We start from the raw sequence: 137,792 nt of genomic DNA on the forward strand, positions 1-137,792 counted from the left end.
CACTAATCAGCTACAAAGATAGAGGTTAATGCTGGCCAACTATTTGGAAATCAGATGCTTTTTAGAAATTAAACTTGAAAAGGTGAGGAAAGGACCTAGAACTGTGATGGCGAACCTATGGCACACCTGTCAGAGATGGCACACAGAGTCCTCTCTGTAGGCACACACGCCATCGCTAGCTGCTCTTCTGGGTTCAATTGCGCGCTTGTGCGGCAGGCAGCTGGTCTGTCGTACATGTGTGAAGCGGGCAGCTGGTCTGTCGTGCATATGTGTGGCTGGAAGCTGGTCCATTACGCATGTGCGTAGCAGTCAGCTGATCTTCTGGGTTATGGTATGCGCATGTGTGCTGGCCAGTTGGCCTTTGCGCGAGAACATGGAAGGGAGCAGGTGGCATGCACACAAAGGAACCTGGAAGAGCAGCTGGCAACCACGTACATGCACACCGGCCAGCTGCTCTCTTCCAGGTTCTGGCATTCTGATGTGTGCACACATGCATGTGTGCGCATGCACACGCTTCAGTTTCAGCATTCAGTGCCGAAAAGGTTAGCCATCACTGGCCTAGAATAACTCACATTTAGGTTTAGGTTTATTGGACTTATATGCGTTGAAGAGTACATCTTCTCCCCTGGTTACATTACGCTTTTACGTAGCGTCGTTACGCTTTTATCTGGGACCCTGCTTCAGTCAGGGGGCTGTCTCAGAGAGAAGGGGGGGCAACCAATTTTCCAAAGAAGGCCAGACAAAGAACAATGGATGGAAACTGATCAAGGAGAGATTCAACCTAGAAATAAGGAGAAATCGACTGACAGTGAGAACAGTCAAGTGGTGGAACAGCTTTGCCTTCAAAGGTTGTGGGTGCTCCATAACTTTCAACAAGAGAATGGACAGCCACTTGTCAGAAATGGTAGGGTCTCCTCCTGCCTGAGAAGGCGGTTGGACTAGATGACCTCCAAGGTCCTTTCCAACTCTGTTATTCTGTTATTCTTCCTTTTGTAACTAGCACATACTCACTTTTGCCATACGACTATGAATGGAGGGTGGCTACTCCTTGCAAATCTCCCCCACTCTGCCCATGCAAAGAATTACACAATTGAACACTGACTCTCTACTGTCTTTCCGGATAGTAAGTATTTGTAATTGTTGCTTTGGGTAGAGAAGGTGGAAAAACCTGCCAGTGGATGGTATCTCTTAGTAGAAGTAATTTATGCCTAGAACCAGTGCAGAGGTGGTATTCAGCAGGTTCTGACCAGTTCTGGAGAACCGGCAGTGGAAATTTTGAGTAGTTCGGAGAACCGGTAAATACCGCCTCTGACTGGCCTGCCTCCATCTATTCTCTGCCTTCCAAGTCCCAGCTGATTGAGAGGGAGTAGTAACCTTCCCCTGGAGTGGGGAGGAAATGGGGATTTTACAGTATAATTCCCTGCCATGCCCACCAAGCCATGCCACACCCATCAAGCCACGCCCACAGAACCGGTAGTAAAAAAATTTGAATCCCACTACTGGACCAGTGTATAATAGTGCCTTCGCTGAGGTAAAAATGAGTGAACTAATTGGTATCTGCTTTCTATAACACTGGTTCTACCTTGTATAACGGGGTAGGTATTTACACAAATATACAAGCATAATGGAATATGATGGCCTGGAATATTTGGCACCTACAAAAAAAAAAAGCCTCTAGTCTTTTTCATCCACAAACATATTACTGTATTCTCTCTTCCTCTTGGGCAAAGCCTGTTCAGTATGACATTGTAGACGCTTGAACATATCGTGGGCAGTAAAAACCAACAACAACAACCTCAAGCCAATGGACGTCAAACAAATCAGTCCAGATTTCTCACTTTAGGCAGAAGTAAGCAGGCTCATATTATCCAGATACATTATGCAAAGAGCTTGTTCTCGGAAGAATGATACTGGGAAAGATGGAAGGACAGAGAAGAGGACAACTAAAATATAGTAGATGGGCTCAGTTACAATATGATAAAAGGCACCATCAGGTTAAGGGACTTATAGTTAGGGAGGAAATCTATTTAGTTAGTCACTAAGAGTAGATATTAGTGGCACATAAGCAATCAATCAATCAATCAATCAATCAATCAATGCAGCTTCTATCCACTCTACTCCAGAGGAGGTCCCTCTCTGCACTAGCTTAATTTACAAGAAAGGGACTGAGGAAAGTCCTTTGATTTTTCTCAGTAGCTTAATCTGGCTGAGAGTGCCCTGAAGTCCTTCTAGAATGAATATGCTGATTCCATAAAGACATCCAAACCTCCTTATTATGTATATCAAGGTTAGGGGATTAATGGGAGTGAAAGAGAAAGGAAGAAAGAAAACAAAAAGAAGAAATAATTCAAAGTGATTTCTCTCAGCCAACTCCACCCCCCCACCCCCCAGCCACAAATAGAGGCAGAAGAAACTAGGGCACAGGATAGCAAAATCAAAGGTAAAATAGATTAGCAAAAACACCATTCAAATCATTTGAAAAGCCAAAATGCTAATTTCGCATCTACTTTCCGCTGGTCCCTAGATGGCTGTATTTTTGCTAAATCTCCAAGCCAGGTTTCTGGATTGTTTCTTTCCTTTTTTTTTCTTTTTACCCGACCTACACTCAGTCCTGAGAGAGAGGATCTCTTTTCCTATTCCTGTTAGAGAAAAGCACAGAACGAACACAAAATGGAGCTGCTCCATCATCTATTTAAAGGACCACTGGGGAAGATAATTTTCTGGAATTGTTTCTGTGCCTTAGTTTCATATACCCATGTTTGATGCACAGTTTTTACTGTTTCAGTATCCTGGATGGGATTTCTCTTGCATCCCCTACACTTGGTGACACTTGAGAGCATCAGGAAAGATTTTGAAATCCTTTCTAACAAGGTGTTGTCTGTTCCTCAGTATCAGATATCTTACAAATGCTCCACACAATTAGCTTGATGCCAGTCCTAGTCTCTCTCTCTCTTTCTCTCTCCTATCTACCACATTTATTGTTTTATAACTTATAACTAACTCAAGATTGTGAACCTAACTACTATATCTTCCTCCTCCTATTTTCACCACAACTACCCATCTAGCAAACAGAAACTCACCACATGGCACCTGGAAAGATTACATAAGCCAGTGGCTCATACAAGCTTGGGTCTCAGGACAGCCTACAAAGTTAGCTAAGACCCCCGCCCCCTGGGAGTCTGACAACCAATCAGAATACATTTCTTACACATGGACAGGAATAGGAAGTGGGGCCCAGGAGAGGGTATAAAACTCAGGGACTCCCAGCATCTTGTCTCTTTTTTCTTCTTCACCCAACATCTTGAAGCATGTGATCGCCTTTTTCCCCAGGACTTCAAGCCACGTGGTCCTGCCTACCATTAAACCAAGCAGCCTCCATGTTTCCAGTGTCTTTTTCCCCTCTTGGAGCTGAACCCAGAAGGATATTTCTTCCAACACTAGAATTCATGAACGCCCACTAGCCTGGTGTCTTAACCACTAGACCAAACTGGCTCTCTTCAGAATGAGCATCCAACAGTATCTCATCAGTATGGCCCACTGGATGTAGCTCAAGAACCAGAACACTCAACATCTTCTAGCTTCCTTCTGCTCATCAAGAAGCAACTTCCACTAGTCTTTTTCTGCTACCCATCAACATTACAGGTTGTCCTCGACGTAAGACCACAATTGAGCCCAAATTTTCTGTAGTTAAACGAACAGCTGTGAAGTGAGTTTTGCTCCAATTTAGGACCTTTCTTGCCAGAGTTGTTAAGCGAAGCATTGCAGTTGTTAACGTGGTTATTAAGTGAATCTGGCTTCCCCATTGACTTTGCTTGCCAGAAAATCACAAAAATGTTCACATGACCCTGGGACACTGCAACTGTCATAAATGCATGCCAGTTGCCAAATATCTCAATTTTGGTCATGTGAACATGGGAATGTTGCAATGGTTACAAGTATGAAAAATGGTCAAAAGTCCATTTTTTTCAGTATTGTAACTTTGAACAGTCACTAAATGAATGGTTGCCTGTTGAGGATAACCTGTGTTGTTTTCTGACTTGTGTTGTCCAAATTGCTGTTTTGTATTATTTCTTTGTAGACAAACACTTCTGCCCTGATAGGCTGTACAGTGTAATCAATGATCACTGCTCTCCTTGGCTACTTTTTATATATAGTTGTACCTCGGTACTGAACTGCTTTGAAACCAGTAGTGGGATTCAGCCAGTTCGCACCTATTCGGGAGAATCAGTTGGTAACTTTCTAAGTAGTTCAGAGAACCGCTTGTTGGAAGAAATCTCCTTTTGTTTTTTTCCACTTTACAGGGCTAATCCTGTAAGGAAGGCAGGAAGGAAACATTCTAGTGTTGTTTCTAGCCTAATCTTTATTGCCCTGCTCTCAGAAACTGCCTCTCCGGTTAACCCTTATTACCATTGTAACAACTAAGGCAAAATGGCCATCAACCTGAATGACCTTGAGTTGGCCACGCCCACCCAGTCACATGACCACCGAGCCCCACCTACCCAGATGGTCATTAGGGCAGAGAACCGGTTGTTAAATTACTTGAATCCCACCACTGTTTGAAACTCATCAACTTTCAACGCCTTTTGATGTGAAAATGTTGTCCCAGTACTCATCATTTGTTTGGTACTCAACGCTGAAGCTAGAACCTGTTAGTGTCAGCTGCCTTGTGACTCATACATTATTCTTTATGGGAAACATTTGTTGGGAACTCATCATTTTTGGTACTCATGGCAATTCCTAGAAACAATTAATGATCAGTGCCAAGGTACCACTGTACATTCACCAATTAAAAGCTGGGCTTTAAAAATCCACCTCCCTTTCTTACAAGCTTATTGAAAGACTTGGTTTTCAAAAAACACGGGCGAAGTTGACAAGAATTCTACTACTTGTCCTTTCCAGCCCAAGTGACAGGAAAAATAATAAAACTTGGTCTTTTCTTGTCTACGGCTCAAGGAGAGGTAAAACTTTTCTCAGGCCCCTGAATTCTTCCAAATTGGAGGAAAGATCCTAACAACAGATTTGGATAGCAGCAGGCTTGTAGATATGTATGATAATGGATCTCCCTTCCTTGGAACCATATACAGTAGTATCAACCTTGTAAACTCTCAAGACTCTTTTTTTCGCTATGTATTCAAAATTGTTCGAGGCTCACCGGCTCAAGGTTGACTCAGCCTTCCACCCTTCCAAGGTCGGTAAAATGAGGACCCAGATTGTTGGGGGCAATAGGCTGACTCTGTAAACCGCTTAGAGAGGGCTGTAAAGCACTGTGAAGCGGTGTATAAGTCTAAGTGCTATTGCCATTGCTATATGAGCGTGTGCGTATGCATGTCTGTACAGCATATGTATAAGTGTGTGTGTGGGTGCCTGTGTGTGTGAGTGTGTGTGTAGGTTCAAATCCCTAAATAGCTTGAAATAGATCTATACTAGCCTCCCTTTATTTATTTATCAGCACAAATGCAACACACACACACACACATTCTTCTGAGAGCGGGAATCAGAATTTAATTGTTAATAAGTATCAGTGCGTATGCAGAAAAAATGACGATAAAGGTTTGCATATATCATCTTTCACCCCTTTTCTTTGAGCGCTTTTCCCCTTCACCATCACTAAATCTGGCCAATCAAAATCAATCATCTGCTTTGCATTCTGGTACTGGTAAGTGCAGAGGCAGCTGAGCAATGGCGTGCCATCTTTTGCAGAAACCCTTTGGATTAGATATAGATATACACGTATATATTGAAATACCCTTAATAAGAAAGCTTGTTCTTATTATTTGTATGTCAGGCTTCCTGTTTTGCTAATTAATTTCTGTTAATAGTTTTCTTCTGATCTTGCCAAGGGCTGAGGAGAAGAATCCTAATCTTTAGAATTTAGATTCCCCCCTTCCTTTTCCCACTGACTCCTGTTGTTTTGCCCCCTTGCTATAGGCTACTGCCAGAGACCTGGCTCTGCCCCAGTTCCATTACTATTTATATCTGTGGTGGGTGTCCCCCTGGGCATGTTGATAAATTACTTTCTCTTATAACCCTCAGCCTATTGTAAGCAAAGTTATTCAGGCTGCTTGCTTGTAGCAACGTGGTGGTGGTGGTGGAAAGGGGGGCGTGGGACAATGAGGGTCAGGAGGTCAGGGAGGGGCTCCAGAAAAGAGAAAGGGCTACGTGCTGAAACTGGGCCCGAAGGCACAGTATGAAAGTCCCCGGAGTACCACAGAAAGGGTTCAGGATGAAGATCTGCCACTTCCTTCCCACCTTACTGCTCTCCATTCCCGTAAGTGGCAGATTTTCCTTGGCCAAAGGCTCCAACTGCTGGCAACAGAGGAACTTCTTTGAACTGAAAACAAGGAGAGATCATTGAGTGTCTTCAGTGAGCTCACATTTCTTCAAATGGAAGTTGAACTTCTTCCTTAAAAAGTGCCAAGTGGAAAATGAATAGCAAGATACAAAGAAGAGGAGGAAGATGGAGGAAAAGAGAATGAGAAAGGGAAATAGAGATGAACCCGAGGGGTCCTTGGTGCTCTCTGAGATTGGTTGTTTTCTTGCAGATGTTTCAATACTCAAACTACTGTAACTAACATTTCAGTGCTAGTGATGATGCTAGCACTGGACTAGCACTGATGATGTTACCAAGATTGGATAATGAAACTTCTGCAAGAAAATAAACAAGCTCAGACAGCACCAGGGACCCCTCGTTTCAACTCTGAACCAGAAATATTGTCCTTTAGAGACGCAAGGTGATCAAACTGGTCAGTCCTAAAGAAGATCAACCCTGACTGCTCTTTAGAAGGCCAGATCCTGAAGACAAAACTCAAATACTTTGGCCACCTAATGAGAAGGAAGGACTCACCGGAGAAGAGCCTAATGCTGGGAAAGATTGAGGGCAACAAAAGACAGGGACGACAGAGAATGAGGTGGCTGGAAGGAGAATGAGGTGGCTGGAGTCACTGAAGCAGTAGGCTTGAGCTTAAATGGACTCCAGAGGATGGTAGAGGACAGAAAGGTCTGGAGGAACATTGTTCACAGGGTCGCGTTGGATCAGACACGACTTCGCAACTAACAAGAGATGGACCTCACTGCTTCCGATTCTGCTGAAGTTTATAATTGGGGGAAGATGTGTTTTCCCAATCACTGAATTAATGCCCATCTACTTTAATTTTTGATCCAAAATTTGTAACAATCTCCACAACAAAATTATGACTGATATTTTAAGTCAGTAGATATTCTCTGGTGTATTTGAAATTGTTTTTATAGTTCTGAAAGTAAACTTCTTAAGATCCCACACATCCATTGAAGAAAGCTTCTTGCTGAAGAATGCTGGAAGTTGGTTGGCTAATTTTTAAAGAGGAGGGTGGTGATTTTCTGAAAAAATCAAGAAGAAAAAAGTAACAGCATCTAAACTTCACCTATTACTAATGTTATTACTGAGGCATAGTGGAGCCTTTTCAGTTCATTTCCAAGCAAGATCATATTGATCATTCTTGCGGATGATTTGCGGCTCGACAGAGGTAGGGAAGTTGAATCTATAGGTCTACTGGATCTCTTGGTAGCTTTTGACATCATCAATCATGGCATCTTTCGGCACTGTCTGCAAGCATTGAGAGAGAGGGACACTATTTTACTGGGAATTCCTTCCTTCCTGTATGGGTAGCTCCAATCAATGGAAGTAAGGGGAAGAGGTCAGTCCTAGGACCCTCTGTTATGTGGTCCCACAAAGCTCAACTCTTACACAATCACACACCTATGAAATACATTTAAAAAGTGTTGGTGCCGTCACTAACAAGTGTCTATGGAGATTCTCAGTGATCCAAACCAGGGTGGTTCCAAATGTGCTTTTTCAAGAGGCAAGTTGAGTTTCTTGGTTGTTTTTTTTAAGACGTTTAGCTTCTCATTCAAGAAGCTTCTTGGATGAGAAGAGAAACGTCTTCAAAGAAAAATAAGAAAGTCCAGTTGCCTGTTGAAAAAGCACCTTTGGGATGTGAGATCACAGGATTTAAGACGCTGAGCTTGTCGATCAGAAAGGTCAGCAATTCGGTGGTTCAAATCCCTAGTGCTGTGTAATGGAGGGTTCCACCACAAATCCGCGAAGCCCTTATCTGCGGAGACGTAAGCGCGAAGACTAATTCGTGCCGTTCGAAGCGCTAAGGAAAAACGTGACCCTACCGCGATGGCAATCACGGAGGGCAAATCCGCGCATTCCCAAGCACTCAGCATCCTAACCCTAACCCTAACCCTAAAACAAACCCCTAAACCTAATCCTAACCCTTACCTTAATTTAAATCCTCTTTCTGCCGCCACGCTGTTTTAAAGCGCCCTTCTGGAGTTGCGCTGTTGTCGCAGTGGTGATGACGCACGGTGATGACATCGCGGCTTTAGCGATGCAATTTTATCACCGCTATTTTGACAAGCGCGGTTTTGTCGTGCCAAGGTAATGGAGTGAGCTCCCGTTACTTGTCCCAGCTTCTGCCAACCTGGCAGTTTGAAAGCATGTAAAAATGCAAGTAGAAAAATAGGGACCACCTTTGGTGGGAAGGTAACAGCGTTCCATGAGCCTTCGGTGTTTAGTCATGTCGGCCACATGACCACAGCATGGTCCATATGAGCATGGCATCAAGTAACAGCTACATGTTAACCAATCACACATGGCCATTTGATGATATTATGAAGCCACATTAAAATACGGATGGCAGTTCCTGCCATCACTCTTAATGGGTAAATCTTTTCCCCTGCGGACATCCCCTCGGAAAAATGCAGGAAAAGTGGATGCATTTCAGAGAAAGTGTATTAGTCCATAATAATAGTAGCAAAATTAAGTCTCAAGTATCTATCTTGGAGATGTGAGTAAACTGAAGACATGGATACAATATTTTAATGAGTAAAAAGACTGTCACGTTCTTGCTAGAGTTATTTTTTGAATGAGAAGGGAGCTTTGAATTAAAATGGATATCTGAAAGATTAGAGATAACTGCTAGGTTTTTATTTAAAACAAGCAAACACCAACATTGTATCTGTATCTTAGTCCAGTTCTGTGGAAGCTGAGATTTTTGCCAATAGTGCAAGCATTAATTTTCACAAATTCCATGCTGGTGTATATTTTAAACCATTTTTCTGATATATTTTTTTAATGAATGGTGTGGAAAGCTGAAATCACCTCCATCCTTTCCTCAAAACACAGATTTTAAGGAAAAGCAAAACAGGATTATTTTTCCCCTCCACAACTATGGAACCCATTAACATAGTTCGTTGCAATAAGAGTTGCTAGTGTCTCACACTGAAATGGTTCTTGGAGGAAAGTTTTGAGGAAATATACAATCTTTAATTTCACCACCATTGCTATGGAGCTTTGCTACTCATCAACATTCTATAGACATTTAGCTAGTCACCATTGGACACAGAATGCTGAGTTTCATTGATCTGGCCCAGCAAAGTAACTGAACTTACATCAATATTTATCACCACCATCAATATGTTTGGTGTTGCACAGCAGCAGTAAGCAAAAGAGATCACGTTCTACTGGAAAGCTGTAAAACTTCATACGATTCCCTATTGCTTTACACCAGCAACAACTAAGAAGTCCCCTTTCCTTACCCTTCGGTTGATGATATGTTATGTTGTTTTTGATTCTTAGGCAGATTTTCTCCATGATGATCTATATTAGCCTGTTCTTTTGTGTCTCCCAAAAGTGCAACCACCACTCGCTGTTACCGAGTCTGTCCACCTTGCTCTTGATTTTCCACTTCATCTCCTTCCTTCCAACCTCTTCCAGCATTGCAGCCTTTTGCAAAGAGCAATCTGTTTTCGGAGTATAAGACAAACCTTTTTCCCTCAAAAAAGAGGGTGAACATCTGGGTGGGTCTTATACATTGAATACAGCATTTTGGACTCTCACAAATCCCACCCCCTTTGCAAAAATGGCCATGCATAGCCTTTAAGAGGCTTATAGAGTGCTCCTGGGGACTGCCCCCCCTCCCCAGTCCCCAGGAGCATCCTATAAGCCTCTTAAAGGCTATGCATGGCCATTTTTGCAAAGGGGGTGGGCTTTGACAAAAAATTGGGCCCATTTTCATGAAAAACGGGCCATTTTGGGGAGGTCTGCAGAGTGCAAAAACTTAATTTGCCTCTTCAAAATCTTGGTGCGTCTTACACTCCAGTGCGTCTTATACTCCGAAAAGTATGGTATTTATTTTCTACATTTATATAGCTGCCTATCTCACATATGTGATTGGGTGGTATATCATAATACAATCAAGTAAACAAGCACTGAATAACACTTTCTAATTTTTTTAACCATTTTTAAAAGTTTAAAACACAAACAGAAATAAAACTGCAATAGAATGGATCAATATCCTATACCTAGAGTGGTTACTTTGCTGGCTCCCTACATCAATAGGATCCTCAAGCTTTGAGAGCCAGGCTTTGAGAGATTTTATAAATGGAAAAAATAACTGGAAAGAAAACCTAGAATAATTTTTTTGTGAGGAAGAATGGTAAGAACCTGTCTGGAACAGAAAACAAATCCCTTCACTGTGATCATTGAGAATCTGTTATTTAGTTGTCTTCTAATCCAGTATTTCTCAACCTCAGCCACTTTAAGAAGTGTGAACTCCAACTTCCAGAATTCTGAAGAATGTAACGGAGTAACCATGACCAACATGAGGAACAAAATACTTTAGATAAACAAGATGAGCACATTTGTGGTTCTTAATAGATTTCACATATTTTCCAAAGCACCAGAGAGCAGGACAAGAAATATGGATAGAAACCAACCAAGGAGAGAAGCAACTTGGAATTAAGGAGAAACCTTCTAACAGTGACAGTCAAGCAGTGGAACAGCTTGCCTTCAGAAGTTGTAGAGGCTTCATCACTGGAGGTTTTTAAGAAAAGACTGGACAGTCACCTGTTGAAATAGCATAGGGTCTCCTGCTTGAGCAGGGGGGGTGTTGAACTACAAGACCTCTACCCTTCCAGCTCTATTCTGATTGGTTCATATCAGGTTGCATTTCCACCTAACTGCTGTTGACCACTCCTTGGTTCAGCGTTGTCGATAGGGATGAGTGTTACAAAATAAACAATAGAGAGCAGCGAGACAAACACTAAATAATAAACACTGGAGGGCAGAGATCAGATTTCTGGTTGGGATTTCTCCAATTAGGGGCAGCCACCGCATCTGCCAACCGTCCACAGGGGTTATTTATTCTGCACCGGAGGGCGTGACGGACAGAACTCTGGATTGTGGGCCAGGTGATAGCATCTCTCCACACGTTACTGCGCGCGTTCACCAGATGGGAAACATCTGCCGGACAAGCGAGGTCTTCGCCCGTGTAAGGCCAGCAGTCCTCGCTGCCTCCGCCCGCCCTTCCTCAACTTTAGCACGGCGGCACCGCGTGTCTCAATTCCCCTCCCCCCCGTGGCACCTCTCGCCCGCTTCCCGAGGCGCCCGGGATGGCTGCGGTTCGAACCCACGAGGCTCCGGTGGAGCGCGACCTGCCTCTGCCGGGGCCACCGCCGCCTCTTTCGGCCCCGTCGCGTGTTGGGCCGGCTTCCTGCCATCAAGACAATAGCGCCGGGAGGGAAGGAGGGAGGGGAGGACGGGGGCGAAGAAGAGGACACCCTCCAGCGCGGTCCCGACCACCCCATCACCCTGGCAGCCTGTGAGCTGCCAGCTGGCCAGCGGCCAGGCCTAATCCTCGGAGGCCTCTCCAAAACACAGGAACCCATCCGGGAGCGATCCTCCGCGCGAACAATGCGAGTCCGAGGGGGAAGCTCCCTGCGGTGGAATTAAGGCCGCTGACAGGACGTGCCGAGCTAGCGGGCCGGGCGGCCAGCCGCCGAGATAAGACGCCACTGGGAACAATAGAAGGAATTGCAGAGCTGCCCTTCCAAAGGTAGCACCGCCCAGGCCTTGAAGAAGAATGGCTTTTTCGGGCCTTGGGACGCGCCGCGGCAGCCGCACTCCAGCCGGCGTTTCCTCGAGGCCGAGGCGGGCGGGGAGCAGCGCCCGCCGGCGGCAGTGCTGGGGCTGAGGCGGCGGAGCGGCTCTTTGGGGGCCACCCGGACTTCCTTGAGCCCAATAAGGGTCGCTCATACTTGCAACCCGTCTGGCTCCTTCGTATCGTCTAATGCCGTCTAATGGTTAGACTCTTAACCTTTGCCATTTATGGTAGGGAATCTTAGGCAGATTGTCAATCAAAGAAAGTAATAGTCCTTCGGGTTGTACTTTTCTTCCTGGCGACCACATGGACCCATCCGTGCACGGGTTTATTTATTTATTGGCAACAAGACCAAAATAACTCTTGCGTTCTTTTGGTACCTTTGTTTCATCTGCAGCCCTGCTATTCCTCTCTTATCCAAGTATTAACCGGATCTGGTTCCCTTTAGTTTCTGAATAAAGGCAAGATAGACCAGAGGGAGTGAAAAATGGTGCTATATTATAATGTATGTAAGTGCACGTGCATTCGATTGCACAGCTTCAAGTTATTGACCTTAAATTACAGGATAAGGTTATTGGGGTGATGGGAACGAAGGTGAATATACATGTCCCAGGATAATGTTGCAGGATCCAATCTGGGTCAGTTACCGGGACCAGAGGTTTTGTCTTCTGAGCTTTCGGACTTTTGCTGGAGCCCATCTTCAGGGAACATTTCTCTAGCTTTTAATACAAGGGTTGTGATTTTATAGAGATTCTGTACATTTCTCTATGTAAAATCTCTTCCTCTCCCTTAATTTAGTCTATGAGAATAAAAAATAATCCAAGCAAAAAATAATCCAAACCTATTGATTCCCATGATTTTTGCTGAAAGGCTGCTTGAAGCATTGTATAGCATTGAATCTGATAGATAGGTTGCTGTTTTTGTCTTTATATTGAGTATACAATACAAAGCAGTATACTGCTAAAACTCTTGTCATGATTATAACCTGAGCAAAATGGTGCATCAAAGGGCAATAATTTTTGAACCAAAGTACCTCAAATGGGCTAATTTAACAGAATGTATCCAAAATCTGAGATCCCCATGGAATTGAATGTGGCAAAGTTGCTACTGCTTCAGTGCTACCAAAGTCAGAAGCAGTTAGCTATGGTCACTTGATCATCATTTCTATTGCTCTCTTCCTGCTTCCTACAAGGAAAGTAGGAAGCACGCAGGAAGTTGGAAGTTGCTTCTGCCCCCACTGCTTTTTTGCCTGCCAGTGGTCATTCTGTTTCTCTGTTTCGATAAGGAAACAATGTCTGAAATGAGGACCCAATGGGGCACTGGTTTGTCTAACTAAAACTGTTAAAATCTGTACAATAATATATTTCACTTATGCCACATAAATCTTCTTAAAGATGACTATTCTGTACTGCAGGGTTTTCCAACTGGCTGCATTCTTGATGTACTGAGACTACAGTTCCCCCCAACTGGCAAAGTGTGTTTAAGTGCATGCACAAAAGCCATAAATACTGTGTTATATATGGTTGTCCTACTTTTAATTAATGGATAAAAAGGCTTCATTCATTCATCTCTTGAATTATTACTTCCATCTTTTCACCAGGAGCTGAAAGCAGCATAAGTAGTTATCCAACCTCCAATTTTCCTCATAACAACAAGGCCATGTTTAAATTGAGCTGAATGTGAGAGAATAATTAGCTATAAGGATCTTAAAATTACATTTCCATTTCCCTAATTTATTTTTGTCATGATTGCCATCCCATTCAAATTGCTTAAATATTTGCTTGTAAGCATGCAAAAGATATAGCAGTGTAGGATGCAATAAATAGATGCTTTTTTGGTGCTTCCTAAAGCTGGAACTTCTGTCTTCAACTGACTCCTTCCCTCCTTCCGTTATTCCCTTGAAAGTTCTTTGTGGGAAGACTAGAAGTTGGAACCGTGATAGAGTGTGTGAACTCTGCTTGGTCCTCTTTTCAAACAGTGATTGTCTTTCCATGTTCAATCTAATGGAACTGGGAGAGAAAGAAGACAGAAAATCTGTACTGAACTGGGGCTTCAGGCTACCCAAAGAAGCATTTGTTTTGATAGCAGCTCTTGGCCTGAATTGTGGTTTTATTTTTTTTTAAAGCTGTTTATAAAAATGGATTTTCTCTAGAGCAGGTTATGCAAAGGCCAGGCAACTGGAAACAAAACAAATTTGCAGGGAGAGCTCAGTTTAAATATACTGCCAAGAAAGCCGGGTTAAAGGTTTTTCATAATTTCTGAAATTGGCTACAAGATCTGGATATCAACAAGGCCGGAAAAGACATTATTTATAGAGCACATTTAAAATTGCATCTTGGATAACTTAATGCTTTCTATTCATTTTACACCATACTGTATCAATGATTCACCAATAGTCAAGAACAAGATTATTTAATATTGACTGAGACAAGATGAGTACTCTAACTGAAAGTATTTATTCTGGTTAATGATATTACTAAAAGTATTGGCTGGAAATTTGAGATGTTTCAATTCCTGTACATTTGTACGAACCCTTTTTCCTTTCCACTGCCATTGTAACAAACTACTATTGCTTTTTTCATTTTTGCTTTCTCTTTTCCAAGGTAGAAAGTAGATAGTTCTATGAGATTATAGGATACGACACCTCCTTTTCAGTTCCAATTATTCATAGGCCCACAACACTTTTTTCATAATAAAGCGGTTATCCAGAAGACGGCACTGGCAAACCACTTCCACAAATTATATGGACATGTACATATCATCATATGTCCTCCGGGATTGGGCGGCCTATAAATCTAATAAATTAAATTAAATTAAATTGAATCATCAGGAGTCAAATAAAATCACAACAAAACTCTTATGCTGTGATTTCAGAATGATAATTCAATGTTTGCAGTTGATAATTGCACTTTCAATTAATGATTTCAATTTAAATAGAGATGCTAGAATCTGTGAGGTCACTTCTGTGCTTACCTGGTCATCAAATTTGGTTACCAAAATGATCAAAAGATTTTGAGAAGTAATCTATGTAATAATCATAATGGTAGGAACCAGCGGTTGGTGAGCCTACTGCTCTGCTCTTCCGATAGCTTTCCTGCTTCCAGTAACTACTTTATCCCATTGCATTTGTTTCCTGCCTTCCATCCAAGTAGCCCAAGATATGTAACATCCATCCCTCCATTTTATCCTTACACAAATCGGTTAGGTGAACCACAATTTGAGATGACCTCCCTGATGGTGATCAGACTCTAGTAGCCACTTAACACTTAGCCAAGTATGTTATGATTGAAATAAAATCTTAAAGCCAAGCAAAACCCTAGGTTGGGTTTTTTTTTACTACAAAACTGTAGTTTACTTAGCAATAATACAGACATGGTTCCCCATTACTGTCTTCTGAGGTGATTTTTCAACTTTTCAATTTAGTTTATAGCCCCAGAGTAGTCTAATCCAAGTATTCAAGTGAGTGAGCTGAATTTTTTTTCTTGGCAATATTTCAATGAAAGATACCCAAATATAATTGTGTAATCTTAGCAAATTGTATACTCCTTGGAGACAGAATTTTGGCCCTGTTTGGGCCTATGCAAGTCACATCAATACACATTAATTTCAGGTATAAATAAATAATTTAGAAGCTCAGCAGCTAACAGAATTAATAATAACATTTGAATCAATCAAGAGACTGAGAGAAACTTCTGCCTTTCAATTACATATTTAACATTTCTGAAACCTTTACACTTTTAAATGAAAGTCAAGACATGCTGCTTTGAAAAGAAGGCACAATTAATAAGCAGTCAATTAAAACCTCAAATTATGAAGACCTTAGGAGTATTCTATAACTTTGTGTAAGAGAATTTTTAAGAGAAATAAAGATCATAGGAGATTGGATATTTTCTCCTTTTTTGTGGGACTTCAGTATAAAATACATTTCCTAATTTTGATGTGAATTCTCAAGAAAGATGAAATGAGATAAGCATCTTAAAGATTTACCAGGTATCACTTATGGCTGATAGACAGCTTCATGGTTTCAGGCAAATTCAGATAAAATAAGACACCTTGCCAACTACAGTTGTTAAGGTGTTTGTAGTAGAAAGTGACTTCCATTACTCTTGAATTCTCTTCTGATCAGAAAGCTGACATAAGGCAATGAAGGGCAGGAGGATACTGGGCATCGCCAAGTAAGCATCTGATTGCCAAATAAATATAAAGAGGAACCTTGTGGTACCTTCACGATTAAAACATTTGTTATACCAGGTGTTATGGATCACAGTTGACTTCATCATTTAAACCAGTGCAGTTCTGTGGGCATGGCTTGGTGGGCGTGGCACAGGGGTGGGTTCCTGCCAGTTCTAACCTCTTCCGTAGAAGAGGTTCCACAAATCTACAGTGCCGTTTAGAACAGGTTCCAGTTCCCTCCCCCAGCCCGCCTGCACATCATCAAGATGAAGAGCGAGAGGAGGAATTCTGGGAGTTGAAATCCACAAGTCTTAAAGCTGTCAAGTTTGAACACCCCTAGGGTTTTTTCCCCTAAAGGGTTAGGTGTGCAAGGGTCTTGTAACTTGACAGCTTTAAGACTTGCACGCTTCAATGCCAAGAGTTCCTGAGCCAACATTTTGGTTGCTAAGCAAGAGGGTTTGTTAAGTGAGTTTCACCACCTTTTACAAGTTGGCCATGCCCACCCAGTCACATGGCTGGCAAGCCACTCTCACAAAGCAGGCCACACCTACAGAAGAGGTTCTAAAAAAAATTTAAAACCCACCACTGGCGTGGCAGGGGAAGGATACTGAAAAATTCCCATTCCCTCCTGATCAGCTGGGACTCAGGAGGCAGAGAATTGATGGGGGCAGAGGCAGTCAGAGGTGGTATTTATCGATTCTCCAAATTACTCAAAATTTCCGCTACCGGTTCTCCAGAACTGGTCAGAACCTGCTGAATACCACCTCTGATCTAAACAGATGTGTCATTTCTAACTGACCAACCTCAATGAAGTAGAGGACTGTAGACTTAGACTGTAGGACTGAAGACTTAGATTTTAGGACTGAAGACTGCAGACCAACAACCATTTACTAGCATAGGGCCAGCTTTTGGTGCTATTCATTGGGTAAAGCAGTGTTTCTCAACCTTGTCAACTTGAAGATGTCTGGACTTCAACTCCCAGAATTCCCCAGCCAGCGAATGCTGGCTGGGGAATTCTGGGAGTTGAAGTTCAGACATCTTCAAGTTGACAAGGTTGAGAAACACTGGGGTAAAGGGAGAGATAGCCAGTGGTAGCAGAACCAGTTGATGTTGTCATCCTAACCAAATGTCACTCATTGTCATTTGTCACCTTCCAAATTTATCTTATTCTTTTAAAAAGACCATATGGCAATAAATTCCATAAGTAAATTGCACATAGTCTGAAGGCATGTCTCCTTTGATATACCCTGTCCAGAGATGGTATTCAGCCAGTTCTGACCAGTTCTGGGGAACCTGTAGCGGATATTTTGAGTAGTTCAGAGAACCAGCAAATAGGCTGGCTCCGCCCCACTGTCTCCCAGTCTCCAGCAGATCTTCTTTTGTTGACATGAACAGGAGAATGAGCTAGAAAGCAGGTTAGTCGGTGGAGAGGGAATGTGGCTTTTGCAGTATCCTTCCCATCACACCCACAAAGTCTTTACTATCACAGAACAGATAGTAAAATTTTTGAATCCTACCACTGGCCCTGTCCCCTGCTCTGTGTGTCTGTATGTCTGTGTGTGTTCGTGTGCGTGCGTGCCTTTGCGTCAGTGTTTGACTTTTTGCAACTGCCTGGATTAATCTTGGCAAGCTTTTTCAGAAGTGGTTTGCTATTGTCTCCTTCCTAGAGCTGAGAGAGAGTGGCTGGTCTAAAATCACCTAGGTGTGTGTGTGTGTCTTAACCAGAATTTGAACTCACAGCCGCCTGGTTTTTAGTCTGATGCTTTATCCACTACTCTAAACTGCTGAGTGTTACTGCAGTACATTCATGGAGTAGGCATGGAGTTGGACAGGAAAGAACTTTGGTTGAAATCTTCCTTGGTCATGGAGCTTGTCGCATGTCTTTGGGCAAATCTATGCCTGCACAGAGATAGTGAAGATAGAACAAGAGAGACAGATATTCCTTTAAAGGGAGGGCAAGATACAAATCAGAGCCACTATTCAAATTTTGCTAATCAAGATCCTGCATTCTACTCTTTTCAGAACAAATCATTTCCATTCATCTTCCACAAGTTTTCCTCTCTGGACCTAATTTAAACTAACATGAGAGATCCTGACCTCCTTTTCTTTTTAATTATGCTTAGGTATATCTGATTTAGATCAGAGTCTTGATATTGATAGAGGAGGCATTCTCTTTTTTCTGTGTGATATTTATCTCGATTTCTCTCCCCACACATTCTTCATAGTCATGGGACAGGGGAGAGGAATTAGATTCAACAAGTTCTTGGCTTGTCCTCTTTACAGCTAAGAGCATCCTTGGGCAGAGATTTGGAATATATGTGTGTGTGTGTGTGTGTGTGTGTACAGTACGTACGTATGTATGTGTGTATGTATGTATGTATGTATGTATATGTATGTATATGTTTTTGTAGATTTTCATGGGTGTAGGTATGCTGGTCTTGTTGTATTTGGGTCTTTTCCTGTGTAAAGTTGAGATTGTCAGCAACATTTCAGCGAGGTCTCACTCGCCATCTTCAGGCTGGGTTTTGGGCTGAAGATGACCAAAACTCAGCCTGAAGATGGCGAGTGACACTTCGCTGAAACGTTGCCAAGACAATCTCAATCTTACATGGGAAAAGACCCAAATACCACAAGACCAGCACACACACACACACACACACACACACACACACACACATATGTACATACATACATACATACATACATATATATATATATATATGAGAGAGAGAGAGCTGTGTGTGTGTGTGTGTGTGTGTGTGTGTGTGTGTGTGCATTCCAACATAACTCTGGAATGCTTCGAGCAATTTCAACCAAATTTGGTACACAAATGACTTACTCTCTGGAAACAAATACTGTGGGGGGTAAGACACTCCTAGAACCCCTTGGGGAGGGGGTTCTGTTAAGATATGGCCTGTTGTGCCTTAAAATGACTTCTACCGTACTGTCGTAAAATGGCTTCTACTGTACAGTGCAGTGGAGTTGCCATGGTAACGGCTTCACAGTACACCAAAAGGGGGCTCCCTCTAGTAAGAAGGAAAATCCAACATTAGAAATTACATTTGGTCCAGACATTTTCCCCCTACAAATAAATACCTGGGCAACATCCGGTTATTGGCTAGTAGTTCATATATGAGGATTAAGAGTTTTCCCCTTTCTCTTTATAGCAAACTTGGATTCAAATTGGGCCTCCTTGCCACCGTGTTTAAAACAGGCCAAGAAGGCCAGAACACGGATTCCCTGATCTAATTTACATTTCAGATCCTATTAAAATATTATTTTATCCACACGAAGGCTGCCCACCTTTTGGCGGGAAAGAGATTCTCTCACCACCCTCCAGACCTTCCGCACAGCCCTCAAGATCTGGCTATCCCGTCAGGCCTGGGGTTAAAGATTATAGTCTGTCCCCACCCGAATGATGAATGAATGTTGCTTTTATTTTAATTATATGTTATTTATATATGTCATTGTGTGTCTTCCCGCCCTATCTGTTGTAAGCCGCCCTGAGTCCCCCCAGGGAAAAGGGCGGCCTATAAATAAATTTACCATTTACCATTTACCATTCTATGTCAGAGCCATACTACTGGACAGTAACGCATTATACAGATGCCTTGATGAATGAGATTAACAAGCAATTGTCTATGATTAACTGGCAAATGTGACATGCTGCAAGTTCTTAAATCACCTTATATATGCTGACTTTCAGGGGGCTAATTATACAGCACAAAAAGATTAAAACAATTGCAATCACTGTTACAGCTGTCCCAAACTGAAAAGAGCTGTCTGAAATGGAAAAGATCCCCGAAGTGGAACAAGTCTCTCTTCCAAAGACGCAATAGGACTGGGTGTTTGTTAATATGATTTATTGCGTTAAGGATTTTCTGTCTTCACTGTGAGTTGTATTGTGTTGGGGGGATGCACTGAGGGAGCTCGAACAATCTCATTGTATATATGTTGTGCACTGACAAATAAATTATTATTATTATTTCTTTTATATTATCATCATTATCATTGTCATTTCTGCTTTAGGAACCGCACAGGAGAAGACCTTATTCTACGTGCACCCCACAAATGGATGTCAAACAAGAAGGATATATTTTAGGTGGCCCTAATGTGCAGGCAAATTCACATCAAGATTGAAAGTCTCTCGGAGAATTAGGTCCTATGTTGTTCAGGGCTTTAAAAGAACCCTTACATTGTGTTCAGAAATTAAACCAACACCTTACATTGTGTTCAGAAAACAGCTGACAAGCGACATGGGAAAAACATGCTCTCTGAATTATGCACCGCTAAGCAGGCTAGTTGCTACAATTATTTTTTAATCAAGGGAAACTTGAAACCAGTTCTCGGGGATACCCCTGTATGGATATTAAACTTTCTGAAAATTTGCTGAAAGTTTAAGTAGTCATGAGGGGCATTCAGTTAGGATTCCCCAGCCCCGGCGCTAAGGCAGAGGAACAAAGTAATCCAGCCGCTTTGAAAGAACAGGAGATTGAACTGAAAATGCAAGGACAAGAACGGAAGGTATTGTTCCAGTGAGGGAGGTCTCTGGCTGCAGGGATGCTGGCGAAAGTGTCTGGAGTGCTGACTCAGAGAGTGCCTGGTGGCCGGCGACTGAACTTTGGCCCCTTTGTTTCCTCCTCCTTCCTGCCCAAAACCTCTCTGGCTTTCCAGAGGGAGGAGAATCCCAGCTCCTCAAGTCTTTGATTGGTTCAGAAAGTCAAGTCTAGCCCAGAATAAAAGGTAAGAGGGAGCATCTTGTCAGCCAGCCTGCCATCCCTCAACATGAGCACCTTGGCCTTGTACCGCGGCATCTACACCCAAGAGACCTTCCAAGAAGTCTATGGGGTGCCCCTGGAGCCGGAGAGCAGCCTAGCAGGGATGGTGAAGGGCAGGCTGAGCCGCTGCTGCCGCTGCTCCAAATCAGCAGCCTTGCACTTATTTAGAAGCAGGCTGCCTATTGCAAGTTGGCTGCCCAAATACCAGCCGAAGAAATGGCTTTTGGGGGACCTGGTGTCGGGGTTAACTGTGGGCGTTGTACACATCCCTCAAGGTGAGTTTGTATGTGGGTGTCTGCGGGTGTGCAGGGGTGCAATTAGTTGCAGGGTTATGCAACAGAAGGTGAACAAAAGACTTTAACTTGGGAGCTCGTAGTCATGCGCCCAAGAATTTTGCAGCCTGAACAGGAGCAACAATTCTTTCCTTTTGGAAAAGTCTATTGAACTGCAGAACGAAAACAGGAAAATTTAGGGATGGGCAAACGATACCCTTGACTTTGACCTGTTTCTGTTCCATACTCCATTGAACTCTCTTTCTCTCTCTTCCTCCATAGATTTTTGTTGTCCCAAAATCAGTCTCAAATGTTTTATTTCTGTTTTCCTCACAAGCCTGACAGGAATGCCTTATTGCTGACCTCCATTTTTGGGGAGGGGAAAAATCTTTCTCTCGTTCTCCCTCTCCCACACCAGTAGATTCTGAGAGCTTCCCCACTTCTATAGGGCAGGAGGATTTCTACTTTCTTGTGCTTCCAAACTATTCTTCTGTTCTTCTTAAGGTCTGGTCTCTGCTCTCCTTTCTACTTGGATTTTGATTGCTGGGTCTGCCTGCCTTCCCAGATGTTCCCTGATTCCATGCACAGGGTCCCAAATCCAGCTGTCTTCCTTGTAATTCAAATCTCTGCTGTTCTTCTAACCCCCTCTCTCTTTTTGCCTTTCTTTGCTTCTTCCCCTTATAGAATTTTTTATAGGTAGCTTCTCTCTGCAGACTTTATAACCATTGTCTAGTTTTGGATGGCTGCCTTTTTTCTGCACACTTACCAGGGAGGAAGCCTTATGGGTCTCCGTTGTCTAAGAAAGTGCAGACAGGGTGAGTAGTCAGTCTTTGCTCCAAAGATAGGTTATATTTCGTCTCTGGTGGGAATTGAGAGATTGCAGTTATCCAGCACAAGAGATAAAAGCAAAGTAAAACAAGGAGGCACAGTGCCTAGATGGTTTTTTGCTTTATACTGGGCTTATGCCATGCTTGCCCTCCTGTTTGCTTTTGCCAGCCCAGCCTTTGGCAAGGCACCTGAGCTGGCATTAAAGCCGTGCACACTGCCAAGTCTCTAGCCAAGACTGCTGTTGCATGTCGTCCTCAAACTGTTGACAGAGAGAAACAAGGAGGCTTTGCCAGTCATTCATAGGTCCCAACAAAGAAGATTGGAGGTGCTTTGAGCAAACCTTGAGTGGCGTGAGAGAAGTTATTTTCCTGTTAAGATGTGACATTCAAAATCCTGCATTTCTGTTTCCAGAGGGTGGTTGGTTGTTTACATGAAGCAATGCAAAGCTTTCAACACGTTAAAAATATAAAGGCTCTATCATTTAAACTTCCAGAGACTAGAGCCCAATTCTTTACCAGAATGGAAGCAATATAATAATTAAAGCAGAATGATGAGTGCCTTTCCAGAAAATAAGAGAATACATTTCCCACCAAAGTTTTGAACAGATCATACAGGAAATTGTGTTCACACTCCTTGCATTGGGATGGGAATCGGTGGGAAACACCTGATGTGGTTATAGAATATTTCATTTATATCTATGAAACTTGGAAAGTAACCTTGGATAACATTGTCTCAAAGGTTTACTCTTCAGCTAAGTAATTTTTTTCAAGAAGTGCCATGAGGTGATATTTCTTATCTGAATGTCAGGAATGGAAAGCCTAGAAATGTTTCTCTATTATCGAGAAGCCATGCTGCCGCCGTACTGAATCTAAATATTTGTGGGTTGTGGATTCTCAGTACAAGAGTGAGAAAAATGTTTTGCATGTGGACAAAGGTAGGAAAATTTTGTGTTCAATTGAAGTAGTTGAACACCTGGATGCTGTGGACGTCAATTCCTCTCATCAACCAGAACAGCCAATGACAAGGAATAATGGGAGTTGTAGTGCTATATCCCTGTGTACTGCAGGTCGCTTGCTCCTGCATTAAGTTATTGTTCTGTCAACGTTTTATCCAAGATTAAGTCCTATATTATTGGAAAAGTGAAATAATTTATTGTCACTCAGAGTTGGCTCTTATCCTCTCTACCCAGTTGTAATAGGAAGGGCAGAAGATAGAGCTAAGGCCTTCTGTCCCTACTGTTACCTCAGAGAAACTGATAATGTCAGCAGTGTTTTGTCAGGGCAACCAGACCTACGACTTAGGGTTTATGTTCTTGGAAATCAACTTTCCTGCCCCACTTAATAGTCCATTCTTTGACTTTAGAACTAACGGGGATTCTATGACTCTTTGTTCTTTTTGCAGGAATGGCCTTTGCTTTGCTCACTTCAGTGGCTCCAATCTATGGGCTCTACACTTCATTCTTCCCAGCCTTGTTGTATCTGCTTTTTGGAACAGGACGTCATGTGTCTACAGGTAAGTGACCCAGGTCACTTCCAGATGACCAACTTTCTGTCTCCTAATTCGTTGGAATCCTGTTTAAACTGCCTTCCCCAAATTGATCTGGAATGCTTTGGTTGTTTACAAATCCATTCAGGTATTCAGATATGATAGGCAGTTAATGTTTCTGGACATCCATAGACTTTCTAGAGTTGAAATAACGGTGCCTAGTTCTGTCTTCTGGGATCTGTATCTGAACACAGGTCTCTTCCTTATGTTCCAAATACATTTAGCGCTGTGTGTGTGTGTGTATGAGAGAGGGAGAGGGAGAGAAAGAGAGAAATATATAATTTCATACCCCTGCCCATTTCAACTACAAGGCATCAAGATGCTGCTTCTGAAGCTACTGTCAAGAAGGAAACTTTGGCAGCTACGTGCCCCTTTGTTTCAACTTGCCATTAGAGTAAGGGGAGGGGAGGTGTTGCTTTAGAATGGATTAGATGGAGAAATGAAACCTCTATGATTCCGCTGAAGATCGTGAGAGCCTGAAACCTTTCCAAGGACATTGTAGCAGGTGTGGAGTTGAAGCAGATGGTTCCCATAACAAAATGAAATTCTTTACATGGATTACGTGAGAGATTGAGAAGGGAAATTATTGTTTAAGTCTATGAGCCGGTGTTTGGGAACCTCAAAGTTAGTTTTGCTTCGACATGCAGTGCAGTGTATTCCATAAACAGTAAGATTTTTGAAGACGGAATGAATGAATGGAGTTTTATTTGGAATCTCGAACTGGCTGTTGACAGCTACATTTACTGTCATGATATGATATTTCCAGAGGTACCTCGTGGCCATCACATTATCTCAAATTGCTTGTACATGCATGCTTCTGGCTAAACAGATAACTGATAAACAGGAAGTTCACCTTAGGAACGCACATTCCCCTAGAAGACTTTCTGTCAGGATTCAGTAATTGTCTGTGGTTTCTGGTTGGGGAAATGCTCTTTGGGGTGCTTCTTGATGTAATATTTTACAGACCTACACTCATAACATATTATTATGTATATTATGCTCAGGTTAATTTTATTGCTGCTTTAAATGAACTTAAAATGTGAAACCTTTCTGAAGCGCTGGATTGAGTGTTCAGTTATGGTGGATGCTCAGGTCAAGTCCTGCATGACTTATTGCAAAAGTGTCGAGTTTTTATTGTCCATTTCCTTGATTTATTCAAAGAATATTATTCTTTGAGCTCTCCAACCTCTTCTTATACTTTCCTTTCTTATCTCAGAAATAAGGAAGAGAAAAATAGGAATGTCTTTTAATTAGTACTGGGAATTCTCCTTTTGAATATTATTCATACATACTGTATCAGCTTTTCTTCAAGGCCCAGTATGTTGTTCAAACCATGGGTAACTTCTACTGCTAAAGTAACTCCTATTGCTCTTGGTCCTGCAATGTGTCAAAGAGTGTTACATAATAGAGTAGGGAGAGGAAAATTGTCATCTTTCACCTGATTTGGACTCCAGTTCCCATAAGACCCTAATTCCTTGCTCTTACATTTGGAATTGGGGGTATTTAACCAGGAGATTAAAACCTTGTCTTCCTACCTCATCCTTTTCCCACTCTACAGGCACATTTGCTGTGGTCAGTCTGATGACGGGCTCCGTGGTGGAGCGCTTGGTCCCCATCCCCCAGCATTCCAATGGCACAGGTCCTGCTGAGGTCCCCTTGTTGGAGAGACAACGCATTGAGGTAGCTGCTGCAGTGGCCTTTTTCATGGGGCTCCTCATGGTGAGTTCCGGTGGATGCTGTAACTTTATTGGGCCTGTGCAGATGGATCCAGCGGGACGCCTTGTATGACACAAACAATTGATTGTGTTATCATGCTGTGGGAATATTAGTTTGACAAATTAGAAGTTATTTCTAAACTTGAGCATTTAGTTTTGTCCACTTAATTAAACTGTATGTATGCATGTATGTATGTATATAGAAGATATTTTATATATATATAATATCTTCTCATAGGTAAGATTTTCAGTGATAAATAATAATAAATAATTATGCATTATTAATAAGGAATTGTGAAGCAATATAAATGTAACTTGACATGTTTCATATATTGTTTGATAATATTTGAAAATATTGAATTGTAATTTTTCTTTTATTGCTTTTGTTTTAATTTTTCTTAAGTTTAACAAGCAAACCAGTACTAATAAAATACTTTAAAGTATTTTAAATTTTTTAAATGTCCCTATGCAGTTTTCCTACTTATCTGTTTTATAGTGTTTATTTAGTGTGATAACAGTGGGGCCAAGCAATCCCTAAAGATCAATTAAGGTTACTGTCCAGAACTTTCAGTTCAGCAATGTGGTGTGTGTGTGTGTGTGTGTATACAGTACAGAGTATGTATTTTATATGTATATGTATATAAAATTATTATCTATATATTTCAAGCTTACGTTCACACAAGTATAAAAATTAGAACGTTGCTTCATTAAAACAAAGATTGCTGAGATAGTTGAAGGAAGTTTTAAGGGTTCTTTCAATATATCTATAACCCTGAAAATAAAAACAGAAGAGAAATTTTCTAATTTTGCCTGGAAAGGAGCAAACTTAACAACAGCCCCATGTTGCGTGGCTTTCTTTACCTGTGGAAGAGGCAAAAACCAAGCACTGCATCTTTTTCTAGGGAATTTCACATAACTAACTCAGGCATCTCTTTCCTTAACCCCAGGTCATGATGTTCCTGCTTCACTTGGGCTTCCTTTCCACCTACCTCTCGGAACCAGTGGTCAAGGCTTTTACGAGTGCCGCTGCCTTGCATGTGGTGGTTTCTCAGCTACAGAGCCTCCTGGGCATTTCCTTACCACGCCCCAATGGCTACTTCGCCATTTTCAAGGTATGGGACATTCTGGGGCCATTTATGAAGAGAGAAGATGCCTCTCATCCTTAATTCATCTAACCCTGTTCTAATATACAGCTAGTCCTCAACTTATGACCACAATTGTGCCCAAAATTTCTTTTGCTAAGTGAGACATTTGTAAAGTGAATTTTGCTCCATTTTACGACTTTTCTTGCCACATTTGTTAAGCGAATCACTGCAGTTGTTAAGTTAGTAATATGGTTGTTAAGTGACTCTGGCTTGTCAGAAGGTCACAAAAGGGATCCCATAACCCCGTGACACTGCAACTGTCATAAATGTAAGTCAGTTGTCAGGCGTCCAAATATGAATCACCTGACCATGGGGATGGTGCAACGGTCATAAGTGTGAAAAATGGTCTTAAATCACTTTTCTAAGGGCCGTTGTAACTTTGAATGGTCTCTAAGCAAACTGTTGTAAGTCGAGGACTATCTGTACTGAAGATGTTTGTTTCTCTAAGCTTCTATGAGCCTACCCTCTTAAGTAGGCCATTTAAGAAACTGGAGCTGCAGGGATTGCAGAAATGTTCTTTATTATAGTATGAAGAATAACAGAATCTTGAAAACCTGCCTGCTCCATCTTAACACAAAACAAAATCAAGATAGGGAATTTTGAGTTTCTTTCTCATGTTTTCCTCCATCTCGGGACTAGGTAATTTACTCTTCTGCTAAACAACTACGCTGTACCTTCCTCAAGGTTTGCATTGCATTCCTTGCCGTATCTTTTCTTAAGCTTAGCTATGCTTTGTCTTTCCTTCCCTCCCCGGGTTACTTTAGGTAAAATGCAATGGATCCTCAGCTCTGCTGAGCCAGTCTAGAAGGGCCCTTAGTGACTGCTGCTGGAAGGGTTCAGTAAATGTACTTGGTGCCTTGACTTCCCAGGCTGCTCAATGAGCATATGTTCAATTCTAGTTTATTCAATGGGAACGATCTCTGTGTTATTCCCTAGACACTGGCATCTGTTGTGGAAGCCTTACCCTTAACCAACATGGCAGAACTGCTTATCTCAGGGCTCTGCTTAGCTGTGCTGGTACCGATCAAAGAAATCAACCACCGCTACCGTAGCCGGATGTGGGTCCCCATCCCAGGAGAGATAATCATGGCAAGTACTCTGCCTTCACTCTATCAAATACAACCACTGATGGCCCTGCGTAAGTTGGGGAAGCTCATTCCTTAACTTAACAAATTGATGTACACAGAATTCATTGCTTCCTTTGTCTGTTTGTTGAGATTATCAATATATTTAGGTTATTAACATACATTACACCCCCTACACACACATACACACACACACACACACACCAGAAGTGGGTTGCTACCTTCTGCACCAGTTTGGGTGAACCAGTAGTGGAATGTTGGACTAGGTTCAAGAGCCAGCAGCGACCCAGGCTGGCCACTCCTCCAAACTGGTTCCCCGGTCGTCAGTGTTCTTTTGTCCTTTTTAAATGTTCTGAGCCTGTGCAGAACTATTTACAAGCAACTGCGCATGCAGGTGCTGCGAACCGGCAATAACGCTGGCATCAACCCACCCCTCATACATGCAGACACACACTCACACACAATCTCATACACACTGGAGTGTCAGAGTTTGTTGCATAAATTCAAACCCAGAAACATACACAGATAACTGATGGAGCAGGATTCGTTAGCTTCTTTATATACGTACGAATAAATGAATAAATGTACAATACCAGCAGGTGGTTCTTCCAAGTAAACACAAAGCAGGAGAGTTACAGACAAACACATGTCCTCATATCCACCTAACCATGGCACAAATGTGGTCTTGAGGCAGCTTAAAGTTGTTAGTTATTCCCAGTTTTAAAGGGGTGTTTTCCCTCTTCTTCTGAGCCTGATTGCCATTGACACACTCTAGCACGCTTCACACACGATCATTGCTAACATAAGCAGGGGTGGGCAGCTTTTAATAGACAGCCTCTTCTGTGGTGGGCAGATCCCCCAGTCCAATCACTGGAAATAGCCCCTCACCGCAATTTTGTCTTGGGCCACAGGGGAGACTAAACTTCTGCAGAGGTATCTGCCTGACCCATTCTTTCTCCAGCATTTGGCAAATCCTCCACAGATACCTCACAAACAAAGTTTAGCATATTTCTGAATAAAGGGCTGAATCTCTGCCTAGTAATCAGGACGCACTGTTTCGAAAAATAGTGCCAGGAGTATGCTGTAGGGAGAATTGATTAAAACCAGGAAAGATATCTAGGTTCTATCAGCTATATGTTGCTGGTTTTGTTGCCACCAAGCGCATAAAAAGATTTTCCACTGCTTCTGTCAACCGTGGGTTTTCTACACTTGTAATTTTGACTGTTTTTATCACAATGGGAGGGGATGGTGCCATTTCGCCTAGTCTGTTCTAGAATACTGGATCAGAGGTGGTATTCAGCAGGTTCTGATCAGTTCTGGAGAACCGGTAGCAGAAATTTTGAGTAGTTCAGAGAACTGGTAAATACCACCTCTGACTGGCCTCGCCCCATCTATTCTCTGCCTCCCGAGTCCCGGCTGGTCAGAAAGAAATGGGGATTTTGCAATATCCTTCCCCTGGAGTGGAAAGGGAATGGAGCTTTTACAATATCCTTTCCCTGCCACACCCACCAAGCCACGCCCACCAAGCCACGCCCACCAAGCCACGCCACACCCACAGAACCAGTAGTAAAAAAAATTGAATCCCACCACTGTACTGGACATACTGCCAGCACTGCCATTCTGTTGCAATATTTTGCAGCACTTGCCCAAGAGAAACACAAGTTACCTAAAACTTGATCTTCTTTTTAAAGATATAAATGCTAGCTCTAGCTGACATAGGAAAAAAATATTGTTAACTCAGTTCAGTATTCATCCCTAACATACTTAATAAATTCAGGTTGCCCTATTGCGGCAAAATATATTTGAGAGATAAATATACTTGGAGACACTTGATTTTTCAGATCTCCAGATATTAACAGCTGCAATCAATTTTTTTCAAAGACAATGTTGTTGTTGGCTTTTTCAAAATAAAGATCTTGTGGATAGCACTTCTTTTAATTATGTTATTTATTTGACTTCTTGCAATAGGTACTGCTGGCCACGGGAATCTGTTTTGCTTCCTCTCTGAATACCCACTATAATGTACAGATCGTTGGGCACCTCCCAGCTGGGTAAGTTCCTTCTCTATCTCCATTTTGCACATTTTGTGCATTGGCAAGAGGCAAGGGCACTGCTACTCTATTGGCATGGCATTGAAAATTCAATTTCCTGTCTTAGCCTGATGCTCTGGATTGGACCATACAGGGCGGGGGGTGGGGAAGGGGCTTCAGTTTTGCCCTGGATATGGATGATGGGGAGGGGCAATGAGTGATCTCTTTTGTAGCACACAATGTTTCCCATCCCACCATTCTTTCATGCAGGTTCCCACAGCCCCAGCTCCCAGCTCTGCATCTGCTGCCCCAAGTGTTGGGGGACACGGTGGCCCTCGCTTTCGTGGCCTACGCCATCTCAGTGTCCCTGGCCATGATCTACGCCGAGAAGTACCACTATGTTATTGATCCCAACCAGGTGTGTGTCCATCCTGAGAGCCTGGGTCTCCTCAAAAAGGGAGAAATGGATACTTCCGGTCCAGGAGTCTGCCTAGCTGCCCATCCCTTTATGCTTGTCAACCTATTTTAACTCCTTGTATCCTGAATGATGCGGTGGCTCAGTGGCTAAGACGCTGAGCTTGTCGGTCAGGAGGTTGGCAGTTTAGTGGCTCCAATCCCTAGCACCACGTAATGGAATGAGCTCCCGTTACTTGTCCCAGCTTCTGCCAGCCTAGCAGTTCGAAAGCATGTAAAAAATACAAATAGAAAAATAGGAACCACCTTTGGTGGGAACAGTGTTCTGTGCATCTTTGGCATTTAGTCATGCCGGCCGCATGACTACAGAGATGCCTTCGGACAGCACTGGCTCTTCGGTTTTGAAACGGAGATGAGCACGCCCCCCTAGAGTCGGGAACGAGTAGCACATATGTTCGAGCGGAACCTTTACCTTTACTATCCTGAAGGATCTGGTTTTCACAGCGTCCTCCTTCCTTTTACTGGATTAAATTCACAGCCAGGTTGAATGGGCTTCTGATTCTGACTTGAAGTTTCAGACTGATATCAGTGACAGGCAGAATAGGAGCTACCCAATGCTTGATTCTTTTCCACTGGGTTTCAAGTCATTTAAAAATGTCTCATGAAGCCCGTGTGAGGCCAACACTCCCATTCTCAAACCGTTTTCATTGGGCTGTTGCTCTGCAAATGGAAGCTTTCATTTCAGAATCTGAAGTTTAGGGCTGAACTTTGCGGTAGACGTCCCTGTAGTTGGGTTCTGCACTACCCCTTTTTCTTCCAGCCATGCTTCAGGTCCTGCTAAAGGCAAAGCAATGGATGTTTCTGCCATCTTCACTACTGAAGATAGTGGGGTTTTCCAAGCTGCATATTAAATGTTCCTCAAGTTGGAGACATTTTCCCTAAGGTGCATTTTGTTCACATCCACTTTAATAGGCTTTGGCTAAGCGTTAGAGCAGAAATTTCAAAGCCAAATCTCAGTGTAGTCAAAACCAACCCAGATTTTAACTCTTTGAGAGTTAAATAGCTTTTCCGGTTGAAGAACCCTGAAAACTATAATTCTCTGAGATTTGTACTGTGATCGTCATGAATTTGAAGTATTAGCCAAATTCCTTGGAAAGAGGGAGATTAGATAATAAATCCAATTAAACCTGTGCTCTATTTGTGTCGTAGAATAACCAGAGACCAACCTGCTTTTGTTCTCTGTTATCCCACAGGAACTTCTGGCTCATGGGGTTTCAAACCTAGTCTCTTCCTTGTTCACCTGTTTCCCCAGTTCAGCCACTCTGGCTACAACTAACATTTTGGAGAGTACAGGTGGACACACTCAGGTACTTGGAGGATGTCTTATTTGGTACATTTCTTTTTGCTGATTAAATACATCAGAAGCAAACAGCAGATTCCCACCGTATTTTTTGGAGTATAAAACGCACTTTTCCACTTAAAAAAAGAGGCTGAAAATCTGGGTGCATTTTTTACACTGAATATAGCATTTTTTTCCCTCCTGAAACACCACTCCCTTCACCAAAATGGCCGTGCATAGCCTTTAAGAGGCTTCCAAAGTGCTCCTGGAGGCTGAGGAGGGCGAAAATGAGTGAAAAACAGGCTGTTTTTTTGCTCAGTTTTGCCCTCCCACCCCAGCCACCAGGAGCACTCTATAAGCCTCCTAAAGGCTATGCATGCCCTTTTTTGACTCAAAACAGGCCCATTTTCACAAAAAATGGACAATTTTTGCTCGTTTTGGGGGACCCCGAGCACTCTACAAGCCTCCTAAAGGCTATGCATGTCCTTTTTTTGACAAAAAATAGGCCCATTTTCACAAAAATGGGCCGTTTTTGGGAGGTCTGCAGAGCGCAAAAACTTTTTTTTAAATTTGCCTCTTCAAAATTGTGGTGCAACTTATACTCCAGTGCGTCTTATACTCTGAAAAATACGGTATATATTCAAATACCTAGTACATTTGCAAAAGCACGAAAGATATTTGGTTTTGATGTGGATGTGGCAGTAACAGTGGCTGGCTAATTTTTTTTTTCCTCCCTGCCAGGACTTCTCTGTCTTCAAAACTTGCACCAAGAAGATTCACTAACTTGGGGGAGACGTTTCAGATACAAAGACTTTTCTAATTATATATTTTCCAACCAGGAAACAAAAATAGCAAATCTGATTCTTGGTTGGGTTATGGCACTCCAGCTTTCAGTGAGAGTCACCCCAATAGGTCTTACTATTTCCTCATTTCCATGCTGGGGATGGGGGGAACATCTACCTCTGATGAAGCTGTACAGAGCCCCTGTATGAATGTGAAGTGTGAATCTCTCAGATTTGGTGTTTGATCAGCAAGATATACATTTAGGGAGTGTAGAAATCTACATGTATGGATACATAATTTCAAAATGAATAATCCTGCATTCAAGATTAATCTGGATAGTGATCCCAATTTAGCTAGAGTTCTGTAATTTAGAAGCTGAAAAAAGCAATACCCTCCTGTATTTGTTTATTTTTTTAAAAATGTAAAGCAAAAAAATATTTACATTGGTTTAAGAACTGCTCTACAAATTTCTCTGGAACAAGGAGATGACGAAAAGCAAGGAGAATTTAGATCCTTAGCCTTGGATTTGTGGATTCCTCCTTCATGATTTTGGTCCAATCTATACCTTACCACTTTCTCCTACTACTTAATGTTGAAGTTTCGAATATGGGAAGAAAGTGATATTCCCACCACCCCCTTATATTTCTTCGTCTATAACAACTAAAAGATATACATTATATTCCAATTGTGTCCATATCCCCTCCAAAACAACATATATTCTTGGGTAGGTTTATTCCCTTTGCCTTCCACCAACACTGATTTTATAACCCACCCACCCCAAATTTCATTATAATTATTATATATGGGGGGAAAAGTGAGATCAACGTTTGGGGAAGAGAAAGAATTTTAACTAAACTTTCCCATCCAAAGTGCTTTCCTGCCAGTGTTAGAAGAAGAAATCTGTCCCAAGCTTTCTGGAGATGGTCTCAGAATATGCTATCTGAGAAGCTAAAGGAATGCTTTATATTAGCATAATGGCAAATAAAGATCTGTTTATCTATTTGCTACTACTACCTCTTGGGTACTATGCAATACAAATAGAGGTGAGTTGCTCCCTGTTTGGTCTGGATCGGGTGAACTGGTGGTAGCGGTGGCGGGAAGCTCCGCCCACCCACCCAGACGCTTCTGCGCATGCGCAGAAGTGTTGCATGTGTGTGTGAGCACACCCGAACCAGTAGTAAAATAATTGGCAACCCACCACTGAATACAAAGAATACTTATTATTATTTTTTGCTTGGTTCCCAATAAACCTATTGTCTTTCTGTTATTCTGCCATGACTTAATCAGCCTTTCTTACCCACAGCTTTCTGGACTCTTCACCAGTGCCATTGTCCTGATTGTGTTAATATGGATTGGACCGCTCTTTCATTATTTACCAAAGGTGAGATAGATGCAGGAATGGTTTGGCAAATCTAAAGAATGATGTTTTTTTTTAAAAAAACAACTCCTCCAACAAGAATAGTTTATGCGCATCTATTTTAAGTGTCTTTCGTATGTATCATTTGGATATGTAGCTTCGATAAATGATTGTGGACTGAGGCTGCTGGGTTTCTTTAATAAGTGTTTTATTTATTGGGTTAGTTTTGGTTAACCCTAAGCCAGGAGTCAGCAACACGTGGCTCTGGAGCTGCATGTGGCTCTTTCATCCGTCTGCTGCGGCTCCCTGTCACTGGTTGTCTCCACAAATGATAGGGTTAGGGCTTTTGGTTAGGACAGGTAGAGGTAAAAGGACACCATGCTAGGAGGAGACTATGGTGGGGGAACGGGACTTCCAGTCAACAGAAGAAAAAGGATCCCACGCTAGGAGGAGACTCTATGGTGGGGGAACCAGACTTCCGGTCGGCTCCAGAATTGAACAGGGGACTTTCGGTTAGGACCTTTGTGGCTCTATGAGTGTTTAAGGTTGCCAACCACCAGAGTAAACAATACTTAGCAATGGTAACTGCCAGCAAAGTTTCTCAAGAGGGCCATTGTGCCTTTAACAAGAAGCTTCCTCCTTGTGACCTTGGCCTTGCATTGCTATCTTTTCAGTGTAACTCTGGAATTTCTAATCAACTGTTCCTTTATTGTCTGTCGGTCAATCAGTTCTTGGGCGTGGGGTAGGTCCTAAGGACTAATTTCCTTCCAGTAATGGTTTTCTTTGAGAAATAGCACTGTTTTAGAATTTAAAAACAAAAAAAAAGAGAAGACGACAGAAAACCATTAGCGACTAAACTGTCATTTTCAGGAAATAGGAGCTAACTATTTAAGGATACATTCTATGGAAATTCAGTAATGTTGCATCTTCACTGAACAAAAAACAGTTACATGAAACTAAACCTATGAGAAAGAAATTGTTGAAGTTAAAATACAGTACATATTTGGGAGGGGCCGATGCGGAATAAGTCTAGTTTTTTTCAAAAAATATACTAGCATTTTAAGCACAGGCATGGGATAAGTTACCATCCCTTAAATTTCACATCCAATTGTAGAAAAGCAGTGTCTCAATAATGCTAAAATGGCACAGTCTAGAAGCCCATTCTTACAAATATTACATGGCCAGAGGTGGTATCCAGCCGGACCACTTCGCCTGAACCGATAGCGGGAATCACGGGTGAGCCTGCCCACCTGCCCTGGCTATATGCTGCTTATTTAGGCACGTTTTTGAGGCCAGGCGCATGCGCGGAATGCATGCGTGCAAGTAAAGTGCATGCGTGGAAGGCACAGCAAACTGGTAGTAACGAAATGTGCAACCCACCGCTGGACATGGCAGTTCTTAAAATCTAGCCTGGCACATGGTTAGACATTGGATTTAGATTTATCTAAGTATCTGTAGGTTGTGTTGTACACATTCTGAAGCTTTGACCCAAGATGTAGCAGTTCAATATCCACACCAGTCAATTTAGATTGCCAAAAAGTGAGAAACTGCCATAGTTTCCAAACACTGTTATCATCTGTGATTACAACAATGTATGGGTGTATGTATTTATTAGGGCTATGTTGTCTTGGAACTCTATTATATGAAGTCCCCATCATTACATCATCCATTCTAAATGCTACTGAATTCCTATTGAGGCTTTAAAATAGGAATTTAAAGTATTTTAAAAAATACTCCTCCTTAGCAGGAAAGAAGAACATCTGGAACAGCTATTGAAAAATAAACAAGAAGATGTCAATGGGGGACTCCTTTGAGCAAGGGAAAGTCTACTCTCATTGAGCGAAAAGACAACAAGAGTAGTTACTCTAGATTAAGACCTGTGTTTTTAGACAGACACATTAAGTTATTTTCTGGTTAAATGAATATTTTTGGTTCTCTATTTTCCCGTAATCATGTGTGGGTTCATTAAAATAATAATTTTCTACGCTTACTAAAGTCTAGGTTCATAAGTACCATATAATCACTGCAGCTAACATATCTATAAGCCTGAAAATAAAAAAAGGAAGGCAATGTCCTACTTTTGTCCTAGGAAGGACCAAACCCCCAATTCCTATTGGGGGCAGCAACTTATTAATGAAGGAGGAAATTGCTTGGGTGGGATTAGGAAGGAGGAGTTTTTGACAGTAAACAAAGGAAATTTGAGCAGGAGAGGACATGTCAATCCCGCTAGCCAATCTTGACCTGTTTTGAAAAGACAGTGACCCTTTATGTGATTCCTGATTTCCTTTTTCATGTTAGGCGGTCCTAGCTTGTATCAATGTCACCAGCCTTCGACAGATGTTTCTGCAGTTCCGGGACTTACCTGAGCTGTGGCGGATCAGCCATGTGGACTTTGTAAGTGACAATAGCATCTGGGAATCTCCTAATTCGGATACCTAGCTATTAAAAATGAAGCCTTATACTGTAGAACAGGGGTGTCAAATCCAATTTCATTGAGGGCTGCATCAGGGTTGTGTTTGATCTCGGGGAGATGGGGTGGCCCAAGTGCTCTGCCAGCAAAAACGGGCTCCCAAGCTCCGTTTTCGGCTGCAACAGCCTCCTGCAACCATCTGCCAGTGAAAATGGAGCTTGGGTTGGTGGGGGGCACATGCAGCCCTCATGAGTTCCATTTGCAGTTGGGACAGCCTCCTGCAACACTCTGCCAGTGAAAAGGGCCATGTGGGGCCTTCCCAGGCTGTGTTTTAGCTGGCAGAAACAGACATTCACTATTTCCAGGGCGGTTCCACGGGCCAAATCTAAGCTCCCCATGGGTCGGATTCGGACCCCAGACCTCCTGCTGTAGATGTTCTTTCTCCTATAACTGTTGATATAATTATTCAGCACATGCATTTGGAATCTATTATTGCTTTTGTCATTGAACCGCATCTGTTATTCTGCCATTTCTTTAACTTATGAAATGTGAAGGCTGTCCTAATTTAAAGGTGTGATAGGCTGGAATGGGATGGTCTCCACTGATCTTTTTGGAACTTCCTGTGCTGGTTCAGAATTGGGTGGCTCTATTACTATCTTTTCAATTCTTTTACAGGCTGTGTGGATGGTCACATGGCTTTCCGTGGTTATTCTCAGTGTGGACTTTGGCCTGGCAGTGGGGGTCGTGTTCTCCATGATGACCGTTGTATGCCGCACACAGAGGTAACTTCATACTCATGGTCCTTCCTTTGCTACATTATATTGCTGAATGCTGGATTAAAGCCCAGCTTTAAGTCGAGGTGGCGCAGTGGGTAGAGTGCAGTACTGCAGGCCACTTCAGCTGACTGCTAGTTCAGCAGTTCAGCGGTTCAAATCTCACCGGCTCAGGGTTGACTCAGCCTTCCATCCTTCCGAGGTGGGTAAAATGAGGACCCAGATTGTGGGGGCGATATGCTGACTCTGTAAACTGCTTACAGAGGGCTGAAAGCCCTATGAAGCGGTATATAAATCTAACTGCTATTGCTATTTTGGGATCCAAGCAGTGGTGGGATTCAATTGGTGTAGCAACTGGTTTTGTGCGCATTTTGCTGTGTGCGCACGGACATTGTATTTGAAATCAGCACTAAATCTTACCTTTTCCTGCAGCCCCGGTGAGTAAAACAGCTGAGATGTGGCAATCAGCTGGGCTTCAAACAAAGGAAATATAGGACGGAATAGAGCAGGAGCGGGTGGGCGGGGCCAACTGTTTGCTGGAACAAGAACCGGCTGAATCCCACCCAGGTCCCCTTTTTAAGTGTACCAAAAAGATCATTCTTGAAAGGGTCATTCTTGATCATTAAAATTAAGGCAGATTTTCTGCCCCACCTCTTCTCCTCAGCCATAGGCCAGGGCTAAGTCCTTCTTACATTCATGTAAATATGCAGAGTACCCTCTAAGAATGTATCCTTTTGAAACGCTATCTCTGCCTTGTCCCAAAAGGCCATCAAAATATTATATGCATGCTTCTTGGGGCATAAGCTATTCTACCTGATGTAATAATGTAATACAACTTTACTCTGAATGCCTTTCTTTATTCATTCATTCATTCATTTTACAGGGCTGAATGCTCTGTGCTGGGCAGGGCAGCCGATACGGAAATCTACCAGCCTGTGAAGTACAATAGCAAGGTAAAAGTGGTGGAAATTTCACTTACTTACCGTATTTTTTCGGAGTATAAGACGCACCAGAGTATAAGACTCACCAAGGTTTTGAAGAGGCAAATTAAAAAAAAAAGTTTTTGCACTATGCAAACCTCCCAAAGACAGCTGGTTTTTCGCGAAAATGGGCCCGTTTTTTCCCCAAAGAAAGGCATGAATAGCCTTTAGGGGGCTTGCAGAGTGCTCCTGGGGGGTGGACCCCCAAAACAAGCAAAAAAACAGCAATTTGTTTGCAAAAACTGGCTCATTTTTTGTCCCCCCAAATATGCATGCATAGCCTTTAGGGGGCTTATAGAGTGATCCTGGGGGCTGGGGGGGGGGAATTGAGCAAAAAACGGCCTGTTTTTCACTCATTTCTGCCCTCTCCATCCCCAAGGAGCTCTCTAAAAGCCTCCGTGAGGCTATGCACGGCCATTTTGGTGAAGGGGGTGGGGTTTCAGGAAGCAAAAAGTGTGGTATTCAGTGTATAAGACCACCCAGATTTTCAGCCTCTTTTTTGAGGGAAAAAGGTGTGTCTTATACTCTGAAAAATATGGTACCTGGCTGGGAGAAAGTCTCTTTGAACTCTCAACAGGACTAATTCCTGTGCTGATATGTGTAGAAGCTGCCTTAATATAGGATCATCTTGCTTTGGAACAAGATGAAGTTATTTTATTCTTAATAAAGGTGGGGGGGGAACTCTGAATGAGCACAGGTTGTTATAATGTTCTAATTTTAGAAGTTCAGAGATCTTCCAGAAGTGTAATTTTATTGCGTAGACTACTTAACAAGGGCATTTAATTTTTAAGGAAGAAGGATACTTGTGCTACAGTGCAAACTCTGAAGTCTAGTCTGTAACAGGAGCCCGGCAAAGATTTGATGATGTTATCCATTTAGTCATGTCCAATTCTTGGCGATTCTATGGGCCAGGTCTCTCCACATCTTCTGATCTTGCATTGCTTCTTTGAGTTTTTCTGTCTGGCTGGTATCCTCCGAATACCATCCGCTGGCCAATGCCAATTGGCGACCACCCGGAGGAGGGCCTTCTCTGTGGCTGCTCCGGCCCTTTGGAACGAGCTCCCCGTGGAGATTCGAACCCTCACCACCCTCCAGGCCTTCTGCAAAGCCCTTAAAACCTGGCTGTTCTGACAGGCCTGGGGCTAATTGAGCTTTTGTCCCCCCTCGAATGGTATGGTTGCTGTGTGCTTTTAAATTATGGTATTGTCTTGTTCGTCTTTTTATTCCTTATTTGTACCCCACCCCCTTGACTTGAGTTGTGAGCCGCCCTGAGTCCCCTTCGGGGAAAAGGGCAGCATAGGAATATAATAAATTCAATTCAATTCAATTCAATCAGCTTTGATAGTGTCCAGCCATCGTGTTGTTTGGCGACCTGGTTTCTTTTTACTACTAACTCTTCCCAATATAATTGTTTTTTCCAGTGAATTCCCTTGCATGACATGGCCATGATTAATTCCCTCCAATTTGTACCTTTTAGAAATGTTGGGTTATATCCTCCAGTCTCTTGTGGTCTGCCAGTCGCCAGCAGAGCTGGCAGCAGATTCAGAAAGCGAGGAGGTTGGGGAAGAACATGGGCCAGTCCTGGAGTCTGGGGAAGGCTCTGATGAGGGCTCTGTGTCAGAGGCAAAGAGGAAGCCAGAGCTGTATGCCAGTTATCAGCTGCCTTCAGAGTCAAATAGCAGTGAGGCAGCTGGAGCCTGTTCCCAGTGTGCGCATGTGCAGAGTTGCCAGATGAAGGGAACAGCTAAAGAACAGGGGTCGACTTGGAAATAAGGCCACAGGTGGATGGTGAATGGCCCCTCCCAGAAGGAATAAAAGAGGAGTGAAAGGGGAATGGAGTTTGCAGGAGTCAATTAGTTCACTTAATTGGTTTGTGACTCTCCAAGACTCCTTGCCAAGTTTTGCAGATATCGGCCTGGCAGCCCTCCAAGCCAGATAAGGTCTGTGACTGTAAATCCTCCCTTGAAAGACTATGCTGGATATGAATGAGCAGAATTCACAGTGAATTAATAAATAGGTTTTTTTGTCGGAACAAGGAGTTTGCTTCATGCTCTTGGGAAGCCTCTGTCAGAACACAGTCCTCTTCAATCATTCCCTGCTCACAGTTGACTATGGATGATGAGATTTGTAGCTTAAATTATTTGGTAGGTGTCAGATGGGGAAAGTCTGCAATATACATACCCAAATCCAGTGAATTTGTATTCATAGTCATTTATAATTCTGTGCTTCTATTCCATTTGTTCTGTTTCTTCTCCTTAGTGCTTTGAGATCCCAGGTGTGAAGATCTTAAGTTACCAGGCCCCCATCTATTATGGGAACCGCGGTTTTTTTAAAGATATTGTCAGCAAGCTTGTGGGGTTACAGCAAGACTGGGAACATCCTGAGGATTCACAGTTTAACAGCAGGATCAAAATGGACATCACGACAGTGGTAAGACTTGGTAAAAGATTGGAGCGATGGTGGGGAGACTAAATATTGAAAGCTCAGTTTAGAGCAAATCAAGTTCACCCACAGGTGGTGAAGTGCTCATGGAAGTAAAAGATAGCTGGAGGAAGAAATACTATTTTAAGCTTTTTTTAAAAACTGAATATTTGATCCTGGAGTTTTAGATGACCTCAAGCCTGATGATGTTAAACTAAAGTGCTTTTATTTCACCTGCATTCAGATTATTATATTATATTGTATTGTATTGTATTGTATTGTACTGTACTGTACTGTACTATACTATACTATACTATACTATACTATACTATACTATACTATACTATACTATACTATACTATATTATATTATTATACTATACTATACTAATATTATATTATAATAATATAATATAATAATATAATATATTATTATTATACTATACTATACTATACTATACTATACTATACTATACTATATTATATTATATTATATTATATTATATTATATTATATTATATTATATTATATTGAGGTTCAAGATTTTTATTAATTTCTTTTATTTACATCATTTTAAAGCTGATGTTAAGAGGGTTTTTTTTGTCTCTGTCACATTTTCTTTCTTACACCAGAGCAAGACTGGGTTGGATTATAATTATCATTAAAAAGCAAAAAAAAAAAAATTAAAATATCTTCTGTCCCATCTGAGACACCTGGATTGATTCTGGTGCTCAGAAGTGGTTTGTACCATGGGCAGCTTTTGCATTCACCTCAGAGGAATAACCAGGGGTCAGGGGTATTTTGTGTGGGGGGGGGGGAGAGAGGGAGGGAGGGAGGGGGAGAGAGAGGCATACCTCTTTGATCAAAGCCCCACCCTTTCTACATGTATTATGACATATGTAAAAAGGGATGGGGTTTTGATTACAGAATTGTGGCCACCATTTTTACTCAATTATAAAAGAGTTAATTATGTACAGTAGCTGTTATATACGGGGAGATTTAAGTAGGGCATGTCAAGATGCTGGCTATGTTTCACCCTGTGGTCAAAGCAGTTGCTCAAGTTAAACTTAATTTTGAGGATTGGTTTTCTATCATAGCTACATTCCCTCCCCTCCCACCAAAAAAAAAAAAAATCTTCAAAAGATCCTTGGTGGAAAACACATCATATGAATAACTCACACCCCACTTCTTAAATGTAAAGTAGCATAGGTCAATCCTTTCAGTCTGTAAATGAAAATTAATTGTTGGGTTTTCCCCTTTTTCTTTAGGACAGCAGTGTTTGTGTCTTGGAAAAGAAGCTTAGCTCAGGTAACCAATAGTTAATTCCTTTTTCGTTCTTGGGCAATTTTTCTTGTGGAAATATTCATGCTGAGCCCCAGGGTGGAAAATCTTCTTTACCGTTTCCTCAGTTCTACAGAGGAATACAGTTCTGCATTCTGTATCTACTGTACCATTTCCTACTGTTCTACATTCCATAACATTTCTTACTTTTTTGATACTTTATAGCTAATACAATTTGCTAAACTGGCCTTCCCTAATTTTGTGTCTCCTGAGTTGTTGAATTTCAATCCCCATCCTGCTGTGGGTTATGGCAATTGAAGCCCATCCCATGTGGGAAAACCAAGCTGAACTCTCTTTGTGCTGGCGTGTAGTTATTAGACATGGCTTGTTAGGATGATTCTCTTCTCTTCTGACTGTTTTACAGAAGAAATGTATGTGTGTGTCCAGAATTTCATGTTAGTCTTTTCTCTGTTGGTGTAAAACCATCTGGTGCAGGGACGCAGTGGCTCAGTGGCTAAGACGCTGAGTTTGTCGATCCGGAAGGTCGGCAGTTGGGCAGTTCGAATCCCTAGCGCCGCATAATAGTGTGAGCTCCCATTACTTGTCCCAGCTTCTGCCAATCTAGCAGTTAGAAAGCACATAAAAAATGCAAGTAGAAAAATAGGGACCACCTTTGGTGGGAAGGTAACAGTGTTCCGTGCGCCTTTGGCAATGAGTCATGCCGGCCACATGACCATGGAGTCGTCTTCGGACAGCACTGGCTCTTTGGCTTTGAAACGGTGATGAACATATGTGCTAGTCATTCCCTAGAGTTGCGAATGACTAGCACATATGTGCGTGGGGAACCTTTACCTTTAAAACTATCTGGAGAACAGTGCTCCTGGAAAAGTGCATGGTAGCACGTGGCAGCTGTTAGACTGAATCTGTGGAGCTGCAGTGGTTGAGAGTGATTGATATGGGTTCTGTCTTATCTACTTATCCAGGCTTAGATGTACAAGCTGTGATTTTTGACTGCAGTGGAATATCCTTTGTGGATTCATCTGGCGCACGGCTCCTTATCCAGGTATCTAAGACAAATAGGTGTGTTTGTCTCTGTATAGTGGGGAATAAGAATGGAAAAATAGTAAGGCTGGAGAAGCAGAAGAGTCAAAATCAATGAGTTTTGAGACTAAATCAAGATTAAAACTCAGAATATCTCTCCAGATGAACTTTCCTTCACTGGAGCCCGAGGGGTCTACCACACCCAGAACAGTACTTGCTGATCTTCAAAAATTAAAAGTACAGCTTATCTTGGCCTCTTCCCTTTTCAGTCTTTATAGTAATTCCCTGATTGGTCTTCTGCATAACTCAGACTTCCATCCTCCATTATTGGACTCAAGAGAGCTACTCCAGCAACATTAAAATGCTGTAAAACAAAATAATCTGATCCCTAATTTCGATAACTCAAAAGTCCTAGTTTTTGCTCTAAGAGTTATGCAATAATCTTGGAGAATAGAAGGACAAAATAATCTGATCCTCCATTTTGATAACTCAAAAGTCCTAGTTTTTGCTCAAAGAGCTATGCAATCCTCTTGGAGAATAGAAGGACACAATCTAGAACAGGTCAATGCATCCAAGTACCTTGGGGTGGTTTTCCATACAAAAGGTATTTGGAAGGCACATCTGGACTACACCATGCAATCATCCCTTAGGTTCTCAAATGCTACCAAACACTTTTTTTATACAGGCAGAGGACAATTAGTCCCCATAGCTTTAAAACTCTTTGAGGCTAAAACACTGATGCAAAATCCTTATGGGGCACAAATAGGATTTTTTTTTTAAGAAAGAGTCTTTAGAAATCATACAAACAAAATTGCTGCAATCCATTTTAGCTAGAACCTAGCAGAGCATCAAATGCCCAGTTGAGACATGAGACAGGAATGCCTCAAATCCAGGTAAGGGCCAGGAAGATGATGATAGTTGACTGGTTGAAAATTCAATTCTTCCTAGAGAGCTTAACCCCTTTAGTTCTGATAGACAACTTTCCCTCTCCCTGGAAACAGGCAAATAGCATAAGCTGGCTTTCTATGGATTTTCATCTCCATCTACATGGAGGGAAGTATGCAGTGGAGTACCCCAAGACTCTGTTTTAGGCCCAGTATTCAACATCTTCATCAATGATTTGGATGATGGGGAACTTATCAAATTTGCAGATGACACCAAGCTGGCAGGAATAGCCAACACTCCAGAAGATAGGCTTAAGATACAGAAGGATCGTGACACACTTGAACATTGGGCATTATCTAACAAAATGAAATTCAATGGTGAAAAGAGTAAGGTTCTACATTTAGGCAAGAAAAACAAAATTCACAGGTACCGTAAAGGTGGTACCTTGCTCAATAGTAGTAACTGTGAAAGGGATCTTGGAGTTCTAGAGGACAACCATTTAAATATGAGCCAGCAGTGTGCAGCAGCTGCCAAAAAAGCCAACACAGTTCTAGGCTGCATAAACAGAGGGATAGAATCAAGATCACGTGAAGAGTTAATACCACTTTATAATGCCTTGGTAAGGCCACACTTGGAATACTGCATTCAGTTTTGGTCACCACGATGTAGAAAAGATGTGGAGACTCTAGAAAGAGTGCAGAGAAGAGCAACAAAGATGATTAGGGGACTGGAGGCTCAAACATATGGAGAACAGTTGCAGGAACTGGGTATGTCTAGTTTAATGAAAAGAAGGACTAGTGGAGACATGATAGCAGGGTTCCAATATCTCAGGGGTTGCCACAAAGAAGAGGGGGTCAAACTATTCTCCAAAGCACCTGAGGGTAGGACAAGAAGCAATGGGTGAAAACTAATCAAGGAGAGAAGCAACTTAGAATTAAGGATAAATTTCCTGACAGAACAATTAATCAGTGGAACAACTTGCCTCCAGAAGTTGTGAATGCTCCAACACTGGAGGATTTTAAGAAGATGTTGGATATCCATTTGTCTGAAGTGGTGTAGGGTTTCCTGCCTAAGCAAAGGGTTGGACTAGAAGACCTACAAGGTCCCTTCCAACTCTGTTATTCTATTATATTCCTCACTAGGCTATGATCAAAGCAAACAAGTGATTATCTTTGTCAAATATATTTTTATTCATTTTCACATTCAATTTTACAGTCACTTATATACTGGATATTTGCTATAAAAAAAGAAATAAAATAAAATAAAAAAGAAAACACAACTCATCATCATTCAGCATAAAACAAAACCCCACCTGACACTTCCATCCTCCATACACCCCATCTTCCCCCTCCAACTTTCCTTTCCTCCCTCTAGCACTCTCCTTTCCTACTTCCCTTTCCCCTCAAACCTTCCTTTCTACCCTTCCTCCTAGCATTCCCCTTACGCCCTCCTTACATTCCCCTCTTACTCCCTCCTTGCTCCTCCCTCTTCTTTCCCTCTACCTCTCCCCTTGGTGTGTTCCTTTATTCAACTCTTATTTATTAATATTGAGCTATAAAGATAGAAAATAGGAAACAAAATATGATAAAAAAAAAAGAAAAAAACCAAGGAAAAAAATATAAAGAAAGAAAAAAAAGGAGAAGAGACAACCGTATACAAGTGCATTCTTCTTCTTATTGAAACTATATTACCACCCACCCACCCACCCCCCGTAGGTCCCCCTCCCTAGTCCCCCCCGACTTCCCAGGGCCCACACCTGGCACTGCCCTCTGTCAAACCCCTTCTAAAGTATCTTGTGATCCTATGAATTAAAAATAAAAGTAATATGAGAAAAAAATAAATAAAAAGAAATTACAAATTATAAAAAGGAAAAGAAAAGAAAAAAAAGGAAAAAAGAAAAAAAACTCTTTGTATTAAGCTCAGCCCCCCATCTTTATTAATGTTTAAACAGTATAAATCATTCTATATGTATTTTATTCTCGTCTCTTGCTTCTTTGTTATTTACCCCAACTTCCTGTAGACTCTCCAGTTCATCTTCCTTAACCTTATATTCAAATAAAAATTTATGCAAATTTATGCAGACATCAGTTTGCGATCTAGCTCAAAATAATCTCACCAAACTTTCCCTTCTAGTAGGATTTAAACAGCGTGGATCATTCCGCATATTCAAATAATAATTTACACAAGAATCAGTTTACATTCTGTCTCAAAATAATCTCACCAAGCTTTCCCTTCTAATAGAGTTTAAACAACGTAAATCATTCCGCATGAATTTTACCCTCGTCCCTTGCTTCTCTGATATTTACCACTACTTCCTGTAGTCACTCCAAATAATCTTTCCTAACCTTATTTTCGGATAATAATTTACACAAGAGTCAGTTTGCCTTTTAACTCGAAATAATCTGATCAGGCTTTCGCTACCCCTCCACCTACCCCACGTTACCCGGCTCCCTTCCTCCCAAACCAAAGTTCAGTAAAGTTACCATCTCCACTCTCTTCACTTTAAAGTCCTGGACAATTTAAATTAAAGTTCAGACATATAAGTCCCGTGAAATATGTGTTCAGCATCCGCTCCACGTAATTCAGTCCCAATATCACACCACCAGTATCCAATTCTGCTTTTTCTACCGGAGAGAGATCGTAAACCCCCATTCAATCCACAACTTTGACAAATATTTTGGAATGTCTAATAGGAAAGCATCGTAGTCTAGAGACTGAATATCTTGCAAATTGTTGGGTCTACACAGGATTACCGTATCTTAAACCAGACAAATATTTTGAATACATAGCTAAATCCTCGATCTCCGCTCTTCTGCTTCTCCGGGAGGGGGAGAGCGCAAACAAGTGATTATCAATAGAATAAGAGACATGGAGTTCCAGCTAGAGTTTACAGGATATTTCTCCACAGAAGAAATCAAATTGCATGGGATGTGTGGGAACCAGAAAGGTATCTGACAATTCCTAAGAATAGAATAGCATTATTTAGAGCCAGACTTAATATCCTCTCTTCAGTATTCCTGCAGGGCAGGTATGATAGAACCCCAATAGCTGAGTGAATGTGAACTTGTGGCAATGGGAAGTTGAAGATGATCTCATGGCCTGTTGCGTTGCAAGTTCTACAGGGACATCAGATCAGCGTTCCTTCTCCCTCTTTTAGAGAGATTTCTGGTGCAGATTCTTTTTTATTTATACATTTTCTTTAACATATATGAGTGCCTAGAGAGATTCCTAGACAGATCAGATAACTTCTACATGAACCATCTCCTTTAAGGATTCAAATCCAGCCACCACTCGTGTGGTAGCAAAATATTGTGCTGTTGCAGTGGTAATAAGGAAAAAAGACAATTAAAGAACTAAAGAGCCTTATTCATATTACTACTTTGCTTTTCCAATAATTTCTAGACATTTATTTTAATGTTCAACTTTTGTGCTGACCATAATAAAAATTGATTCTGAAAAGTACATATATTTTTAAATTTTAAGATGGCTAGAACCTCACTTGACTCTATGGGAGTTCACCAGACCTTATATTACAATCCCTGAAATATCTTGAGATTTCCTCATTTCTTGATTGTTCAGTTTTTTGAGGAGGGCAGGATTGATGCTACCTGCAACTTGGGGTGTTGTGGTTTTTTTAACCCCGGACATTGGAGCAATTCGCGATTCTCATCCTTTAAAGCGGAATCTCTTTTCACCAAAATCAAATCCACCTAGGCCTAAGGCATTTGCTCACAGGCTGCATGAAAAGGATGGATGGGCTCTGATAAAAAAAATGGACAAGGCTACCCTATCTCTCTTTTCCTGGCCCTCCCCAAATGTGTTCCATTCCGTTCCATTCCATTCATCTGTTCTCCAGAGCTGAAGACTACTGAAGAGACAAATCTCTTTGGCCAATCCCTTTGGCTCTGATTCCAGTCCAATAGAGAGGGATCTCTTCAAAAGAAACGTGGACTCCCCAGTGTTGGCAGTTCTAGTCCATTGCTCAACTATTAAACTCCATATTTTAAACTTTTTAAAATATATTTTATATTTTAAACATATTTTAAAATTATAAACTCAAACCAGTTCTTTGGTTTGAGCTCAGCAGCAAGTAAAGAAGACAATGAAAGTCTCTCCCTCCCTTCTAAAGACAACAGAACTTCTGTTACATGGGGAGTCTCTCGACATTTGCCTGCTGGACACATCTGGAGTTGTAATTAAAAGTCAACAGAAGTTTTGAGAACATGCTGTCAGTACTCCTAAACAATGGCTGTTGGGGGGTGGGCAGAGAGGAGGGGACTCTCCTATTCTCCAAATGGCAGCCATATGGAATAGAAGCAGTTACCAAGCCAATATGCTGGGGTGCCTCTTGTCCCAGATTTTAAGCAATTCTCCTGCAGAATGCTCCCTTCTACAGCCATTTCCTTTGCGTCTTTTTCTGTGCAAGCGAGCAAGATTTTCCTAACCGCTCTGAACTGTATCTGCCCATCATTTTTATCTTCTAAGAAACAGAGGCCTTTTTGAAATTGAGAGTAATAATTCAGGGTGGTCCTTGGCTTTGCACTGCACCAGCATCTCACTATTTGAATTGAATGGTTTAAAATGTCAGATGAGGTAAGGATCTGGTCAATGAGTCAGAGTTTTGTCTACAGACACATTGGGCCCACAGACATCCAGAATTAAAGCATGATTTTCCACAAAAATCTGTTTACATTATAATGAAAACATTTTTTTTTAAAGCCATTTGCTTCTCACTCTAGACAGCATTGCCTCACGCACCTGCATTGTGCTGGATCAGTTTAAATAATGTTTGTCTCCCCTTCACGCTGCCCTTTGAAAAGGATTATAATTCATCAGGGCCTAAATAGGTTGTTTTTAAAATGTGATATTAACAAATGAACTAGAGCCGTGCCTTTTTATACTGAATTGGAAAAACAGCTGCTCCCAGTATAATAGACTCCTTATAATAGACTATGGGGTGGAACACAAACTGTGTCGCCTCCTTGTGCCAGAATTAATAAAAGATCATTGTGTATCCGGATCTTGGTCGTCAGATTGGTGCTACGGTGTACCTTGTGGTGGCTGGAAGCCCTCACGTAAGCTTCTTTACAAATGTTTCCTTGCCTTTTAGGTGTGTGTGGAATGTCAAAAAGCCGGCATACAGATACATTTGTCTGCCTGTAATGGTGAGTGAAGTAAGACATGCCATCAATCTTCCTATTATTCTAGTTCATTGTTCCTCAGCCTGATGGCCTTCCGAGGCATTAGACTAGAACTTCAGTAGTGTCTAGTTGAAATCCCTTATGGGAGCTTTAGTTCAAAGATAGTATGCAGGAAAAAAGCTACCCTGATCTACTTTCTTTCTTTCTTTTCGAAATGAAAATGTTAAGAAGTTGTCTATTTCCTCAGGAAAGGGTATACATTTTTCAATGGGTGGGATTGGCCCACTTCACTTAGCAATAGCAGTTAGACTTATATACCGCTTAATAGGGCTTTCAGCCCTCTCTAAGCGGTTTACAGTCAGCATATTGCCCCCAACAGCAATCCGGGTTCTCATTTTACCCACCTCGGAAGGATGGAAGGCTGAGTCAACCTTGAGCCAGTGAGATTTGAACAGCCGAACTGCAGTCAGCTGAAGTAGCCTGCAGTGCTGCATTTAACCACTGCGCCACCTCAGCTCTTGTTCCTTATAAACAAAATCAAGAGGACCACTGTCAATTCCCTTAACAGGAAGTCTAAGAAGTACATGTACAATCAGGGGTGGGCTGCTGGGGGTTCATAGGGGTTCGAGAGAACCTCTAGCTAAGATTATGTGCAGTTCAGAGAACCCCCAAATCCCACTCCGGGCTGGCCCTGCCCACCCCACCCCCTCCCCTCTCAAGAGTCCCCACGTGGATGACGGTAAGTGCAGGGTGCATGCAGAGGCTCAGGGAGGATGAAAAACAGGTGCACTGGAAGTTTGGGAAGGCCTCCGGAGCCTTGGGAGGACAACCCTCCCCTGTGGTGCAGGAGGCTGACTAGGCCATGCCCACCATGGCCATGCCCACCCAGCAACCGGGCAGAGAACCCCTTGCTAAAATTTTTGAAACCCACCCCTGTGCAAGAGAGATCCTCTACATTTCCTGCATGGATAGATTCTCACGTACAAATGGAGCCATTTGGGTGATGGAGCCAATTATCTGATGCGGATCCAGAGATCTATGGCAAGAAATCTATGGATTTGTTTCCAACAAATCATCTAACTTGGCATCAAAGCCAAAGAGATGAGCTGAAGGTTCAGTGATTGCATCACCATTTTATTATATCTGGATTTTTTTTTTAAAAAAACCCAGCCATTAGTAGTTGTGGAGGTGGGTGTCATATGGTAGTACTTGCCCATCTCTAGATCTGTAGTCTACTTGTGTTGAATCATCCCTCCCTCTCTTTACAGCCTTTTAAGTAGACTTTGTAAGAAACCACCTGAACAATCAGTTTCATTCAAGGGATCTGATGCTTCAGTCAAAAGTGAAAAAGGCAGCAGCACCACATGCCACTTGCAAAGCAAGCTCCGCCCCTTTTGTATGCTCAAGCCACATCACCACACACATATGGAAGTGGTGGAGCTGCATTTGTTATTTGCTCTCTGTCCATGGGTGAGCTGCTACAAGTTCGCCTGGGTTCAGGAGAATTGTAGCTAATATTACAGCCAGTTCAGAGAACCTCCAAATCCTACCCCGCCTGGTCCCGCCCACCCACCCCTCCCCTCCCAGGAGTCTCCATGCGGTCCATTTTGGATGTGAGGTAAATGCAGGGCCCGCGCGGAGGCTCAGGGAGGGGGGGAGTTCTAGAAGGCCAGAAACAAGCCCATTCCCGGCCTCCAGAGGACCTTTGGAGCCCGAGGGAGGCAGTTTTCACCCTCCCAAAGGTTCAAGGAAAGCCTCCGGAGCCTGGGGAAGGTGAAAATGCCCCTCCCCCACCAAGGTGACGGCCACACCCACTATGGCCACGCCCACCCAGCAACCGTGCAGAGAATCTGAAATTTTTGAAGCCCACCCCTGTACTCCATCCCTACCCCACCCCATGCAGGTAGTTCTCAGCTTACAGTGGCAATAGGGACAGGATTTGGCCATCACCAAGCACAGCAATCATAATGGGTGACACGTGACATCACATAGCAATCCTAGCAACTTAGCTGCTGCCATTAAGGAAGGCAGGCACCTGTTTGCAACTTCCTGCCAGCTTCCTGAATTGACTTCCTGTGGGGGGAGAAGGGGTTCTTGACAGCTGACATGCAACAGGGCTTTCTCACTGCCCTCCTCAGCTCTCCTGAATAGACTGCTGGAACAACAATGAGCTCAAGTTGTTTCCAACTGGTTTGTGAGAGATTGGACCCTTGGAAAGAGCGGTGATGCAGAAGTGCTTCAATTTGATCTGAAGGGCCAGTTTACTCACCCGTGTAATTGCAGCATCGGACTTTTTCCAAGATCCCATGATGTGTGGATCAGGGTCATGTACAGATTCTGTTGCGTTGCGGAGGTAGGAAGGGACCATCCCTAGGGTGAAGGAACGGTGCGTATGCAAGCTCCCACAGGTGGCATGAGACCTGAGTGCCGTCTCTTTTCTTCTTATCCACCCAGCCAACGTCCTAGAGACCTTGCGTTTTTGTGGCCTCATGCATCATCTCACCCCTCAGCAGATTTTTGTCACCGTTCATGACGCAGTTTCCTACCTCCAGCAAGCCACGGTAAGGTCAGCAGAGAAAACAAGGAAGCCCCTCTCTCTCCTCTTGGTTTCTGTTCAGGCTGTTGGGGGGGGGGGCATGGGGGAGGAAAGGGAGCATGGCTGGGCCCCTGTAGCCCAGCTCTCAAAACAACACATCACTGTCATTCAGTGTCCCACTCATGAGATAAATCTGTAAATAGAAGCAATTTAGCCTGAGGCTCGTTTTCTGTATTTGGAGTCTTGTGTTTAATGGGAAGAGTTTTACTTGGAGCAATCCCCACCCCACAGTTCTGGTGAACTAGCCATACTTGCTCCTTCAGAGGCTATTTAGAAGTACAGGTAGTCCTCAAGTTACGACCATAATGGAGCCCAACATTTAAGTTGATTAAGTTGCTAAGGCAGTGGTTCCCAAACTTGGCAACTTTAAGACTTGTGGACTTCAATTCCCAGAGCTGGCTGGAGAATTCTGGGAATTGAAGTCCACAAGTCTTCAAGTTGCCAAGTTTGGGAACCACTGTGCTAAGAGAAACCTTGGTTAAGTGAGTTTTTCCCTGTTTTACCATTTTTCTTGCCACAGTTGTTAAGTGAATCATTGCATTTGTTAAGTTAGTAACATGGTCGTTAAGTCAATCCGGATTTCCCCATGGACTTGGTTTGTCAGAAGGTTGCAAAAAGGGGATGTCACGACCCCGGGACACTGCCACTGTCATAAATATGAACCAGTTGCCAAACCTCTGGATTTGGATCACGTGACCATGGGTGTGCTACAATGGGTGTAAGTGTGAAAAACAGTCATAAACAGTGGTGAAATCAATTCCCCCCCCCCCCACACACACACCGTTCTGTTGGTTGTGGCTTGGTGAGGGATGTTATGTGACTGAGTGGGTGTGGCCAACTATTTTTTCACTTTTTAAAGCATTTCTTTCCTGGCAGTTCGGGCGAATAAGCAGGAAAAAATTGCTTTAAAAAGGAAGGGGGGAAAACTTTCAAGGATCATGTGGCTCAGCTGCAAGCTTTTTTCTCTGTTTTTAAAACATTTTTTTCCTGCCTATTTACCTGAACCGGCAGGAAAAAAATGCTTTAAAAAGCAGAAAGGAAGCTTCCAAAAATCGCGCGGCTCACCCCTGGTCATGTCACTTTTTTAAAGTAAATTTGAATGGTCACTAAATGAACTGTTGTAAGTCGAGGACACAATCATTTCCAGGGGTAGAAAGTTCAGATCACCATCAGAATCCAACTGCTACCCTTAGCAGGGATTGCATCCACTGGGGGAAATCTCTGCACTTCCCCAAGTAGGCTTTTGAAGCACAGAATTCCTCTATGGAGATTCTCAGTCATCCAGGTCATGATTGTCCCAAAGGTGCTTTTCTCAAGAGGCCAGTTGCCTCTAGGAAAAAAAAAGCACTGTTGAGGCAGAGAGCTTAACAAGTAATATGAGCTGGGAAGCAATGAGGAGATTCAAAAAACTTTACTATCAGTTCTGTGGGCGTTACTTGGTGGGCGAGGCAGGGAAATGATACTGCAAAGTCCCCATTCCCTCCCCACTCCTGGGGGAAGAATACTGTAAAATCTCCCTTCCCTCCCCACTCCTGGGGGAAGGATACTGTAAACTCCCCATTCCCTCCCCACTCCTGGGGGAAGGATACTGTAAAATTTCAACTCCCTCCCCACTCCTGGGGGAAGGATATTGTAAAATCTCCCTTCCCTCCCCACTCCTGGGGGAAGGATACTGTAAAATCCCCATTCCCTCCCTACTCCTGGGGGAAGGATACTGCAAAATCCCCATTCCCTCCCCACTCCAGGGGAAGGATATTGTAAAATCTCCACTCTATCCACTCCAGGGGAAGGATACTGCAAAATCCATTGCCTCCCTACTCCTGGGGGAAGGATACTGCAAAATCTCCATTCCCTCCCAATCAGCTGGGACTCAGGAGGCAGAGACTAGATGGGGGCGGGGCCAGCCAGAGGTGGCATTTACCGATTCTCCAAAGTGCTCAAAATTTCCGCTACTGGTTCTCCAGGACTGATCAGAGCCTGCTGAATACCACCTCTGCTGGGAAGATATACAGTAGCTTTTTTTATACGGCCCAGTGCCTAATGGATAACTCTACTTTGGTTTTTGCTCAGGAAAACGTGGAACAGAAGGATCCCACCATCTGGGTATAACTTTTCTTCCTGCCAAGGTTAAAAGACAATAAGTTCTACCAGGACAAAGCCATCTGAGATCACAGAGATTTGGAGAAGGGCAGCAGGCTGCCAACGAGACCACGTTTCTCCTGCCAGATTGTCAGGCGTGGACTGACTCGGAAAGTGCAGACGGGCAAGAAGCACCAGGCTCTTAAGATTTAGCAGGACTTCCAACTGCTACAAGTTCCACGCCCTGCGTAGTACACAACTGAAGTGTCAGGATTACTTCGTGCAGTCACCCGTCTTGGCTCTTTTCCTTCTTGAACCCTTACCAGAAAATTTTAGAACACAGCAGCTACACAAAATTGTATTTTTTTAAAAAAACAACAACACATCCCTTTATTACTTTCCTGGAGGGGTTGTGGGGTGAATTGAAGTCATCACAGAATAAGCCATGGAAGCCAAAAGGAAGAGAGCCTAGGAAAGAATGCTCAATTGAGGATTATGGATAAGGTTAATTGCCAGAAATGAAAGGAAGCCAATTTTGTCAAAGTCCTCTTTTATACTGGGGCACCTCCTTTTTTTCTTTTCTTTGCCAGAGAGATCCTCTTAGACCAGAATTGCTGTTGGAACTGGTAGGACCAGTGGTAGGATTCAGCCAGTTCGCACCTATTCAGAACCGGTTGTTAACTTTCTAATCAGTTTGGAGAACAGGTTGTTGGAAGAAATCTCATTTTGTTTTTTCCCACTTTACAGGGCTAATCCTGTAAGGAAGGCAGGAAGGAAAGATTCTGGTGTTGTTTCTAGCCTAATCTTTATTGCCCTGCTTACAGAAACTACCTCTCCGGTTAACCTAGATTACCTAGATTACATTGTAACAGCTGAGGTGAAGTGCCAATTGACATGAGTGACATTGATTTGGCCATGCCCACCCAGTCACATGACCATTGAGCCACACCCATCCAGCTGGTCATTAGGGCAGAGAACCGGTTGTTAAATTATTTGAATCCCATCGCTGGACCTTAGGACCAAAGGGTATAGATGCATTAACACAGCCTTTGATTCACTAGAGAGGTTCAGCCAACATGCTACACATGGTTAATGAATTGATTTACTGAATCATCAATTACCCAAATAGGATTTTCATCAGGTAGGGAGTAAAGAAGACAAAACAATTGCTCTAACTGAGCAGATGCACCTGTTAGCTCTTTAAATGACCCAGTTACTTCTGCCAGCGTTCAGCCTCAAGTGGAGGGAGCTACCAGCCCAATAGATTTTTTCCCCCTCTGCACTGGAGAAATGAGCTTGCTCACACCATTCAATATAACAACCTAAGCTTGAAACAATCTGCCCTAGACCTAAACTACATTCCTCAGCTTGCATTTCTCATTAGTGGGTGGGTATACAGTATTTGCAGATAACCACAGGTTATTGGGAATGCTCAGAACTGAGATACCACTCCGTGGGTTAGGACATTAATTAGTGTTTGCAACTGGAGATCTCCATCTTACTCAAAAGGGACAGGACCCATTTTACACCTTCAGCAGCATCACATACTATATAGCTAAGGTTTTCTTGGATTGCATCAGCTCAGAGTTGCATGCTGATTATGCATCCATCCTTAAAAATAAATATGTAAATAAACGAACAAGCTTTTGAACTTTTATTAAAATTAGCATTTCAGGCAGGGGAGCAACCATTTCATTATCACATGGAATTTCTTTCCTATTTACTTTAGGTATGTGTGTATATGTGTAAAAACGCAATGTCATTTTTTTAAAGCATTTAAATGTATTTAATTTATTACTGCATTGTTCTGGTGGTGTGAGGCGGATTTAATTCCAATTAAAATAGTACTTAAAAGTCTTCTTGTGCTTAGTACAGTTCATTCCCACATGAGCATGAATATGATTGCTGCTGTACTTACGGCTTCTAAGCCATACCTAATCCATATCTTATGTCCAACCACCATATCCTAAACAAATGTTTTTAAATTTTTCATCTGGCAACTCAAGAGGAAAGAAGATTTTATCCTTTTGCAGCAAGAAACAACTTTGTGGATCAGTCTGTATGAATTTCTAGACCACTTGTGCTACAGAGGTTTTGAAATCTACCATACCCCTCTGGTTTCTTGTCAGTCCCTGTGCTAAAAGTGCACCTTAAGTGCACCTTAACCTGTGAGGCTGATACTTAACTAATTTTATCTCAATGAAATCGACAGCCCAGGTGCCGGGAAGAAGGGCACACAGAGGGAGAAGGAAGAAGGGTGCCTGAGTGGTTACAGCCCCTTGGGTTACATACGATATGAGCCAACCCCATGCAATGGAACTATTGTGTAGGACCTTTTCCCAGCCCTGATTCGTGGTGGTGTTTTTTTTCTTAAAAAACAACACCTTCCTAATAAATAATAGTTTTAGGAAAAGCAAGTGGTGTGAAAGGTTCCATGGTTGGCATTAAAAAGCCAGAGAACTGGGATGGAGAAGTTTAAGGAATGAGAAGAAGCTTTGGAAATGGATTCTGTCTAAAGTTAAAAAAAAATAGGGAATCTGTCATGGACAGTCTTTCTACTTCACTGTATAAAAAAAATATCCCCATAGAAAATAAGCTGCGCCCTCCAATATCCATGCACATCTGGCCATTTTTGCCATAAGCCTGGGAGTGCCTCGAATCTGGAGGCACTCGCAATCCCAGTAGTTCTGTGGCCATTTAAGGCTGCTCTGCTGCAATGCACACCTCAAGGCTTCCCCCTGGTGGTGGCTTTCCATCATTAGTCTTTGGCACTTCAAAATATCCCAGAACGATGCCCGTTTGAGGTTGGAGGGAGCTGGGGACAGAGAGGCTCAACTTCAAAACCTTGGCACAAAAATTTTGACGCTAGAGAAAGCCGTCCCCCTCCCCCCTGGAGTTCAGGTTGTTTATCCACCTCCGATCCTGTCCCCTTCTGTTGTTTAAATTCAAGGGAGGTAAAGGATGCTGGGATATTGCCAGAGTTTGCAAGGTTTTTTGCAACGTGACCTGTAGGTATGCGCAAGTCCAAAGTTAGAAGGGGAGTTCGGTGTAAGGGGCAGATGGCTGCTCTCAACCAGGAGAAGGATAAAGACCCAGGCTTCATGGGGCAGCCTCTTGCAGAATCACTCCCTGTGGAATATGGTTCAGTTCAGATGCAAAATATGACAAGCAGACAACATGCCACTTTCATCAATAAGGTCTGGAAGATGGCTTGTCCAATTAATTCTGTTATAACACAGTTGTGTGGTGTTTTCTTTTTTTTAGTAGTGCGAAGTTCATTTCTCAAGTTGCTCTTCAGGCCTGAGAATGTAGAAGCCTCCCTGAGTTCTGGGCACTTGGCTAGTGGACAGGGCAAGCTTGTTTTGCCAAGAACTATGACTAGCTGCCAGAGCAGGCTGTCCAAGACTCCAGTCACCTGAGGACATAGCCAGTTGTCAAGGGTGGGGCTCAGCACCCTCTCTCACTGAAGACTAATTGCCCGTCATGCATTTGAAATGGTTTTTGAAGTAGAAGAGGCTTTGTTCGGTGTTTATCATGTCATTCGTTATGTTGGGATAGCGGAACTTGGCATATTGCTTCTCGCTTGCCGATTTTAGCCATGGTAGCTTGATCTTTGAGGCATGGTCTACCACCACATTGGAGCAGGAACCAACATGCAGAATACCCAGGCCATCAATGAAGAACTCTGCAGTTAGAAAAACCCAGAACGAAGGACAAAAATTAGCATAAGCCTATGACTCTTTAACAGACAAGCCTTCTGTGCATGCTTTTTGGAACCTTCCTGTTGAGTTGAGTAGAAGTTGTTCCAGGCCAATTAAAATTTTCAATGAAATACATAGAAACGTACTGCAGATCCCATTGGCACTCAGAAATCTGACTCAAGCATCTTTTAAGATCAGGGGTCACCAACCTTTCGCATCTCAGGGAACACTAAATTCATAATTTTAAATCCTCCGGACCATTAATATGATTTTTTTAAAAAAAAGATAAATAATATTTAGTGCAATATAAAAAACGCAAATAATTTTTCTGTGGACCACCAAAATTTTCTCGTGGATCACCAGTTGCTGATCGATAGTTAGGATTACAACATTTCTCAATCTTGACTACTTTAAATTGTGTGGAACTCCCAGAATTCTCCAGGCAACATTGAGTTGAAGTCCACACATCTTAAAGAGGTTGGAGAAACACTGGATCACAACATCAAAGGAAACCCAAGTTCACCCTTTTGATTGATTGTGTGATTTGGATTCTTTCAGGTAGTCCTTGACTTACAACCACAATTGAGCCCAAAATTTCTGTTGTTAAGCAAGACATTGGTTAAGTGCGTTTTGCCCCATTTTACAATCTTTCTTCCGTCAGTTCTTAAGTGGATCACTGCAGTTGATATGTTAGTAACCTGGTAGTTCAGTGAATCTGGCTTCCCCGTTGACTCTGCTTGTCAGATCACAAAAGCAGATCACATGACCTTGGGATATAGCAATGGTCATAAGGATGAATCAGTTGCTAAGTCCCTGAATTTTGATCATGTGATCCTGGGGATGCTGGATCTGTGAAAAATGGTCATAAGACACTTTTTCCAGTGCCGTTGCAACTTTGAATGGTCATTAAATGAACTGTTGTAAGTCGAGAACTACCTGTATTATCTTCTATATAGGAAACAAAAGCTATTCTATGTTCTATTCTAGACACGAGGCCAAGCTGAGGGTCTCCCATACTGGCAGCATCACTCACCAAGGTGGGCAACACGGTTGAGGCGTGGGTCAAAGCCAACTTGCAGAACCTTCTCTGTGCGTGCTAAGAAGAAATTTATCACTGCATCAGTGACTACACAATCAGGGAAACCTTCAATGGTATGGTGATATCCCTGGCGGATTCGCAGGCAATCTCCCTCCTCAGTACCAGGCTGCACGCTGATCTGTTGGCGGTACGTGGCGGTGTAGCCCGTAATCTCCCGTACCGCTCCACCCACCTGCGGAAAACAAACCATAATGTTGAGGTTTGGATGGTGTGCACCTGTATGTTGGATGGTGTGCACCTGTATATTAGAGCCGAGGTGGCGCAGTGGTTAAATGCAGCACTGCAGGCTACTGCTAGATCAGCAGTTCAGCGGTTCAAATCTCACCGGCTCAGGGTTGACTCAGCCTTCCATCCTTCCGAGGTGGGTAAAATGAGGACCCGGATTGTTGGGGGCAATATGCTGACTCTCTGTAAACCGCTTAGAGAGGGCTGAAAGCCCTATGAAGCGGTATATAAGTCTACTGCTACTACTGCATGTGAAGGGGGTTCTGTCTGTGGTGGGGGGCAGATTTCTTGGGGGAAGGTTGTTTCATTACTCTTATCCTTTTAATTTTGTTTTAATGCCCTTTTTGTGTCGCTTTTATATATTTATTAAATGTTTATGCTGCCCATTTCCCCTATAAGGTGTCTCTGGGTGGCTTAGAAGTTATAAGATGTCAAAAATAATTAAAATGTTAAAACTATGATTTCAAAACTAGTCTGAAACCAGAACCAAGAGACGAACAGGACAGGGATGACAAGGGTCTTCTGACCTTGTTATGTTTTTAGTTATTTTAACTTAGATTTTGTAAGCTACCTAGAGTCTGCAGGAGTAGGTGGCTATAACAGGTTTAGTGAAATATTGATTTATTTAAATCAATTAATATCTAAACAAATTAAGCTACAATCAAGAACTGGAGATTTAAGCAACGCTACATCCAAAAATAACCATTGTTTGATACACTTTTGCAAATTTAAGAAGGGAATGAGCCTCTCTTTTTAGTCCCTTTATAAATTGATTCCCTTCATATTATGGGGTACAAAGATGTTCAAATCACAGCCACGGACTAAGTCTGCCTCCACATTTCTATACCAACTATGAAATCTTTAACTCCCAGCCAGCATGGTGAAATAAATGCAGCCATGGGGCAGGAACTCACCAAATCTAGGGAAGTTTTCTCAAGCACATCTACAAGCTTTTCCACTTTGGTGCGGGTTGTGAAAATGAAGTCGTCATCCACCCACAAAACATATTTGGTGGTCACCTGGGAGATGGCAAGATTCCTACCAGCAAACCAGCCCTAGAAAGTGAGGGTAGAGAGGAAAAAGAAGATTGCAAAGTCTTATCAGTTTATTTATACATTTTCAATTTACATAAACAAATGCTTGGTGAACAATGTATTGTCTGGATCAATTTGCTTATGTAATAATACTTTTCTAACTCCTGATGTCCACCTCTGTCATCCAACCATTTGTAAAACAAACCATGTTCGAAAATACTCTGTATCTTCCCTTTCTTTTATCTTTAACATCAATATAGAAGATGTAATTAATTTTTTTTTGATTGTGCATAAATGGATAGAAAAAGCTATTTATGAGCATTGCTCATCATCCTTTTGCCAAATAACTTGTTTGGCCCCAAAACACTGATAATTTTGTACCTCAAACTTGTCACCTATGCCTTAACAATGACTTTATAATCCCGAGTTTTGTCTGTCAACCTTTTCAAAACTCTGATCAGTACCATCCATTTCAACTTTGCATTGTTCAACTGAATAACTAAGTAATCTTCTATGGAGCTCCAAATTTACTCCTGCAACCCACATGAGATTCCTACCTGTCACTTTTCTTTCACCCTGGTTCAATATGAATCCCATCCCCTTCTAGCAATGAAGATATTGGGTAATGTCAGAAAACAAGAAAACAACCAAGCTCAGAGAGCACCAAGGACTCCATAATATGGCCTTAACCAGTTCAGCCTTGATTTTTATCCTACAAATGCAAGGCAACTTTTATCCTAGACTCAGGGGTCTGGATCTCTTCAGCTACATGATTGTCAAATTTACCATGCTTTCTCCTGAGAAATCAACTCAGTGAAGGCCTCTGGATGAGTAGAAATATGCATGAATCGATATTGAAAAAGGTGGGTGGGAAATTCAGCTCCTTAGTCAATCTAACTTTGATCACCAGTAAGTTGGGGGGGAAATTCCTGTTCAATCCATGGTAACAAATTTCAAATTACAGAAATGTTTCCCAGCATAAGAGGACAATGGAGGGAGCTCCTTTTAGCAGAGGTTCCTTAAGCCCTTTCCTTACTCACCAAACCTCTGGGACTAAATCCTTCCCAAACTTGCAGTGCCCTTAAGAACCTGGCCTAGGCTAGGCCTGAGGACTCCCCTAGTGGTGTCAAAGTCGATTTCATTGAGGGGCACATCAGGATTGTGTTTGACCTCGGGGGGGCAGGCTGGGCGTGGCCAGCTCGATATCATTCGTGTCAGGGGCGCCTCTGGTGGCCTAAAGGCTCTGTCAGCGAAAACGGGCTCCCAAACTCCATTCTGGCTGCAATGGCCTCCTGCAACCCTTTGCCAGCAAAAACGGAGCTAGGGAGGGCTGTTCGCAGCCGTACCAAGTTCCATTATCACTAGCAGAGGCACTGCGGGCCGGTCCTTTGCTGTTTCGAGGGCGGCCCCACAGGCCAGATCTGAGCATCCTATGAGCCAAATCCAGCCCCCGGGCCTTGAGTTTGACACCCCTGCCCTAGAACATCTCCCACCTTGCCAAAAGGCATGAAGTACTGCTCAATGTGGGGTCCCTGCACATGTTCGATATCCTGGCTATCATCTGCAATGATGATGGTCACAGTGGGGTAGAACTTGCGGATGCTGTCAATCAACACTCGCAGTTTGTCATAGCGTAAGAAGGTTTTGGTAGCTATGGTGACCAGGGCGCTGATGTTGTAGGTTCCTGGGGAAGAGAACAAACAGGAAAATTAGCAAGAGGGTTCGGCTGAAGGAGGATTTGGCAGGATGTCTAAGAACTGAACAAAAATTGCACTCTTCACCATGTTGTTTTTTTCAGACTAAAAGAACGATGGACTGCCCCTTCCCAGTTAATTTTGCTGTTCCTTACCCTTTTCATAATTCCACCTTTCTTATAACAGGCAGATCATAAGCTGCTTAGAATGTTCTGACTGGAGTAGCACCAGAATCAGCTAATAAATAAATACCATATTTTTCAGCCTATAAGACACACCGGAGTATAAGACGCACCATGATTTTGAAGTATTTTTTTAAAAAACGGTTTTTGTATTCTGCAGGCCTCTGCATGCCTCATTTTTTGCAAACAAAGAAAAGGACATGCAGAGCTTTGGAAGGCTTGTAAAGTGCCCCTGGGGGCTGAGGGGAGGGAGCCAAAAACAAGCAAAAAATGGGCCTTTTTTGCAAAAAAAAAAGGCATGCAGAACTTTGGAAGGCTTGTAAAGTGCTTCTGGAGGTGGGGGCAAAAATAAGCAAACAAATGGGCCATTTTTTTTGCAAAAAAAAGGCATGCAAAGCTTAGTGAGGCTTATAGAGTGCTCCTGGGGGTGGGGGTGGGGGGAAAATGAGTAAAACCAGCCCATTTTTTTGCTTGTTTTTGCCCTCCCCATCCCCCAGGAGTAGTTTGCAGGCTTCCCAAACCCTCTGCACATCCATTTTTGAAAAGGGGGTGGGGTTTTGGTAGGCCAAAAATGCTATATTGAGTGCATAAGGTGCACCCAGATTTTCATCCTCTTTTTTTGGGGGGGGGAAGGTGCATCTTATACTCCAAAAAATACAGTACGTAAATTCGTAAATAACAAATTAACCAAGTTCAAGCAATTTATTTAGTGATGAATAACAACAACAGCAAGGACACTCCAAAAACCTCTTAGCTCCTGGAAAGATTGTTCCACCAACAGCAGAGCAGGGTACCACAATCTTCCTCTGGTGCAGTGTTTAGGCTGGGTGATAAAGAGCAAGAAATACTTTGGAAAAGTCTCATCCTAAACACAATATCCCTTACTATACTCAGTTTGCTAATAAGTGCCTACAAATGAGTGTCTGGAGTAGCAATGGCAGAGGTGGGTTCCTACCAGTTCCCACCTGTTCGGTAGAACCGGTTAGTCAAATCTACCGAACCGGTTAGAAGAGGTTCCACCAGTGGACCCGGAAAGCAGGCCACACCTACAGAAGAGGTTCCAAAAAATTTTGAAACCCACCACTGACATAGAGAGACACAGAGGGAGGGAGGGAGGGAGGGAGGGAGGGAGAGGCAAAGAGCTATACACACACACAGACTCACACAGAGAGAGAATGAGAAAGAGAAAGAAAGGAAGAAAGAAAGAAATAAAAAAAGAAAAAGTGAGAGAGAAATGAAAGAAAAAAAGAAAAAAGGGACAGAGAGACAAAAGGAAGGAGAGAGAGAGAGAACACATGGCCGGCAAGCCACTCCCACCAGGTCACATGGCCGGCAAGCCACTCCCACAAAGGTAGCATCCACAGAGTAGCTTCGAAATTTTTTTGAAACCCACCACTGGGCAATGGGTAGAGGAAAGCCTCCCTGGGCACTTTTCTGATTTCAATAAAGGAGAATATTTGTAGTTCAGGGTTGAAATGAGGGGGTCCTTGGTGCTCTCTGAGCTTGGTTGTATAGGGGGTTTTTGGCAGATGTTTCATTACCAAACTAGGTAACATAAGCAGTGCTAACAGTGATGTTACCTAATTCGGGTAATGAGACGTGCAAGAAAACAACCAATCTCAGAGGGCACAAACGACCTCTCATTTTTCTGGTTTCTCTTTTGGACTGTTTTAAAAGACTACAGCATAACCCTGGAGAAGGCAGACTTGGAAAGGGAGGTGCATACTTGATTCCACTGGCACATACTCAAGAACACCATTTAATTTCACGTTTCCCAAATTCTCAGTTGAGATCCAGCAGGGAATATTTTCCACCTGAAATCTTGGACCACTACTGCTATCCATTGGATGAGCTCACCTTCACTAGTTCCTCCACTGGATGATCCTGGATAGTAGAGCCTGGGTGTAGGTACATGTCGGATGCGAATGCTGAAAGATGCATGATGCTCATCCGTAGAAAGCTGCACTGGAAAACAGAGGAGGAGTTTAAGTTTAAATTTCACTTTAATTATTTATATGCCGCCCTATTCCCTAAAAGGGACTCAGGGCGGCGAACAACTTAAACGGGAAGGGGAAACATACAAGTACAAAATAAACATATTAAAATGACCAACAACCACACCTGTCGAAAGGGGAGGGGAGCTCATCAACCCCAGGCCTGCCGACACAGCCAGGTTTTAACGGCTTTTCGGAAAGCAGGGAGAGAGGTGAGGGTCCGAATCTCCGCGGGGAGTTCGTTCCAAAGGGCCGGAGCTGCAACAGAGAAGGCCCTCCCCCGGGTCGTAGCCAGATGGCATTGACTGGTGGATGGAACCCGGAGGAGGCCGGCCCTGTGCGATCTAATGGGTCTTTGGGAGGTAATTGGCAGCAGACGGCCTCTCAAGTACCCAGGTCAAAGGAGGAGACCAAATACTAGTCTTGGATGTGATTTTTCTACCCTGGTGCCCTTTAGATATGTTGGACTTCCATGCCCAACATCTCTTATGCCGAAATGACAGGTTAGCATATCTGGAGGACAACAGGTTGAGTTGCATGAAGAGGAAGATAGCAATACTGAAAATACACCTAAGCTTGGGAACTAATAATTCTTACTTGTTTAGATGTCCTTAGGGCAATTGTGGTTGGCTTAGTTTGAGTTTAGCAAACTCAAATCCTATACACCACAGCTTAGGTTTTCATGTGAATCATCCATTAAGGCAATAAACTACAGGTAGTCCTCGACTTACAACAGTTTGCTTAGTGACCGATACTTCAGTCGGCACTGAACGGCACTGAAAAAAGTTACTTATCTCCATTTTTTACCCTTACAACTGTTGCAGCATCCCCGTAGTCAACTGATCAAAATTCGGATGCTTGCCTACTGACTCACATTTATGATGGTTGCAGTGTCCCGGGGTCGTGTGATCCGACCTTCTGACAAGCAAAGTCAATGGGGAAACCAGATTCACTTAAGAACCGTGTTACTAATTTAAGAACTGCAGTGATTCACTTAACAAAGGCGGCAAGAAAAGTTGTAAAATGGGGCAAAGACTCACTTGACACATTTCTCACTTAGCAACAGAAACTTTGGGCTCAATTGTGATCGTACATTGAGGACTAGCTATATAGTTTTAAATCCTGGCTCAACATTGTACAAACATGTATATAATGTATAGTGTGTGTGTGTGTGTGTACAGGTAGCTAACTATATATATAATATATAATGCATTAACCTTACACAAACATGTATATAATGTATATAATGTTTGTGTGTGTTTGTTAGATATATTATGTATGTATGTATGTATGTATATGTGTGTGTGTATGTATATGTGTGTGTGTATATATATATATATCTATATATATATATATAGTGTGTGTATATATATATATATACACACACAAACACCATGCATGCACGCATGTGCACATGGGCACGCGCGTGCACACACACCCGTGTGTGTATATATATATTTGTGTTGTATTTGTGCTGATAAATAAATAAAGGGAGACTAGTATAGATCTATTTCAAGCTATTTAGCTCTCATCAGCTAGCCATACCCTTACTGGGATTCAAACCTGGGCTGTATTACATATTAGGCAGATGTGTTAACCACTAAGCCACAGGCTCTCCTCCTTTATCAGCTGAGCCAGGGAAATAAGTATGTACGGTAATTAGTGTCATAACCCCTGGTATGCCCAAATATGGGAGGAAGCTCACTGCTTCCATTCTCTGTCTATCGGCTCGTCACAAGAGACCATCCAGACAGAAACCCAATATTTTTTTAAATTTATTTATTTTTTCTAATATGTAATACAGCCCAGGTTCGAATCCCAGTAAAGGTATGGCTAGCTGATGAGAACTAAATAGCTTGAAATAGATCTATACTAGTCTCCCTTTATTTATTTATCAGCACAAATACAACACAAATGTAACAAAGGCAACAGTAAAAATATTGGGTTTCTGTCTGGATGGTCTCTTGTGACGAGCCGACAGAGAATGGAAGCAGTGAGCTTCCACCCATATTTGGGCATACCAGGGGTTGTGACACTAATTATATACACACACACACACACACACACGCACACGTATACATATATACATACACATACACATGTTGTATTTGTGCTGATAAATAAATAAAGGGAGACTAATATAGATCTATTTCAAGCTATTTAGCTCTCATCAGCTAGCCATACCCTTACTGGGAATTGAACCCAATAAGTGACATTAAATACATATATAGAGAGAGCGCTAACCTTGTATAACATTATGCATTATGTAGGGCATTTTTAAAACTCTTGTGAGGTTACAACTTAGCAAAGTTAAGAGATGGGAAACTTCAGATCAACTTAAGTTGTTCTCCTAAACACTTATAGCTTTGCTGCCTCAAGATGTAATGATATCTACTAGCTTTGATGGCTTTTCCGGTTAGTCCTCAGTTTATGAACACAATTGAGCCACATTTATGTTGTTAAGTGAGAAATTTGTTAAGTGAGTCTTGCCCAGGGGTGGGATTCTACCGATTCTAACCGGTTCGGGCGAACCGGTAGCTCCAATTATCAGCTGGGAGCGAACCAGTTTGCTCCGACCTTCAGCAGGGCCCGCTGACCCACCCCTGCGCTATACTCACCTATGTTACCTTTTCCGAAGCTCAGCTGATAGGCACAGCAGAGTGGATTGCCGTGCTTCAGCTGTTTTCCTCCCCAGCAGCAATGCGGAAGGTTATTTATCTGCAAACTACGCATGCGTGCGCAGAGTGCACAAGGCACACACTCAGCAAACCAGTAGAATCCCACTCCTAGTCTTGCCCCATTTTAGAACTTTTCTTATTAAGTGAATCACTGCAGTTGTTAAATTTGTAATGCAGATGTTAAGTGAATCTGATTTCCCCATGGACTCTGCTTGTCAGAAGGTTGCAGAAGGTGATCGCATGACCCTGGGACACTGCAACTGTCATAAATGTGAATCAGTTGTCAAGCATCCAAATGTAAATCATGTGACCATGGAGATGCTGAAATCGTCGTAAGAGTGAAAAAATGGTCATAAGAACTTTTTTCAGTGCCGTTGTAACTTCAAACGGTCAGTAAGCGAATTGTTGTAAGGACTACCTGTATAAGAGAATTAGAAAAGGGGATTAGGGTATTGGTGACCATTAGTTACAAAGTCCAGGTGCCATTCTCAGATCAATAGCTACAGCACTTAGACTTACATGCCGCTTCACAGTGCTTTACAACCCTGTCTAAGTGGTTTACAGAGTCAGCCTATTGTTCCCAACAATCTGGGCCCTCATTTTACCCACCTCGGAAGGATGGAAGGCTGAGTCAACCTTGAGCCTGGTGAGATTTGAACTGCCTAATTGCAAGCAGCTGACAGGAAGCAGAATTAGCCTGCAGTATTGCACTCTAACCACAGCGCCACCGAGGTTCTAGATCAATGATGGTGAGCCTTTTCGGCACCAAGTGCCCAAATCGGAACACACTTGAATGTGCGTGCATGTGCATGTGCAGGAACCCTGAAGACCAGCTGGGCAGTGCGCAGCTGTTTTTTGGCTGTTTTTCGGGCCGTTTTCCAGCCCCAAAAACCAGCCTGGAAACTGGCCCAAAAAACAGCCCCCCAAAAGGCCCAGAAATGGCCTAAAAACCAGCCTGAAAAACGGTCTGGTTTTTTTGGCTGATTTTGACAGTTTTTTGGGCCATTTTCAGGCCATTTTCTGGTGCTCCAGCCCTCGCAAGGACACGTGCACCAGAAACCAGAAGAGCAGCTTCTGGGCTCTGCATGCCATTTCTGGCATGGGTGCCATAGGTTCGTCATCATGGCTCTAAATCATGTTACTTCCTTCTTTGTTTCATATACAAAACGTGAAGTAAACAGGCAGCTCTTACTGTAGCAATTGTTATTTCTGTGGCGAGAACCTTTTGGTCCCATGGTGGAATAAGCTGATCTAGATGGGCCATTGGCCTGTTACTGCAGGAGAGGGTCCTGTGAGGGTTTTCAAACAAATCGCTGTGTCATACGCTACCACAAGTCTCTCTGCTCTCTATTTTCCTAGATAGTGACTTGACTTAGAAAGATCAAGGCGAAAGAGAGATCTGGGGATAAAATCCTGAAGGATTGCTGAGAGGCAATGTCTGGGTTTGAAAGGATCTTTCTCAGCACATTCTTTCTGTTCTTCCAGTGAGGACTTTGCCAAAGGACAGGGCCGGCGTTAGGCGGCAGAGTGCCTCCTTTCAAAACAGCTACAGGCCACAAAACAGAAGGAAATTTGCAGCATGAGGCATAACATCCTCCTCCCCCTCTCAGTAAAACGCCTGCCAAGAGACAGGAAGAATAGCTTGAGCCTAACATCCTCCTCCCCCTCTCAGTAAAACGCCTGCCAAGAGATGGGAAGAATAGCTTGATTCTGCAGAACTGCGGATTGTTTCTCCGGTATGCCAAAAATCCAACAGAGTGGGAATTCTCCTGGGCAAAAATCTTTACCAAGGAAAAGGAAACATATTCAGTTAACATAGCAATTTTTTTTGCACTTGGGAAAGCACCGGGGGGAAAAACATCTGCATCTTTGCTCAGAAAAACAAAAATCCTGTCAAATCCAGTCCAGTTCTAAACATAAATCAATTTATTATTTAACAAATTAACAGAGTTGAAAGGGATTCTGTAGGGTCATCTAGTCCAACCCCATCCCAGCCCAAGCAGGAGACCCTGCACCACCTCTGACAGATGGCAATACAGTCTCTTCTCAAATTCTTCCAGTGATGAAGCCCCACAACTTCTGAAGGCAACTTCTGTTCCATAGGTTGATTGCTCTCAATGTCAGAAAATCTCTCCTTATTTCCAGGTTGAATCTCTCCTTGTTCAGTTTCCTTCCATTATTCCTTGACTGATCTTCAGGTGCTTTGGAAAATAGCTTGACCCTCCCTCCTCTCTGTGGCAACGCCTCAAATATTGGAACACTGCTATCATGCCTCCCCTGATCCTTCTCTTCACTAGACTAGCCATGCCCGGTTCCTGCAACGGTTCATTGTATGTTTTATAGCCTCCAGTTCCTAATCATTTTGGTTGCTCTTCTCTGCACTCTTTCTAGAATCTCAATATCTTTTTTATGGTGTGGTGACCAAAACTGGATGCAGTATTCTAGGTGTGGTCTTACTAAGGCTTTAGGATGGTATTAAATACCTCACTTGATCTTGATTGTATCCCTCTGTTAATGCAATTTAGGATTGCATTGGCTTTTTTGGCTGCCGCTGCATGCTGTTGGCTCATATTTAATTGGTTATCCACTAAGACTCCAAGATCCCTCTCACAGTTACCGCTATTAAGCTTGGTTTCACCCAGTCTATATGTGTCCTTTTGGTTTTTCTTGCCAAAGGCTTTACTTTTCTCTACATTGAATTTCATTTTGTTAGACAGGGCCCAGTGTTCAAATCTGTCAAGATCCATCTGGATTTTGAGCCTATCATCTAAAGTGTTAGTTATTCCTGCCAGCTTAGTATCATCCCCTTCTATTCCCTCATCTAAATCGTTTATGAAGATATTGAAGAGTTCTGGGCCTAAGACGAACCTTATGGTACCCCAATGCTTACTTCTCTCCATGTAGATGTAGTACCATTAAAGACTACTCATTGAGTAGTTTGTCAGGCAATTACAAATCCATCTGATGGTGATGCTATCTATCCCATTCTTTTCTAGCTCACCAAGAAGTAGTTTATGGTCTACTTTGTTGAATGCCTTGCTGAAGTCTAAGTATATTTCCCTGCCCTTTGTGAGATTACAAGTAATCCTCAACTTAAGACCAAGATTGGATCCCAAATTTCCATTGCTAGGTTGTTAAGTGAGTTTTGCCACGTTTTTCACCCTTTCTTGTCACAGTTGTTAAGCAAACCACTGCAGTCATTATGTGAATCATGCAGTTATTAAGTGAATATGGCTTCCCATACTGACTTTGCTTGTCAGAAGCTGGCTGGGAAAGCCACAAAAGGTGATCACATGACCCCAGGACAGAGCAGCTGTTATACATACATGTCAGTTGCCAAGCGCCTGAATTTTAATCACATCACGGTTGTAACTGTGAAAATTGGACAAAAGTCACTTTTTCCAGTGCCATTTAACTTCAGTAAAAAAAAATGGTTATAAGACGAGGATTACTACATCAGTATACTTCTAAGTCATCTTCCTGGAATTTCTTTCTTTACTTCCTATTTCACCCAGCCCTTGAATATACTATTTCTTTGAAAAGCTTGAACAAAATCCTAAGAAGCTACAAGTTTCAAGATAGCAGATAACAGCCCTCTACATCGCCAAAACCCAATTGGAAAGTTCTACTTTCCAATTTAAGAGGAAGTTGATTAGCTATGTGGGATTGAAAGTACCTCCACCTCAATCAACTCCCACACTATCATTTCATCATATTGCTGCGGTATTGAGGTAGTAGTGAAGAGCGCAACAGGAACTGCTCAAATTGTAACAAAATTCAGATGAAAGCCAAAGATTTCCTAAGGTCTCTCTGTCAGCATTCTCTCTCTGCCTATCTGTCTCTCCCCACCTCCCCCTTCTCTCACTCGATTATTTTGGGGAGGCATGAGGCCTCAGTGGTTAAAAAAGCTGTGCTTGTCAGCTGCAGAGCTGACAGCCCGGGTTCCGGCCCGAGTTCTGCCCAATAGGGTGAACTCCTGTTCTTGCCCCAGCTCCTGCTAACCTAGCAATTCCAAATCATGCAGACGCAAGTAGATAAAGAGGTACCACTTTGGTGGGAAAGTAACAGCGTTCCATGCCCCTCAGTATATAGTCATGATGGCCACATGACCACAGGCAGGTCTTCAGGCAACACTGGCTGCCCCAACTAAGAAACAAAGATGAGCACTGTGACCTAGAGTGTGACATGACTAGACAGGAAAAACTATACCTTTACCTAGATTATTTTTATTGTATTATTATTATTTTATTATTTTTATAATTAACTGTTCTGTCCCTCCTTCCTCGCTCGTTAACAGACAACAGGCAGACAAATTTAAAAGGAACTCTCTTTATTAGTTCTCGGCTCAGACTGGCTGCGAGCCCAAAAATAACATAAATAAAGTCTCTGACGAGATAACAGAATACCAAACAACAACTCTTACAAAGCAATTCACTTCTCCAAGTGTCTCTCACAAACCATGACCGATGAATCCTGAACGAACGAATGAACGTTGACTCCTGCAACCAGGATGTGGCACCATCCGTCCTTTTATCCTCAGAAGATGCCCCTAACGAGCCCCAGCTGCATTGTTAAACTTGCATCCCGAAAAGACTCACAGAAGACTGCTGCTGAGTCACAACACTTAACTCTAGGTAGCAAATACACACACACACCTCCTGTTTTCCCCACAACAACAACTCTGTGAAGTGGGTTGGACTGAGTAGCCCAAATCACCAAGCTGGCTTTCATGTCCAAGGCGGAACTAGAACTCATGGTTTCCTGATTTCTAGATTGGTGCCTTAACCGCTAGAGCAAAAATTATTCATCAGCAGAGCAAGATTTGAATGTTGGATGGTGGATAGTTCACATTTTTTCTTTCACCCTCAAATTGATAGAATCCATCGGTAAAGTTAAAACAACATCTAGGAAGAAAGCCATGGGAAACCATATAATTGCCTAGAAATAATATGATAGCAGTCATATTTTTGCCCAGAAAACAACATAGATCTGTCCATCTAGTGAAGTTTACTTCAAAGAAGATTCTACCTTTACCACAATAGTCCCGTTACTATGTATATTAAGATGGGGGCTCCTTAAGTGAAGGACTGACAATGGATACACCTGAGGCGGGAACACTGGAAGAATTGGCATGCCTCAAAGTGTTGGTTTCTCTCCCCACCTTCAGCAACTTCCTTTCAATTTGCCTTCATTTGTCACAGTGATGTTCATGATCTGTGGTGGCGCAGTGGTTAGAACGCAGTACTGCAGGCTAATTCAGTTGACTGCTGACTGCCAGCAGTGCAGATCCTGAGCAACCCAAGGTTGACTCCGCCTTCCATCCTTCCAAGATCGGTAAAATGAGGACCACGATTGTTGGGGGCAATATGCAGACTCTGTAAACTGCTTAGAGAGGGCTGTAAAGCACTGTGAAGCAGTATATACCATATTTTTGGAGTATAAGACGCACCTTTTCCCCCCCTAAAAGAGGGTGAAAATTTGGGTGTGTCTTATACATCGAATGAAGCCCCACCCACCCACCAGCCCCCACCCTTTGGCCTCTGCTCCCAGCAATTTACCTCTTTGCAGCAAACGGGGTCTTGCAAAGGCTTCATTAAGCTATAGCAATCCCTGCAGCCTCTAACAGCTGATGACCGGGAGAAATTGAAAGTGAAACTTGCTGTTTGCTTCACATGGAAAATTGCTTGGAGGCAGATTTTTTTTTCTTGTGCTAATTAGGCTGTTTGCTGCAAGGAGGTTAAGTCAACAACTATAAATGCCTATAGAATGTTCAAATTATTAGACTTATTTTTTTAAAGACTACTTTATTATTGTTCTAGACAATGTAACAAAATGAAGAAGCTTTTTAAAATAAATGCTTGATCTGAAGAGGCCCAGTGCTATTGTTTTAAAAAGTGCTATTCTTTTAAATAGCAGAGAATAACTATACTTCCAGAAAGCACATTTTAACAACATCTGTACAAGTATAGTCTGAAGTATGACACTACAAACAGTGTATATTGTCTGTATTGTTTGTTGCAAAGAGGCAAATTGCTGGGAGGCAGAGGCAGATATTTTTCCCTTGTTTTCCTCCCCAAAATCTAGGTGCATCTTAGACTCCGGAGCATCTTATACTCCAAAAAATACGGTAAGTCTAAATGCTATTGCTATTACAGTTCCCCTCCAGTGGTTTGCCTCATGGTTCATTGTTGGACTACTGATATTTGCAGTGGTAATGATTGCCCCCGTACCCACCTATATCTGCTGTATTAGGATGGAAGAGGGTGTTGGTGTAGGTGACAAACTGCATTTGCCGATTTAGATTGTCCAGCTGGGATCCAGTCAAGGAGAGGTGCATACGTCCTTCCCCTTCCACTTTGACACCTTCTACCTCCGCAGCCACATCAAAAGTACCCATTGTTGCTGTCAGGTTGACCTGCGATAAGGACAAATAACCAGGGGAAAAAAGAGAATGTAAGGGTCAGGAGACGTCTGATTAAAAATCATATCCTCGGTTTTTTTCCTGGCCTGCCCTCTTTCGAGTCTACAGACATATTGAGATGCTCTGTTCCTTTTAACCCTTTCCACCAAAAACCCCTATATCCAGTGGTGGGTTTCCATTCCGGTTTGCTTGTGCGCGCTCGCAATGCTTTTGCACATGCGCAGTAGCCTCCAGGTGGGTGGGCAGAGCCTCCCATTGCCGCCACTATCAGTTTGCCCGATCCAGGCCAAACCGGGAGCAACCCACCTTCTGTCTACACCCCTTTGTATACTTTCAGTAAACAAGCAACATACACACTTTTCAATACATTCTTTTTCTTAGACATCTTACGTCAACCCTACACTTCAGAAATCTATCCAGATTATGCTGGCATCTAAGCAGAGCACCCCAGCACTGCCTATTTCCATGGCAATGGAAACACAGCCACACAGGAAATTAATTAATCATTGACAGCTCTTTTGAGTGCCATCAAAATTTCTTTCCAAGGAAATTGTTTCCTTCTAAAAACATGCTTGCCAGGCCTGTTTTAAAGGGGGAAACATTCAAAGTGCAGGCCAAAGGGATAGCTCTCAAAGAGTAACCTTCATTTCTTGCTACAGTTCATGAATGCCAGCCACAATGAATAAAGTGGCAGCACGGTGAGAGACCCACACACCCTAACCCTGCCCTCCAATTGCTATGCATCAAGCACCACTGAGCCATGGTGATGCAGCGGTTAGAATGCAGTATTGCAAGCTAATTCTGCCGACTGCCAGCAGTTCGATTCTGACCGGCTCAAGGTTGACTCAGCCTTTCACCCTTCCAAAGCCAGTAAAATGAGGACCCAAGTTGTTGGTGGCAATAGGCTGATTCTGTAAACCACATAGAGAGGGCTGTAAAGCACTGTGAAACAGTACAGAAGTCTAAGTGCTGCTGCTATTGCTATCTTACCCAGTATAATGTTCTTTCAGCTGCTTGTAAGCTCAAGCCTATGGGAAAGAAACACAGGGAGGTGAGATGCTTTTGCCATTCCACCTGCCATTATATTCATCACACATTCTTTCATGGTAAAAGATAAATCTCCCCCCCCCCCCCAATCTCTCTTTGCTTTTTTTTGACATGCAGAGAAAATAAAAGGCTTGCCTGGAATAAGAATGGTCTGGAGGGGGCGAACTTCTACACCTTGAACTGGAAATTCTAGTGGTGAGTTGGCTTGGACAATGATCAGCTGGTCAAGTGGAGACCGAGACCTGAAGAAGATCAAGGAAGGCAGTTTGAGGTGCCAACATCTGGCTTTCATGTACTAATCAGCAAACATTAACAAGCACAAATAACTCCCGAGGAATGATAGCTATGCATGCCAAGCATCTTGCCATGGTTACTTTAAAACATAGTTGCTTAATACTTTCCTCTGCTGTTCCGGTCTTCAGTGACTAATATCTAAGCCTGTTCACAAGGGGGGAAATCCATTAATTGCAATAGGTTCATGTTTTAGAACTTCAGGCCTCCCAGAACAAGTCTAGCAAGTTCCTTATTCAAAACTTAAACCTCATGCTGCTCACTGAGATTTACTGGGAAGATCGAACATTACATTGCAGCTTTTTTGGAACTTCACGTACTTGAAATACAATTTAATCGAGAAATGCTTCTGACTTCCCATGGCTAGAAGGCACAAATGAACATAATCATTTTTTTTTAAGTACTCGATACTCAGGGAGACTAACAATCCACCAGACTTTTAGCTTATCAAATGATACTGTTTCCCTGTATATTGGGATAGTTATTTGTAACTTTGGATGCTTGTTTTAACTTTGCCTGCTGCTGCCCAGAATCTTTGTTGTGAGATGGTCAGCCATATAGAGCCAATGAATGAATGAACGATGAATGAATGTCTTGTATATATTTCCCATGCTTTCTCATCATGCAGCTTCCTTTCCACCTTTCCACCTTTATAGTTAGCTTAACTGAAGTGTGTCAACAACTACAGAATGGCACATAACAATTCTGTGTCCTATAACTATATCCTTTCTTATAAATGACAGTCCTTTATTTCAGAAAGCAGTCTTTCATATTATTTTTCAAAAATTCACATTTGCTCTTAGTTTGGACATTTGACTTTTTATCATGCAAACTGTTATCATTGAATGCAGTCTCTCGCATTCACATGAAAAAAGATGGACACTTTCATATATTCTTTCTAAAATAAATGTTTACATGATCGGGTCATTGAGCCAAAATCCCCATTGCTAAACAAGACAGTTGTTAAGTGAGTTTTGTCCCACTTTATGACCTTTCTTGTTGCAGCTGTTAAGTGAATCACTAATTGTTAAGTTAGTAACACACTTATTAAGTGAACCTGGTTTCGCCATTGACTTTGCTTGTTAGAAGGTCGCAAAAGGTGAGCCCATGACCCCAGGGCACTGAAACCATCATAGATAATGCCAGTGTGAAGCATCTGAATTTTAGTCACATCACCACAGGGATGGTGCAATGGTTGTTAAGTATGAGAAACTATCATATGTAACTTTTTTCAGTGCTGTTATAACTTTGAACGGTATCTACACAAATGATTGTAGGTGGAGCATTACCTATACCATTTGATTTTAGATATTTTCATTAGAACAGTCAATTTAATGTTAAGACAACAGGCTAGAAACCGGGAGATAGTGAGTTCTAGTTCTGCCTTGGGCACAAAGCCAGCTGGATGACTGACCTTAGACTGGAAACTTTCTTTCAAAGCTAAGGAGGCAATGACAAATCACTTCCGAAAAACTTTACCACAAGAACTACAGGGACCGATCCAAAAAGTTTCAGAGAACCGAACACAATTGAACAGAATAATTTTTTTAAAAAGAATGTATGTTTTTGTAAAGTTTTGCTCTTAAAAGTTCTCTTTGTAAAACCAACTTAACAATTTTTTTATCCTTGTGAACATCTTTCAGATTTGTCCCTTTTCACATTTCTCCCTTATTTTTTCTAAGAAAATGTGGCCAATGTACATAGGTTTTACAAGGGGAAAAAAGTGAATGCGTTTTCCTTCCCACTGCAATTGGGCACAGGCTAAATGTCAGTATGATTTAGCTCCCAGCAAATATTCCATCAATTATTTAAGACATTGATATCATCAGTGATGATTTGATGGGATATAAAGGAATCAGCTAAATCCAGTCCTGGATCAATCATCCAGCAAAACAACTACATGCTTAGAGCAACTAATGGAAGTAGCAAAGATTTTTCCCCCCTCACCTAACTCTCGTATCATTGACTCTTTCCTGGCCACACACTAAAATGAAACCTTTTCTATTTCAGCACTTATTGAGTCTTCTTAAGCAATGGAAGGGCAATAGAAGAGTTTTAGTGTAATTAATTTTAAAAGAGTTTGGGGCAGACAAAAGAAGAGAAGGGGAAGACAAATGAAGACTTAATATCAACTTTCAGGGCACAGAAAAGTTTTTGTCAACATGTTCAGTCAGAGTTGAAGTCTCAACTCTGCCATTTCCAATCCAAAAGGTCTAAGAGCAAGCAGCAGGAAATAATGATTTTCTACAAATAAGTAACTTAGAACACAGAATAATAGAGTTGGAAGGGACCTTGAAGGATCCTATGGTTGTCCACTCTCTTTTTGAAAGCCTCCAGCGATGGAGCACCCACAACTTCTGAATACAACCTGTCCTATTCCATTGGTTGATTGGTCTCACCATTAGGAATTTTCTCCTTAGTTCTAGGTTGCCTCTCTCCTTGGTTAGTTTTGATTCATTGTTTCTTGTCTTGCCTTTTGATATTTTGGGAAATATTTTGACCCCCTCCTCTTTTTAGGAGCCCCTCAAATATTGGAAAACTGCTATCATGTCTCCCCTAGTCCTTCTTTTCATTAGACTAGACATACCCAATTCCTGTAATCATTGATGCAATGGTTTAGCCTCCAGTCCCTTAAACATTCCTGTTGTTCTTCTCTACATTCTTTTCAGAGTCTCAATATCTTTTTTGTATTGCAGTGACCAAAACTGGAGGCAGTATTCCAAGTGTGGTCATATTAAGGCTTTGTAAAGCAATACTAGAACTTCATGTGATCTTGTTTCTCTCTCTCTATTAATGCAACCCAGGATTGCATTGGCTTTTTTTGGCTGCCACCGCATACTGATGGCTCATATTTAAGTGATTGTCCACTAGGACTCCAAGATCCCTCTCACAGTTACTAGCGTTAAGCCATGTTTCACTAGTCTGTATCTATAGAGTTGCTTTTTCTTTCCTAAAGTGTAAAATCTTACTTTTATCTACGTTGAATTTCATTTTGTTAGGTAGAGCCTGTTGTACAAGTCTGTCAAGATCTTTTTGGATCTTATGCTTGTCTTCTGGGGTGTTGGTTATTCTTGCCAGCTTAGTGTCATCTGCAAATCTGATGAGTTCCCTTTCTGTTTCCTTGTCTAGATTAATTATGAAGATATTGAACAGCATTGGGCCTAAAACGTAATCTTGGGGTATGTCACTGCTTACTTCCCCCCAGGTGGATGTAGTTCCATTGACGATGATACGTGGAGTATGATTTGAGTTACAAACATATCCAGTGCTGGTGCTGTCTATCCCACATTTTTTCTAGCTTCCAAGAAGCATGCTCCAAAAATAGATTTGCTCACATGGGCAATTTCCGGATTAGTTTCATAGTTGTGTTATTTGCCTCTTGAGACAGTTATTTAAAAAAGCAAGGGAATTACTTGGCAGTGCAGTGTCATCTTCTCCAGATGGTATCCTTCAGATCCACTGAACGCATCTCTTCCTACCATTGCTGAACATAATCAGAGTTCTGTTACAATCCATACTGAATACGCCAGGCAGGGGCACTCTTAAAGATACTTGATGTGATTTTTTCAATGATTAACTTCTGATCTTTGTTCTGTCAGATAATTCTACAAGCAACAGAGTTTCCACCCTATAAGTTTTGCTTTACCTGGAAAGACTCAGGCTTGTATTATCTGCCTGCCAATAATAATTATCAGGCTGACAGATTTAGAACAGTAACTTATACATTTAAAACTGACAGAGAAGATGTTATTTAGTTTTAGCTGGTGCACAGTAAGCTGCTTATTCTGTTGTTGTAATTCATGTACAAAGATGCTTAAACATTTCTGCACCCTTCTGAATTTTCTGCATATGTATGACTAACATATGACCTCTTCTCCATGCAAGTCTTAAAACTAGATAAAGAGAATCTAATTAAAATGCAAGCAAAGAGTTTGTATTGTGGTTAATGGCACTGCTGAGAAACTAGATTAGAAGCGAGAAGACCATACATTTGAAAAACAAAAGCAGTGGACGACGTTGGTAGCACTGCATTATCAACCCCCTTGCTTTCAGTCCCAGAAAACCAAGTAAGACCAAACCACTTCTGTAAGCTTGCTAAGAAAACCACAATGACTTATCCAGGAAGTAATTGAGTCACGACTCTTGAAAGCACAAAAAAAAATGTATGTCTTTTCTTTGTCCATAACGATGAAAGTTTGTCCATCTAATGATAATCCATGGATCAATTAGTTCTGCCACACAAGCCTTTAAATCACAGATGTCCAACCTTGAAAACTTTAAGATTTGTGGACTTCAACTCCCAGAATTTCCCAGCCAGAATAGGCAACTCTTAAAAGTCGCCAATGTTGAACACCCCTGATTTAAATGCTCAAGGACAGCACTGAGTGCTACTGGAAAACTTCTTCAAGGAAAACAAAGGATTACTTCATTCTAAAAATAGAGATGGTTGTTTTGACCGAGGCTTCCCGAGAACATGAAGCAAACTCCTTGTCCTGACAAAAAAACCCCTTTTATGAATTTACTGTGAATTCTGCTCATTCACATCCAGCAAAGTCTTTCAAGGGAGGATTTACAATCACAAACCTTATCTGGCTTGGAGAGCTGACAGGCCGATATCTGCAAACCTTGGCAAGGAGTCTTGGAGAGTCATGAACCAATTAAGCAAACTAATTGTCTCCTGCAAACTCCACTCCCCTTTCGCTCCTCTTTTGTTTCCTCTGGGAAGGGCCATTCATCATCTACCTGTGACCTTACTCTCAAGTCGACTCCTGTTCTTTAGCTGTTTCCTTTGTCTGGCAACTCTGCACATGCGCACACTGGGAACAGGCTCCAGCTGTTCGTCTGCCTGACTGATGTCTGATTCTGAAGGCAGCTGTTAACTGGCATATGGCTCTGGCCCCCTCTCTGCCTCTGACATAGAGCCCTCATCAGAGCCGTCCCCAGACTCCAGGACTGGCCCATGTTCCTCCCCAACCTCCTCACTGTCCGAATCTGCTGCCAGCTTCACTGGCCCTGGCAGACCACAACAGAAATATCCTCACAGAGGTTCACGAAAGGAAAATATGCATATTGTTTTCTTGACAACAATATAAGGAAGTCATTTGCCATTACCTAGATTCAGAATCTTATTGATTTCTTTTTTTTAAAAAAAGTTCTTGGTTTACCCTTTATCAATTGCTAAACAATAATTCTCAACCGCCAGCGAGAGATATTACCGTATTTTTGGAGTATAAGATGCACCTTTTTCGCTCAAAAAAGAGGGTGAAAATCTGGGTGCGTCTTATACACTGAATACAGCATTTTTGGCCTCTGAAATCCCGCCTCCTTTGCAAAAATGGACATGCATAGCCTTTAGGAGGCTTCCAGAGTGCTCCTGGGGGCTGGAAAGGGCAAAAATGAGGCCATTTTTTGCTCCTTCCCCTCCCAGCCCCCAGGCGCACTCTATAAGCCTCCTAAAGGCTATGCATGACCTTTTTTTGACAAAAGGCAGGCCCGTTTTCATGAAAAATGGGCTGTTTTGGGGAGGTCTGCAGAGTGCAAAACCATTTTTTTAAATTTGCCCTTTCAAAATCTTGGTGCGTCTTATACTCTGGTGGGTCTTATACTCTAAAAAATACGGTAAATTAGAATTTAGCAATAAACGTCAGGAAGATTATTATGTTCCCCACAGTTTGAATTTCCTCTGTCCCTTTTCACTGGTTCAAAGACTCTTTCCTCATCTCAGAAAGCCTGCAAGTTGAGAGGTGATCTGCCTGGGGGTGAGATGCAACCATGTTTGCAAGGCATGCAATGGGTCTGGAAAGGGAAAGGGTCTGTTTGTGCTTTGTCTGGAGGCACAGGGAACTGACAACCATCAGACAAACCCTGATTCTATGAGCTGCTGCAATCTGCTGGCTGGGTGGAATGACTGTGCCTACCTCACTGTTTTCAATCGAAAATATTGACACACTGCAGAAAACAATGGATGAAAATTTCACAGCATGAACACCATGTTTACATGCCAAGCTGATCCTAGCTGAAAAGGTGGTACCCTTAACCCTTGAGACAACTGTCACCCCAAAAGGGACATAAAAATAACATAAATGCAAATTATGTATGCCCCTAATTTTCAGGACATGCTGTGTCAGAATATTGATGAACTGGAATACGACATAGCAACAGGTCAGCCATTGGGGACTGGCTGGAATAGGACATGATAACAAAGGTCAGCCAATGTACAGTATAAGCATAGCAACTAAATCAGCCAATGAGAGCTGTTTTGGAGCCGAGACAGCTAGGAGCCTGGGCATAGTTTAGGCTTAGCTTAACTGCCCTGTATAGAGGAGGTTCTCTTTTGTCTGTATTAAGCTCTGATCTCTGAAGCTAAACTAGTTTAGTTTGTTTGCTGCTCTGATCTGAAACTGAAGAACCACTCTTGGTCACTTCATGTGTTATTATGTATATAAAGAGAAGTTAATGAATCCTGCTGAATCAGTTACCTGTGTGTGCTGTCTAGATTTGATTTCTGCAACAAACTTTGACATTCTGCCTAGAGTAGATATATTCTTGAAGAAGCTTGCTGGCTTCCAATATGGGAGAAATGCAAACTCTTCATCGGTACTAGTCTCCTTGAAAAATACTTCCTCATATAACTTACAAGCCATAACCCATCACAGGCTTTTAACGGCTAGGAAAAAAAGAACAATAAGATGGCTTTTATAGTTTTAATGAGCTCATCATGGAAAACCCTGTGAAGGAAGCTTGCCAAGCTGATTTGCATACATTTATATGAAAACTTTAGCAAGAAAAGTCCATCTTATTTACCAATATTCTTTTCTGCTCGAGCTATAAAACCATCTATTCGTAAGTATTATCTAAAACTGGGACTCAACACATTCAGGCTAAAGAAATTTGGCATCGAAAAGGAAAACCTGGAATCTTAGCAGTGTAGATTTTACAATCTTCTCTTTTCATGTTTGATACATCGACATAATCTCAAATCCAGAATGTTCATATTTTATGTAAGATTATGTCAAAAAGGTGCTTTTTCAAGGGGCAACTGGACTTTTCTTGTTTTTCCTTGAAGACGTTTCACTTCTCATCCAAGAAGCTTCTTGGGGATGACAAGTGAAATGTCTTCAAAGAAAAACAAGAAAGTCCAGTTGTCTCTTGAAAAAGCATCCTTGGGATAACCATGATCTGGATGACTGAGAATCTCCATAGAAATTATGTCAAGCACTTTTCTAGATGTATATCATTTAGGTACCCTGGAGTTTGTCCATTGATCATCTTGCTCATTATTAGTGGTGACTTCGTTTCACCAACTCTGTTCTTGACATTTCACTTGTCTTGTAGAAGCCTTAATGGCCAAAATCAGCTTCTTGAGGTGCTTCATTCAATGCTCAATGCAATCAAAGATTATATATTAAAGGAGGAGGAGGAGCTGACGCCTCAACAACATGGCGTGCGATCTTGGATCTTGCGATACTTTTGCCGCTGGATGGTCCTTTTGGACCTAAACCAGCTTGAAGAGATGGTGATAGGGAAGAGTACATCTTGCTGATCTCAGGGACACCACAAAGTCCCTGATTGATCCAGGAGAATCTCTTTTTGCCGGCAACAGAAGTGCAGCCATTGAAGCTGCTGAAGTTGGGACAGCTCCGGAACGGGAGGAAAACAGAAAGAGAAAGTATGTCCATCTGGTGAGGAAATCTTATTATTATAAAAGAGACTACCCCCCCCAAAAAAAATTAAAGCTAAATTAAATTTGAAAACAGAAGAGAACAAGTGGCAAAATTAAGCTGCACTAGACAGTGTTATCCTTTTTTAAAATTTTCTTTTACGGATGGAACTTTTGCAAATGTTTCCTATTCTTTAAATTGAATGGATTAGTTTTTCTTCTACTACTTTTTATATTCTTTTTTTATACCTATGGATTAAAATCTTTTTCCTTATTTTTATAATGCTGGATTGGATGGTTTTTTTCTTTTGCTCCATTTAAGAATTTTGTTTTCTTTTAGCCTGGAATATAAAGAAGATATAAAGGAATACAAAGAGGGCTGTAATATCAGAGGGAAATGAAGTAACACTGCCACTTGGAGGCTGGAGGCTTGGAAAGCTTGGAAATATTATCTATTCTTTTTTCTCTTTGATCATTTGATTTTGCATTTCAAGGTTCCTCAGCTTGTTTACAGAGAGTGATAGTGAGAAGAGCACGGGTTGTTTATACAGGTGCTTCTCGGGAGCTTCATTGGCAGCTGGAGTGGAGTGAAAACAAAGCCTTGTCTTCAAAGACTATAAATGAACTTGCTTTAAATTTAATAAAAAGTTTTGAATGCCAGAGTGGCAATGTTTACAAGTTGGAAGAATGGCGCAACATGAAAAAGAAACTTTAACATTGCAAAAGATTATGTTTGAAATTCAAAAATTATTAGGACTTCCTGGGTGGAGCCTGCTGGTGGTGGCAGCAAAAAACCAGCTGCCTCCAAATTCCTGGCTACGTACCTGTTTAGAGGATCTTCCATCTGACGTCTTATCAGGTTTTCTTATCCTTCAGGCAAGAAGGAAAGAAGAAATTGTTTTGCTGGCAAATGCTCTTCGATTTTTGCAGCTTTTGTGCTTGCAGGGAGAGGGAGCTAGCCCAAGGCAAAACGGCTGTCCGTGCTGGGAACTTCAAACTGCCTTATGCGGGACAAAGTAGGTCTCCCCCACTCAGTTCAAAGTTTTGATTGATTTAATCTTATCACGAGCTGGATTCGTATTACGTGGGCAATAATTGTTTATCAAGATTTTAGCTTCTTTTCTTTTTCTCCTCCGAAAAACTATTTACTTAGAGGCTTTTAAAATGGCGCCGAGCAGGCTGGTTTCTCCGGTAATAACGAACACTTTTTGTTAACTGTTACAAGAATTCAAAACAAAGGAGATTGCTTATCATTTGTTTTGTTTCACAATCGGCCAGAAGCTTTTTAATTAGTTTCATTTCTACAATACTTTCACTCCCTCATTAATCTTGCTTATCTGGAAGTTAAATGGTGATGAATCTGCTGAACTGTCTTGTTACAATGTTTACTCACTGAAAGTTTTGCCAAGCCTTAAACTTCAAAGTAAAAGGGGAACTCAGCTTCTTTACTTAAAGCTGCATATTCAGGCAACAGAGTTTTATTAATTGCAGGCAGATAAATTTTGAAATGGCTTCAAAACTAAATATTAACTTGAAGTCGTCACCCTCTACTTCCAGGGGCACATCCCCAGTGCCTGGCACAAAGCTGCAGCCTCCGCTTCCTACGCCCCCTGCTGGGGATGTGTTAACGAAAGAATTTTTCCTGAGCAAACTAAGCGAGGCTCTTAATGCACTGACAATCAAAATGGAAGATAAGTTTAGAGATAATAGAGAAGTGATAAAGCAGGAGAGAAAAGAGGAAATAAAAGAAATGAAAGAAGAAATCAAAAGTGAAATAAAAGGACTTAAACAGGAGCTGTATGAGAAAATCGACGCTAAGGTTGTTAAAATTAGAGATGAAATGCTGAGACTTGTAACTGTATTAACAGAACATACTTCTGGAATGGAAGATACTCTAGAGGTTCTTAATGATGCCAATACTAACTTGACATTGAAAACAGAGGTGGTGGAACAAAAAGTGGAAAATGCTGAAAAAGAAATGATTATGATACAGTACCGACAAATGGAGTTTGCATTAAGAGTAAGGGGGCTGCGTGAGGAGAAACAGGAGAACTTGAAACAGATCCTATCGGAAGCTTTTGACCGCCTGATGGGAAGACCAGGGACCAACCTTGACTGGCAAATTGACAAAGCTTACCGGGTTAATTCTTGGCTGGCAAAGCAGAAGCAGCTTCCTCGAGACATCGTTATATATTTTACTACAAGAGAGCTTAGAAATATGGTACTGCAAGCGTCTTATAACACTAAGCTTCAAATTGGCGGTCAAGACCTGACTGTTTTGAAAGAGATACCACCTCAAATGTTAAGAGCCAGGAGAGACTACGCTTTTTTGGTCGAAGAACTCAGAAATCGTCAGATACAGCATAGATGGGATGCACCATTTGGCATTATATTTACATTTGATAAGCAAAGGTATCGCCTCAACTCTGTATGGAAAGCCCGAGATTTTTATTATAATATATTGAAGGCCGGATACCCTGCACCATCTGGACCTAGAAAAAGACCACAAGAAGGACAGGATAGACAGCAAACTACACAACCACCAGACAAGATGGAGCAACTCTCTTTTCTAGAAGTGCAAGGTGTTATGGAACAAAGACCTAGCCGCATGACTACTAGACGAATGGAGAAACAAGCTAAAAAGCAACAGCTTCAACAATCACCGGCCATCGATCAAGGAACTACAATAACAAGTCTGGAAGCAGTGGGAGGAGCTAGACCTAAGGTTAAACAGGACATGCAGGAAGCTCTAAAAATGCTTCAGCCAACCAAAGATGACAACTAAGATTTTAACATGGAATGTCAACGGATTGAATTCTCCACAGAAGAGGAAGAAAATATTTCATTATCTCAAACAGTTTAAGAATGATGTAATTTGTTTGCAAGAAACTCATATCAAGTCAACTGATCAAAAATATTTGATCAACTCAAAACTTGGTCAACATTTTGCAGCTTCCGCTATGGAAAAGAAGAATGGTATAGTTGTATTCTTAAGAAAAGATATGAAAGCTGAATTAATAGAAGCAGATCCCTTCGGAAGATATATTGCTTTAGACTTAATCCTAGAAGGGAAAAAGACATTACTTTTGGGAATTTATGCTCCCAATCAACAGCAAGATAGATTCTATAGAAATCTTCATGCTAAATTAGTACAGTGGGACTATAGTTCCTGTATACTATTGGGTGACTGGAATGGAGTGATAGACACTAAGAGAGATAAGAAGACTTCCCGCCTAAATACTAAGATGCGAGCAAAGTTACCCAAACCTTTCTTTGACATTATGGATGACTTTGAATTGAGAGATATTTGGCGAGAAAGAAATGCAGAGGAATATGACTTCACTTTCTTCTCGGACAGGCATCAATCCCTTTCAAGGATTGAGTTTATACTAACCACTAATGATTTGCTTTCTAGGGTCAAGAAGACAAAGATTGTGGCTAGGGTCCTTTCGGACCATAACCCAGTTTGGATGGAGTTGGGAAGGGTAGTGCAGGCAAGAAGGTCTTGGAGATTGAATGAAAACTTATTTAGATATGAAAAGTATATTAATGATTGTAAAAAATTACTATCTGAATATTTTGTTTTGAATATGAATAAGGGTACATCTATGGAATTTGTATGGGATGCAAGCAAAGCGTATATGAGAGGAGTGCTGATGAATATAAATAAAACACATAGAAATAAACAAGAGTTAAAACGAACAGAACTGGAAGAGGAAATTAAGAGAAAAGAGTTGGAGTTAACAATGAACCCAGACGATACAAAGGTTAAGGAAGCTATTAACATATTAAAATCTCAATTTGACATGTTGATCTCTGACCAGGTAGCCACTAATTTATTATATACAAAACACAATACTTTTTGTAATGCAAACAAACTTCAGCATATCTTAAAGATCACTCAAATGAGAGATATAAACGAGACTGGAAAAAATGGATTGACTATATACAAAATAAATACGGGACCAAGAAATTCCAGTTAGCCTATGCTTAAGATCAGAAATGATTTAAACTGTTTAAAGTTAGTTCAGTAAGAAGAAACTAAGGTCAATGTAGAATGTCATTAATTTCTTTATTTCTTTTTTCTCAATAGATTTTAGACTGTGTTAGTTAAAAATCCATACCGTGTACGGGTTCTGGGAAGTCGGGGGGGGGGGAAGGAGGAGGGGAGTTGGGGGGTGGAGGGAGGGAGGGGCATACAAAAAAAATTGTACTTCAATGTTTTAATGATTGACGAATGATGAAATATTTGTGTTTTTTAAAAGAAATAAAACCTTTTTAAATACAAAAATAAATAAATAAAAATTATTAGAAGTAACAGAGAGAATTGAAAAGAGATTGGAGAATATAGATCTTAGAACAGCAACATTTGATGGAAAAATTGAGGATGTTCATCAAATGAAGAAAGTGGAGGTCAGAGTTCTAAAAACTGAAGGAAAAAATAAACAAAGAGACAAGAAAATTGTTGATACTGACAGTGAACTAAGCGTGGTTGGAAATGGAAAGAGTGGAATATGGAAAGGGAAGATAGATGGACTGGAGCTCTACCCCAGATCTCAAAGTATAGAAGAAAAAAGAGAAGAATTGATGGAACTAAGGAGAGAAGTCCATACAAAATTAAGGAAATAATCAGAATACTAATGCCACAAATGGCAAGAGACATAAGACTGCACTATTCTTGTTAGGTAGGATAGCGGGGCTACGTATAAACAAAGAGAAGACAAAACTGTTAATTAAAAATATGACTCTGAACCAGAAAAGGGAAGTACAAAGCCTGTTAGGGATCAACATGGCCCACAAAGTACAATATCTGGGAATTTGGCTGACGGAGAGATGTTCCTCTATCAAGGTAGATAACTATATGAAATTGCTACAACAGGTATCCAAAGATATGACTAATTGGAGTAGCAAACAATTGTCTCTGATGGGCAGGATTGCGACAGTCAAGACATATGTATTACCAAAATTTTTGTTTTTGTTTCAAACGGCACCAACTAAATAGGACAACATTTTTTTTAAATCCTTGGAGACAATAGTGACACAGTTTATATGGCAAGGCAAGAAAGCACGAATCAAAGCCCAAACTTTGCAAAAACGCAGAGAACTGGGAGGCTTCGGAGTACCCAACTGGGAAGCATACTATAACGCAGCAATCATGACATGGGTGAAAGATTGGGTGATGTTGAATAGAAGGCGCCTATTGGCTATAGAGGGACATGACCTCCCCCAGGGATGGCATGCCTCCCTCTGGCAAGAAAGAGACACCCCCCATAGGTACTTCATGGGACATTATATTTGGAAGATTTTGATGGGGGTCTGGGAAAAAATGAGGAAAAAATATTATCTTAGGGTTCCGTGTTGGTTGGCACCATTAGAGGCCTTAACGCATCCGAGTTTATTTAATTGGACAAGAAACATAACATATAAAGATATCATGACAGAAGAGGGCAACATGAAAACAAAGATGGAATTAAAGCAACAGGGCAGGAATTTGGAATGGTGGGAATATTTACAGGTTAGAAACAGGTTTAAAAGTGATAAGGCACGTTTCAGGATCTACCCAAACCCTCAGGGGCTAGATAAGATCTTGTTTGGTGGAGACAAGAAAATGTTATCGAAGATCTACCAATTTTTGACCTGCCAAGATACTAATGAAGAGATGGACAAAAGGCTTCTAATAGTATGGGAGAGAAACCTAGGTTATGAAATTGAAATGGGCAAATGGTGGGATCTATGGAGTAAGACCATTAAACTTACAACATCTACTGCATTCAAAGAAAACATATACAAGATGGTTTATAGGTGGCACTTCCCCCCAACGAGGTTAGCTAAGATGTTTCCTGGGTTATCTCCATTGTGTTGGAAATGTGGAAGAAAGGATGGCACATTCTACCATATTTGGTGGTCCTGTACTGAGGCCACGAAATATTGGAAAAGGGTTAAAAAATGGTAAAAAGTGGTTACCGGGGCAAACATTGAATGGAGACCTGAGAACCTGTTACTAAGCATCAAACCAGATAACATAAGCAGTTCAATATGGCATTTGAGCCTGCATATAATTGTGGCCGCAAGAATAACCTATGCACAATTTTGGAAATCCACCACTATACCGCCGGAAGATGCTATAATTAAAAAGATCTATGAATGTGCAGAAATGGACAGAATGACGGGTTGGCTGAGAGACAAAGGAGAAACAGAACACTATCTTAGCTGGAACCTATGGTATATGTGGGCGACTAGGAGAACAGCAGGGACTTAAAATGGGGAAAGTTAACATAGGTACCGTAATAGATCCCTGAATCTTGCAATGAGAAGATGTGGCTTAGAGACCTAATAATGAGGAAAGAAAGAAAAACTGGGCTGTGAATGACTGTCACCGTGGGGGGGGAGGGGGGGTTGTATGTTTAAAACGGCATTTGTATCTGTATGTTTTACTTTATATTGTTATGTATGATTTGTCTTGCTTATGTCGTTGTATTTATGTCGCTGTATTTTTCTTCCTGTTTTTTTAAAGGTAATAATGTTTAATAAAAATTATATTTAAAAAAAAAAGACTGCACTATTCTTGGAAAGACACAGGTTGATGTAACGAAAGCTTATAATAAAAAATTAAGTCAATTTAGTTAAATTTAGAGCATCATGTATAAAATGAAAGTGATAATGGATACAGTTAAATAATTGATTGATAATGATAATGCACACACACACACACACACACACACACATATATATATTGGTTTGATAAGAGGAAATTTGATATGTTGCAAATGGTGACTACAAAAGGAGACTTAGACACTCTGTTATTAAATATAACCAATTTTTAATTAGAACATGTTATAAAGATGTAATATAATTAAGTCAAATTTACTTAAATTTTTTAGTAAGAAACTCTGTTATTAAATATAACCAATTTTTATATAGAACATGTTATAAAGACGTAATGTTATTGGATGATATTGGGAAGAGCTAATGGATGCCATTATGTGGTCTTGCTTTAAATTTGAAATGTTTTATATAAAAGGACATAAAAACAATTATAGTCAAATGAAGGTTGAGGTATGATGATAGTAATATATATAAATATACTTGATTTAAAATATATGATTTGATATGAATTGTAGGTGATGACTGTGGAAGGGATGCACGGAAGTTTTTGTAACCAATCGACACACTTTCTACAACTTGTAATGGAAGATGGTTTTGTGGGGTTTTGTGTGTGTGTCTGTTTTGTCTGTTTGTGTTTATTCAAAAAAAAATCTTTATAAAAAAAGATTATATATTAAAGATTATGCCCAGATCTGGCCATTACTCACCTCTGCTGATGACTGCGGTATTCTTGTTCCCGTTTGCTGTTGATGTCCGCCAGGTCAGAAGACTTGAAGGCATTGGCAAATTGCACAGAGTACTCCTGACCAAAGAGCTGTTTCTGAAAGGGCAGTCTCAAACTTGCTTGTGCCTCACATTTACAGGAATTTTTAGGAAGAAGCCTGCCAAAGGGATGAAGAGACAACACTAAACACTGCAGAAGAATGTTCGGATGGCTGTCGGTCACAATCGGGCAATGTAGAGATGCATATCTTACACAGCAAGACCCTTCAGCAAATGAGCAACCATTTATTCCCAAGAATGTTTATGCCTACAATTTAGAGTGTAAATAAATTAGAGTGTAAAGGTCTACAGACATTTATTCCTAAGAATGTTTTAAAAATATTTACTTTTCCCATTAGATAGGCTGAACACTCTATGGAAGAAGTGCCCTTGAAAATGCATGAAGGCATGCTTACTTTCTGAAGAGCCTGGGAGAGGGGAAGATGGCTAGCGATGTCATCTACCATACTGGTTGCCACTGCAGCCCTTCACTAAAGGGTCTTTACTTGAGAGACCGCCTCCTGCCAATTGCCTCCCTGAGGCCTATAAGATCGCACAGACTAGGCCTCCTCCGGATTCCATCTGCCGGTCAATGTTGGCTGGCTACTCCCCGGGGGAGGGCATTCTCTGTTGCTGCTTCAGCCCTATGGAACGATCTCCCCGTGGAGATCCGGACCCTTACTACCCTTCCGGCCTTCCGCAAAGCGACCAAGACCTGGCTGTTCCGGCAGGCCTGGGGATGTTGATTTTGTCCAGCCCCATCCTAAGTTGTGAATGTTGTGAATCTTTTAATGTTGTCTTGTTTTTGTATATCCTTCCCTTTCCCTTTTTTACTTGTAAGCCGCCCTGAGTCTCTTTGACTCAGGGCGGCATGCAAATTAAATAAACAAACAAACAAACAAACAAACAAACCTGGTGAAGGACGGGTTTGGCACCCATTCTTCTAGTCATTCAACTTTGGTATACGTGCTCATTGTTGAATGTGTCCTTTGTTTCACTAAAACAAAGACTGATTGGTAGGCCATAATTCTTCTTCCAATGTATCTCATAAATCTATTGGCACAGACTCAGCCACTCAAGCCCTACCCTGGTTGAAACATGCGCCAAGAATGCAAGAGTTTCTCCAACACTTGCCAACTTATGATAACAACTTTAAAATAGAAGATCAACTGGCTGTATCATTTGCTAGAGTGCAATATGTAAGCTGTTGGCTTGCCAAATCTGCAACTCTAAATCCAGCCTAAATACAGGTATTCCTCTTTTTTTTAATCCAATTTTTATTTTTTATATTCTTTATACATATCAATGTGTGAATGGTGTGGTATCTGGGTATCATACATTTCAGTACGCATAAACATAATCTTATTACTCCTAAATATTACATTTCATTTCCATTATTTCATATTGTTTATACATGCCTTTTATTATCACCCTTCAATTCTAAACCTTATTTCTGTCCTTTTGAATATCTTAACATATAAATATATTACTATTATTCCCCTTTATTTTCTATTCCTATTTTAACTCCCCCTTTCATATCGCTATAATATTCAAAGACGTGCCTAAAGGTAGTCCTTGACTTAGGTCCACAAGTGAGCCCAAAATTTATCCTGCTAAGTGAAACATTTGTTAAGTGAGACTTCCCCCATTTTACGACTTTTCTTGCCCCATGTGTTAAGTGAATCACTGCGGTTGTTAAATTAGTAACACCGTTGTTAGGTGAATCTGACTTTTCTATTGACTTTGCTCATCAGAAAGTCAGAAAAGAAAGTGGGAAAAGGGGATCACATTGGATTACCTCCAATAGACCGATTAGATCCCACAGATTAGGCCTCCTCCGAATTCCATCCGCTGGCCAATGCCGACTGGCGACTACCCGGAGGAGAGCCTTCTCTGTGGCTGCTCCGACCCTCTGGAACGAACTCCCCGTGGAGATTCGAACCCTCACCACCCTCTAGGCCTTCCGCAAAGCCCTTAAAACCTGGCTATTTCGACAGGCCTGGGGCTAAAGAGCTTCTGCCCCCCCCTTCTCGAATGGTATGGTTGTTGTGTGTTTTAAATTTTGTATTGTTTGTTTGTCTTTTATCCCCTGTTTGTACCTCCTTTCCCTTGACTGAGTTGTGAGCCGCCCTGAGTCCCCTTCGGGGAAAAGGGCGGCATATAAATGAAATAAATCCTAATCCTAATCCTAATTACATGACCCCAGGATACTGCAATCGATTTAAATATGAACCAGTTATCAAGCATCCTAATGTAAATCACATGACAACAGAGATGCTTGGTCCTAAAAATGGTCCTAAGTCACTTTTTTCAGTGATGTTGTAACTTCAAATGGTCACTAAATAAACTGTTGTAAGTTGAGGACTAGCTATATGCAGACATGCCTGGTTTCTTCAATGATTTGATTCTCAATCCTCAGAGAGGGAGAGAGGAAGGGAAGAGAAGAAATAACAAATGGGGAAGGACAGGCAGGAGAAGGGAGAAAACAGAGCTCAACCTCTTGGCAGGCCACTTTTGCAATTTTTTTAAAAAAGAAGGAAAACACACAATTACACAAACAAAACATTGCAAAATACAAAAGGGGAAATGTACAATGTGAAATCAACTTTTTTTTTTAAAGGAAATAGGGGCCACAGGGACATAAAGGATTCTGCCATATTATAATGCAGCAATTATGACTTGGGTGAAGGATTGGGTGATGTTGAGTAGAAGGCGCCTATTGGCTATAGAGGGACATGACCTCCCCCAGGGATGGCATGCTTCCCTCTGGCAAGAAAGAGACACCCCCCATAGGTACTTCATGGAACATTATATTTGGAAGACTTTGATGAGGGTCTGGGAAAAGATGAAGAAAAAATACTATCTTAGGGTTCCGTGCTGGTTGGCACCGTTAGAGGCCTTAACGCATCCCAGTGTATTTAATTGGACAAGAAACATAACATATAAAGACATTATGACAGAAGATGGCAACATGAAAACAAAGATGGAATTAGAGCAGCAGGGCAGGAATCTGGAATGGTGGGAATATTTACAGGTTAGAAACAGGTTTAAAAGCGATAAGGTACGGTTTGGGATCTACCCAAACCTTCAGGGGCTAGATAAGATTTTGTTTGGTGGAGACAAGAAAATGTTATCGAAGATTTATCAATTTTTGACTTGCCAAGATGCCAATGAAGAGATGGACAAAAGCCTTCTAATAGCATGGGAGAGAAACTTTGGCTATGAGATTGAAATGGATAAATGGTGGGATCTATGGAGTAAGACCATTAAACTTACAATATCTACAGCATTCAAAGAAAACATATACAAGATGGTTTATAGGTGGCACTTCCCCCCAATGAGGTTAGCCAAAATGTTTCCTGGGTTATCTCCACTGTGTTGGAAATGTGGAAGAAAGGATGGCACATTCTACCATATTTGGTGGTCCTGTACTGAGGCCACAAAATACTGGAGAAGGATTCAAAAATGGCTAAAAGAGGTTACCAGGGCAAGCATGGAATGGAAACCCGAGAACCTTCTACTAAGCATTAAACCAGAAAACATGAGCAATTCAATATGGCATTTGAGCCTACATATAATTGTGGCCGCAAGAATAACTTATGCACAATTTTGGAAATCCACTACCATACCGTCGGAAGATGCTATAATTAAAAAGATCTATGAATGTGCAGAAATGGACAGAATGACGGGTTGGCTGAGAGACAAAGGAGAAACGGAACATTATCTTAGCTGGAACTTATGGTATATGTGGGCGACAAGGAGAACAGCAGGGACTTAAAACGGGGAAAGTTAAATAGCAGTTGTTAACAATGGGAACTAAAAATGAACGTGGGTATTGTAATAGATCCCTGAATTTTGTAATGAGAAGATGTGGCTTAGAGACTTAACAACGAGGAAGGAAAAAAAAGTTGGGCTGTGAATGACTGTCACCGCGGGGGGGGGGGGGGGGGGGGGTTGTATGTTTAAAATTGCATTTGTATTTGTATGTTTTATTCTTTAAAAAATGTATAACTAATAAAGATTACTTTAAAAAAAAAAAAAGGATTCTGCCTTACTCCAGAATCTCCTCTTTGATCCGGAAAGCAATGTGCGCATATTTCTTGTCAGGCACCAGCACGTTATCGAGCAACAAGATCTCAGGCGGCGGATCAGGTCGATGTCGCAGATCCACCGTACTGTAAGGTTTTGGCGACCACACGTGAAGGTACAGGAAAGCCAGGGATGCTGTCAGCACTATCATCAGTGCACACACGGACTTTTGGACAGGACGCATCCTAGAATACAGAGAGAAAGAGATGGTAGATGGGATAGCGGCCTCCACCTTTTGAGGCACCAGGAACTGGTTGTGTGGAGAGAGCTTTCTCCACAGAACGGAGGGGGTGTAGTTTCATGTACTTCCTGCATCCCACAGATGGGGCTTCATTTGTTTGCACAACCCAGTTTCTGGCATGCCACAGCCCAGTGCCACTCCACTTTGAATCCCTTATTCGCCCTTCCCATCCAGGGTGGATTTGATTTAAATCACTAGTAAAAAGGCTTGATTTAAATCAACTCAACTTAAATCACAATTTTTAAACAACATCTCTGTTCCGCAGCAGCTCCATCTCTGACCCTCTGTTGACTCACCGACTGTCCCATTCACTTTAATGGCACGGCTGGTGATGCAGAAGGGACACAACAAGGTGAGGGATATGGCAGGCCTGCTAACAGGTGCTACCATGCTAGATCTGAAATGACAGGTGTTCAATACTCAGAACATGTGTGGGTGTCTCAGACAGGCAGACAGATATCATTGCAATAACCTTTATTCACAACTGCAACAATATAAGTAACCTGATGTCTTGACTCAACACTAACAGTAACAGTATTGGAATTAATGCCTCCACCTGATAGTTCCCTTTTATAGCCTGCTGTCAGACAGTCAGCCAATCAGGAGCTGGCTCTGTTCTAATGGCACAAACCAGTGGTGGGTTTCAAAAATTGTTTGAACCTACTCTGTGGGTGTGGCCTCCTTTGTGGGAGTGGCTTGATGCCCATGTGACCGGATGGGAGTGGCTTGCCGCCCATGTGACCGGATATGAAGATGCCAACGACACTTATCAGAACGGTTCACTGACAAAAGGGCGAACGACAAAACTGTGCCCGACTAAACCGCAGTGACAAAACCGTGTGTTCTAAAGCGCTCCGACGAATGAGCGCTGAATCGCGCCAACAACAGCGCGGCGACAGAAGCGTGCTGTAAAACTAAACCTAACCCTAAACGTAACGCTAACCCTAACCCTAAACGTAACGCTAACCCTAACCCTAAACGTAATGCTAAACCTAACTCTAAACGTAACGCTAAACCTAATGCTAAACCTAACCCTAAATCTAACCCGAAACCTAACCCTAACCCTAACTCTAAACCTAACCCTAAACCTAATGCTTACCTTAACTTAAATCGCCCTTCTGTCGACGCGCTGTTGTCGGCACGTTGATGACGTCGCAGTTTTAGCGACGCGGTTTAGTCAGGCGCGGTTTTGACATTCGCCCTTTTGTCGGGTCACGGTCAGAACCACCTTAAATTACCTCACACACAGCACTGGCATGCATAAGAATATGATGTAAACTTGTTTTTTAAAAGGCAACTTTGGTTTGCGTTAAAACAACTTCAACACACGCAATGTTCTGATTGCACCACAAACGCAGTAGTCATCCTTACCTTTCACAGAGACACTGAGTTTTATAAATATGAGCATGATAGTGTAGAATAATCATATCCAAGGACCAGTGGTAGGTTTCAAAATTTTTTGGAACCTCTTCTGTAGGTGTGGCCTGCTTTCCGGGTCCACTGGTGGAACCTCTTCTAACCAGTTTGGTAGAGTTGACGAACCGGTTCTACTGAATAGGTGCGAACTGGTAGGAACCCACCTCTGGCACAAAAGGACCTGGCTGGCTTCAGTACACAGCAACAGGTGCTCTTTAATATTATATTTATAAGCTGCTTAGAAGATTTCACTTTCATTTTTAACTGCTTGCCCTTTGTCCTCACACTTAGAGCCTGGTGGTACAGATGCATTTCTCTTCAAACAATCATACAGTTTGTAGGGTACCTAGATTTGCAAAACAATGGGATAAAGGGATATTCCTGAACTTTGTTTTATAATTTATCTCATGGTCATTGTGAAATTGTGTTAATGCATCAATGCAGTGCATCTTATCTCAGCTTTCAGAGCTTGGATTCATTCAATGAGTTTACCAAAAATGTAAATATTGCAGAATATACAACCTCATGCTACATAACTAAGCTCCATTTCATGCTGAATAAACTAAACTAAATTATTAATGTACCTTTAATAGAAAACTATCTTTAGATATATTCTTTACTCCAAATTAAAATAAATTTGATAAAAATAAAAAAAATCCGATCTAAATTTTAAAAAATCATTTTTAATTTTTTTTAAAAAAAAATCATTGATTTTTATCCACTCTGTTTCCATCAGAACAAAGGGAGAGGAAAGGAACGGTGCACAGCTATGCCAGTATCCTGCTGAGAACCCACCTCGCTTGGCCATCCCTGCAAAACAATCATTCCATTTGGTTGTCTTCCCTATTGTTCATCGCCATTGCTTGGGGAAAGAACTGTGATCTGAGATTGCCTCCACCTCAGTCCATTTTCTTTTCCATTTATGCCCAAATAAGTTACTGGTAGTTCAGAGCTATTTTTGAGGTAAGAGTTGGGTAACAAAGCAAGATAAGATGTAAATGAAGATTCAATCATCCAGGCCAAAAGTATCTGAAAAGGTTAAATCATGGCAAGTGGACCAAAGTTGGTTAAAACTGAGGCATTTCGTTACTCATCCAAGTGACTTCTTCAGTCAAAAGGAAGATTTGGGTATGTGGAAATTCAGACAGTCAATGGAAAAGAACCAGCTATACAGACTGTGTAGCCGGGGGGTGGGGGTGTTTCTCCCCCAAAAGAAAAGCAACATACAAATATCTTACTTTTTCAGATACTTTTGGCCTGGATGATTGAATCTTCATTTACTTGTTGTTTTTCATTTTGGGGAGAAACCGTCCACAGTCTATATGGCAAGAATTGGTTCTTTCCAATGACTGTCTGACTCTGCGTACTAAATCTTCCTTTTGATTGACGAAGTCACTTGGATGAGTAATGAAATGCCTCAGTTTTAACAAACTTTGGTCCACTTGCCATGATTTAATCTTTTCAGAAAGCAAGGAGAACCTGCCAGAGCACATTTGGTAATTCCTTCCAACCATTTCACCAGCGGTGGCCATAAGAGGATCTGAGTAACAAAATGACAGGCTGCCCTTATGAATGTTTTTTTTTCCCTTTGCATTGTATCTCTCTCTGTGTGCATATACACATGAATAAGGAAGGGCAAGGCAGGCAAGAAACCAAGATGAAGAAAAGTGACCTAGATGAGGATGGAGGAAACAGAATTTTTTTATTTTGGGAGGGGGGGGATGCCAGCAGAGTCAAGTTAAGTATTTTCTGAATGTTTGACACATTGAGCCCAAAAGGTTCACTATTCTGTCCTAGCCAGATCCAGCACATTTTCTAACTTAATTTCTCTTTCCCAACTACTGGTAAGTTACATTGTGAATAGACAGAAACATGGACTACAAAGAAGTTTATATATATATATATATATTTCCCAGCTGATTCCAGCTCATTTTTAAACACAATCTTTCTTTTGACCACTTCTCCCCACATATCTAATCTGTCCTAGAGATTAGTAGAAGTCTGCAAGAATTTTTGACTTACTTAACAATATGCAACTAATGTGTTTTGCTATAGAAGGCAAATAATCCCCCTTTCCTTCTGATTCCCAGAACTAATTCGAAGTCCATGTTAAGTAATGAACGCATACAGATAAAAAATAGAGGCACATGACTAAAAAATCATGACATTTCAGAAGTCCAGTACAAAGGTCCACCTTTCACAATTTTCAAGAGAAGCTGCTGATTAGAAATATCATAAAGAGACATATTGACCAACTTCCAGTTGGCCTGTTGGGTGCGTTTTTCCCCCTCCCCAGCCTCTGGAGGTTTTCCTGAAGCATGGGGAGCCAAGGTGCCATAGTGGTTAAATGCAGCACTGCAGGCTACTTCAGCTGACTGCAGTTCTGCAGTTCGGCTGTTCAAATCTCAGCGGCTCAGGGTTGACTCAGCCTTCCATCCTTCTGAGGTGAGTAAAATGAGGACCCGGATTGTTGTTGGGGGCAATATGCTGACTCTGTAAACCGCTTAGAGAGGGCTGAAAGCCCTATGAAGCGGTATATAAGTCTAACTGCTATTGCTATGAAAACAGCCTCCCCCAGCCCTCCAGAAAGCCAAAATTCCGCTCACATGCGTGCTGGAGCTGACAGCTCACGTGCCGGCAGATATGGCTCCGCATGCCACGCCATCATGGACCTACAATGAGCCTACAAACTCCTCAGAATCCAAATCAACTGCACAGCCAACCAGAGACAGCACTGACCCTCAAGCAACTCATGCAACAGCCCCCCCTAGCATTTCAACTCCCAATGACCCTGACCTGATGTAACCTATCAAAAGATCCGTCTCTCTCTCTCCCTCCCTCCCTCCCTGTCCTTCTGTCTGTCCCTTGTGATTTTCACAGGCTCTGTGTTTTTTCCTACTCTGTAATAGTCATTATTATGTTGTGAGTTTCGAAGATATTCTCCCCTTTCTCTTATGAGTTACAGAGAAAATATAATTTCACTCTATAATCAATAATTTAATCTCACCATACTTTTTATCATTTTACAAGCTTATCTAACAGTTAATATCAATGCTTGAGAAAGACTCTATTAGGTGTGCTAATTATAAACCAACATTTTAAAAATATTATGATTCTAGTCAGGCTATCAAAAGTAATATCATGTACAGATCTCTTTATTTCAATCTTGGCTTTATTTAAAATGCAATAATCTGACACTATACACCTGATGACTGATATATTGGATAATGGGGTACATAAACTGGAATTAGCTGTTCTATATTGACTGGATGCTGAAAATGCCTTTGATTGAATTTCAGTCTGGATTTATAAAGTGTAGATTTAATTTATGAAGGGTTTTCTAGGGAGGAACAGGTTTTTATTACCTGTTGCTCACCGGATTTCAATTTGTTATTTTACCTAGTGACTATAGAGTTATTACAAACGGATTTGACGCTTAACATATACAGTTACATTAAGATTTATTTGTTGAATTTATTTGCCTCTAACAGCAAAAGGAAGAAATGAAAAGACAGTAAACAGAACATACATAAGACAATAGAACAATAAAATAAACAATGAAAAAGAACACAATGAGATACATCAATATGATAAGCAAATAAAAGCCCTTTCTATCAACCTGATTTTTGAACTTAGATATTAAGAATGTGGTGGCACTGGACAGTGAATATAAATGTTTATTATATATTGATATCATGGCTACTCTGGATAAGTGTGCAATGTTATTAAAAACTCTACTGAAGTTGTATAATAATACCGGTATGGTTTATACTCTCGTTACACCATTAAATGAAACAAGCCTTAATTTGTTGCCTTTAGGATCCATTCAACTCTATTACTATAAGAGATATTACAATTTGTTCTGATTCTGTATGGGTGTGTCTCAGGGGTGGTTCCGGCAGCTGCTACTGCCGGTTTGCTAGTGGTTGCACAGAACACACATGTACAGTACTATAAAAATGCTTCTGCGCATGCACAGAAGCCAAAAACAAGATGACAGCACCAAGGCGCCGCCAGGAGAATCAGTTTGGGGGCGTGACAGGCCTGGGTCGCTATTGGTTCCAGCGACCCAGGCTGCCAAACCACTAATGATTCAGCCGAACGGGTCCAAACCGCTAGGAACGGGTGTGTCTCTTTCTCAAAATATCAATTATCTTCAATTAAACATGTATTCATTCATGTACCTATGTATAGATGCAATACAGTCCTTATTTAATTTCCTATCCAAACTAAACCTCTAGAACATAAATCTGTGGGGGGTTTTCCGCCGTAACCTAATCTTGTGCAGTTCCTTTCTGAAACACAAATCATTCTGTACTGTTCCCTATGTGAAACTGACTTGAATCATTAGTTGAGAAGAATTATCAACTTCCTTTGATCGCGTTCATATATTTTCTGAAACTAAAAGCGTTCTGTATTTCTTAGCTGTCTTTTACAAAATGGAGTTGAGTAAATACTGCTACTTCCTTCAAACACCCTGCTAAAGTCAAGTTAATCACCCCAATCTTTGGTTCTCGCCTCCCAACATTTCCAAAGTGGCCCTTTTATTGTCCTTGACATGATGTTAGAAAGCACAGCCAGCATTTTTATGCCATTCTGTGACTCTATTCCAGCAATTTCTGAACTCTGTTCCTGGTTTTAAAAAAAATACTCTGTTCCAGCAATTTCTGAATTCCTTACGAGAGAAAACCTCTCCATATTTCCCTCTAAGAGTCTTCCGCATGCAATCCCATAAAAATGAAGCTAGAAGAATACTGAGCATTTAAAAAAAAAACAGATGATGAATCTGGGATTTCTCCAACATAAAACATGTTTCTGTCTCTCTGTCCTCCACAGTTTGCCTACCTGACTCTGATGCCAAAAATGCTGAAGGCTCTGCTTGTCCTCATCCTGGGCAGCGATTCTTTTTTTTAATGCACTTTCACAATCACCATTACAACACGCCGAGACTATCACTCAGGAATGAAAGAGAAATGCATATTATTAATAAGCACAGGGTGGATAGATATCTCCCTTAGCAAGCTGCTAAAGGAGATACACATCACACTGTTGCAGAAGGAGGGAGTACTTTGTACTTTGTAGCAACACAGGAAAGACTCCACTCATGCAACGGAGGAGATGTTGTGAAATGAAACACAGAAGATATTGCAAAATGAAACAGCAATGTAAAACTCATAGGGTTGAGGCTTTTGTTTTTTGTTTTTTTTGTTTTGGCACTCCTGGGAAGCAATTCTCTTCCCCCCCACCCCCCATTAATTATCTGAGCAGATGGCTTAATTGCCACTATGGCCTGCAGCCTTCTAAAACAGCTTCAGGAGAACAGCCAGTACAACAGGTGAAATTAACAGAGTGGAGCACAGTCATCTATCCAGCTGATTCGGAAAAGGATGACATTTGCAAAAAAAAAAAAAAAAAAAGAAAAGTTGCTATGACAACTTCATCCATCACATTTCCTGCTGCATCAAATTCATAAATGTCTTTGTCTGTGTTGGAACCAGCGCTGAAAACCTTCTGTTGCCAAGAAGAGTTCGGGCAGAAGACACACACCTTGAATTGCACATGTTGCTAACGCGCAACAGGTATTTTAAAGCTGACAGACGTGCTGCAGTTTTAGGCATATAAGAGCAAGTCAAATGCCTAGCAAGAGAGCTTGCCTGAAGAAAGTGGAGCACAGCCCAATGAACCACAGAGAAATCCAAATACGTTCTAAGAGTCACAGGGTGCCAAATTAGGTAGTCAACTAGTCAGTTGTATCTGTCCGCCCCGTGCCAACTCAATGAAGCGGTGGACGTGATGAACCGGGGTCTTGAGGCCGTTATGGACTGGATGAGGGCTAACAAGCTTGTACTCAACCCGGAGAAGACCGAGTGGCTGTTGTGTTTCCCTCCCAATAATTCGATCAGTGGTCCATCGCTCAGGCTGGGGGGTCAAATTTTATACCCCTCAGAGAGGGTTCGCAACTTGGGAGTCCTCCTGGATCCACAGCTGACTTTCGATCACCATCTTACAGCTGTGACCAGGGGGGCATTTGCCCAGGTTCGCCTGGTGCGCCAGTTGCGACCCTACCTGAACCGGGAGACCCTCACAACAGTCACTCGGGCCCTTGTGACCTCTAGGCTGGAATACTGCAATGTGCTCTACATGGGGCTGCCCTTGAAGAGCATCCGGCGACTTCAGCTAGTCCAGAACGCGGCCGCGCGAGTGATTGTGGGTGCACCTCGGCTCGCCCACATAACACCTATCCTCCGCGAGCTGCGCTGGCTACCTGTTGATCTCCGGGTGCGCTTCAAGGTGCTACTTGTCACTCATAAAGCCCTCCATGGTAGTGGATCTGCGTACTTGAGAGACCGCCTCCTGCCAATCACCTCCCTGCGGCCAATTAGATCGCATAGATTAGGCCTCCTCCGAGTTCCATCTGCCAGTCAGTGCCGACTGGCAACCACACGGAGGAGAGCCTTTTCAGTAGTAGCTCCGACCCTTTGGAACGATCTCCCCGTGGAGATTCATACCCTCACCACCGTCCAGACCTTCTGCACAGCCCTTAAGACCTGGCTAGCCCGTCAGGCCTGGGGATAAAGATAATCTGTCCCCACCCGAATGATGAATGAATGTTGCTTACTATTTTACTTCTATGTATTGTTTTGCGTCTATTGTCTGTACCTTCCCTTCCTTATTTTATGTAAGCCGCCCTGAGCCCCTCAGGGAAAAGGGCGGCCTATAAATTCTAATAAAATCCAAATCCAAAATCCAAGAATTATAAACAAGATGGAGGCCCCAGAATGTGAAAGGGTTAATCTCTAAATTGCACATGCCTTGCCCTTTGCTTAATGAGAAGCCTCACTGAGGGGCATTGCTCTGCTCACCTCTGGGATTTTCCTAGGTCTGGAGCTTGGGAGTTGTTGGCCTTGTCATCTGACTTCTGTAGCTGGAGAGATGTTTGTGACCTATCAGCCTCCATTGAATCCTGGCTTCCTGATTCTTGAGGCTGACCATCCTGAACAACAGGCTCAGCTGGCACAAGACTGTCAGATTCCAGGTCAGAGTCAAAATCATGGCTTATAACAGTAGGTGACTCCTGATCTCTCCACTCATACACACTGGTCTTGGGGAGGGACACACCTTGGCAACATAGGAAGGTCAGTTGCAAGATTTGGGTTTGGTTGGTGTAGGGAAAAGAAGGATTAGAGAGGGACTTGATATAAGTATTCCAGTATTTGAGGGGCTGCCACAAAGAGGAGGGGGTCAACTTATTTTCCAAAGCACCAGAGGGCAGGGCAAGTAACAATGCATGGAAAATAATCAAAGAGAGAAGCAAGCTGGAATTAAGGAGAAACCTCCTAACAGCAAGGACAATTAACCAGTGGAATGGCTTGCCTTCAGAAGTTGTGGGCGCTTCTTCCCTATTCGGTTTTTAAGAAGACTGAAGAGTCGCTTGTCTGAAATGGTATAGGGTCTCCTGCTTGAGCAGGGGGCAGGATTAGAAGACCTCCAAGGTCCCTTCCAGCTCTATTCTGGTTGGTTGGTTGACTGACTGACTGACACTTGCTAGCACTAACAGAAGTTGACAAGGCACAAAGTTCCCTTATTTCTCTTTCTGTTATTTCAGGGTTCTCACAGAAAAAAGAGAGACTGACATCCCAAACAATTCTATTATTTACCAATACAATTAGATAATAGAGATACAATTCCCATTTGAGTAGAATAGTATGAGATATGAAAATGGGGCAGCATTGATCCTTCCCATCACTGCCCTCACTATGCTGTCCACATAATGAAAATGTAGTCTGCTGAGTAGGCAATTTCCCTGTGCCTATTATTACTAAATTATGCATTCCTCTTTTCAGATTTTGACTCCTGAAAAAGTGTGAGAAAACAGACTGCCAGCCAAATGCCCAGCACCTGGATAGCTGGTGCCTTGTGCCTTTAAGGTTTCTTCTTAGCCAGTCCAGCAAGGTGTGACAACTGGGGCAGAGTAACCCTTACTGTGTTTGTGGGTAGATGATTTGTGTTGGTTTGGGAAACACAAACAGCCCGAACTAGCCCAAGGTGAACAGAAATGTTATTGTTCTCCAGCAATAGGACTCACAAAGAGAAATAGTAGACAAACAGGAGTTGGAGTAGAATTGGGGGGGGGGGATAAACAGTGCTGTCCTTTGAGTCCTTAAGAGCTTGTCCCCAAGAGGCCAGGTTGGGTTGTGCTGGTGTTGCCTTGAGCAACAGCTGGGTTATGTTTTCCCAGCCTGAGTTTCTGAAGTCTAAAAAAATGCCTAGTTGTGTACTGAAGAGCTGAGAGAAAAGGGAAGCACACATGCATGTGCACACACACATACAAAATCCTGGGAGCACATAAAAACCTATCATAAGTGGCCTCAAATTGATTTATAAACATGTTTAGCTTCTCCTCTTATCGCTTGGGTCATTTCAATTTTCAGCTCTCTGATCTTTTTCCCCTTTGAAAAAAAGAAAATATATCTGGCCCATGAGGAAAAAACAATCCACATGGAAGCAATATTTTCACTAGGCAACCCACACTTTTGTAATCTTGGGTTATCTTAAGTTGGAGTTAAACTTTTGTTTATTAAGTTGGCTTAATAAAGTTATGGCTCTCTACCTATCCAAATGTTCATTTTGACTGAAGAAGTGACCTGGAGGAACAACAAAGTGTTTCAGTTTGAATAAACTTGGTCCAGATGCCATGATTTAGCCTTTTCAGATACTTTTGGCAACTGGACCAAATTTTATTAAACTGAGACATTTTGTTACTCGTTCAAGTAACTTCTTCAGTCAAAATGAACATTTGGATAGGCAGAGAATCATACTGTTATTAAGCCAACATAATCATACTCTCCCCATGCTATTAGGGGCCTATGAATGTGCTCTATCCAATAGTTATGGAACAGTGGTGGATTCCGGATCCCGCTGCAACCAGTACAGTGCAATGGGGCCCAGCGTCCACATGAATGCATATAGCACATGCGTACATGCGTGCAGCGTATGCCTGCATCCTTACCTCCTGCGATGCCTCTGTGATGCTCCAGTTGCTCGGTGGAGCATCGCACAGGTGCCGTATGCTGTGTGGGTGGAAGCGCCGAAGAGCTCAACAGTACTCAGTGCTCCCGCCAGGCACCGGTATGCCTGTAACGGGATGTACCGCTTTTAACCCACCACTGTTATGGAAGTACCTACAACAAGATTTCTTCTAGTGATGTCCCAAAGGTGTTTTTCAAAAGGCAACTGGACATTTTAGAGGCCCTCCATGTCAAAATTTAACAGCCCTCTTTCAACAGAGGGAGAGGGATATGACCTACCTCCTTTTTGCAACACAGTCCCTTTCCGCAATCCCAAGAAGGTTCCACACCTGTTTGCACCCCATTCAGGCAGCCTTGATGGTACAGATAAACCCCCAAACGGTCTCAACAACGCTCAGAAAGCTAATGACTGACCTTCAGAATATCAATGACCAGATTACTGCAAATAACATAAATCCTACCGTTCCCCACCATTCAGTCAAAACAGAAGCAGCTTCTTGGATGAGAAGTGAAATGTTTTCAAAGAAAAAACTAAGAAAGTCCAGTTGCCTTTTGAAAAGCACCTTTGGAACAACCATGACCTGGCTGATTGAGAATCTTCATAGATGGTGCTCTTCTAGTAATGTCATCTCTTCCTCTTTCAGGAAGCAGGACCTAGAGGCAAAGTGTAAGCTTTCAGACAAATGCTAACAGAGATTTTTCACCCTCCCCAGGCTGGAAGAAACAGGTTCCTATCATGCATAGATCTTCTCATGTAGGAATGGGGAGGGAAGTTGAAATGGACTCAATTGTTGGAAGAGTAGAAAAGGAAGATGACTAGAAAATACATGTTTTCATTTAGGTTGCTTTAGTTGCTGAATAATTGCCTGCCCGAGGATGGACTGAGATCGCTAAAGAACTATAAACAAAGTTGGACCGAATTTTGAGAGACAGTGTCCACCAACCACTGGTGTCCCAAAGGTCAAGAAAATTTGGAGATCAATCTGTTGCTGCCTATGAGAAATTGCCAGCTAAGCTTATTCAAAACTCTTGATTATACAAAGTCAAACTCTCAGAGAAACTGAAGCCTTTTTTCTATTGCAATGTTTCAAATAAAGAGAAAATTTGAACCAGTGCACATGATGACCCTTGTATGCTGTTATTTGGAATGGTTCTGAAAACACTCATATACACATCTTGTGATAATCCAAATATAAATATTATGAAATAATAACTTAAGTGTACAGAATATTTAAAATACTACTACAGTCAGTTTCTGAACAAAATAAAGAAGCTGAGAGAGTTATCAGAGTATTAAAATATATATATATAAAATAATGGGGAATCTTAATATTCTATGCTTAATTAATTCTTAGCAAATGAACTGAGTAACTTTCATCAGATTTGCTTAGACTCTTAACTTCCCCAAACAAATCCCCACTCAGCAAGTATTGTGCAATCAGTTTTTCCTGTTCATTTGCAACAGGAACAGTTTTGTCATTATGTCATCATGATTTCATCATGATGTAAAAAAGATGTGGAGACTCTAGAAAGAGTGCAGAAAAGAGCAACAAAGATTATTCAGGAACTAGAGGCTAAAACATATAAACAACAGTTGCTGGAATTGGACATGTCTAATGAAAAGAAGGACTAGAAGAGACATGATAGCAGTGTTCCAATATCTCAGGGACTGCCACATGGGGCAGCCCTTGAAGAGTATTCGGCGACTTCAACTTGTCCAGAATACAGCCGCGCAAGCGATCGTGGGTACACCTCGGTTCACCCACGTAACACCTATCCTCCGCAAGCTGCACTGGCTACCTATTGGTCTCCGGATACGCTTCAAGGCGCTAGTCGTTACTTATAAAGCCCTTCATGGTATTGGACCTGGGTACTTGAGAGACCGCCTGCTGCCAATTACCTCCACCAGACCGATTAGATCCCACAGACTAGGCCTCCTCCGAATTCCATCCGCCGGCCAGTGTCGACTGGCGACTACCCGGAGGAGAGCCTTCTCTGTGGCTGCTCCGACCCTCTGGAACGAACTCCCCGTGGAGATTCGCACCCTCACCACCCTCCAGGCCTTCCACATAGCCCTTAAAACCTGGCTGTTCCGACAGGCCTGGGGCTAAAGAATCGTTGCCCCTATCTCGAATGGTATGATTGTTGCACTTTTAAATTATGTATTGTTTTGTGTTGTTGTCAAATTGTCTGTATCCCCCTTCCCTTGTTTGAGTTGTGAGCGCCCTGGGTCCCCTTGGGGAAAAGGGCGGCATACAAATGAAATAAATGATAAATGATAAACGATAAACGAAGAGGGAGTCAAGCTATTCTCCAAAGCACCTGAGGGCAGGACAAGAAGCAATGGGTGGAAACTAGTAATGGAGAGAAGCAACCTAGAACTAAGCAGAAATTCCCTGAGTGTTAGAACAATTAATTAGTGGAACAACTTCCCTCCAGAAATAGTAAATACTCCAACACTGGAAGTTTTAAAGAAGAGATTGGATAACCATTTGTCTGAAATGGTATAGGGTTTCCTGCCTAAGCAGGGGTTGGACTAGAAGACCTCCAAAATCCCTTTCAACACTGTAATTCTATATTCTATTTCTACAAGTGTTCCCTCTAGTTCAGACCTCTTTCCCTCCCTCCCCAAACACTTGAGACCAATTTCACATATCTTACAAAGCTATAATCTGCTTTCATTGGGTTTGACTTAATGTGTTACATGAACTTATGTGGGGCTTATTAAACAAACTACAAGCAGACTTAAGTTACCTCAGTGTCTGAATAGTATCTGACGTAATAGTATCATGCATCACAACTTCCTGACACCTCAGCAGGAAACCCTATTTGGAAAGCTGGATTCATTACCAACCAGCCATTCCTTGTCTGTCCTTCTATCAAGTCCACAATGCTTTCAGGATGAGTTCAGGATGAGTTGCATTTAGGATCAGATTCAAGTGACATCTTGATTCCCACTTGTAACATATACTCTATGCCAGTGTTTCTCAACCTTGGCAACTTGAAGATGTCCGGACTTCAACTCCCAGAATTCCCCAGCCAGCGCTGGCTGGGGAATTCTGGGAGTTGAAGTCCGGACATCTTCAAGTTGCCAAAGTTGAGAAACAGTGGGATTCAATTAATTTAATCGGTTCTTTGCCCTAATGATTTCTTCCAACAACCAGTTCACCAAACTAATCAGAAAGTGAACTTTGGTTCTCTCAAAGCGGTGCTGAATCTCATCACTGACTCTATGTCAGGGGTATCACAACTTTTTTCCTCCTTCGCTAAACCGGGGGTGGACATGGCCAGCACATGACACATCCGGCCGCAAGTTTGACACCTCTGCTCTAGAATACATGAGATTGACTACCCTTTCATTTCAACAACTGCATACAAATGTACACTCCCTTAATAAGTAACAGTGCTATGCAGCACTTGAGATTGGAGGGTTAGAACAAAGAAAGCCATGGTCATGGCTTTCAATAGAAATTGAAAAGTGCAGAAGTGACTGGGCTTTGTTTTGAAACAAGCTGTGTCATTTAAATTCAATTGAGATTTCATTTCCTAAAAAGAGATCTGGAGAAAGCAATCTCAACATCTTCCCTTAAAGAAACTGTTAGAGAAATCTGGGTAGGAGCCTTGAATTTCTGGAAATCAAAGCTGACTCCTATACTACAAAAGGAAGAAGGGGTATCTTACAGAGAACTTGCCTGGACTCCAAGAATGCTGGCAATTTTGTTTTAAGGTAAAGGTAAAGGTTCCCCTCACACATATGTGCTAGTTGTTCCCGACTCTAGGGGGCAGTGCTCATCTCTGTTTCAAAGCCGAAGAGCCAGCGCTGTCTGAAGATGTCTCCGTGGTCATGTGGCCGGCATGACTAAACGCTGAAGGCGCACGGAACGCTGTTACCTTCCCACCAAAGGTGGCTCCTATTTTTCTATTTGCATTTTTACATGCTTTTGAACTGCTAGGTTGGCAGAAGCTGGGACAAGTAATGGGAGCTCACTCCATTACGCAGCGCTAGGGATTCAAACCGCTGAACTGGCAATCTTTCTGATCGACAAGCTCAGCATCTTAGCCACTTAACCACATCCCTAAAATTTTGTTTTAGGCATTGATAATTTTTCCTTCTGTCTCTTTCTGCTTGTCTTTAATTTTGAGGGATATTTCTGCTGGGGTGATATGGGATAAACAGCTCTCCCCAGCCTATTCTTCCTTTAATTACCCAATGTTTTTCTACTTGCTAGTTTCCGTGGCTATGATTGTTCCATGCAATAAGAAGTGAGCCAGTGACTCATTTTTAAGTTTCCCTGACCTCGTATCAACATGTTTCATCTTTCAAGTTTCAGGAAAGAGCTTCAGTGTACACCATGAACTTCCACTTTGCTCTGAAATACACTATCATTGGCACATCCTGCCAATGGGAAAACAGGCATGACTCAAGAGCAGCATGAAAATTACAGGCATTTTCATAGCTTCCCATGACATAGTAAATTTTGGTCAGCAATCTTGGTGAGAATCTCTTTTTGGAAACAACCCTACCTGGAGAGAATATTTGCAATTGATGATTTGTTGTTAATAATAAATAATAAAACACCTTCTGTTTTGCTTCCATACCTCTGCCATTCTTTCCATAGCTGTCCATGGTTGGTGTGTCTAATATAACAATGAATTCAAATTTAAGTGAGTTAATCCAATTAGGTTCTCCATTCTGTATCAAGATCATATTTTTTTGGTGGTCACACATACTTTGTAATAAACCCCACATGCCTAGAATAAGTTTTGTTTAATCCCAAATTGACTCATGAAGGAGAAAATGAAGAAAGATAATGCTCATGTAAGAGAATCCACTCTTAACATGATCTGTTATAATAACTGGATTTGAAAAAATATTCCATCTTGGGAAAACTCCTTTTTAAGATTAAATTTTAAGATTATATGTCACTGACTGTATTCCCTTCCCCACAAGTTGTAAGCCGCCCTGAGTCCCCTCAGGGAAAAGGGCGGCCTATAAATAAATTTTTTTAAAAAAAAATGTTGCATGGAAATGGGAAGAAATCAAATGTAGAAACAGAAGGAATTCTGAGTGATGCAATGAAGATGTGTTAACTCCGAGTTACACATTTTCATTGCATCTGGATGAAGCTGGATTCGCTGATCTAGAGATAACCTGGTAGGTAAAGATGTTTTGGAGATATAAGGTTGCAGATTGGCCAGATCTTCCTGTTTTACCTGGTTATGTGAGATCATCCTTTGAATGAATCTGGTTTAGCGGACAACTGATGCCTTTTTGTATGTATGTATGTTTGTATGTTTGTATGTATGTATGTATGTACCATCTTTCTTTCTTTCTTTCATTCATTCATTCTTTCCTTTCTTTCTTTGGCTTTCTGTGGCTGGTTGGTTGGTTAATGTTCTTTCCCTATCACTGTTGAACTACAGCTGATTTGGGGTTGAAAAGAAGATGACTGTATAGGTAGTCCTTGACTTATGACCACAACTGAGCCCAACGTTTCTATTGTTGAGACATTTGTTAAATGAGTTTTGCCCCATTTTATTACTTTTCCTGCCACAGTTATTAAGTGAATGACTGCAGTTGATCAGTAAGCAACCTGGATGTTAAGTGAATCTGGCTTCCCCATTGACTTTGCTTGTCAGAAGTTTGCAACAGGGGATCTCATGGCCCCAGCCACAACCGTCACACGGATGAACCAGTTGCCAAGCATCTGAATTTTGACCCATGGAGATGCTGTGAAAAACAATTACTTTTCTTCAGTGCCATTGTAACTTCGAATGGTTAAATGAACGGTTATATGTTGAGGACTTCCTGTATTGGATCTAGCTCAGGGGTGTCAAACTCACATTGTCACAGAGGCATCACATGATGTATCAGGACTTTTTTCCCCTTCACTAAACCAGGCGTGGGCCTGGGGAGCATGTGATACATCTGGCCCACAAGGCGGGAGTTTGACAGCCCTAATCTAGCTGATGGTTAATTGCTGTGTGATGATGGGGAAAATGTGTTGAGCTGTTGTGTTATTGATGTGTTTGATTATCTCTATATACAATTTAAATCTATATGCCTGTTCAATTGCTGTTTGGCCAGACTACCATGATTCTTCTGTGCACATCTCTGACTACCGTTTACCTATAAAAATAAAGGGCATCAAATGTAAGAATGCATGTGTGAACATATACTGTGTGTGAAAACACACAAACATATGTTTAAGTGATTGGATGTGTGTGGAAAAGCCAAAGTATGACTTTCTTAAAAGCTGTTTATTGAATAAATTGCTATTAGCAGAACTCATTGAACATGCTAGACAATAAACCATAAATGGTTCACACAACCCACCAACCCCAAATCAAACAATCATATTATGGTTTATCACAATGACCAGTTAGTACAAAATATGATAGGAGCAGTGATGAGCTGCTACCTGGTCGGACTGGTTCAGGCGAACCAGTAGTTGTGATTGCTGGGTCGGCCCACCCACCACCCCTGCGCTATGCTTTCCATAGATAACTAACTTTCTGGCTCATGCACACTCACAACACGCAAACCAGCCACCTCTGGATGGGGATGGCAATAGTCCTAACAGCATTTTACTTTGAGGAGCCTATCGCTCAAATATTACTCTGAGAAAGATTGCAGTCCTCAGATGGAAAATGGTTCCTCGGGTCTAATTTAGGCCATAGGCCTATTTCCCCACCGAGGTAACATTGCTGTCCCCAGTGCCAATCTCTCCACTGCGTCTGTGCTGAATCACTGCCAAATCTCATTGCCCTGATTTGAGAATGAGCCCAAGATGGCTTCCCACTCTGATGATGCTACTGCTCCCTTTTTACCAAAGGCAGTGGGGAAAACATCCATCAACAGGGCTCTGGAAATCAGATGGATTGGCCTGACTTCAGGACTTCATTTGGATTTCTTTGGGCTAGTTCACATATCTGCCTCTGACAGACCACCTGAGGATTTATTCCCCCAGTTAAAATAAGGAAAATAAGAGAAATGTATGAAAAATTACAAGGACAAAGCAGCTTCTAAGAGAATGAAAGAAGAACCCATTATGACTGTGGAACGTTAGATCCTGTAGAGGAAAATAGATGGGGGCAGGGCCAGTCACAAGTGGTATTTACCAGTTCTCCGAACTATTCAAAATTTCTGCTACTGGTTCTCCAGAACTGGTCAGAACCTGCTGAATACCACCTCTGCTGTCAGACCGACCTCTTTGATCTTAGCAAAGTTCAACAGCAAGGATACCCTGGCTAGAGCTCAGCATGTGTTGTTCCAATAGCGGTGTGACGGTCACTTAGGTGAGATGGGTGGTGTAGAAATTCAAGAAATAAAATAATGGGGTGAGGAAATGAGCTCCTGGGCAGAGCCTAAGCCTCCATTGTATCCTGATTGCCCCCATCAATAAATGCAGGTATTGGAATAAAAGCAGACGTTCTCCTCCAGCATTAACAGTTTCTCACCATAGCTTCAAAATGTGTAAAATGTGTAACAGCTTGCCATCCATCTTCTTGGAGATGAGATTTCATTTCATTTCATTTCATTTTATTTGTCTTGTATGCCGCCCACTCCCGGAGGACTCTGGGCGGCTCACAGCAGACAAGGGAAAGGGGATAAATAGACAACACTTTTAAAAAAAGGCGCAACATTCACAATTTCGGTGTGGCTGGGTGTTTCACAAGCCCCCCGGCCTGCTGGAGCAGCCAGGACTTGGTGGCTTTGCGGAAGGCCAGGAGGGTAGTAAGGGTCCGGATCTCCACGGGGAGGTCATTCCAGAGGGCTGGAGCTGCAACAGAGAAGGCTCTCCCCCGGGGAGTCGCCAGCCGACATTGGCTGGCAGATGGAATCCGGAGGAGACCCAATCTGTGAGATCTTATCGGTCAGGTCTGGGTGTGGCAAGAGATGTATTTTAGGAGTTTTGAGAAACATGCCCCTTTGATCACTAGTCAGCCTCTGTTCCCGCTGCCATTCCCCCCCCCCCCCCGCATTTGCCCTCTCTGTTAGCACTTTGTTTCCTGAGATTTTTTCAGACCTTTCCCCTATTTTGGAAACTATTTCTCTCCAGGCATCTAGCCAGAGAGAGGACACTTTCACCTCTTTGTTTGAGGGAGAAGGCATATTTGCACAATTCTCTAAAAAAAGTATGTTGAAACAGCATCAGATAACTTTACTTTTAGATCTGATGGCCCAGTTGTTCTTCCTTGCAATGCCGACTAAATAATGAGGGAAACTGGGATCCAGAAAATGGGATTTTCTTGCTTATTTGCTGGTTTCCATACATTTCTCATTCAGTTATTCCCAATATTCTCTGCCTCCCGAGTCCTAGCTGTTCGGAGGGAATGGGTATTTTGCAGTGTTAAAAGAAATGTCCTTCTGGGTTCAGCTCCAAGTGGGGAAAAAGACACTGGAGATGAGGAGGCTGCTTGGAAAGATGGTTTATTGTTGGACAGGGTCACATGGCTTGAGCCCTGAACAGAAAAGGTGATCACATGATTCAATGTTGGTGGAGAAGAAGTGAAGGGCTGAGGGAGGGGCTTGCTAGGCTTTTTATAACCTGTTCAGTCCCACCTCTGTTTCCTGTTCCTGTGTAAGAAATGTATTCTGATTTGGTGTCAGACTCCCATGGGGCCATGCAGGGGCTACTCTCTAGGCTGTGTTTTGAATCTAGATTTGGTTGAGTTCTTAGATGCCATGTGGTCAGTTGGGTAAAGTTCCTTAATCCCTTTCCTCTGGCGCTGCAGTGCAGAAGTCTTTATTATGTAAAAGTGGACTAGTTTGTACTTCTTAATGGCCCATTAACAGTGGGGATGGGCAGGAAGCTACAGGCAACTATTCTGTCTTAAAACATGTTTCTTTCTTTTCATATCCAGAGAAATATTCTGCCTTTTCCATATTTCCTAGGATATTTCATTTTTCTGGGAGAGGGCTGGATGATAACTTCCCACAGCAGTATCCTTCTCCTGGAGTGGGGAGAGAATGGAGATTTTACAGTATCCTTCCCCTGGAGTGGGGAGGGAACGAAGATTTTGTATATCCTTCCCCTGCTACGCCCACCAGGTCACGCCCACAGAACCAGTAGTAACAAATTTTGAATCCTACTATTGTCCAACAGGTAATTCTTCTGAAGAACACAAGAAGAGATGCTAGCAACATCATCAAGCTCAAACAACAATGCCAGGGGCTAACTGGAAATAGGTTCCAGGTAGTATTGATGCTCTCTCTCCTTTTCAGCACTAATACAGAAGCAGCCTGGCAAACCCAAGGAAAAAACAAGTGAATGCAAAACAAGAGAAAGTGTTGTCAGTCCCAGAGGCCCTGAGTCAGAAAGATAATGTCTGCCTGGTTAGTCAGTTACTGGAAACCACCTGCATTCCATACATGCCTATTCACAGCGAAACCTTAAGCAATCAGCCATTGGGAATAATCTCAAGTCTTAGCTTATTTTGTTTCTCCTCTCACTACATCCCTGCAGCAAAATCTACAGCAGATGTCCTCTGGTGAAAGGTTTCACTTTTAAATTCTACCTTGTGGCACCATCTCCATCTTCAATCAATCAATCAGAACAGAGCTGGGACGGACCTTGGATGTTTTCTAGTCCAACCCCCTGCTCAACCAGAAGACCCTATTTCAGACAGGTGGCTGTCCAGTCTCTTCTTAAAAACCTCCAGGGATGAAGTACCCACAACTTCTGGAGGCAAGCTGTTCCACTGGTTATTTGTCCTCAGCAAGTTTCTCCTTAATTCCAGGTTGCTTCTCCCCTTGATTAGTTTCCATCCATTGTTTCTTGACTTGCCTTCAGATGCTGGGGAAAATAAGTTGACGCCCCTCTTCTTTGTGACAGCCCCCCAAATACTGGACTACTGCTATCATGTCACCCTGTTCCTTTTTTCTTCCAATCTTGACCTCAACAATTAATTGTTCCTCTGACCACAGTTTCCATGTCCCATACTCTAACTGTATACAGTACCGTATTTATCGGCGTATAACACGCAGTTTTAAAACTAAAATTGCAAGCTTAAACCCTGCCTGCGTGTTATACGCCGATACTGCGTGTTATACGCCGGGTCCACTGTTCCCTCTAAGGTGCGCGGCCGCGCACATGGCAAGAAACCCCCGCGCAGAGGTTTCTAACTCCCGCGCAGAGGTTTCTTTCAAAGCAAACGTGGGGAAGTCCTTTGCAGGCAGCTAGAACTGGCTGCCTGCAAAGGACCTCCCCAAACTTGTTTCAGCGGCAGCTCTCAGCCTGGCGGCAGCGTCACACAGACTGTGGAAGGAGGGGGAGGAGGAGGGAACCAAAGAGAGCTTTTACCGAGTCTGCGCCCCACAGCCAGGACCGTCCTTGCGCCTCCAGCCGCGTTTCTTCCTGCAAAGCCCTTCGGGCAACCCGAGAGTTCCGCTTGACGCCAGAAGGGCTTTGCAGGAAGAAACGCGGCGTTTCTTCCTGCAAAGCCCTTCTGGCGCCAAAAGGAACTCTCGGGTTGCCCGAAGGGCTTTGCGGGGAAGAAACGCGGCTTGAGGCGCAAGGACGGTCCTGGCTGTGGGGCGCAGACTCGGTAAAAGCCTCTCTTTGGTTCCCTCCTCCCCCCCCTCCTCCTCCTCCTCCTCCTTCTTTCTGGAGCCCCTTCCTCAAAGATTTGGTACCAAAGCAATGGCGGTGAGGAAGTTGTGTCTTTTGGATTTTGCACTGTTGTCTTTTCAATGGTTCTCAGACTGGTTGAACCTTTAGCAGCTGGGGTGATATTCTTTACTGTTAAGGTTACAATTGGATGTGTTGGACAAATCTTAAAAGATGAAACTTTTATTAAAACGTTTGACTTAACTAAAAACGTCTTCCTTTTTCTTCTTCTTCTTAAATATGATTTATTTATTTATTTTTACTTCAGAAGTTTGATGACCGTTGTACAAACTAATCCAACCTAAATGTAGAGGAGGAGAAGAAGGGGGGGGATTTAAAAAGAGCAGAGGAAAAAGAAAAGAAAGCATGAAGAAAACATAAAGAAAGGGATGGGAGGGAGGGAAGGAAGGAAGGCACTTTATGTTGAGGAGTTAATGTTATAATTCATGTTCTAATGTTATAAATTTTAATCCAACATTAAGTTCCGAGCTTCCAAGTCATTTATTTTTAATGAAAAAAAATTTTACTCAAATTTTTGTGTTAAAATGGGGGATGCGTGTTATACGCCGGTGCGTGTTATACGCCGATAAATACGGTAATTGTTTTGCTGCTCTATACTAGTACTTGATGCTGATTCTAGCCTTGTTATCTGTTTATTCATCAATGATCTTTTTCTTGCCCCATTTAACTCAAACTTTAAAGTTCATCTGCACATTCTTTCCTGTGCTACTGTACCCTGTTTTTCTGAAAATAAGACCTCCCTGCATAATAAGCCAAATCGGGCTTTTGAGCACATGCATTAAAATAAGCCCTCCTCAAAAATATTGTAACACAGCAGCAGCCATGAGGTGACCACTCTTGCCTCTTCCTGCACCCCTAAAATAATAAGACATCCCCGAAAATAAGGCCAAGTGCTTATTTCAGGGGTCAAAATAAGACCCTGTTTTATTTTTGGGGAAACACGGTATTTATTATTATTTTGCATGGGACAGAGCCCATGTTTGCAAATAGATATTGGTTATTGAAAGCCAATTGCAGTCTCTTCATTTAGGATATAAAAGAATATTTCTGGTTCCATGCAAAATAAGTTTGTGCATAAGGCTACAACCTGTCCTATAACACATTGCACCAAGCCATGGTTTATTAGCTATTCCGTCTGAGCCGAGTACACCAAGTTCTTCCCAATTGTACATTTATTACAGCCACTCTCAACATAATGCACTATAAATATATATTTATCCTAAAGACTTCCATTTGGAATAAATTTAATACAAAGCCAAATCTGATACATAATTAATGTTAAGCTTTTTGGGGAAGGCATTCTGCTCAGATTTCTTGCTTTTAAATAAATGCTTTAACAAAAGTTTAATATAACATGTTTTTCTTTATCCACTTGTTTAAAATGAAATCACCTTAGATTTCCAGAAGGTAATAATCCTTAAACACTCAGAGGATATTATAAACAAAGATTTATACTTTACAAAATCAACTCAGTAACCCACTTTCAAAATTGCGGGAATTCATGCATCATAGCAAAACAAAAAACACCTACAAGTCACTTTTTGTAATTTTGTAATTTTGGTGACTAAATGAACTGTTTTAAGTCAAGGATTACCTGTATACAAATAACAAATAGAGCATTATGTTGTAGATGCCATTCTTACAAAGGCCTTGATGGATGGCAGCAGACCTGTGTGTGTGTTTAACCTTTAATTCAGATTATTTTAATCATTAATCCTGGTTCAATTGATGTACAGGTGAAACTCAAAAAATTAGAATATCATGCAAAAGTGCTATCTCATATATTAGTTTCACCAATTAAGTTGCATTACTGAAATAAATCAACTTTTGCATGATATTCTAATTTTTTGAGTTTCACCTGTATAAACCTGGGGGGAAAATATCTATATTTTAGTCCTTCAAATGTAGAACATTTTTATGCGCTTCAAGCGTCTGTGAAACTTTAAGTCTAAAAGGCACAGTTCTTTAAGCTTAATCCTTTACCCAGAAAAAAGCTTAGTTTAAATGGAATGAGAAAGAAAATTGCTAGTGTCTTTCTCTCCACTGTTACAAGAACTTGCTTGCCTAAGACTCACAAGTAATTAAGTAATTTCCTATGAATCAAGCTCATAGGACACTCAGGGCACAACAATAATTGTCTCTCTTCTACAGTTGAAGTTAAGGTTTGGTAGAAAGTGTCTTTTATTACTAACACAACACACTTAAGTAGAAAGATAATAGGCTATTGCAGAACCTAGCAATCCATATTAGGATTCAAATCTTGCCTCCCTTTCTTCCATTTTACATAATAATGAAATTCTTGCTGTTGCTGGTTTTGTTTCATTTTTAAATCTGGATATGGAGGGGAGCTCCATCCTGTTTTGATCATGGTCTGGTCTGATCTCTTAGTTTCCAGCCTTGGTAGTTTCAGTTCTCCCTTCTTCACAGGCATATATCTATGAAACTTTCAATACTTTCTTCCAGAGAATGTTTTTTTCAACTTCCCCATTTAACTTACAATTATAGTTTTCTCCACTGGTCTCCCATTCAAATACCAACCAGGTCTGTCTCTACTGAGGTGCTGTCATTTTGATGAGCCCAGCCGTTAAATAGACATTACAAGTATTGTATTTTAGTTCCATGTGCTATGAAACCAGAATGACTGGTTACATTATACCCAACTCGGCTTTACAAACACTGCCAAAAAGCTTCTTTGCTTACAAAAATCTGCCCTAAATACCAATTATTAGATTAGAAATGGCGGAATACACACTGAAGATCAATGACAGTCACAGACATCATGGAAACCTAAACCATGCTGGGTCCCCTCTGTCGGAATACCTTCCTTTTCATCAGCAATAGCTGCAACCCGGAATTACAAATCAGGCAGAGTGTCAGAGCCCCTTGAGGAATTAAAATAGTTAAAATGCAGTGATAACTATCAGCAGCCAAACTTGTTCATAAAGTGAAACCCTTTAGCAGAGAGGTCATTTAAACTGTCCAGATAGTGGGTGGGCACACTTGGGTTACAAAATGCTGATCTAAAGAGACAAATTAACAAAGTATATTGGGACCTGGGTTCAAGTCTCTGCCCTCCCAAACTTGTCAAGATCACAATAAAATTAGTATATAAATAAACTTCAAGCCTGGTGCCATGTTACTAAGCCTTAGTTTCATGAGAGAAAACTAAAATGAATTGGAGGAAGGAACAACATTCATACCTCTTTTAAAAAATTTTTTTTACTATCAGTGAGCAAGCATGTCCCTTGGCCACTCCGAAGCAATGCAAGAGACTCTTGTCTCAAAGGTGCTTTTTCAAGAGGCAACTGGACTTTCTGGAAACCAAGAAAGTCCAGTTGCCTCTTGAAAAAAAGCACCTTTGGACAACCATGTCCTGGGTGAGTGAAGAATTCCCATAGACAAGAGACTCCTCTGCTCAGTGAATTGACAAAGCACCCTTTCCCGCCCAGGAGAAGCAATCCTTAGATCCATTTGTACCACTTAAAAGATAAAGGCTGGTCTCACTCACCTCCCAGGATATCCTAAGGAAATCCTCCAGATTTAAGGAACGATCACATGCCCCCAGAAAGGCAGTAAAAAAACCCAGACAGTGTGTGGCAAGCTTGCATCCTGCCTCTCAGCCATTTCTTCCGCTAACCCTTATGTAAATGGCTCTTAATCAAACCAGTCCCTCCTCCCTAAGTCTCTGCCCCCGCTACAACGGATTTCTAGGGCCGCCCTTCCTCCCCCTTTGCGGGCCGAGGGCGATGGCCGCTACTGATCCACATCTGGAAACATCTCCGATCCAAGCCTGGAATGGATCGCTGGCCAAGATTGGCTACGATCTTCCCCGGGGGCCCCTTTCTCTCCCCGCTCCTCGAGCACCTGTCCCGGTGCCCCTTGAACGCTAATTCCGTTAAGTGCAGGACGAGAAGCCGCGTTGGAGGGAAGAGGGAAAGGAGCAGCTTCGGCGGGGGGGAGATTATTATTTTCTTCCTTTTAGCAGGATTGCTTAACTGGATCAGGCAGGGCAGCGGCCGTCGGAAAAGATTACCTCATCGCTTTCCCATCAGTGAGGAGGGGGAGAAAAGACTCCCGTAGCCGCCCCCCCCCCGCCTTTCTTTTGGTGTAACAAACAAAGAAGCCAAAGACTGGCCAGATCGCTCCATTTACAGAGAAGATTCCGGATCCAGGGAAGAAAAGAGGCCCGCGATCGCCCCCCCCCCCCCAATCCTTAATTGGGGACGTAGGCCCCGCCCCCCTTTCGAGGTCCGCACCGAAAGCTTTCCTCGGGATAAAACCTTCCCACCCACCCCCTCCCTGCTCTGAAGCCATGCCCGGTCCACGCAACGGATTCGGCCGCTTCCATCCCAGCCTTCCCGCCGGCGCGGCGCGGCTCTTTAACCAAAGCCTTGCGGGGAGAGTCTCTCAGCCCTGGTTTGGACAGTGGTACCTTGCTCCCTTCTTTTTTCTCAGCGCCGCAGCATCGTTCTCCTCGTCCGGCTCCCCTGTGCCATTTTGGTTTCTTACATTTTGACCGCGGTTCTTCTTTCCAGCCGCCTACCAGCTCTCTCTGCCTTTTGGCTGCCGGCCGCGAACGATCTAAAGGGCTCTTTAGGCATCTATGTAGGAAAACAAAAGCGATCGCGATTAAAGCAAGCGAAGGTCGGGCGCGGGAATCCGCCTTTGAGCTAGCTGCTGGACCGAATTCAGAGGAGAGGAAAACGGTACGTGAGGCCCCTACTGGCGGGAGCTGGTACTTGAAGCTTTATAACAATCCTGCAGTGAGTTAAAACACCCTGGTGGGTTCAATGCCCCCACTAGGTTTCTTCCCCTCTCCCCACTTCAGCTAAAAGGCAGGCAGGAGGCTCCCTGCCCGAAAATATAAAACCTGTTAAAATGAAGGGTTCCACCACAAATGCACGAACGACAAAAGCATGCCTCACTAAACCGCGGTGACAAAAGCGCGCCGACAAAACCGCGTGACGAATGAGCGACGAATGAGCCCTGAAGCGCGCCAACAACAGCGCACCGACAGAAGCGCGCTGTAACCTAAACCTAAACCTAAACCTAACCCTAAACCTTACCTTAACTTAAATCGCGCTTCTGTCGGCACGCTGTTGTCGACGCGCTTTTGACATCGCGGTTTTAGCGCCGCGGTTTTGTCGGCGCGCTTATGACGTTCGCGCTTTTGTCGGGTCACGAAAATGAAGTGGTGAAAAATATGGTAAAAAAATGACAGGGTTGTAAAGCACAGAGGCAAACTTCCGTTTACATCCCTTAAACCAGGGGTGTCCAGACTTGGGAACTTTTAAGACTTGTGGACTTCAACTCCCAGAATTCCCCAGCCAGCTGGACACCCCTGGCTTCAATGATCAATGGCTGAGTAGGCTGCTTCCTGGAGGATATGTTGTTTTCATAAAAGTGCATTATGGAATTGGCAGTTTCCCCGTCTTCCCCAAACAATATTCTTCTGTGTGTCCAATCCTGAGTGGAGTGCATCATTACCCATAAGTATTTCCTTTGCCTTTGCCAAGCTATGCTTGAATAAAGATGCAAACGAACGCTTCCAATGACATCTGGGATATGTGCATTATTAACCCAGAGTTTAACAATTGGCTTTGGAACTTTACCGGGTAGACTTTGAGCTTTAAAATGGCATTGCATCATAATTAATATACAATCTTGAGACTTTCAGTTTGGCACTGGAGAAATTATTGGCATATACACTGTTGGAATATAAATCTTTCCATTCTGCACCATCCAGTCAGAGCTGAAGAATCTTCTTGGATGAGAAGTGAAATATCTCCAAAAGAAAAAAACAAGGAAGTTCAGTTGCCGTCTGAAAAAAACACCTTTGGGACAATCATGACCTGGATGACTACAGGCTTTTAGCTATACAGTTGGAGATGAACACCTTTTGAATCGTGTGGGAGTAGAAATGGATTTCCAGAGAAAAATTTCAGACTACAGGAATCAGGATCACTACTCAGGCGACCCTGGGGACATAGATAAACCTCCAAGTGCTTCAAGAGTCCTCTAAAAGGATGCAGATGACCAGCTGTCTGCAAGGAATATAAATCCTTCTATTCCCCACTATCCTCTCAGAGCTTCTTGGATGAGAAGCGAAATGTCTTCAAAGAAAAATAAGAAAGTCCAGTTGCCCCCTGAAAAAGTACCTTTGGGACAACCATGACCTGGATGAATAAGAATCTCTGCAGGCTGTTGGAATGTACAGTACAGTTCTAGTGTTGGAAAGACTAACAGCGTCAATGAAAATTCTTAAAAACACCCTGTTTCCAGTACTGCAGATTATCAAACTATCTATTTCAGGGGTGTCAAACTCAAAGCCTGCAGGCCAGATCTAGCCTGCAGGGTGCTTAGATCCAGCACACGGGGCTAACCTAGAAATTGCAAAGGACTGGCCCGCGATGCCTCTACTAGCCAAAGCAAGGAGGAGGAAGAGGAGGAGGAGAAGTAGTAGTAGTAGTAGTAGTTGTAGTAGTAGTAGTAGTAGTAGTAATCCAGGTATCTCCATATTTTCTGATCTTGCACTACTTCTTCGAATTGTTCTATATCTGGATGGTATCAGATTTGATGGTGACCAATCACTGTGTACTCTCTTTGGAGGCCTAATTTCATTTTACTACTAACTCAAGTGATCTGTGATCCTAGGAATTATCTCATTCTATCTCTTCACTGTCAATTTTCATTTTAATGTTTCCATTCCTTCCAGTGGTCATGAGTGGTTATGATAATGAAGTAAAACTAATTAATAAAGTGTTATGTGATAGCGTTGCTTGATGCAGACATGTGGCTGTCATGTAACTTTGTAACCAATCAGCAATTTCCTTTTGTTTCTTGTGATACTTTCTGTACAAATAACTGAACCCAAATTCTAGTGTACTCCTTGAGTATGAAGCTCCAAGGGTTCTGGACAGAAATAAGAGAGTTTCGTCTTTCCTGGATCCTGTGTGGAAATTGGCTTCTTCATACCAGGTTTCTGTACCTAACTACTGTATTTTTCAGACTATAAGATGCACCACAGTATAAGACACACCAAGATTTTGAAGAGGTAAATTTTAAAAAACAGTTTTTGTCCTCCCCAGCCCCCAGGAGCACTCTGCAGGCTTCCCAAACCCTCTTCATGCCCCATGTTTTGTGAAAAACAGAGCATGCAGAGAGTTTGAGAGTCCTGCAAATTGCTCCTGGGGGCTGGGGAGGGTTAAAATGTGATGCATGGAGGGTTTGGGAGGCAAAAATCGGGGCGTGCAGAGGGTGTGGGAGGCCTGTAGAGTCCTCCTGGAGGCTGGGGAGAGCATAAAATGCCCCCTTTTTCTCAAAAATGGGCCCGTTTTTTTTTTTGTTTTTTTTTTTGCAAAAAAACAGGGCATGCAGAGAGTTTGGAAGGCCTACAGAGTGCTCCTTGGGAGGGCAAAAACAGCCCTGTGTTTGTGAAAATGGGCCCATTTTTTTGCTCGTTTGCCCTCCCCAGCCCCTAGGAGCACTTTGCAGGCCTCCCAAACCCTCTGTATGTCCATTATTGTGAAAAACGGGATGCGTGGGGAGGGGTTTCAGGAGGCCAAGAATGCTGTATTCAGTGTATGAGACGCACCCAAATTTTCACTCTTTTTTTCAGGAAAAAGATGCATCTTATACTCTGAAAAATACGGTAGTCTTCTGGCCTACCCCTCTGGTAACATTGTTATAGACTAGCAGTTCTCAAAGTTTGATCCCCAAAGTCAAATAAAGAAATACTTCTAAAAAAATATTCAGTTTTAATTTCTAATATAATAAATATTGATACTATAACCCACATAAGCCCAACATCTTTGGGATCCTCTTTTATTTTGAAGACTGTAGAGGGTTCCTGAAACCAAAATGTTTGAGAACAACTGTTACAGATCACAGTGAAGTGTTGGAAGCTATGCTATTCAACACCCTCTTAGGGTATTGTAGGGTGAATCCTCTCCTTTTAATATAAGAAAGCTCCATATTAGCAAAGAAATGATCCCCCACCCTCCACCCTGGAAGAGAAAAGGCTTCCCTGAAATAAAACCACTCAAGTGGAAGCTCTCTGTGAATGAATATTTAGTTTCAATTTTAACCAGGACAAACTATTCCATTCATAAACAAACGCCTTCAGCTACAGTCTCCACAGAAGGCTAGAATTGATCAGATTAAAGGCAGAGAGACAAAGACACCTAAAACCTACATTTCCCACCTAGCTCCAAGGACAGGGCAGGACCTTTCAGCCACAATAGGAGTCAGGCAACAACAATTGAAATATTAAAAGACACGCTTTTGTACAGATGAAAGTGCATTTCGCAACAAACAGAGACGTCTAAATCACAAAGCCCCAAAACCATATAAAAACCCATCTACTCTTCAGACCATTTGTCAGCTGTCCCAGAACCTACGGCTGTTTCACTTTACTTCTTAGTTTGAAGAAAGGGACTTCCTTTCCAGCAGCTGGCTTCACCTCTCTATTTCACTGTGATGAAAGAAATGTCCTTCTGGGTTCAGCTCCAAGTGGAGAAAAAGACACTGGAGACATGGAGGCTGCTTGGAAAGATGGTTTATTGTTGGACAGGGCCACATGGCTTGAGCCCTGAACAGAAAAGGTGATCACATGCTTCAATGTTGGTGGAGAAGAAGAGAAGGGCTGAAGGAGGGGTTTGCTAGCCTTTTTATAACCTGTTCAGTCCCACCTTTCTGTTTCCTGTTCCTGTGTATGAAATGTATTCTGATTGGTTGTCAGACTCCCATGGGGCCATGCAGGGGCTGCTCTCTAGGCTGTGTTTTGAATCCAGGTATGGATGAGTTCTCAGATGCCATGTGGTCAGTTGAGTAAAGGACCAATATTATCATGCCTTTACTCCCATTCCCCCTGGGGCTGCAGTGGAGAAGTCTTTATTATGTAAAAGGGACTAGCCTGGCCTTCTCAATGGCCCATTAACAGTGGGGATGGGCAGGAAGCTACAGGCAACTATTCTGTCTTTTAAAACATGTTTTAAAAGAGAAATATTCTACCTTTTCAATATTTCCTAGCATATTTCATTTTTCTGGGAGAGGACTGGATGATAACTTCCCACAACTGCAGCGGCATTTTCATTCATTCTCCCGGCTGGAGAAGGGAGCCCATTTTCTTCCAACAGTATAAATTCAGGATCTGTAGAGAAAACTTCAAAGATGAATTAAAGATTTGGATTGGGGGGGGGGGGATTGGCAATCAATACCAAGCTGAAGAAACCAATATTAGATACTACATTACAAAGAAATTGGAAGGGAGCTTTATAATTTTCTATGAATGTCCTCCCAAAATACCAGATTAGCAGATACAAGCTTTCGCTGCCAAATACTGTGATTTTGAAATAGTTTTTCGATGCAGTAATGGGTGTGTACTTTAACTGACTAAAATGCATAGGATAGGATCTCCTAAACCAGTGTTTTTCAACCACTGTGCCGCGGCACACTAGTGTGCCGCGGCACAGTGTGAGGTGTGCCGTGGGAAAAACACTCCCCCCCTCCCCCAAAAAATCGTTTTTAAAATGCGCTTTCTGAACTCGGCCTCTGTTGTCTTGGGAGCCTTCGGGGCGAATTCGCTTAATCTCCTGCCGCCGTCGTCCCTTTCACCCGAACCAGAGCTAGGGCAAGCCCCGTGGCCGTTGCACACGTGCGCAATCCTATTTTCTCCAGGGGACGACGAGCCCGAGGAAGAGGGAGCCGCGCAAGGGTGGGGCTTGTCATTGCAGGCTCTGGGCTGACCCTGCCTGAGAGCAGCTGCAGCTGCAAGCCAAGAGAAATTGAGAGAGAGGGAATGTGCACGTTGCGCTCTCCAGAAGGGCTAGGGACTGACAGCCGTGGCGAAAGCAGCCCCCGCCGGCCGGCCCTCGCTTTTGTCTGCTGGGTAGTGAAGGCGGCGGCGGAGGAGGAGGAAGCAGCCCGGCGTCGCTGCTCGCCTTTCCCGCTCTGTGCGTGGGAGAATGTGTGTGTGTGTGTGTGTGTGTGAGAGAGAGAGAGAGAGAGAGGTAATTCATAAAATCCCTTCCTCCTCCAGCCATTCTTCCCCTTTCCTACAACTGACATTGGTTTTTTTTTTAAAAAAATTGTGGCGGAGGCTATTGCAAGTAGATTCGGTGTGTATGTGTCAGGGTGGAAGGAAAAGTGAAGTAAGATTATAAGCACAGTTGTAGTTTTAGTAGTTTTATTTAGAGGCAATTTCACTTAATAACCAAGTTGCCAGTTCCAATTGTGGTTGCTAAATTTTTTAAACATTTTCTAATGGTGGTGTGCCTCGTGATTTTTTTCATGAAAAAAGTGTGCCTTTGCACAAAAAAGGTTGAAAAACACTGTCCTAAACTCATCAATTGCCAGGTAATCGAGGAGTGGTGTTGGATGTCCATGAGTAAATTGGGGGGAGAAGGGAACAAATGATAGAAATGTGTGTTGTGACAAAAAGTTGTCATTTGTGGGTTTGAACATTCTGCAAGTTCAAATGAGGGGAGCTTTGCCTCATATCATCGCAATGACCCATGTTTTATCCTTTTGTTATAATCACGATGGATGCCTTTGGAACTGGTACCTCAAATCCTCCCCATGGCCCTTACTCCATTAAATATAAAGATGCTAAGCTCCTACTCATTTGCTGTGACATTTTGTTTTTATTATCCAGCCCATTTCCTTGTGATTAATTAAGATATCTATATATTACTAAAAGCCTTGACATGACCTTTAACTAGGCAACAATTTTTGAACCAAGGTATCTCAAATTAGCTAATTTACAGATTATGCCCATAATTGGTGACTCAGGAATCCAGAGGTTATGAAATTTGGTGAAATTTTGGCTGTTTTAATACTACTGGCAGCTGCTATAGTCACTTGATCCTTATCTTCGGTTCGACCACAAAACCGCGGTAGACTAAAGCGCGGTGACAAAACCGCACCGTCAAAACTGCGCGACAACAGCGCGCCGACAACAGCGCGCCGACAGAAGCACGCTGTAACATAACCCTAAAAATAACCCTAAACCTAACGCTAAACCTACCCTAAACCTAACCCTAAACCTAACCCTAAACCTAACCCTAAACCTTACCTTAAGTTAAATTGCGCTTCTGTCGGCGAGCTGTTATTGGCGCGCTGTTGTCGGCGGGCTGTTGACGTTCGTGGTTATGTCGTGCCACGCTTATCTTCAACATCCTGTGATAGTTTGTCAGACAATCCTGCAGTCTTGGCTGGCTCCCTTCCCCCAATCAGCAGCAGCCACTTATCTGCCTGCTGTAAAGGGAAGAGAAAGAGCAAGGAGGAAGGAAGGCAGGCTTCTGGCGTTCCCTGCTAATTTCTGATGTTGAAACTCATTGGGGAAATTGACAGGAAGTCCAAGTTTCTCTTGCTCTTATTGTTGTTTTGCACATATGTGGTTATTTTGTTTCACAGTTTAAGGAAGGAAATGTTTTTGAAATGATGACTCAAAGGGGCACAGGTTGTCCAGTTAATTAATAAATAGTAACATATATTTTTTTTACACAATTCTGTCTTGGTTTTCAATGTATCATTCATGATAGTTTATCACCATTTAACTGTATTAATTTGTAACAATGTTGTGGATTAGAATAGAGGCTGAATAGATTTGCTATTCAGCAATAGATTTGTTATATCATCTTTTCTCTAATGTATTCTACTGTTATACTTTTAAAAAGCTCTTTGTAGTTTCAAATAATATCTAATTGCCTTGATTGAGGCACAAGTTTCATCAAAGTAGAATTTTAAAAAAAATTACAAAATATAGAAGCACTTAGGTACAATTGTAATCAATATTATATAAACTTACTTACCAGAATGTTTGTCTAATATGTCAAACTAGAACAACAACAACAACAGTAGTAACAACAGCAACAACAAAATGTGCTATGATAGCCCAATCAGCCTTTTCAATACTATTGTGAGGGGGGGTGGAATTCATAAAGGGTTGCCAGAACATTTTCTTAACATCTTATTTTAATCTAGATTAGATAAACCAACTTCAATCTCCAATTCACTCAAATGCTAGCATAGAATTTGATTTCAATTCTTCTTTATCGCATCACATAGATTTCTTTTCTAGGCTGTGACCAGCCTCTTTTGTGGATCCAATAAGAAAACATTTTTCAGGTCATCATTCTCTTGGCTGTCATCTGTATTTCCCTATTAATTTTTAAAATCTCAGGCAGTTTATTTTGTATACTGTAATGTCAAGCATCCTTTTCCAATTATTCTCTTGTTCTGTCATTTATGATTTCAATTTTGGTACTTTCTCTGTTTTGTCATTTTCTCACTAACATCATTTGGACATAGTTTATCCATAGAGTCACATTATAACTGACACTGTTGATGTTGTAGCTGATTATTTCTGGCTCCATTTTTCAAAGATCTCCTTTAATATTACATTAAAGGATATTTAAGGTTATTACATTTTGTGTCCCTTTGTACTGGCTTGTATTTCCCCCTTTCTGTTTAGAATCTTTAGTCCCCTCTAGTGTCTAGTGCATAAAATCATAAAGTCACTTGTCTATATTATGAACCTGATCACAAAAATAAGTCTGGGTCCCATGAGAAACTATATTTTTACAGTTAATTCCAAAATCTTACAGAAAAAGTCAATATTCCAAATTTAACTTAATCCATTTATAACTTTCTTAGGTGAAAATCTCATTTAACTTTTTGTGGTTTATTTTAAATTCTTTAAGTTCTTAAGCTTATAATAAAACTCACCCAGTGACTTTTCAAACTTGTCATTCCGAAGAGCTGTAAATAGTTTTAAGATGATTAATAGGCAATTTCTGAAAATGAGGCTTGCGAACTTTAAAAGGTTCCATCATAGTGACAGGCAAAGTGGCTAATAGCTCCATCTCCCAGCACTCATACCTGCAAAGTGCTGTCCTGTGATCTCCTTGAGAGGAGCAGCCATCTGGAGCACATGTGGACAATCTCCGGTCCGTTTCTTGTCTGCAGAGGTTCTGAAGAACTGTAGAGTAGATCAGTTTTTGGTCATTGACTGCTTCGGTAGAGATAACTTCAGTGCACTATGCCTCCTCCAGAACTCAGCATCTTTTATTTCCAAGACATCGGTGTGTATATCTTTATCTATATATCTATAGCATCACCTCTGGGCTAACATATTAATGAAGAAAGCATAATGGCATTTTGGGATATAAACAATTCCACAAAGTAGTTTGAAACAATTTGTAAGTATTAATTGTGTTTATGGCAGGAACACATACAAACAATTTATATAATTATGATTACAGGACCTAATTATGATTATCACCTAAGTCAGTGGTGGGATTCAAATCTTTTTACTACTGATTCTAGGGGTGTGGCTAAGTGGGTATGGTGTGGTTTGGCAGGAGTAGTTTGGTGGCATGGCAGGGGAAGGAAGGATACTGTAAAATCTCCATTCCCTCCCCCCTCCAAAGAAGATTACTGCAAAATCCCCATTTCCTCCTGATCAGCTGGGACTCGGGAGGCAGATAATAGATGGGGGTGGGGCCAGTCAGAAGTGGAATTTACCTATCAGAACCTGCTGAATACCACCTCTGATCTAGGTCATTTATCAGATACTCAAATATTTGAAAGTCTCATAAATGTCTATTCACCTGCACTGGGGATGGAGGTATAGAATGCAGGATGTAAAAGAAAGGGGGTTGCAGTTATTCACACTTGTATAATGTATATTGATACCTGTTGAAATTATATATATACACACACATACACACACACACATACATACATACATGCATACATACATACATTATATATATATATATATATATATATATATATATATATATATATATATATATATATATATATATTAAAAAAGTATATATATTTATATATATTTACATAAGGGACGCAGTCAGTGGTGGGATTCAGGCAGTTCGCACCACTTCAGGAGAACCGGTTGTTAACTTTCTGAGCAGTTTGGTGAAGTGGTTGTTGAAATAAACCATTAGGACAAAGAACCGGTTGTTAAATTATTTGAATCCCACCACTGGACATGGTGGCTCAGTGGCTAAGACGTTGAGCTTGTTGATCAGAAAGGTCGGCAGTTAGGCAGTTCGAATCCCCCATGTAACAGAGTGAGCTCCCGTTTCTTGTCCCAGCTTCTCCCAACCTAGCAGTCCAAAAGCATGTAAAAAATGCAAGTAGAAAAAATAGTGATCACTTTGGTGGGAAGATAACAGTGTTCCGTACACCTTTCATTTTTAGTCATGCCGGCTACATGACCACAGAGACGTCTTCGGACATCTCTGGCTCTTTGGCTGAGAAACAAAGATTAGCACCGCCCCCTAGAGTTGGGAACGACTAGCACATATGTGCAAGGGGAACATTTACTTTTATACTGTATTTACATGAGATATTATGAGATGTTGATTTTAGCTATTTGAGAGAAGAACAGACTCTTTTTAAAGGTCCCAAAAAATGAAGAATTCTCTGTGAGCACCAAGTCATTGAATGCTGCAATGATGCTAATTAAAACATTTGTATTTTAAGACATCTGAGGATATATAATGTCCCTTTAGGAATATGCTTAATATTAAAAGAAACCTAATTTCAGATATGTACATGATAATGATTGTGGACTTTTAGTTCTCACTTTTTAAAAAGAAAATGAGGGAAACCATGTTTTCTATGAATTAAAGCGCCAATATCAATATTTATTTGCCCTGCTGGGGAGTTATGATTCTAAGTTGTGACAGATTTACTTTTTGAATACATCACTATTTTAAACTGAAAAAGAATGATGAGTATTGGAGTACAATGTACATTTGTATCAGTGGAGATCATGTTCCTCTTGTTCTAACGAAAAAAGCTGCCCTTTCTGTTCTTTGAGTAGAAATGAAAGGACAAAGAGAGAATTATAACAAAGGCATTGTGTGGATGCTCTGGGAAAATGGAGTGAATGAATCCTGTCAATGTCACAAAAAAAGCACAGCAGGGAATTTAGGCTGGCTCTGTCAGCGTTTTAGTGGCAACAAAGAGAAAGAGGCATGTCACCTGTCTTTAAAAGGTCACTCAGCAATTGCCTGAAGGCCTTAAAATTTACATTCTGGATCAGAGATGGAATTAATGTTCTGGAAGAATGCAATGCCCATCAAAAACCAGGATTCATATTCTGAGGTTCTATCTACAAATTATAGAATCTAGAGCATTCTCATCCTCTTTCGTTACTTAAGGCTGAGAAAACGTTAAATGAAATCACTTGTTAAAAATTATAACTAGGTATAATCCCAAAATACGAAGTAGGAAGAAAGTTACAAGAGACCGCCTCCTGCCGATTACCTCTCTCAGACCAATTAGATCGCACAGGTTAGGTCTCCTCCGGATTCCATCTGCCAGCCAATGTCGGCTGGCAACTCCCCGGGGGAGAGCCTTCTCTGTTGCAGCTCCGGCCCTCTGGAACGAGCTCCCTGTTGAGATGCGGACCCTTACTACCCTCCCGGCCTTCCACAAAACCACCAAGTCCTGGCTGTTCCAGCAGGCTGGGGGGAGCTGAGAAGCATCTACCTCCACGGAAATTGTGAATGTTGGTTTTGTTTTTAATATGTTGTCTTTGTCTCGTTCCCCCCTTTCCCTTGTCTTTTGTGAGCCGCCCGGAGTCCTCCGGGAGTGCACGGCATACAAGACAAACAAACAAACAAACAAACAAACAAACAAATAAATACAATACTGACCTTTTCTGATTGGGAATAAATTTGGAGTACCTATCCACAACAGAAGCTTACCTAAATTGAAATAAGAACAGCTTCCATATTTTTGCTTTTATTGCGTTGTAAGCCTCCCAGAGTCCCTTTGGTAGTGAACTAGGTGGCATATAAATTTAATAAATACATGAACTAACAATACATAATGCAGCAAGGTAAATTATGGTATGATTTTTAAAGAAGTTTAAATGTTTATAAATACTGCAAATTGGTCAGAGTCTAGAAGGGGAAAGTTAGAGATAAATGCCGATTTTCCAAGCAGGTCTCTTTTTCTCTTTTCATCTTCCCCACCTTTTTAAAAAATACTAAAATAACAATCAATAATAATGCAATCAAAATTTAGTATTAGCTCAAAGATATAAACATTTTTATATTACAAAATAATTCCTTGCACTTTGCAACCTTATCAATGTTCATATTAAGCATGAATATAGCAAGTTTATGTTCATAAGCCTTTTAGAAATACTTTTGAAAGTTTATTTACTTTAAACATCTCAACCGCATTTTGTCAGCCACCCAGAAACACGTTGTTTTCACTGAAGTTTTTGGAAAAACAAATAATCAGAGGCCTTCTTTCCTTGCAGCCAGCCTCCATTTTATTTCCAGCATCTTTCTCCCAGCTTGGAACAAGACTGTTTTTTTTATTCCAACACCATGATGATACAGCAACAATCATGATTTGATTTACAAAACTTGGCAGGGAAAAATTATATCTCAAGTTGGTTTGAAACTGTCTGTTTATGTATGAAGAAAACTGTATCTGTGAATCTCATTCTGCAGAGCTCCAAAAGGATTAGTTTAACACCCATTTCCACAATCCTCTGAGAAAAAATATACACCTTTTCATATCTAAGAACAAGATTATCCTAGCCTAAAGATTTTCCACTCATTTGGAACCCAAGTTCAACTTTGAGGATCTTTTCAAATTATGCAACACAGAATGAGGAAATCCTTGAAAAGTTGGATTCAAGCATATTTAAACAGAAAGCTCTTCTCACCACTCTGGATCAAACATCTATTATGCAACAAATCAATTTTATTTGTGATAGGGAAAAAAATAGGGGGAAAATGTGTGAAAAAAAGGGAGTGCCACAGATGCAGATACCTTAACTGATCTTAAAAAGACTAAGCAGAGTCAAACCTGATTAGTGAGAGACTATCAGGAAATCCAGTGCTATAAAACTGACTAGGAAATTAATGCCAAGAAAACTACATACATGTGTATACTTAGGGAGACTATATCTTAACCCTGAAAACCTGTAATATCTACGCAGTTGTCCCACCCCCCTGCTCACTGTTCATTTTCCAGAAAAAACAAATATGTACTGAGAAAATCTCATCTTTAAATTCTTAATTCCCATATACCCATGCCTAAAAGCTATTTCAATATTGTGCAGAAAAAAACAGGAAAAGATTCTAAATATTTTATTGACTATTATATTGCCCATATATACAATAAATCAGAAATGAAATTGATAGGGCTTTGCTATCACTAGGCATCATCGTATTACAATGGTATAGTACGTGATGGCCAACCTATGGCACCTGTGCCATAGGTGGCACGTGGAGCCATTTGTTAGGGGACACAAGGCATTGCCCTGTCAGCTCCAGCACACATGCGCGCACTGGCCAGCTGACTTCGGCCTTCTTTTGAGGCCGTTTTTCGCCCTCCGGAGGCTTCCTTGAAGCCTCCTGAGCGTGAAAAACCAGCCCTACAGGCAAACTGGAAGTTCGGCAATGGACTTCCAGGTTGCTCATAGGGCCGTTTTTTGCCCTTTGGAGCCTTCAGGAGGCTTTTCTGAAGGCTCCGTAGGGCAAAAAACACCCCCATGAACAACCTGGAAGTGACTAGAAAGCCTCTGGAGCCTAGGGAGGGCGAAAAAAGTGCATCAAAAGTGTGTGGGGTTTGTACTGGCCGTGCGCACATGCACGCTGGAGTCGCATGCATATGCGCGCTGGGGTCTCATAAAATGTCTACATTGTGACCCCTTACACTTGCCCCTTGTACAAAACCCAGGACATGGTTAGCTGCAACACATCAATTTAGCTAAAGAAAAATTGATGGAATTAATCCTCTGCAGTCTCTTTAATGAAAGCCTCTTTGGTGTCATGGTTAGTTCTACTCTAGGCACAAAGGAATTACATCAAATGCAAAACCTTTTTGAATACATTAAAGATAAAAATCAGCATAAATGCATATTAAAATCACCTAGACATATTGATTATTATTAAAAGCCAATGTGAAAGAATTTAATCCATTTGAATATTAATTTATAGCAGTCAATATTTAGCAAGCTTTAGAAGCAAGTAAATCAGGGATGGGATCCTACAGGTGTAATAACTGGTTTGACAGCCATGGGCTTGACCCAGGTAATCCGGGGCCCAACTCATACAGCGGGTCACATGCTCGACCTCGTATTCCTCTCGGAGCAGTGGATGCGTGATCTTGGTCTGAGGGGTAATGAGATCATACCCCTGTCGTGGTCAGACCACTGCCTACTGAGGCTTGACTTCCGGAGGCCAAACCCCCACCGTAGGGAGGAGGAACCGACCAGGTGGTTCCGCCCCAGGCGACTTATGGACCCTTTGAGGTTCCAGACGGAGCTTGGGGTAATTCCCGACACTCTCGCCCACAGTTCGGCGGAGACTCTGGTTGCCGCCTGGCATTCGGCGGCATCGGAGTCTCTTGACCGGATTGCGCCACTACGGCCCCTCCGGGTCAGCGGATCCCGGAGACCTCCTTGGTTCACTGAGGAGCTCCGGGAGAAGAAGCGCCGGAGGAGACGCCTAGAGCACCTGTGGAGGTCCGATAAGTCCGAGGCGAACCGAGCACTTTTGACTACCTGCACCAAGGATTATATCCGGGCACTAAGAGTTGCCAAAAGAACACATATCTCCGTCTTGGTAGCGTCCGCCAAGTCACGCCCAGCCGCCCTGTTTAGGATCACCCGCTCCCTCCTCAATAGGAGGGATGTGGGAGACCCCTTGCAGGGTAGGGCTGAGGACTATGCCCAGTTCTTGGCGGACAAAGTTGCTCGGTTTCGGTCGGACTTGGGCTCCACTGCCGTAGATCCAGCCGAGACACAGGGGGATTACTTGGCAAACCATCTCTGGGTTGAGTTCCAGGATGTTGCCTCTGGGGATGTGGACAAGGCCATTCGAGCTGTAAGTGCCTCCACCTGTATTCTGGACCCGTGTCCCTCCTGGCTGGTTGCCAACAGCAGGGAGGTGACACATGGCTGGATCCAGGCGGTTGTGACCGCCTCCCTTCGGGAGGGACACTTCCCCGCCGCACTTAAGACGGCGGTGGTGAGACCCCTCCTGAAGAAACCATCCTTGGATCCAGCCATTTTAAACAACTATCGTCCTGTCTCCAACCTCCCCTTTATTGGGAAGGTTGTTGAGAAGGTGGTGGCCTTCCAGCTTCAACGGGCCTTGGAGGAAGCTAGTTATCTTGACCCCTTCCAGTCCGGCTTCAGACCTGGTCACAGCACTGAAACCGCTTTGGTCGCATTGACTGATGATCTCTGGAGGGCCAGAGATGGAGGCCATGCGTCCATCCTGGTTCTCCTTGACCTCTCAGCGGCTTTCGATACCATCGACCATGGTATCCTTCTGCGACGACTGCGGGAGGTGGGGGTGGGAGGCACTGTTTTGCAGTGGTTCTCCTCCTACCTCTCGGACAGGTCGCAGTCGGTGTTGGTCGGGGGGCAGAGATCGTCCCTGAGGCCCCTAACATACGGGGTGCCGCAGGGTTCGGTCTTATCCCCCCTACTATTTAACATATACATGAAACCGCTGGGCGAGATCATCCGGAGGCACGGGATAAAATACCATCAATATGCGGACGATACACAATTGTATCTGTCCGCCCCGTGCCAACTCAATGAAGCGGTGGACGTGATGAACCAGGGTCTTGAGGCCGTTAAGAACTGGATGAGCGCTAACAAACTGGTACTCAACCTGGACAAGACCGAGTGGCTGTTGTGTTTCCCTCCCAACAATTTGGCCGATATTCCAACACTCAGGCTGGGGGGTCAAATTTTATACCCCTCAGATAGGGTCCGTAATCTAGGAGTCCTCCTGGATTCACAGCTGACTTTTGACCATCAGTTGTCGGCTGTGACCAGGGGGGCATTTGCCCAGGTTCGCCTGGCCCGTCAGTTCCGGCCCTACCTGAACCGGGAGGCTCTCGCAACAGTCACTCGAGCCCTTGTGATCTCTAGGCTGGAATACTGCAATGGGCTCTACATGGGGTTGCCCTTGAAGTGCATCCGACGACTGCAGTTAGTCCAGAATGCAGCCGCGCGAGTGATAGTGGGCGCACCGTGGTTCGCCCACATTACACCCATCCTCTGCGAGCTGCACTGGCTACCTGTCGATCTCCGGGTGCGCTTCAGGGTATTGATGACCACCTTTAAAGCACTCCATGGTAGTGGATCTGGGTACTTGAGAGACCGCCTTCTGCCGATTACCTCCCTTCGACCGATTAGATCGCACAGATTGGGCCTCCTCCGGATTCCATCTGCCAGTCAATGTCGACTGGCGACTACACGGAGGAGAGCCTTTTCTGTTGCAGCTCCGACCCTGTGGAACGATCTCCCCGTTGAGATCCGTACCCTCACCACCATCCAGACCTTCCGCACGGCCCTTAAGACCTGGCTCTCCCAGCAGGCCTGGGGATAAGTTCTTAAATTACCCGCCCGAGTGTTGACTGTTGTATGCAAGTTGTGTTTTACTATTTTATTTTGTTCACTTATTGTTTGTCTTTATCATTGCACCCCCTTCCCTGTGATTGTAAGCCGCCCTGAGTCCCCTCAGGGAGAAGGGCGGCCTATAAATCTTAATAAATGGGAAAAAAAAATGAGTGTGCGCGTGCACAGTTACCCGTTACTCTGACAAACAGCTGATTACTCAGCAAAGGCAGCAATGATCTCACGTGCGCATGTTGTGCCTGCATGTTGCGCATGCATGCACAGTTCACTGTTTCTGGATAAAAACAGGTATGGAGCAGGGGCAAGTAGGCAGGCCTGAACTGGTTGGCTCTCCATTGCTTTCTGGAACTGCCAGTTCGCCCAAGCCGGTCCCAATCGGTAGAATCTCACCCCTGAAGTAGATACATTAGAATAGTTCCTATATTACATTTGTGGTTTGATTTCAAGGGGAGGTAGACCAGAGGTGCAAGGGTCAGCTGAAGCTGTGGTTTAGCAGCTATGCATGGATACCAGGATCTTTTCTGAACTTTGTCTTTTTATAATTAACTTGTAATCATATCTATAGACTTCTTTTTCCCTATTCCATGATTACAAATACACCATTTCCTGTATTTTGTATAATTTTGTTGCTAATATGGCCATCCGTGCTTGACCTGACTTTGCAAACCCATTACAAAATGTTTAAAGGCTATTCCCTAGTGTCCCATTTCAATAGACAAAATGAACCTCAGCTTGAGAATGGAAGGGGAATTTGCACATTACCAATGGGACGGAAATTCTGCAGTTCCCTCTAAAAGATTTTTCGCCAACACCAGGCTGAAAAGATTGATCTTGATAAGCTGGAGGTATGGGTATTCTTTGGAGGAGCAAAGTGGGGAGGAAGGGAAATCATGACATGTGTGCGATGATACCATCATGCAAATACTGTGATTTTCATCCCGGTGTCACATATTGAAAAATAAGTACATAATGACTGCTGTTGCATGATAATGATTCATATCATTCTGACAGCACAGATGTTTGCTGCAACCTGTTCTGTCTACAGGAGGCCCATCCTATTATGTTCTAAGGCCTCGTTCTCATTCGCTACCAAATCAACTGATTTGCCCAAAGGCTGGAAGGTGGCCACTCATTTCACAATATGTCAATTTCCTGTTCATTTTTTAAAAGCTTTGTTGGAAGAAATATCCTTCTGGGTTCAGGTCCAAGTGGGGGAAAAGACAGTGGAAACATGGAGACTGCTTGGAAAGATGGTTTAATGGTGGACAAGATCACATGGCTTGAGCTCCTGAACGGAAAAGGGGGCTCACATGCTTCCAGCTGTTGGATGAAGAAGAAAAAGAGGGAGAGATGCTGAAAGTCCCTGGTTTTATGTCCTCTCTGGGCTTTGAACCTGAGCTTGTATTCTAATTGGCTGTCAGACTCTCATGGGGCCATGCAGGGGCAACTCTGTAGGCTGTGCTTTGAGTCCAAGTTTGGTTGCCTTGCTGGCTGATGTAATTTTTCCAGGTGCCTTGTGGTGAGTTTCTGTAGATGGCTAATCCTATCTTTGTTATGTAGAGCAGACTAGCTCAGGCTTTGATGGTTCATTGACAAAGGTGCGGGCTATGAAGAGTGAATCTGTTTCCTAAAAACATGTTTCTCCGTTTCTTATCCAGGGAAAGATAATATTCTGCCTTTTCAATATTTCCCAGGATATTTCATTTTTCTAGGAGAGGGGTGAGTTTAAATTTCCTAGAGCTTAAAACCAATTTCAAAGTTAATTAGATGAGATGGGTAATATGGCAAACTCTAAGGAGAATGCTAACAGGCACTAGGGAACCTATAAATTGATTTGATTTTTGACTCTTGGCAACTTTCTGGCCAGGTCTCTACAGTTTTCTTGGCAAGATTTTAGAAGTTTGCCCTTGCGTCCTTCCTAGGGTTGACCTAGGGGGACTAGACAAGATCTGGTTTTCTGCTATAGGAAGATAATCAAACCCTCCTCTCCCCGTCATTCAGTGTTCAGCCATTCATTGTTCTGAGGTTTTCAGGCATGTTAAAAGATTGGAAATTACACTGTTGGAAGAAATGTCCTTCTGGGTTTAGTTCCAAGTGGGGAAAAAGACACTGGATTCATGGAGGCTGATTGGAAAGATGGTTTTTAATGATGGACAGGATCACATGCCTTGAAGATGTTGGGTGAAGGAGAAAAAAACGGGAAGAGATGCTGAGAGTGTCTGAGTTTTACACCCTCTCTGGGCTTTTGAATTTGAGCTTGTATTCTGATTGGTGGTCAGATTCCCATGGGCTATGCAGGGGCAACTCTGTAGCCTGTCTTGAGTCCCAGGTTTGGTTGATCTTTGCTGGATGATGTAATCTTCCCGGGTGCCATGTGGTGAGATGGGTAGAGGGCTAATCCTATCATGTCCTGAGGACCATGTCTTAATCCCATCACCCTGGACCTGAAGTGCAGTGGGTGGGTAGGGAGCTGCGGGGAGCTGCTTTGTCTTTAAAACATGTTTCTCCCTTTCTCATCCAGGAAAACATAATATGCTGCCTTTTTAATATTTTCTAAAATATTTCATTCTTCTAGGAGCGGGGTGGGTGCTAACTTCCTACAACACTTAAAGAGATTTAAGACCAAGGTTGAAATTAGCAAGATTGCAAATTAGAAATTAGAAAGATTGCAAAGGGCACCAGCCTATTCAAATTAAGAAAATATCTTTAGAATATCAGAACTTCCTCCCTCTATCTGAGATTTTCCCATTTCCTAAACAAGGGAGTGTTTGTTTCTGAGGCCATTGTTTTGGTTCATAATCCAAAAACCTACAAACTCAGCAGGGTCACTGACCACAGAGCGCCCCCTTTTGGCTGGCTGGCTAATTGCACTTTCCAAACTGACCCTCTTCATTTTTAAATTTTTTTTTAGCAAACACTAGAAACAGGTAGGTAGATAAGAATAGGAACTATTCTTATATATCTGTGGAATTGTTCCTATTATTTTATGTCTGTAAAATTGTACAATTGTTCAGTGCAATTGTACAATCATATCTGTACAATTACTGTTTGCCACACCTTCCAGTGAGATGGTCCTCCTTTTTATCCATATTTTTTCTTGATTAACCAGCAGAAAAAAGGCTTTATACTTGCCTACAGTTCAGTGTGCAAAAATATCCAGGAAGCTTGTCAAATATTGTTTGATTGTGATTGCTATAAGAAAGTTCAAGGCTTAATACTCTAAATGTACCCAGGTTTATTTATTGCTTTCTAAATGATTTATAACACCCTTGGTCAATTTCTAGGTTTTTCTTTCCTTTTTCTTTCTTATTGTATGTCAGTGAAGATTCTCAGTCATCCAGACAGAGTTGTCTAGAAGTTGAGTCATGGCAACTGGATTTCTTTTTTTGTTAGTTAATTTGTTTGAAACATTTAAAAGAAGCTACTTGGATAAACAGCAAAATACTGGTAGCCCGACTTATGACCATAAAGGTAAAGGTTCCCCTTGCACTTATGTGCTAATCATTCCCAACTCTAGGGGGTGGTGCTCATGTCCGTTTCAAAGCCAAAGAGCCA

The 137,792-nt window shown here is 42.2% G+C and overlaps 2 protein-coding genes and 1 long non-coding RNA gene across 10 annotated transcripts; 2 read left to right on the forward strand and 1 right to left on the reverse strand.

The window, feature by feature from the left end:
- Nucleotides 1-20,110: 20,110 nt before the first annotated feature.
- Nucleotides 20,111-53,695, forward strand: SLC26A10 (solute carrier family 26 member 10). Its single transcript, XM_032212390.1, has 18 exons — nucleotides 20,111-21,150; nucleotides 23,377-23,487; nucleotides 25,079-25,239; nucleotides 26,183-26,347; nucleotides 27,317-27,469; nucleotides 29,434-29,516; nucleotides 29,766-29,913; nucleotides 31,163-31,276; nucleotides 33,335-33,412; nucleotides 35,687-35,782; nucleotides 36,474-36,580; nucleotides 37,455-37,524; nucleotides 39,811-39,981; nucleotides 41,240-41,279; nucleotides 42,236-42,315; nucleotides 48,289-48,343; nucleotides 50,774-50,880; nucleotides 52,986-53,695. The coding sequence occupies exons 1-18, from the start codon at nucleotides 20,883-20,885 to the stop codon at nucleotides 53,022-53,024; spliced, it is 2,046 nt and encodes a 681-aa protein (XP_032068281.1). The 5' UTR covers nucleotides 20,111-20,882; the 3' UTR covers nucleotides 53,025-53,695.
- A 939-nt stretch (nucleotides 53,696-54,634) lies between these two features.
- Nucleotides 54,635-118,381, reverse strand: B4GALNT1 (beta-1,4-N-acetyl-galactosaminyltransferase 1). 6 transcript variants are annotated; one of them, XM_032212325.1, is made up of 11 exons: nucleotides 118,230-118,381; nucleotides 92,444-92,662; nucleotides 88,334-88,507; nucleotides 73,205-73,311; nucleotides 73,013-73,050; nucleotides 71,836-72,016; nucleotides 62,787-62,894; nucleotides 60,547-60,737; nucleotides 58,934-59,074; nucleotides 57,729-57,966; nucleotides 54,635-56,679 (listed from the first exon to the last, which is right to left on the reverse strand). In XM_032212325.1, exons 2-11 carry the CDS (start codon nucleotides 92,659-92,661, stop codon nucleotides 56,465-56,467), a joined length of 1,611 nt encoding a protein of 536 aa, XP_032068216.1. In that variant the 5' UTR covers nucleotide 92,662; nucleotides 118,230-118,381; the 3' UTR covers nucleotides 54,635-56,464. The 6 variants fall into 6 exon arrangements, with proteins under 6 accessions (XP_032068216.1, XP_032068212.1, XP_032068215.1 ...); XM_032212321.1 differs by lacking the exon at nucleotides 118,230-118,381 and adding an exon at nucleotides 117,831-117,961; XM_032212324.1 differs by lacking the exon at nucleotides 118,230-118,381 and adding an exon at nucleotides 117,306-117,795.
- LOC116505024 lies at nucleotides 96,542-104,730 on the forward strand. 3 transcript variants are annotated; one of them, XR_004254882.1, is made up of 4 exons: nucleotides 96,542-96,579; nucleotides 101,015-101,170; nucleotides 101,979-102,087; nucleotides 103,808-104,730. It is a non-coding gene; the product is annotated as an uncharacterized LOC116505024 (long non-coding RNA). The 3 variants fall into 3 exon arrangements; XR_004254883.1 differs by lacking the exon at nucleotides 96,542-96,579 and adding an exon at nucleotides 99,300-99,713 and having other exon boundaries at nucleotides 103,808-104,718; XR_004254881.1 differs by lacking the exon at nucleotides 96,542-96,579 and having other exon boundaries at nucleotides 100,811-101,170.
- Nucleotides 118,382-137,792: the final 19,411 nt, after the last annotated feature.

The sequence above is a fragment of the Thamnophis elegans genome, chromosome 2, assembly GCF_009769535.1.
Source record: "Thamnophis elegans isolate rThaEle1 chromosome 2, rThaEle1.pri, whole genome shotgun sequence".
Taxonomy (NCBI): Eukaryota; Metazoa; Chordata; class Lepidosauria; order Squamata; family Colubridae; genus Thamnophis; species Thamnophis elegans.

What these genes read in the sequence shown, in the direction of transcription:
- SLC26A10 (XM_032212390.1), top strand. Translation starts at nt 20,883, where the DNA reads ATGAGCACCTTGGCCTTGTACCGCGGCATCTACACCCAAGAGACCTTC. An exon ending in CTGTGAAGTACAATAGCAAG is followed by an intron (nt 37,525 to 39,810) that starts GTAAAAGTGGTG and finishes TCTTCTCCTTAG; the next exon opens with TGCTTTGAGATCCCAGGTGT. An exon ending in CCTACCTCCAGCAAGCCACG is followed by an intron (nt 50,881 to 52,985) that starts GTAAGGTCAGCA and finishes GTTTTTGCTCAG; the next exon opens with GAAAACGTGGAACAGAAGGA.
- B4GALNT1 (XM_032212322.1), bottom strand. Translation starts at nt 96,802, where the DNA reads ATGATGGCGTGGCATGCGGAGCCATATCTGCCGGCACGTGAGCTGTCA. An exon ending in CTGTCAGCTCCAGCACGCAT is followed by an intron (nt 92,663 to 96,740) that starts GTGAGCGGAATT and finishes TCTGTATTCTAG; the next exon opens with GATGCGTCCTGTCCAAAAGT. An exon ending in TACCGCAGTCATCAGCAGAG is followed by an intron (nt 73,312 to 88,333) that starts GTGAGTAATGGC and finishes GATCTTCTTCAG; the next exon opens with GTCTCGGTCTCCACTTGACC.